Source organism: Coregonus clupeaformis, chromosome 15 (assembly GCF_020615455.1).
Source record: "Coregonus clupeaformis isolate EN_2021a chromosome 15, ASM2061545v1, whole genome shotgun sequence".
Classification (NCBI taxonomy): domain Eukaryota; kingdom Metazoa; phylum Chordata; class Actinopteri; order Salmoniformes; family Salmonidae; genus Coregonus; species Coregonus clupeaformis.
In genome coordinates this window covers 47,171,433-47,315,611 of record NC_059206.1, presented here as the reverse complement: position 1 = coordinate 47,315,611, position 144,179 = coordinate 47,171,433, and the positions used below count along the sequence as shown (strand labels likewise).

Below are 144,179 nucleotides of genomic sequence, written 5' to 3'. Positions count from 1 at the left end.
CAAAGGACGCATGTTAGCACCCCAGGTATAAACATAGCTCATTATGATTGCTTTTCGTTTTAAACAACTACCATTTTCGTACAGAATACTGTATGGAATGCACAGGGATCCTTTTTGTTTTACATCAATATTTTGCGCTTTTATTTGTTGTAAGGATATAGATTTTTAAAACAATTAGGCTAGAGGATTTAGAGTTATCACATTAAAGGTAGACTCAGCTAAATGACGTTGCCACGAGCAGCACTGCAGATATTGAGACGAGCAAGATGCAAGATCTCGGTCTTACACAGTCACGCACAGTATCTGTGCCTGGGTGTATTTCATGCTGTTAAGTTGAGCCTCGAGCTTCAACACTCTTAGTTGTTGCGGAAATTGACCCACTATAATGTTTACTTTCTACATCTACGTCATATAGCTGAGTCTACCTTTAAATAACATTTTACAAAACCTTGGTGGATTCATCAAGGATCAAACTTTGATGTATGTTATAATAACAATGTAATAACCGTGACTTACATTGTTCTTTACTCCTTACAGTCAGTCGTCATTTACATAACTGTCCAGTGTTTCCAGATTTCTATGAAATATGACCTATAATTAATTACAAAATGAGTGAAATAGTTTTCCTTCTAAGAAATGGTAGTTAAAAAGTAGCTTTTCTGCATTTGAATGGTGTGGGCTTACCCCAACAACAGAATGGTGTGGGCATATACCCGGCCGCAACCGGGAGACTCATGGGCGGCGCACAATTGGCCCAGCGTTGTCCAGGGTAGGGGAGGGAATGGCCGGCAGGGATGTAGCTCAGTTGATAGAGCATGGCGTTTGCAACGCCAGGGTTGTGGGTTCGATTCCCACGGGGGGCCAGTATAATTTTTTTTTAAAAATGTATTCACTAACTGTAAGTCGCTCTGGATAAGAGCGTCTGCTAAATGACTAAAATGTAAATGTAAAAAATTAAAAATATGAATGACAAGTAAACAGCTCATTGGCCAGCTCAGCCAATGACCCAACGTGACATCATGTTAAATGAGGAAATAGCAAGCATTTTTGAGGTGGGGTTTAAGTATTTTTTCTTTTATTCATGCTTTTGTCACAAATACGAGAATAGGACCAGTCAACAACATTATTTTAGTATGAGTAAACAGAATTAGCTTTTATGTGAGATTTTCAATAGACAGTTACTTTAATTGTAATCAAAAGTAGATTATGCAATACTAGGGTATATGGTTAGCATCCACATATGTATGTTCTATGGTTCCACTTCATTACAATGTAATGTGACCCCTTGCTGTGGGTTGCTAGGTGATGGTTTTGCAGTACATTACTTGTCACTGTATTGTCCCATGCTGTGTTGGATGAAAGAATGGGGTGTAGCACTTTAAGTACAGCAATGGAAGAGGTGCTGTTATAGAACGACTGCAGTCAGGCAGTCAAACAAGTAGATTCTGTGTGTGTACATTGTAATTTATTGTTCTGAGATAGGAGAGAAAGGAGTTGACATTTCATTTTCAGGAAGGTCTGTCCCTGGCTATCAACGGTTAACTAGAAATGCTTCATTTTGAGAAACCCATAATTCTCTCAATATGTAACTGTTCACTGTTTATTGTAGAATATTTGAATGAGACATACCTTTAGGGTAAAAACAAGATACAGTATGTCTCAATATATGTATATCTGGTTCGAATCCAGGCTCTGTCGTAGCCGGCCGTGACCGGGAGACCCATGGGGCGGCGCACAATTGGCCCAGCGTCGTCCAGGGTAGGGGAGGGAATGGCCGGCAGGGATGTAGCTCAGTTGGTAGAGCATGGCATTTGCAACGCCAGGGTTGTGGGTTCGATTCCAGTATAAAATAAAAAATAAAATAAATGTATGCACTCACTAACTGTAAGTCGCTCTGGATAAGAGCGTCTGCTAAATGACTAAAATGTAAATGTATATCTAACAACATTGGATGTATTTTTATATGGTCCAGTCCACTGAGAATAGTGGTCAAAGTCCAATCCCTCGGTAGAGTGATTGAAGCCAGTGGCCTTGATTCTGATACTCTTGAGCCTACTCACTGGATCCATAGAATCTCCTAGTGTTCATTATGAACAAAGGATAATAATACTCTTACAGCAGCCCCACTGTCAATGGGGCAACTATGCTTTTATAGCTGTAATCAATTGTAAATAGTCTTCTCCTGTAAATATATTTCAATAATAGTATATTTTTTTCAGACGATTAATAGGTAATACATGGATTTCATTTCCTCTATGAACATCAGTGCAACATTACTGTTATGCTCTATTTGTGCCGACATTATAGCAAGAAGGTAAATATTAAGGACCCATTTAATAGAAGTAGTAATTATTTGTGCTTCATCTTTCCAATTCCACACCATTAAACATTGCAACTAACATTTTATTCCACTATTTTCTGTTAAAAATACTTTAACGTAGATATGACAAATTCTGAATCTCTATGTGTTTTGTCTACAATGACCAGAATAAAGAAAATTTATTTTTAATTATGCATTTTGTCTAATAATATCTTGCTAGTTTTATATAACAGGAAACCTCATTTGTAAAATATCCATTGTATCCTATTGTTTTTATGGATATGGCCAGAGGTTGGGCCAAAGTATCTAAAGCCTTGTTCACGCTGCAGGCCTTAATTCTCAAAATAAGTTTTGTTTTGGAATACTGACTGTCCAAACAGCAAGTTACAAGTGACCAAATCAGATTTGTGTGTTCAGACAGCAGTCATTTGCTGATATGGCTATGCTAGTTATCGTAGTAACGGCGGGTGTGCGCAGTGGTGTAGGCTGGTTGTTGGTAGTGCTCGTGCTTCCTATCACTAAGAAGTTGCAGCAAGTTAAGTTGACAACAATGCCCGCCATGGACATTTCCCAGTTGCTTTGAATGTTCCCTAATCATAGTGTAAGAACTCTTTTAAAGGCTCAAAGGATAAGATTATCCAAATTTCAAAACGAGTCCTTTTTTTTGCTAGCCACAGCAGTCAACTAGCTAGCTGTTTATCTTTCTAGCACATTCACTAATTTGTTTGTACACAATTATCAAGCTAGGTAGCTACCACTTCAACTGTCTGAGTAGCTAGCAAGCAACAAGATATGCCAAATAAGTCTAAAAACCACTTGGGGGCAAATCAATCAGACTGTTCAGACAAGTCGCATGGCCAGGAATCAGATTTGCATCTGACTTTAAAACACCTAAGGTGGTTTGAAATGTTGATTGAAATATTTCAGATTCCATGTGGCTTTTGGGTGTTCAGACTGCAGGAAAAAGAACAGATTCAAAACAGATATGCAAAAAAATTGATTTGAGTCATTTCAAACTGCCAATCCAAACAAGGCTTAAATTACCCCTGAAACCTTTTTCTATTTTGGGAATGTATTGTCTCGATATTAGCTCCATAGTATAATTTCCAGCTGTAATTCCTGTCGTCTCCAGGCAGTATCCAGCTCATGACTCACCTGGTAATAAAGCCTCTTAGCCAGCACTAACTCTCAGCAGTTTCCACCATTCTTCTGACCCATACACGTCTGCATTATTATGGCACAGTTGCACTACCGAGTTGTACAGAGGAACACATCTTTCGTATGGCTGTTGCAGAGATTTCTGAGTGTCACTATATAGCTCACTAATAGCATTGAGAAAACATAGTTAACATATTCAAGTGTTGGTGTTATTAGCCTACATAACATAAGTAAAGTCCTGCCATTGTTCTGCTTGTCATTCAGGATTACAGGTCAGCATACAGATAGAAGTGCAAGAAAACCTCCCAGCAAAATGCTTTCAGATGACCCCCCCCCAAAAAAAAAATTTGCATGTTGAATATTCATGAACGTAATGACAAATTGGCCAGGTATACAGTATGTCTATTGTGTGTTAAACCTGGGTAGAAGGGCGTGTGGCAGTATTGTTCACTCAACACTTTCTTAAATTGGCCTATGACCTGAATCCTGGGATTTATGCTATACTGGGCCTGGATTATTGCCTAGTCCTTACTCCGGTCATCTCACAGTGAAGGGCAGGGTGACAGTGCCCGACAGACATATACTAGGTTTGGGCGGTATCCAGATTTTCATATTGTACTCTCATACCAGGATTTACGGTATTTCCGGCATAGCACACAAGGGAGCGCTAAAAACACAAGAAAAGCTAAATAGCTCAATCACAGACGTTGTTAGCTAAATGCTAACGAGCAAAAATGAACAAACTAATTGCAAAGACAGGCAAATTCAGTTCATAAAAAGTTATACATGAATAGCTAGCAGCTACCGAATGTCATTTTCGGTGAGTGTGGACATTTACAAGCGAAAGTAAACGAGATAAATTATGCAAATGAACAAAGTTGTGATGCATGCCTTTCTGAAGGAAGAGCAGCATGTGTAGGCCTACATGGGGCAGATTGGAGATTTTTAAAAACGCTAGTAGGAAGCACAGGGAAAAAACGGCAGCTTTACAGATAACTCATTCAGAGCTCTTTGACTTCTGGCAGACTGCCATTTAAAGATATCTGATGGCAAATATTTAGTAGTGAATTGCAAAGTGTAACTTCACCTCATGTGCGCCGCACAACAGACTCGCCGATAGATATAGAACGCTATGGACTCACCAGCTCGCTTTCTCCCGTTGTGCTATTTACTGTACAAACACGTGACTGGCTCAATTGTTCTGGTGAACTACGGTAAGCTTCATAAAGGTGAAATTAAGAACCCAATCTGCTTTATCTCCTAGCGTATTGCACAAGTTGACTGCAGGTAATAACTTAAAAAGTAGCTACAAATATTCTAAAAAACTTCGAAGAAATAGTTTTGATGGTATTGTATTTAAAAACCATCCCTTAGCTTTTTCCAAATATCCATAAGCTATACCGCCCAAGCCTAACATATACACCTGGGAACCAGATGTATCTTTTATATTTATTTCACTCAATTTAGATAGAACACACAAAGGTGGGTATACATAAATATTTTCAGATTTGAGACTAACACTTAACTATACAAAATGTTTCAGCTAGGTTTTACAGAGGAAATTTTTGTGAAACATCTGGGTTATATTTAAAAAATAATGAATTGGGACTTCAAAACACATTTAGGACATTGAGAGTACTGGAAGTTGTTAGTATTATACTAATCATTTTTAGCACATTACTATCTTAACAGATATACCCAAGAATCATTCTGTAATACATGAAAATAATCCTGTTTATTATTTTATTATTATTCGAAGACGACAGAGTAGATCCATTGGCAGTTCATTTCAGGATGGTGTCTTCAGAGGCTGTGGGGGAGGGAAAAAAAAGATATGCTTCACAACATTTCCTCAATCTTCACTGCATCCCTCCTAACATTCTGATAAGTTTATTATTTACCTTCTGCAAGTGCTTTGGCAATTTTCTCTTGCTCCTCTCGGATCTTCTTCTCCGCTTCCTCAACAAGCCTCTCTTTCTCAGCTCTTGGCTTCAGATAGTCTAGGGAAATACAGCGATGACACTGACATTGCAATAATGATAATTCAAAATACCCTCAGGTGACATTACCACAATCTTATAGTAAACTACTTACCATATCTTTGTTTGCCATAAAACATGCCAATGAGCAAGAATGACCACCTGGCCGTCTGAAATCAAGAAAATTGATTAGCTAGTTAGTTGACTTAGTTACACAACTCAAAAGTATGCAATTGCCTTGACCACTAGCTAACTAGCTATCTATGCTGGTTGACTTTCAATCGTCTTTTGGCAGAAGATTTAATTAGTGTCTGGCACGCAAACGTTAGACTAGATGTGAGATGACCTGGAACGCCCCCAGTTAGTCATGCTAGCTAATAAGTTAGCACGCTAGCGCTTGTTAACGCAAGTAGCTAGCGTATTCGGCAAGAAGCCAATACTATGACCTTGCCTCAGAATAATTACAGGCCAGTGAGCTGAACTACTACACCGGGACAATGTAACATTTTGTCATCGATTTTGGCTGGATTATTTAGTTATGCTAGCTAGCTTTATGGCAGGTATATAGTTACTTAACTGGCTAGCTAACCCACATTGGATTGAACCAGTCAATGTCATACCATGAACATTTATGTAAGTAGCTAGCTAGCTAAACTTTCTAAGAAGCTAAACGTCTGATTTTAACATGACATAAAAATTACCTGCTGTATTCATCATATGCATTCAAATGAGTTAGTTATACAACACAAGTTATTAAAATAAATATAGATTTACCTTGATGACAGGCGAGACTGCAACTGGAGGAACCATTTTGCTAGTGAGAAATTGAGGAAGTCTTCTTCTGTATTATTATGGCAGTCAGCAAACAGACGTTAGAGGTGCATGCCGCCACCTACTGTACTGGAATGTGTAGTCCGTCACAGTTTACAGACTAAATGAATTAAGAAACAAACATTACAATAAACTAAACCCTCGTATCTAATCCTGTACTACTAAGAAAATAACAAACCCTTCCCTATCCCCCAAATCCCTTCCAACCCCACCTCCCGTCCAACATCAAATAACCCTACACTTCAATCTTTCCACGTACCTGTACTTACAACAATACATCAACACATGCTTCAATCTTTCATCAACCATACACTCCGTACACAAACTATTCGCATGCTTGCCAACCAGATATAATGACGAGTTCAATGTACAATGCCCTAGACGCAACTGAGCAAACACCACCTCTTCCTTCCTAATCTGACCCTTGAATCACCAACCTTTCTTTGGAGGGCATATAAATGCCTGCCTTTGGGCTCGTTGTCCCACCTCTTCTGCCACACATCTATCATAATGTCTCTAATCTTACATTTGGCCTCACCTCTACCCAATTATATCTTGTTTTAAAGCCTTTTTGGCTATCTGGTCTACTATTTCACTCCCACCCACTCCCGAGTGGCCTGGGACCCGGCAGAATCACACTAGTACACCCTGTCTCTATATTCTCCATAATAACATTATTGCCTCCAATAGTAGGTCACTCCTATTAGATTTGCCAGATGATAAATTATTCAATAAAACAGGGAATCTGAGCATACTAATTTATAATTCTGACAGGTTGAGCATTCTTCATCCACTAGAGGGCAGCTACAATCGCCAACAGTTTAACTGAGTATACTGACAGTTCATCTGACATATCTTCACATGTTAAGTTCAGGAATGTAAACGCCCTTCCTGCAAGACCACTATCTTGGTTTGAGGAAGTCAAAGAAATATTTTATATTGACAAGATAGTCGAGTGACCGCTCTAACAATGGAAACATATGTCCTCAAAGATGGAAGGCGAGATCAGGTGGAACCATTCTAGCCAATGAGAGGGCATATACCCGTGAACAACAGCCACAACTCAGATATAAATTGTTTTTTTCAAAGTTGCCGAAATGTCACGTGCATCCACTTATATCAGTGCACAGAATTAGGAATTAGAATATTTAATAGCATTTCTGATTTCTGTCAGCGCATTCCTTACAACCTAATCATTACGAAACTTATATTCGATCAAATAAGCCTCACGTAACAAATTAGCAATTACATTTTTCGTTGACCAAACTCGACACTCATTAGATGTTTCCATTAACTTGTCCAGTAATTTTTTGTTTGACATTTAGAACGTTGTCATAGAAAATACATGCGACAAATACCTACTGCGTTGCGTTTCCATTTAACTGTCTTTTGTCGCTAAAAACAGCTGGAGGTAATGATGTAACATCCCCCAAAAAAACTTTTTTGCAAATAATAATGAAGTGGTTGAAGTGTTTCCATGAACCATTTAGGCAAATTTGCATTAATAATTCGGCGACAGGTTGTATGCCCTTCCACCTATCTGTTTGGTGTCTCAGGTAGCCTGAGAAAGCCAGCATGGATAGAATGCAAGAATTGACTAATATTTGCCATATTCTAATACTTCTCATGTGCCAACGTATCCCCGCGGTCTGTGCCATGGTGAAATTTGCACTCCTGTAGATCTGAAATGATTGGATTGTGAAACTTGCATCCAACCAACCAGATCAGCATTACAATTCAGGCATTCTTGAAAGTCAGGACAATCCTTGTCCTGCAAAGAAACATTATTTTTATATTTGAAAAATTTGATTTAAATAACGGTAAATCATTGGATCTGATTAATTTGATTCAATGTAATTCAAACTTTGAGGACTGCAACCATAGAAATACAATGTATTTATGCAAAGCCATTGTCAACTTCCCGTCTGGTTATTTTGCTCACAGCTCACTGTCAATTGCTCACTGTCACACTATGTTTAGATTTCATATTAGGCTATGGATTTCGTACAGAAACATAATTGGTTTGCAAATGCAACTGGGGCCATGTCATCACGTGCCCGCGTCGGCAATTATCATTTATTAGAAAAAAACAGTTTCCATCATAATTTGTCGCAATAAGGAAAGTTCCATAAAAGCAAAATCCACATCGTCGAACAGATACAAATGTTTATGAATAAACCTGGTTCAATGGAAACCTGCCTCACTTCGTGGTCTTATTTTCAAAGACAGATTTTGAGCGGAGTAAACCCTCTCGGTTCACCTATTCCTCTCTGAGGAAGTGAGCAGTGAAGCCAGGATGGAAGGTTGATAGCAGATCAAATCGAACGCAAATATACTACCAGTCAAAAGTTTGGACACACCTACTCATTCAAGGGTTTTTCTTTATTTTTACTATTTTTACATTGTAGAATAATACTGAAGACATCAAAACTATGAAATAACACATATGGAATCATGTAGTAACCAAAAAAGTGTTAAACAAATCAAAATATATTTTATATTTCAGATTCTTCAAATAGTCACCCTTTGCCTTGATGACAGCTTTGCACACTCTTGGCATTCTCTCAACCAGCTTCATGAGGTAGTCACCTGGAATGCATTTCAATTAACAGGTGTGCCTTCTTAAAAGTTAATTTGTTGAATTTCTTTCCTTCTTAATGCGTTTGAGCCAATCAGTTGTGTTGTGACAAGGTAGGGGGGGTATACAGAAGATAGCCCTATTTGGTAAAAGACCAAGTCCATATTATGGCAAGAACAGCTTAAATAAGCAAAGAGAAATGACAGTCCATCATTACTTTAAGACATGAAGGTCAGTCAATACGGAAAATTTGAACGTTTCTTCAAGTGCAGTCGCAATAACCATCAAACGCTATGATGAAACCGGCTCTCATGAGGACCACCATAGGAATGGAAGACCCAGAGTTACCTCTACTGCAGAGGATAAGTTCATTAGAGTTACCAGCCTCAGAAATTGCAGCCCAAATAAATGCTTCACAGAGTTCAAGTCACAGACACAACTCAACATCAACTGTTCAGAGGGGACTGTGTGAATCAGGCCTTCATGGTCGAATTGCTGCAAAGAAACCACTACTAAAGGACACCAATAATAAGAAGAGACCTGCTTGGGTCAAGAAACACGAGCAATGGACATTAGACCGGTGGAAATTTGTCCTTTGGTCGGGAGTCCAAATTTGAGATTTGTGGTTCCAACCGCCGTGTCTTTGTGAGTGAATGGATGATCTCCGCATGCGTGGTTCCCACCGTAAAGCATGGACGAGGAGGTGTTATGGTGTGGGGGTGCTTTGCTGGTGACACTGTCTGTGATTTATTTAGAATTCAAGGCACACTTAACCAGCATGGCTAATACAATATTCTGCAGCGATATGCCATCCCATCTGGTTTGGACTTAGTGGGACTATCATTTGTTTTTCAACAGGACAATGACCCAACACACCTCCAGGCTGTGTAAGGGCTATTTTACCAAGAAGGAGAGTGATCGAGTGCTGCATCAGATGACCTGGCCTCCACAATCCCCTGACCTCAACCCAATTGAGATGGTTTGGGATGAGTCAGATGACAGAGTGAAGGAAAAGCAGCCAACTGGTGCTAAGCATATGTGGGAACTCCTTCAAGACTGTTTGCATTCCAGGTGAAGCTGGTTGAGAGAATGCCAAGAGTGTGCTACACTGTCATCAAGGCAAAGGGTGGCTATTTGAAGAATCTGAAATATAAAATATATTTTGATTTGTTTAACACTTTTTTGGTTACTACATGATTCCATATGTGTTATTTCATAGTTTTGATGTCTTCACTATTATTCTACAATGTAGAAAATAGTAAAAATAAAGAAAAACCGTTGAATGAGTAGGTGTATCCAAACTTTTGACTGGTACTGTACATCATTTTATTTCCCTTTATAAAAGCTTTTATTCCCAGGTTCCCACATATAGCTCAGTGGGTTCCCACAAGAGGTTAATTTAGTCACCATTCTTTTTTATCTAAAGAAAACATTAGATAGACTATGTAGACTATGTGTGTTGTAGGCAAATAGAGTCCCAGTGAAATACTGCCATTCCAGCAAATATCATTATTCAGAGAAAGCAGTCATAAATCTCATGCAGAAAACTGAAACAATGAAGGCCAAATCATTTATTTTATTGTAATTGTTATTATGTGAATCAAATGTATTTCTATGACATGGGCTTTATATGAAACCAAGGCAATTGTTCCCTCACACTCTCAGTCAGAAAGGTTAGGCCTATCGCATAACATTTAAGGTGGTCATGGACTCTGACTTTCAGTACAATATGACATAAGTAACACACCTGTCAGGTGAGAACCAGCCAACTATGACAACTGATCTGACATGCTTTATTTGGCATCACATAGTAAATTAATTTATGATGAGTATTTAAGTTGATCATCATCATCATCGTCGCACCTTTGTTGTCAATCAGTGTGTAATGTGTCTTGTTGGATATAGAATAAGCATTCAATGTGATTAAGTCATGTTATGTAACCCATAGGTTCAATATAAAAATGTAACATTGTATGTAATTTAGGCCTATACATTGCAAAGTCACAGTTATTCATAAAGGTAAAACATTGAGAAAGAGACTGTATTGTTCTTGAATGAAAATGTAATGTCACCCCAAAATAACCACAATAAATAAGATAAAGATTATTGATATAAAACAAGAAACAAACCAAAATACAAGATATCGGCATCACATTGTAGACAGTGTTCAGTCGTTGTCATAGATGCAATCTGCAAAGAAATTTGAATTATTAGGCTACTAGAAATGACAGAAATTTGTGAAAAATGTTCTCTGGCATGAAAAACATATCAGCAACATATTGCAAGAATAAAATTGATATAGTTGTTCACTTGATCTTCTGATTCAGCCTCTTGTATGATACACATTGTTACATGCCATTATTGCATGTCAAAAGTCTGAAACGTACCATCACCAATGTCATCATAGATATCAGAATCTCTGTAAAAGCAAAACAGATAATTGATATCAAATTCAGGGCATTTCATATCCAAGCATTTTCTCTGCAGTTTAGTGAACTGGCTAATAACATACTTTAGATGATGTGTATTTATGGATGTGTTTTTGTATGATCTGTTTTTGTGTTGTACTTACTCTACTACAATATGGCTGGTCAAGACATAGCCAACTAATGGCGAGAGAGATAGGGAGAGGTGGAGATTATTAAAGTAAGCCCCCTTGCAAAACAATTTTTCTTGCAGAATGACTATGTTTCATACTGAGGATTCATTGTTACTCACACTTGCCCTCCTCGTTCCTGCAGATGAGCTTGTTGTCTACAGGCTTAACGATGACATCCACAGTCTCCCCAGGTCTCAACGGCAGATCCTTACTGCTCCACTTCTTATTGGCCAAGGTGGAAACGATGGTCACCTGATACAATACCTGGATCTCCCGATCATGCTATAGGTGGGAGAGGTCAGGATTGAGGGTCAAACAAATACACAAAATGTAAAATGATCAATGTAAATTGTGATAATATACAATTTACCTTGAACTTCTTTCTGAAATCCTTCTCTTCCTTCTCAAATTTCTTTAGCTTTTTAGGATCTTTGTCCTCAGCCTTATCCTTGGTTTTACTTCGTGGGAGACTGAAAAGAGAACAAATTGGACATTATCAAAATGTTTCCCAGTAGGGGATGAGGAGATTCTTATGTCATTACAACAACTCTGTTTAACCATGGGTCTATTTTTCTCTCTCTCTCATTACCTGCTGATAGGTGGAGTCGGAGGGAAGTTAGTGACATCCACATCATCATAGATTTCCTCATCAATGACCTCAGCAGATTGTTCTATAATAGCAAGAGATACAAAGAAAGAATAGCAAGAACATATTGAAAATGTAAGTGAAGTAAACAGTACTTCTCAAACTTCTATTCTTCAGTTTTTATAATGCCACTGACACAGAGCACACATAGTCACACTGGATATTAAACATAATGCTTTACCAGTATTTCCTTCCTGATCAAACTGGGAAGGTGGACGTACTCTGAAAATGACAAAAACGGAATTAAAATCTTAGTCCATGTTATGTCTGGTTGATTGCTTGTGCTGTAGGTACATTTTTATCAAACAGACATGAATCAATACAGATAATTTAACAACCACACAGAAAGTCAACAAATAACACCAATTACACTATGATTAGAATGATTTTCTGACACCTGTACATAGAACATTGTGAGTGCATATAGATGTATAGACAGAATGAAAAGGTTGTTAAAGGCCAAGTGCAGTCAAAAATGTGATTGTACTGTGTTGTATATATATTTCCTATGAGGCTGGAATAATACCTTGAAATTGTGAAAATGATGATAATGCCACTTTAGTGTAAGAGCTGTTTGAAAAGGCCGCCTGAAATTTCAGCCTGTTTTGGTGGGATGGAGTTTTTGCAGCAAATGAGTTAATAGACCAATAAGAAAGAGTTCCAAACCTCTCTACCAATAACAGCTAGTTTTCAGTGTTCCCCCTCCCCACTCAGACCACTTCCTGACAGTTCTAGCAAAATTCTTGCTTGAGAAATTGCTCTTTGCTAAGAAGCAATTTTTGTTTCTTTTTGACCATTTTAATTGAAAACAATCACAGTAAGGTACTTAATTGTTACCCAGAAATTATATGATATTGAGATCAAAACGGCTGCATTGGACCTTTAATTCATTGAAGGACATACAAAAACAGTATTTTTATTCATGATTTAAGAATGATTTCAGATCGATTAAATGATTCAGTAATTAGTTAGTGTCCCTCCTGTTTAGTTCTTAGAGATTTTGGGTTATAGGGTTAGGAGTTAATGACAGTGTTTTTTCCTGATCCATCTTACTAATGAGAGAATTACTCAATTTTGCTGCCTGGGCCTTTTCTCCACTCCTCGAAGCCCTTAAACACCCAAGAGAGGCCGCGAGGTTTAGGAGGCAATCTGGGGTCCGAGGGGCTAGGGCTGCACACACACACTTATTTACATACACTCACACAGACACATGTATAGAAAGTATACACTCACAGATGAAAGCATGCCAATGAATCTATATCATCAGAGTGCAGCAGGTCATGATATTCTCACCTAACGTTGAAGCTTGAATCGTCCAGATCATCATATATGTCCCCAACCTCCTCAGGTGGTGGAGGAAGAACCACTATGAATGACAAAAGGAAGATTGAAACTACTGTAGATGTAACTAAAGTCATTTGTGACCACATTACCACATTGTGTTATTCAGTTTCAATATTAAGTTGTGGTCATTTGAAACTTACTTCCTGGACCCTTGATCCCACTGGAATAAGGAGAACATAATCACAGGGTCAAAACTAAAGACAGTGAAAGGACTTCATGCCGTACATTTCTATAGTAAGGTATTCATATCTTTCCAATGGTCATTGTCTCAAAGGTTTTGATAGTGTCAGTGGCCATTTTACCTGCTGAGGTCATTATGAAAGTCCACATCATCATATACCTCCGGTTCGTGTTCCATCTGACTGGGTATAGACACACCCTGACGCTTCAGGGTGTCAAAGTCAATCGCAACCGACTCAGTCTTCACATAGCCATCTGAAAATATACAGAGCACATGTTATAGTCTCACACATGGGGAACAGTCAAATGGATGTGAGGGAGACAAGTCAAAATAATAGGAAGGAGATGTAGAGCAGGAGGAGGAGGAGGAGACAGCTGTCACTTACAGGAGCCATCCTGTGACCTTCCCAGCCAGCGGCCCTCTGGGTTGTCCAAAACACGCATGATGTCAATAGACTCTCCCTGCTTCAGGCCCAGGTCCGTCTTGCTCCCTTTACTGTCCAATTTGGCTTTGACCCTGTGGATGACCTCCAGTGGACCAGTCAGCTGCCACATTAAGGATAAATAAAAACATGATAGAGGATGCAGCATAATACACATTCACTTCACAAATATTATACAGGATGGACTCCATGATAGCTACAATATAACAAGACTTAGAGGAACTACTGAACAACAGGCTTCTGCAGTGCAACACTCACTTTGAATTTCTTTCTGGCCTCTTGTTCTTTCCTCTCGCGTTCTTTCTGTTCTTTCTTTTCCACCTCCTGTTGTTTTTTCCCCTCCCTCTCTCGCTTTTTCTCTTGTTCCTTTGATTCCACTGGTCCCCTGATTAGAAATAAGTGTCAGTGGTGTTAATGCTCACTAGACGGCAGTGTCCATCTTAAACCTGTTCCTCATTCCAGAGATTGGTACAATAAAAGAAGTTGAATAGAAACTGGAGGGAATACATAGAGATACTGTAGTTAGAGGACTCAACTTGGATATAACCCCTTTTATATCCATATAACCCATGGACATTGCCATTGAAGGCAATGTATGTATGCCATTGAGGGTCATGCATGCACTCACTGCTGTATTGTAAGTCGCTCTGGATAAGAACATCTGAAATGACTAAGATGTACATTTTAAAGTAGTCAACTGGGTGGGCATTCCTATGGTTTGGGAGCGATCAGCCAATGATCAGAGCATTCTTTTTCAAATTGGGTTCTATGGTTTGTAAATGGTTTGAAGTCATATCACCAACATCTCTCTAATGGCCAAAATAAATGAATGACACACAAGATTTGGTTCAGGACTCCAGCACTGCAGGTGGCGGTAAATCACCAATATTAGCTTTACAATAGTAGAAATACAAAAATACTACTTTCAAAAGGAGATGGCCTAAATGGCGCTGCCCAAGCTGTCACAGATACAAAGATGATAAGTTTTAACATCAGAAATTATATGATATTGAGATCAAAACGGCTGCATTGGACCTTTATATAAGATCATCTTTCTCACCATCTTTTATCAAGATCTTCATACATTTCCTCATCACTCTCACTGTCCTATTGGATGAAAAATATGTAGTCAGAATACTGTAAGAATATATTGCGATAGTTAGTAAAAACAAAAACAAACAAAAAACATAGGTTTTACATTTGAACAAAGTGAAAATATTTTGAGTCACCTCAGTCCTTTGACTAGGAGGGTTGTTCATTAACCCCACATCATCATAGTTCTCATCTGGGTCAGGTTGGATTCTGGAGGCAGAGACACAAAGTCAGTCAATTGGCCAAAATGACCCACCACATCACAATGAAAATAAGGTCAGTACACAAGTACTCAACTTTTAAAGTTACTGAAGGAAATAATAAGTACTAGTGCATAAACATTTTTTTTTTTGTGAATGGGATTGTATGCTGTTTCTATGTTCTGAAGCAAGTGCATTGTGCCTCTACAGGCCTATGTGTATTTTACTTGTGTATGTACTTCAGTGCCAATCATGCTAGTCTAATATTGTCCGGCTTTCACAGGACATTCCCCAGTCTGATACTCACATGGCTCCTGGTGGTCGCGGTGGCAGGCTAGGGGCCATGGGGTTAGAGGGCAGGCTAGGGGCCATGGGGTTAGAGGGCAGGGGTGGGGCCATGGAGTTACTTGGGTGAGAGGCAGGAGGTGGGGGAACACTTCCCTTCCTAAACCCAGCAGGACCTTCAGGATAAAAACACAAACCTTTAGATGGCCCTTTCAGATGTAGTGAAGACGTTTTTCAAATCAATTGCAGATTATTAATCTAGTGATTGAATAAGACCTCCGTCCTCCGTGTTCTATGGACGTTATTCTGTAGTTGAAAGGGAATGTAGCAGAGTTTGAGATAAAAAAAATCATTGTCCCTATATGACGTGCCCAGCAGAAAACAAGCATTGGATATGAATATGTTGAATTTCATCCTGCATGTAGACAACAATCATTACAGAAATTCATAAATAGTACCTGTAACATCTCAAGACTACATTGTCACCAGAGGGAGTGTGGAATTCACATAGGATCCCTCTTCTGTCTGCTGACTTATAGTAATGCAAACCATGCTGAAGTCTATCTTTAGTCAAAACCATATTCACGTGTGGATCCAAAAAAGGAAACCTTTCACTTGAATTTATCCCTGTTTAAAGAGGAACTCCGCAATTAGGGACAAAACATCAGCTGTAAAAGGAGGAAGGTAAAACAGAAACTAGAGCGGGAACTTGAATAGAGGAAGCCAATATTTGTGTCTTTGGTTTTACATTTTGACGTTGAATTCTACTTTTGTGTATAACGGCTTTTATGAAGGTTTTGTAAGATCAACACCTCTGATCTGGCTCTCTGTTGTGATGACAACCTATGACACAGCTGATGTGTGTGTGTGTGTTCTACCACCTGTCTCTGATCAGTGGAGCATACAACCACAGAAACCACTCTAGCCTGGGTGCAGGCCTGTGAATCTGCAGAACTGGAGCATGTTTAGAACACCACAGCAGATGCATCTTAGCAGCTGATAGACTTATCCTGATGTGGCTTATTAGTGGTAAGTGAAAGACAGAACACTTACCATCGGTACTAGCCGCTGTACCCTTCTTTAACTTTTCCAAGTTGACCCTAGGAGGCCGGTTGGGTTTGGCTGGGGCAGTCCCCAGTGCCAGGATATTAGGCAGTGGGTTCCTTTTGGGGACAGAGGAGCTATTGGTGAGAACAGAAGGGTTTACCCCCACGACTGGAGAGGCGTAGCCCAGTGGCTTCTTAGTGATGCTGGGTTTCTTGCTGGCTATAGGTTTGGGGGGACAAGAGTCACTGGAGGTGAGGGGGAGTTTGGCTACTTCTTTTACTCCTTCCTCAGATAGTGTGTCTCCTCTATTGAATGCATTCTGAGCAGTCCTGACGTTTGAGGGCTTGAGGGTATTGCCTGGTGTGAACGGTTTGATTGTAGAATCCACAGCTCCAGCCACACTATCCTCTGTCTGTAGCCGCATCTTTGCAATGGAGCTGATGGGTTTTTTGGAAGGGGGTAATTTGTTCGGCGTACCCCCGCTGTCGTCAGGTTTGGGGCTGCTGTCTTTGACCCAGGAGGGTTTGGCCACAACCAGGGGTGGTTTGGGGAAGGCAGGCTTGGTGTCAAACAGGGTCGAGCTCAGAGAGGGCTTCTGGAGAGGGGTTTTTGGCAGAGGACTTTTGATCTCAGCGTCATGGGATAACTCTGGGCCAGGAGGTTTGGATTTAAAGGGGTACTGTTTGACAAAAGAGGGTTTGTTGTCCTCTTGGGCACTTTCAAACATACTAGCGATCGTTTTGTTTTTGGGCAACTCCCTGACTTCTGGAGCGCTCTTGGTGGAGACAGTGTTCTTGATGAAGCTGGGTTTGGGCGCGGTGGAGGCTGCGCTGCCTGAGAGGCTGGTCTCCAGGACAGGTTTCTTAGGCTGGATGGGGGGACCAGAGGACAGGGTGGGGTGCACTGCAGCTTTAGGACGTCCTGTAGACATGCCCTCTGTGGAGTTTCCCCCCGTGCTGAAGCGAGCCGTGATGGCCTTTATATCCGACTTGTTGTTCTGCTGACAGTAAACAAACAAAGACTAGTGAGGAGGAAGTGTCCTTTATGTATACACTTTCATTATCATTTGTCCACAGGAGTTTCCCCTAATATTTTACCTCAATAGTCATTCATTAAACACTGTTGGTTATTTCTCTACTATACAAACACACAGACATATCTAACTGGGGAGCTAGGACAGGGAGAAAGAAAAAGAGATAGAGAGACAAGAGGGAGAAAACAGGTTGTAACTGACATTTCTGACATGTACAACTTCTCATTCTTATTGGGTTAGGGTCATCTAAGAGAAAAATTGTTCTATGATTTTACAGCTCAGATTGACATTTCATCAAAGAACGGCCTCTGAAAAGGATGCTAAACCCTGAGTAAACTATACGATGTTTGCACCATGTTGGTATTAAACCACCTCAATCTCACCAAATCAAGCCAACAACAATTCACCTACCTCTCTGTGTCTTGCTGTGCTGAGAGCACTAAGCCCCTCAGGGTCCAAGTATGTGTAACAGATCATGCAGGAAATGCAACAAAGTCATGGCGCTAAACAGGAAGTGGGCACATAGGTGTTCTGTGCTCCCGTTACTTGATTAACCTATGTGCTGCTCTGTTTTTCATAGACAATATAGTTATTCTAACGATAATGGTTCTGCTACTACTATTTGACAAAAACGATATCTTGAATGGCTGGCTGTAAAAAGAGCTGTGTAAATATAATGATGATGACGTAATATGGCCTAATGAATCAGATTACCCCTCTATGATGAAAGGGTTCTGTATTATGACATTCTGTATTTCCTTAGTCAATATGCAAATTACCCTCTGGGACACAAAAAGCTGTTTATCTGTGGTCTGTGTGAGCAGGTATCGCAGGTTCTGGTAACTCTCCTCTGGTGAGAGGTTTTGAAAATGTATCTGTTATTAGCCACACTGGTGATATCTGCAGTAAAAATCTATGCCTCATCATGATGTTGATAATAAGGGACAGATGGTGGACGGCTCTCCTCTTGTAGCACCACCCCACACCTCACTATAATGAGGGTTGTTTGAATCGAGACAGAACAACCTATCATGAGGAAGTGCAGAGGACAGGCGTTCCGATTGCACAAGGCTGATGGCCACCTGACTGGGGAGAAACAAACTGTGCTGCTGTTGGACTTCAGGGGACAAACAATAGAGACAGCTAGGGGGGCAGAAGTGTCCATAGGAAGTGGCAGTAACTCATCAATTCATTAAACATGTTAATACTTGTTTCAGAGTGTATTGGACTTGTCACTCTTTATGAATACACATATAGCCTAATAAATTGTGTCATGTCACATAAAGAGCAAAGTAGGGAAATTACAGTAGTTCACACTGGTTCTGCTTAAAGCAGTCAATGTCACTTGACTTTGTTTTATCATTAGCCTCATTGGTGCGCATGCAGATTACTAAAGGGGTAAATGTATAGCCTATTCTCACATGACTGTATCTCAACTGTAATTTCCTCTTACAAACCACACAGGCCACAAAACTTCAGCTGGACTCCACTAAACTAGTTTATGTCCCTAATAAATGTAGATATTTGGGAGCTAATGATTATAATGCAACAAAGATATAAACGGGACACTGTCTGCCTGTCATTTATGTGTTGAAGGCTGTGAGACGTACAACCCATTTAACGACATTCAAAGCAGGGACTCCGCCACTCAGACAGAGAACTGTGACAACACTATGTCATGTTTATGTCTTTACAGACACAGTGGATTTCACTTGTCTATATGGCTACTGTCTGTGACATGGACTGTCACCAAAACACTGAAGAAGAGCCTTTCAGAGCCCTAGTGTCTCTAGTCACTTAACCAGAGATGTGCTGCATGTCTAGCCAGACTAAATTACAGCCAACAACAGAGGTTCTAAAGTAACACGTTGACTATTTTCATCCATGAGTTTAGTTGGCTGTGTGCTGGAGATTATTTTGGTATGCCATGGCCTGGAGCAGTAACATGAAATCCATGGATGAAGAAAAGCGGACAGTAATTACATAGAAACAATTAATGACTTTTCCAACAAAAGAACAAACCTCCTGACACACTAAGGTCAATGTCCTTTAGATGTTAAGCTTGCAGAGAAATTAGAGAGAACAAAATGCATTGAGTAAAAGCAAAGAGGAACCAACGTTTTTTTCAGTATGGTGAAACAAGTTAAAAAGTCTGTATTACACAATCCAGATTGTCACAAACCTGTTTAGCAAAACTGTACTTCTCTAATGCAGAGGTTAAGTGCTACTTTAATAATAAAAAACAAAACTACATCTACAAATCCTTCTAAAAGACAGTATAGGTTCATAGTAATCAATTGCAGAATCACCATCTCATAGCACTTTCATAAAACTTCCCAAGAAAAATGTGCAAAGAAAACAGGGCACTGTATAACAAATAAGAAAATGAATAGGGAAATAGGCTAACATCTGCTACCTGCCACTACACTACGGTGTACAACAAGGAATGTAAACAAACAGTAAAGTTTTCCCAAGCTTTCCCAAGTTAAGTTAAGTTTCCCAAATAAAGATACAGCACCATTCACTTCTCAGTGTCCCAGCTCATGAGGATATGATTGTAAGGTAGGTACTCACCATAGTGGGAACACTCAGCGCCCAGGGAATCTACCCAGTCTGCATGTGGGCTGGTGGCCCTTAGGTAGGAGAGAGTTTGTTTGTGTATGTGAATGAGTTTCTCTATGTGTAGTGAATGTGTGTGTGAGCGATGGAGTGAAAGAGAGTGAGTGTGTGTCTGTGTGTTTGAGCATTTGTGACCTCAGTGTCTGTGTGCTATTGACTACTTCCCCTCTCTGCTAAATGACTCCTGTGTAGTCATCAGCATGGCAGTCTTATCTCTCTCTGTCCATCTGCTGTATTTGCGTATTTGAAGCAGGTACATTGCTCTTTCCATCTCCACTGAACCACCAGCGTCACAATTCCACAGTAGTTCCCCAGAACTGTCACGTGAAATACGGCCTCTCTCCTCCTCTGGACATACAGTACCAGTCAAAAGTTTGAACACACCTACTCATTCAAGGGTTTTTCTTTATTTTTACTATTTTCTACATTGTAGAATAATAGTGAAGACATCAAAACTATTAAATAACACATATGGAACCATGTAGTAACTAAAAAAGTGTTAAACAAATATTTGAGATTTGAGATTCTTCAAAGTAGCCACCCTTTGCCTTGATGACAGCTTTGCACACTTGGCATTCTCTCAACCAGCTTCATGAGGAATGCTTTTCCAACAGTGTTGAAGGAGTTCCCCCATATGCTGAGCACTTGTTGGCTGCTTTTCCTTCACTCTGCGGTCCAACTCATCCCAAACCACCTCAATTGGGTTGAGGTCGGGTGATTGTGGAGGCCAGGTCATCTGAAGCAGCACTCCATGCAGCACTCCAAAGCTCTTTACCGGACTTGCTTTTCAAAGATGGCTAGAAATGCACATGTTTTGTGCTCTTGTAGGAAGCAACCACTCCCCCATTGCTGACTAGAAATCTGCTATAACTGGGCTAATAACTCACTAACTAGCAAAGAATATGAACAAATGTACACACCTGGCTACATGCAGCTCTTGCTTTGATCTCAAAACAAGCGCATCTACTTGCGACCACTCATGCTGTAAGCACAGTCCAGCTCAAAGTGAATGGCACAGATCCATATATGGCAATGGTCTATTTACATATAGGGATACTGCAGCTCTGATTGGTTATGCCTGTCAATGCAATAGAATCCTACTCCAATGCAAAATCTCTTGCATAGTTTGTTTTGTTTCAGTAGGTTGGATTGAAAGTGGCTAATATTGCGTTGATTCGATTACAATTCACACAGTAGAGGGAAACGTTGATAGCGTTAACTAAAGGGGAAAACAAGAAAGTTGAGTTCAATCTCATGCTTCTCTGTGCGGGCTGATATTTATTTTGTGCGTGCAGTTTAGAGGGAACATTGCCTGTGAGCCCTCTCTCTTTCCATTTACTGTAACAGCCCTCTCATCCAGTGAGCACCGACCGACACAGGAGGTCCATGGATGTTAAAAAGTAGTTGAAATTTGGTCAGTCTAAATTTTAACCAATCATGGATGTCTGTTTCACATGTTTGGACAGCACAGCACAGTACAGCCTAGTAGAGTTAAGTACAGTACAGTACAGTAGAGCACACTAGAGTAGAGTACAGTATAATGTACTGTACTGTACTTTACTGTACTGTATTGTGCTGTAATGTCCAAACTTGTGAAACATAGACGTCTATGATTGGTACAGATTTGGTCTGGTCTAAACCAATAACATTCATAATTATGCATTTATAGTATAGTACAGATCAGATACCCATTATTATCATTCTGCTACCTTCATTCTGTTAACAGGTGTTAATCCACTTCACTTACTGTTTGTTCAACAACCAAAATAGATTTTTTCCAACTCAAGGTGTCATGTCATAGCTGACACCCCATTCTTTCTTTTAATCCTAATTTGGGGTAGTTATTTAAGAGCTTTTGGAAAACGTGGTCACATACAAAACTGAGGGAGATTTTATCATCATTTTGTTACCAAACTTTACACCTGTACTGTTCTTTGAGTAAATGTGTTTTTGTAACATATTCAGTGGAAATTGCTAAAAGTAGTCCTTGTGCATGGAGTTGTATGGTTTGTTTAACTTTGCAATCTATGGTTTTTGTTTGGAATACTTTTAAAGTGAAAAATTAGAGACAGCATTATTCTGTTATCGTGGAATTGCCCTGCACCCAGCTGCTGAACATATGTTTTCTCCCCACTAATCCTACTTGAATTTGTCCCATCCCCAGCATAGCTAAGACAACAGACAAAAATCCAGGTCAAATACAATCACATTCATTAGACCCATCTTATTCCTATTCTATTTTAAATAAGCATGAAACACAGATGACTATTAGCCTACAGTTAATCACCTGACATTCTCTTGTCAAACCAATTCCTATTTTACTATCTGGACGTGAACGTTAGTCTACAAGTCTGTAACTGTAAGAGTTGGAGTTATTTTTCATAACAATGCAGACTTGTGTGATTGATGTAGCCAAATAGCGGCGCTTTTGAAGCACACCTTCAGGCATAGTTTTTTATGACTTTCTCTTTTTACAGCTGTCCAAGTCTGTAGATTTAAAAGAAACCAGATGTCAACTTCACAATTATAGAAAATGACCTTTAATTTCAAAAAACATGTTAAGTATTTGTAGATATCTTTCGGAAATGTTGGCCATTTCAATGTTGGCCATTTCCACGCCTCTGATAATTTGATCTAGTTTGCAAAGACATTTATAATAAAAAGCCTTTAATGGTTATGGTTCCATCTGTTATTATGTCAAGCTTTTACCCACAACCATTTAACATTCATTTGAGCTTGCTGGTGTTTTTAAGGTCTTTGGGCTGTTTTCTCTCTTTTACTCCTCTGACCTGTGGTAAAGGTTGCGCTCGTCTGCTTCCTGATCATGACCTTGGTAACTACCGCCAGTATCCTCAGGACAGTGAATACCCAAAGTCCTCTGCAGCTTCTCCTCTTGCTGCCGCAGCTCCATGGAGTCCACCAGGTCATAGATGTTGGCCAGAGACCACATGGGGGAGGGGAACCAGACATTCACGTCCCCGTCCTTCCCCACCACCAGCATACTGAAGTACTCCCGGTTGATCTTCAGCTGGTCCCGTTGACCACGTCCCGTGACAAAGGCTCGCTCTCAGTTTGGCTCTTCCCTACGAAGAATAAAGGAAAGGTGTTTGTCCTGCCATTTTCCGATTATTTCCATCAACATTTGACTGTTAATAAGTAGGATCGAATCAGTGTGGGAAATGACAGAAGGAAATAGAAAGATAGTTTTTCTGTAGCGTATCTCTTGGGAAAAGGCTGTGTATAGGAATGGTTGGATCATTCAAAGGGATTTGGATTCCATTTCCTGTCCAAAAACACAGAATGCATGACATGTTGACATTGTCTGTTGACATGTCAGTACACAGTATTATCTTAGAAAAAAACTAACAAACTCACCATTGAGTGGAAACAGTTCCACAGAGCCTGAGGCTGAGGCTGTTGGTCCTGTTCCGATCAACTTCAATAAGGTAAAATGACGGATGCCTGTTGGAAAGACAAACAATGGAATTGAAGTATTTAGTCATTATCCTTCCATTACTTCTGAGTGAGGACTATTGTGATAATGGCATAATGTTTCTGAGGTTAACAACACTCAATAATTCTTAGACTAGTCTGGTCTGGTTGGAGATGTTTAACAGGGAGCCTGACCCATAGGACAGGCCTGTCCTCTCAGCCCCTGGAGCTGCTGTTGAAAGGAGTAGTCATCCTCAGATGAAGTAGAGATGATCAGCAGTCTCCTTTTAGACATGAACCTGGTTGGGGTAAATGGCTCTATTATTATTTGTTATTATATGAAATACTTTCTAGAATACATAACCCATCAGGACACAAATATCCCATAATGCATGTGTCAATTGATCACTACTGTCACGCTCTGGCTCCGGGACTTTGTATTTTGAGCCAGGGTGTGTTCGTTTTGGTTGTGTTTTTGTTTTGGTTGGGTGGTCATTGGTTTTGTGTTTCCCTTATTTGGTCAATGACTCCCAATCGGAGGTAACGAGTGTCAGCTGTCGGCTCGTTATCTCTGATTGGGAGCCATATTTAAACTGTCTGTGTTCACCTTGTGTTTGTGGGATTTTATTCGTGTGGTTTCATGTTGTACCATAGACGTCACGTTTTCGTTGTTTTGTTCGTGTGTACGTTTAAATAATAAATATGTTCGCTCGTAACGCTGCGCCTTGGTCCTCTCTCATCGACGAACGTGACAACTACTGAACTACTAAACTTGGTAATCTGTGTAATCAAATGATTAGTGTCACCGGAAAGGCGAGAGAGATAACCCTTACATTGAGCTTTAGGTCGTAGTTGTCGTTGAAATATTTGACAAAAAAATAGTCAACTCAAAAATATCTCTCAAGAGACTGGAGCTTGAGAATCCAGAAATTAGACTTTATTATTGCGTAACAAAGCCGAGCCACTCCATGGAACGGCTGTCTCTCTTTGGCTTAGAGATCTCTTATATACACACACAAATGCACAGTCATTTATACATAGCTTACAAAGCTACTCCCGTTAAGATCACTGATTAACATCTTTAACTGCCACGCCACTATTATCTTTGAAAGTCCAATAACACATGTTGTTGTACTCCAAAAGGCCATGGGCGCTTTTGCCTCTTTCCCTTATCTCATTATATTGGTGGCATGGCTCAGACACTTTAAAAAATAAAATACATACATTCATCAAAGCATGTTTACACATTGTATTGACTATATTCCTTATTTAGACATGCATCTGGACTTATAAAATGTCAATCATGTTTACTATATTTTATCTTTGACATTTCCCAACATTTTCCTTAATGATACATAAAATATTACCATATAATCCCCCCTTTGGGACATTCCAACAATGTCCCAAATAATACAAAGATTAATTTTTAAATGAATGTAAGTATGCGCATTTACTCATTCTTATCCTTGCCATATGTGGTTACTTTTCATATGCATTTATTTAAACCAATATATATTCCTCATTGTTTGACCCATCCCGATGAGGACCCAGAGCCCAGTCAGGTATTGGATACAAGTTTGGAAGGTTTCCCTCTAAATTAACCTCCAAGTTTTTCTATTAGGCTTTGTAACCATGGCAGGCCCATCCACCCCCAGGAACAACTTCATACAAACATTCAGGATTCCCAAATTCCCAAAATGTCCCATATTCATTTACCTACTGTCATGGCGCTCCCTGAACTGGGTGTATTTCTTTATAAACATTGCTCCCCACTTTTGTTTAGTTATAGCATTTCCCATATATGTGTTAGTATCCTATCACATCAACATATGCAACTTTGTCTTAACAATAATATCTAGGACATATTAAGAATGGTGTCAATATCTTTAGCTTACATAACCTTTTTCACCCATATCACAAGTATTATAACAATCAAAATAATCAATATCAATATCTAATCCATTAATTGCAATGTCAACATCACTAAGCATTAATATTAACAAGTTATTCAGATCAATCAGTCCACTTATAATTTATAATCATAATCAAATGAATTACCCAAAACAACTTTGGAATGACAATTCTTAGTTAGTCACCTTTGTTCCATCATTCAAAGTTAAAACTCTCACCTTGGCACATATTGACACTGGCGGAATGTTTATTTATATTATAATAATTCTAGCATTAACTTCCTCATAACGAGAATTACAACAGATCAGTATCTTAATGCATTCCTAGTCCAAATTACTATAAATTTAGTAGTGTATAATACCTCCTTAATCAACATACTACCTCAACTAACAGTCCCTTCCTCTACCGGCACTCAATCTTCTGGCGTCTTCATTATGTTTTTCAGATAGCTTCATAGTTCATCTTGGATTACCCATGGCAATGTCCCAATTCCAATGTCACACCTGAACCGCCCCACCTCCACCATCATTCTGCTTTGTCCATTTGCAAACCAGTATACCCAAACTAGGAAGAACGTTGCATTTGCATAGACCTCTCTCCTCCTGCTCACTCCACACGGACTCCTGTCACATTCTTGAGAGAGAAAGCACAAAAGAGAAGGCAATTGATTGCTTTGATTTGATGCTGGATTCAGGTCTCCTGGCAGAGGTGGTGTCGGACAGGAACGTCTTCAACGCCTTTGTTGTTCCTCTTCAGCCGGGTAGAGGGTTTTTGGTTTTTATTGAGGTTTACACCGTTCTGGACCGAATTATTTCTGCTATGCATTACGACACCATCCGTAGTAACCTCAGGAAAGGACAGATCATAACAGTTTAGTTGAGTTCATTTCCAATCCAAAACATCCCTATTAACATTGTCTACATGTCTTATGTTTCATCACTCATTCGTAATACCCATTTCTATCTAATGCGTGATAGATTTTTCTTTGAGGGGTCCCTGTATTCCAAAGGCTATCTGTTTAAACACCCCCTATTTTCACATTCTCCCTTGAATTCTCCCAAACTATATAACCCAATTGTTTTACTTTAACATTCCTATATTTTTGCTCATAATCTATTTGACATTACTCTGGTGTTTCCCTTTTCCTATTCCAACAATTGCTTACACTTCTCTCCTCATCCTGTTAGGCCTACTGCTGATAGGTAGCTCTCTCTGCTCTCTCCCTCCCCTCTGTCTGTCCTTGATTGCAGGAGTGAAGTCTGGTGTGCGGGAGTCAGGGTTCCAGCTGCAGCTCATTCACCATATCACCTCAGCCTTTAAGACCCGGTCAAACTTACCACTCATCGTCAGATCATAGTCAAGACGACCATATATTTGGAACCTGACTCCTGCCTCCGCTTCACTCCTGCCACCACCATCCTGCTCTCCATTACCGGACCTCTCTTTTGGACTCACCACGGACACTAGGACATTACGGTACCACACCTGCCCTGATCTGGATCTGTTACCCTCCCTGTACCTGGACTTGCTCTTCCCATATATTTGGAAACCTGGACTTTGAACATTGTAAATAAACCTGTTAAAACTTCTCTGGCTTGGTGTACTTGTCTGCATTTGGGTTCTTATCCAGTTAAATCATAACAGTATGATCTGACCAACATGAACCCAGCAGACAGTAGCTCGGATACCACCCCAGAGTGCACTCAAATTTGGACTGCCATAGCCAATCAGGGCATTTTACTTGGCCAACATGATACCCTGTTTAAAACGATTGCTGAGGACAGTCAGGTGCTGCTTAATCAGGTTCAATTACTCTCCAATCAAGTATCTGCCCTTACTACCCCTTCAGCCCAGATCAGAGAGCCTTTTGTTCCTGCTCCAGAGCGCTATGACGGGAACATGGGAACCTGTGGCGATTTTTTGACTCAATGCTCGTTAGTGTTTGAACAACAGCCCCTCACCTACGCCTCAGAAAGAGCCCGTATTGCCTACCTTATCAACTCTACTAGCGGTTCCGCTCGTGCCTGGGGATCCGCGGTCTGGGAGAGTCAGTCGGACATTTGCAACGCTTACGTTGCCTTCACCACGGAGATGAGGAAGGTTTTTGACCACCCCGTACGAGGCAAGGAGGCTGCGAAACGGCTGTTTTCTCTTCGGCAGGGGGCTCGTAGTGTGGCGGAGATGGCAGTGGAGTTTCGGACTTTAGCAGCAGTGAGTGGTTGGAATGACGAGGCATTACAAGGAGTGTTCATCAATGCTTTGTCTGAGACCTTAAAAGATGAATTGGTGTCATATGATGAATCGCCTACGCTGGATAATCTTATTTCACTCACTATCAGGTTGGATAATCGGATTCGGGAGCGCCGCCGGGAGAGGAGTGTTAGTTCCAAGCAACCTGTCTGTCATCAACAAACTCCTCCCTGCATCGTCCCCTACGGAGAGAGCCGTGTCTTCCCGAGTCGATACGAGGAGCACTGAACCCGAGCCATGGAGGTGGGTCGTGCACGGTTGTCCTCAGAGGAGCGTGCACGTCGTATTCAGGCTCGGGTCTGCCTGTATTGTGGAGAAGCTGGTCATTTCGTTCCTTCCTGCCCAGTTCGTCCGGGGAAAAGGGCCGGCTCATCATTAATGGGAGAAGTTTTGGTGAGCCGAGCAGCGGATTCTTCCTCTTCTCCCCGCATTCTGCTCCAGGCATCCCTCCAGTGGCAGTCCCAGAATTTCTCTGTTAGTGCGCTGATTGACTCTGGTGCCGACGAAAGCTTTTTGGATAGAGAGTGGGCTCAACAAATGGATTTGGAGACTGTTCCTATGGACTGTCCGCTGCAGGCTAAGGGTCTAAATGGACAATTGTTGACCCGCATTACCCATCAGACTGTTCCTGTTTGTCTTAGAGTGTCGGGGAAATCATCAGGAGAACATTCAATTCCATATTATCGACTGCCCACAGACTCCCCTGGTCCTTGGTATCCCCTGGCTCATAAAACACAATCCACACATTGATTGGGTGACAGGTAGCATTGTTTCATGGAGCACATTTTGTCATGTGAATTGTTTGTGTTCTGCTCAGACTCCTGCCAGTACTGTGCCTCAACCTCCACTGGAGTCCATGGATCTTTCTGCTGTTCCTGACGTGTATCATGACCTGGCATCCGTTTTCTGCAAACACAGAGCTACTTCTCTTCCTCCTCACCGGCCTTACGACTGCGCCATTGACCTCCAGCCAGGAGCCCCGCTCCCCAGCAGTCGCCTGTACAATCTCTCCCGGCCGGAGACGGAGGCTATGGAGAACTACATTCGGGACTCCTTGGCGGCAGGTATTATGCGTCCTTCCTCGTCACCTGTAGGAGCGGGATTCTTTTTTGTTGCTAAGAAGGATAAGACCCTCAGACCCTGTATTGATTACCGTGGACTTAACAACATCACCATTAAGAACAAGTATTCTCTGCCTTTGATTAATTCTGCTTTTCCCCTCCTTCATGGTGCTACCATCTTTACGAAACTGGATCTACGAAATGCGTATCACCTGGTGCGCATTCGTAAGGGTGATGAATGGAAGACTGCCTTCAACACACCCTTGGGACATTTTGAGTATCGGGTTATGCCTTTTGGGTTGTCTAATGCCCCTGCTGTTTTTCAGGCACTAGTCAATGATGTCCTTCGGGACATGTTGAATCGGTTTGTTTTTGTCTATCTGGATGATATCTTGATTTTCTCAGAGTCCTCCCAGGAACATGAACTGCATGTGCGCCAGGTGTTGCAAAGGTTGTTGGAGAACAAACTGTTTGTGAAGATGGAGAAATGTGAATTTCATGTGTCTGAGACCTCTTTTTTGGGTTACATCATAGCTCAGGGGGAGCTGCGGATGGACCCAGCTAAGATCTCTGCTGTCACGGACTGGCCAGCTCCCTCTACCCGCAAACAACTTCAACGATTCCTGGGGTTTGCGAACTTCTATAGGAGGTTCATCAAGGACTACAGCCGCATTGCGGCGCCACTCACCGCTCTCACCTCCATCTCACGACCGTTCGCTTGGAATGAAGGGGCCGAATCAGCGTTCGAAGAACTGAAACATCGCTTCGCCTCGGCTCCCATTCTGATGCAGCCGGACCCCGACCGCCAGTTTGTCGTGGAGGTGGATGCATCCGACACTGGGGTAGGTGCAGTGTTGTCACAACGTTCTCCTGAAGATAACAAACTGCATCCCTGTGCTTTTCTCTCAAGGAAACTTTCTCAGGCAGAGAGGAATTATGATGTTGGAAATCGTGAACTGCTCGCCGTTAAGCTGGCTCTCGAGGAGTGGCGACATTGGTTGGAGGGGGCGGAACAACCCTTCATCGTTTGGACGGATCATAAGAATCTGGCTTACCTCCAGTCAGCGAAGCAGCTCAACCCCCCGTCAAGCCAGGTGGGCACTCTTTTTTGGGAGATTCAATTTTTCTCTGTCTTACCGTCCTGGGTCACGCAACGTCAAGCCTGACGCCCTGTCTCGTGTTCATTCGGCTGTTGATACTGGTAGTAACCCTGAACCCATTTTGCCTCCTACCTGCAGTATTGCAGTCATCACATGTGACATCGAGGGGATTGTTAGACAGGCTCAACATCATCAAGCTGACCCTGGGAGGGGTCCTCCTAACCGGATGTTTGTCCCTGAGTCTGCTCGCTCCCAGGTACTTCAGTGGGCTCACTCGTCTCCCCTTACCTGTCACCCTGGAGTTTCGCGGACCCTTGACTTTGTGCGACGGAAGTTCTGGTGGGCCACGATGGAGGCGGACACTCGAGCCTTCATTGCTGCTTGTACGGTATGTGCACGAAGTAAAAACTCCACCCAGGCCAGCGCTGGTCATCTACGACCTCTACCTATACCCAGCCGGCCCTGGTCGCATATCGCTATGGATTTTGTCACTGGACTTCCCCCTCATCTGGTAAGACTGTCATTCTTACGGTGATTGATCGTTTTTCTAAGTTCGCTCATTTTTTGGCCCTACCTAAACTGCCCACTGCCAGAGAGACGGCTGATATTTTGGTTGAACATGTGTTCCGCTCTCATGGTCTACCCACGGATATTGTCTCTGACAGGGGTCCCCAGTTTGTCTCCCAGGTGTGGAAAGCTTTCTGTAAAGCTTTGGGCATTACATCCAGCCTGTCCTCTGGATATCACCCCCAGACCAACGGGCAAGCCGAGAGAGCGAACCAGGAGATGGAGACCGCACTTCGCTGTGTCACTGGGTCTAACCCTGGGTCATGGAGCTCCATGCTCCCCTGGGTGGAATATGCTCATAACACCTTGACTAACGCTTCCCTCTGGTTTGTCTCCTTTTCTGTGTGCTCTGGGTTATCAACCTCCCCTGTTCCCTTCCCAAGAGAGGGAACTTGCGGTACCCTCGGTGCAGTCCCACATGCGCCGCTGCTTCAAGGTCTGGAGGAAGGCCAGGGTAGCTCTGTCCCGAGCTTCGGCGTACATGCAGAGGCAAGCCAACCGTCACCGGTCCCAGGCTCCCGGTTACTCTCCTGGTCAAGAGGTATGGCTGAAGTCACGGGACCTTCCATTGAAGGTGGAGTCTAAGAAGATGGCGCCTCGTTTTATAGGACCGTTCAAGATACTGTCTATTGTTAACCCCTGCGCGGTTAAGCTACAGCTTCCTGCCTCCCTACGGGTTCATTCCACCTTTCATGTTTCCCAGATTAAGCCTGTGTCGGTTAGCCCTTTGTGCCCGCCCTCTCGTCCCCCTCCTCCGCCCAAGATCGTGGGTGGGGGTCCGGTCTACACTGTCCGGCGACTTCTGGATGTTCGCCGCCGAGGTCGTGGTTTCCAGTACCTGGTGGATTGGGAGGGTTATGGTCCCGAGGAACGTTCCTGGGTGCCCAGGAGCTTCATTGTGGATCCTGATCTGGTCCGAGAGTTTCATAGGTTACATCCCGATAAACCCCGTCGGCCGCCAGGTGGCGTCCGTAGAGGGGGTACTGTTAGGCCTACTGCTGATAGGTAGCTCTCTCTGCTCTCTCCCTCCCTCTGTCTGTCCTTGATTGCAGGAGTGAAGTCTGGTGTGCGGGAGTCAGGGTTCCAGCTGCAGCTCATTCACCATATCACCTCAGCCTTTAAGACCCGGTCAAACTTACCACTCATCGTCAGATCATAGTCAAGACGACCATATATTTGGAACCTGACTCCTGCCTCCGCTTCACTCCTGCCACCACCATCCTGCTCTCCATTACCGGACCTCTCTTTTGGACTCACCACGGACACTAGGACATTACGGTACCACACCTGCCCTGATCTGGATCTGTTACCCTCCCTGTACCTGGACTTGCTCTTCCCATATATTTGGAAACCTGGACTTTGAACATTGTAAATAAACCTGTTAAAACTTCTCTGGCTTGGTGTACTTGTCTGCATTTGGGTTCTTATCCAGTTAAATCATAACACATCCTGGTTGATCATAAAATTGTTTATAGTTAGAATTTCCTAAATATTACAAAAGTTATGATTGAATCCTAGCACACAGTCCTAGTAACTGTGAAGATGTTGAACTACTGTTAACTGTTTAAAACGGAGATGTGGTGCATATTATAATATTTAATTTAATTTACTTTTAATGCAATATATTGTACTCATCTATACAAATCATTGTTTAATGGCTCCTTCAATTCCCTTTCTTCTGTATTTGGTATGGCTCTAACATGTACAGGGTTCAGTGCACTTTCCCAAGGAATAACTACTCCAATAACACTTCCCCCTGGAAATCTAACACTAAATACTACAACAAATTGTTTATCTAAGTCTTGGACTGTTCTCCTTATGTCTATGATTCACCTGTCTCTTTGTCACGATCGTCGGATATAGAGGACCAAGGCGCAGCGTGGAAGGTGAACATACTTATTTATTAAATGATACACGAACAAAACAACAAATCGATACGTGACGTCCACAGGTGCAAAACACAAACCAACACGGAACAAGATCCCACAAACACTGTGGGAAAACCACCTGACTAAATATGGTTCCCAATCAGAGGCAACCAGCAACAGCTGATACTCGTTGCCTCTGATTGAGAACCACTCTGGCCAACATAGATATACAAAAACTAGACTAGACACAACGAGCACAAAACATAAACTCTACACACCCTAGCTCAACTTAAAAGAGTCCCTAGAGCCAGGGCGTGACAGTACCCCCCCCCTAAAGGCGCGGACTGCGACCGCGCCTAAACATCACCGAACAGGGAGGGCTGGGTGGGCATTCCTCCTTGGAGGCGGTTTCGGCTCGGGCTTGACCACCACCCTCTACTAACCCCCCGTAGTGCCCCTGGTCTGGTCTAGCCCCACTGGCTGGAGCTGGACTGGACTTCGGTGGAGCGGATTGCTCAGGCTCCGGTGTGGAGCAGCTGACCGGTACCTGACCAGGCACCGGTGAAACGGGCACGGGCTGGCGTGCGCACCACAGGTTTGGTGCGGGGAGCAGGAACAGGCCGGACCAGGCTGGCGACGCCGCACCATTGGCTTGGTGCGGGGAGCAGGAACAGGCCGGGCCGGGCTGGCGACGCGCACCACTAGCTTGGTGCGGGGAGCAGGAACAGGCCGGACCGGGCTGGCGACGCACCACAGGTTTGGTGCGGGGAGCAGGAACGGGCCGGGCCGGGCTGGCGACGCGCACCATTGGCTTGGTGCGGGGAGCAGGAACAGGCCGGGCCGGGCTGGCGACGCGCACCATAGGCTTGGTGCGAGGGACAGGAACAGGCCGGGCCGGGCTGGCGACGCGCACCATAGGCTTGGCGCGATGGACAGGAACAGGCCGGACCGTACTGGGAACACACACCACTGGCCTTTCACAGGGATCAGGAACGGGCCGGACCGGACTGGCAACACACTTCAGTACCTCTCGCCGTGCCTCTACATTTTCCTTCCCTCTATACACCAATGGCTCCCGTAACCCGGTGGCCTTCTCTCCTCGTCCACCAACTCGCCCCTTATCTGCCTCCAGTGGCCCCGTCGTCCCTGCCATGTGCCCCCCCCCCTAAACATTTATTGGGGGTGCCCCTCGCCTGTCCGACGACTGCCCGGTTGGCGCCGCTTCTCCTCTCCTGCCTGGGCACGCTGCTTGGTCCTGTATTGGTGGGATATTCTGTCACGATCGTCGGATATAGAGGACCAAGGCGCAGCGTGGAAGGTGAACATACTTATTTATTAAATGATACACGAACAAAACAACAAATCGATACGTGACGTCCACAGGTGCAAAACACAAACCAACACGGAACAAGATCCCACAAACACTGTGGGAAAACCACCTGACTAAATATGGTTCCCAATCAGAGGCAACCAGCAACAGCTGATACTCGTTGCCTCTGATTGAGAACCACTCTGGCCAACATCGATATACAAAAACTACACTAGACACAACGAGCACAAAACATAAACTCTACACACCCTGGCTCAACTTAAAAGAGTCCCTAGAGCCAGGGCGTGACACTCTTTCTTTCATTATCTTAAAGTCACACTACCCCATGTGACTTCCCCATACTCTTTGTGCTGGTTCCTCACACACCAATACTATTTTAACCCTTGTATTTTAATAGTGATCCCTTCCTGCATTTTAGTTATGGTTCCTGCCTGTGCAAGAATATACATTCTAATCCTGTCTATATCCCTTCTATGTCTTGTTCTTCTGCTCTCTACTATTATCAGTACCCCATTCCCCTTATTCTCAGGGAACTAGTCAAGTACAGAGAAATCAATGATGAGGATTTCTGGTGCGTCTTGGATGTCTTGAAAGTCTCGGTGGTCTCTTAGTCATCAATTTCCTCACTCTGGTACAATGGTTTAGATGATACCCGATCGCGCTCCCTTCTATCCGTACCGCTGTTGGTGTAACCTGGACGACGATGTATGATCACTTTAGCTGTTAACCTTCTTCCATCACTAGGGTCTCCGGATCAGCCAGAGTCCCTCTCAATCTATCGACATCGGTCTGCGAAGTGTCCTTCAATCAGCCTACCCATAGGGAAGCTCAGAGTTACTGCTGCAAAGACACAAGCACAGACGCACACAAAATACAACAATGCTACCCAATGGCTGAGGTTGGAACACTCCTATAGTGGGAAACATGGATCTAAGTATCTGTCTCCACCAATTTTACCATCATTAAGATAGCCAACAACACCTGGTACAGGTCCCTCCACATAGGGTATTTTCAGCTCTTTCTTCTGTAGTCTTTTGCCATCACATAGTCTCCAGGGCGCAGAGAATGCTCAGACTCCTACTTAGTTGGGCAGAGTTATCTTCACCCATGAAAAGAAAATCTTAAGAGCATTGTTAGGTTAAGTGAGACACAGTATGCTACTCATGTCCTCTCATCCGTCAAGAGAAGCCTTGAGATTATGAAGCACACCTGCTTCCAGCTTGTTGTAGTCCACTTATCTCATAGACAGACCACCTCTACACCATGCCTCCTATCACAAAAACAAAAAAGATTTAACCTAACCCATAACACATTATTACTACTGCTCATATCCTTAATACACCTTGCATATTTCCCCACAAAACCATAATAAAACATTAAAACCTCTGTAATCCCAATTTCCCCCCTTGGACACATGCATCACATCGTGATTCATGTGTACAAAAAAACAAAACAACAACAATATTGCCTATCAAACCTAAAATAATAACTAACCTTAAAATGACAACCCTTGAGCATATCTTTACTTAACTGTATCCCATAACACTATTCAAGGAATACCTCTCTTTCAGGACTAACCCTCTCACTTCATCCTTGTCCTGTTTGGACTAATTTATATATAGGATTTTTTCCAAATTATAAACTTCTTCACAATTATCCTTATTATATCTAACCCCCTAATTCAGCATGCCTCTAGAATTTATAGTGCGGGTGATCAGGTCACACTATAAAGCCAGGACAGATTTCAGAGGTCATTGAAATCATTCAATGAATTGTTTCATCCAATAGCATACTACTCATTAATAACCATCAAGACATTTCATAAATGTTGTATCCCGAGTGTACAGTAAGTCCTTAGTACAGCTCTTTTCAAAATAAATCACACATATTGTCAGAAGGTGTGCTGTGAAGGTGTGGTGCAGGAATCAAGCGCAGGACGCAGGAACTTAGTCCAATAGACTTTAGTGAACCAAAACTCAAAACGAGTCAAAAGAGCTTGGATACGAGCGATTACGCACACAGGCGTAACATCTAACAAAATAACAATAACGCACAAACACGTGCGAGAACTTCTCCAACACAGAGGAGAGAACGAAGCACAGACATACACGACAGCAAGTTCAATCACACACAACACATGACAAACACAACGAGAACTTATAGGACAATAATGAACGCTAAACGATAACAGGTGTACAACATCAAGACAAAACCAAACGAACATCGAAACATACAATGGTGGCAGCTAGTACTCCGGAGACGACGACCGCCGAAGCCTGCCCGAGCAAGGAAGAGAGGCAGCCTCGGCCGAAACCGTGACAGGAATCAAGCGCAGGACGCAGGAACTTAGTCCAATAGACTTTAGTGAACCAAAACTCAAAACGAGTCAAAAGAGCTTGGATACGAGCGATTACGCACACAGGCGTAACATCTAACAAAATAACAATAACGCACAAACACGTGCGAGAACTTCTCCAACACAGAGGAGAGAACGAAGCACAGACATACATGACAGCAAGTTCAATCACAAACACAACGAGAACTTATAGGACAATAATGAACGCTAAACGATAACAGGTGTACAACATCAAGACAAAACCAAACGAACATCGAAACATACAACGGTGGCAGCTAGTACTCCGGAGACGACGACCGCCGAAGCCTGCCCGAGCAAGGAAGAGAGGCAGCCTCGGCCGAAACCGTGACAGTACCCCCCCCCCCCCTGAACGCGTGGCTCCAGCCGTGCGCCGACCCCGGCCTCGGGGACGACCAGGAGGATGCGGAGCAGGGCGCGTCGGGTGACTACGGTGGAATTCTGTCAGGAGAGACGGGTCCAAAATGTCTCTCCTCGGCACCCAGCACCGTTCCTCCGGGCCGTACCCCTCCCACTCCACGAGATATTGGAGACCCCCCATCCGACGTCTCGATTCCAAGATGGACCGCACGGTGTACGCCGGTGCCCCCTCGATGTCCAATGGGGGCGGAGGAGTCTCTCTGATCTCATCTTCCTGGAGTGGACCAGCTACCACCGGCCTGAGAAGAGACACATGGAACGAGGGGTTAATACGATAGTCACTAGGCAGCTGTAATCTGTAACACACCTCGTTCAATCTTCTCAGGACTTTAAACGGCCCCACAAACCGCCGACCCAGTTTCCGGCAGGGCAGGCGGAGGGGCAGGTTTCTGGTAGAGAGCTAGACTCGATCACCAGGTGCGTACACCGGCCCCTCACTGCGGTGGAGATCGGCGCTCGCCTTCTGACGACGGATGGCCCGCTGCAGGTGGACGTGTGCAGCGTTCCACATCTCCTCCGAGCGCCGCACCCACTCATCCACCGCAGGAGCCTCGATCTGGCTCTGCTGCCATGGTGCCAGAACCGGCTGGTAACCTAACACACATTGGAAAGGGGTTAGGTTAGTTGAGGAGTGGCGTAGGGAATTCTGGGCCATTTCTGCCCAGGGAACATACCGTGCCCACTCCTCCGGCCGGCCCTGGCAGTATGATCTAAGAAACCTACCCACATCCTGGTTCACACGTTCCACCTGCCCATTACTCTCTGGATGGTAACCCGAGGTAAGGCTCACCGAGACCCCCAAACGCTCCATAAATGCTCTCCAGACTCTGGAGGTGAACTGGGGACCTCGATCAGACACAATATCCTCGGGTACCCCGTAGTGCCGGAAAACGTGGGTGAATAGAGCTTCGGCGGTCTGTAGGGCAGTAGGAAGGCCCGGCATAGGGAGCAAACGACAGGCCTTAGAGAACCGGTCCACAACGACCAGTATAGTAGTATTCCCCTGCGAGGGGGGAAGGTCAGTGACGAAGTCCACCTAGAGGTGAGACCATGGTCGTTGTGGAACGGGCAGGGGTTGTAACTTACCCCATGGCAGATATCTAGGCGCCTTACACTGGGCGCACACCGAGCAGGAGGAGACATAAACCCTCACGTCCCTGGCTAACGTGGGCCACCAGTACTTAGCACTAAGGCAGTGCACTGTCCGGCCAATACCAGGATATCCAGAGGAGGGTGACGTGTGAGCCCAATATATCAATCGATCCCGAACCTCGAGCGGGACGTACGTCCGACCCTCCGGGCATTGAGGAGGACTAGGGTCGGTGCGCAACGCCCGCTCGATTTCAGCATTGACCTCCCACACTACCGGTGCCACCAGACAAGACTCCGGCAGTATGGGAGTGGGCTCCACGGACCTCTCCTCCGTGTCATACCGCCGAGACAGTGCGTCTGCCTCGTTGCGAAAGCACGGCCCCTATACCGGCCTCTGACGCGTCCACCTCTACCTGAAATGGTAAAGCGGGATCCGGATGCGCCAGCACTGGAGCCGAAGTAAACAGGTCCTTCAGTCTCCCAAAAGCCCTGTCCGCCTCGGCTGACCACTGCAAATGCACCGGACCCCCCTTCAAAAGAGACGTTATGGGAGCTGCCACCTGTCCAAAACCCCGGATAAACCTCCGGTAGTAATTTGCAAACCCCAAAAACTGCTGCACCTCTTTAACAGTGGTTGGAGTCTGCCAATTACGCACGGCTGACACCCGGTCAACTTCCATCTTCACCCCTGACGCAGACAACTGATAACCCAAAAAGGAGATCGACTCCTGGAAAAACAGAAATTTCTCTGCCTTGACATACAGGTCGTGCTCCAACAGCCTCCTCAACACTCGGCGCACCAGGGCCACATGCTCGACTCGGGTAGACGAGTACACAAGAATGTCATCTATGTACACGACCACCCCCTGCCCCTGCATGTCCCTGAAGATCTCATCCACGAATGATTGGAACACTGAAGGAGCGCTCATCAACCCGTATGGCATGAAAAGATACTCGTAATGACCCGAGGTGGTACTAAACGCTGTCTTCCATTCATCGCCCTCCCTAATGCGTACCAAGTTGTAAGCGCTCCTGAGATCTAATTTTGTGAAGAAACGCGCCCCGTGCAATGACTCCGTCATGGTCGCAATCAGAGGAAGTGGATAACTGTACTTCACCGTGATCTGATTGAGACTACGGTAATCAACGCACGGGCGTAACCCTCCATCCTTCTTCTTCACAAAAAAGAAACTCGAAAATCTCCTTGTCTCAGAGATTCGTCTATGTAAGTCTCCATAGCTCTCTTCTCCTCTTGAGACAGAGGATATACATGGCTCCGTGGGAGCGCAGCTCCTGCCTGGAGGTCTATCGCACAATCTCCCCGCCTATGAGGAGGTAACTGCGTCGCCCTCGACTTACTGAACACAATAGCCAAATCCTCATACTCGGGGGGAATGTGCAATGCGGGCACCTGGTTTGGACTCTCCACCGAGGTAGCCCCCACGGAAACACCTAAACATCGCCCCACACACTGGGCAGACCACTCCATCAGAGCCCTCTCCTGCCATGAAATAGATGGATTATGGATACTCAACCAGGGCATTCCCAGCACCACCGGATACGCAGGAGAGTCGATCAGATATAGTTGGATAATCTCCTCATGACCCCCCTGCGTACACATCCTAAGTGGTGCTGTGACCTCCCTGATCAAGCCCGATCCCAACGGACGGCTATCTAGGGCATGAACGGGGAATGGGACGTCAACAGGAAGAAGGGGAATCCCTAATTCTAAACAAAATGTACTATCAACAAAATTCCCAGCCGCGCCTGAATCTACTAGCGCCTTATGCTGGGAACGAGGTGCAACCTGTGGAAATCGCACAGGTATACAGAAGTGCGCAACAGAGAGCTCTGGGTAAGTGGGGCGCCTACTCACCTGGAAGGACTCCCCAGTGTGGAGCCTGCCGTCTTCTCCCCTAGGAGACCCTCCCCAGCACCTAGCCGCGGTGTGTCCTCCACGGCCACAGTTGGTGCAGGGGATGGCCCCCCTCGTGCTCAGACCCCTCCTCTCTCTAGTGCCAGCACCCCCGAGCTCCATAGGGCTCGGCTCGGAGGTGCTGGAGGATGGAATGGACGGACCCCCTCGGAACGTCCGCGGGTAGCCAGCAGGGTGTCCAGCCTGATGGACATGTCCACTAACTGATCGAAAGTGAGGCTGGTATCCCTGCAGGCCAGCTCCCGACGGACGTCCTCTCGTAGACCACAGCGGTAGTGATCGATGAGGGCCCGCTCATTCCACCCTGCATCCGCCGCTAGAGTTCGGAATTCTAAAGCGAACTCCTGGGCGCTCCTCCTCCCCTGCCGGAGGTAGAATAGACACTCCCCCGCCGCTTTCCCCTCAGGTGGATGGTCAAACACAGCCCTGAAGCGGCGGGAGAACTCTGAGTAGGTGATAGTGGAGGCGTCTATTCTCCTCCACTCGGCGTTGGCCCATTCCAACGCCTTGCCAGTGAGACAGGAGATGAGGGCGGACACGCTCTCGTGTCCCGAGGGCGCCGGGTGTACGGTGGCCAGGTATAGCTCCACCTGTAGAAGGAAGCCCTGACACCCGGCAGCGGTCCCATCATATGCCCTCGGGAGCGAGAGCCGAATTCCCCTGGGTTCCGGAGCTTGTATGGGCTGACTGGCCGATGGTGATGGCACGGAAGGTGGAGGTGTGGTTGTCCCTCTGGTCTCCCAGCGTTGAAGCGTGTTGATCACGTCCTGAAGGGCGGTCCCGATATGTAGGATCTGGTCGTTCTGCTCGCGGACCCGCTCCTCCAGAGACTCAGGTGCTGCTGCGGCTCCTGCTGATTCCATCTTCGGTGTGTGATTCTGTCAGAAGGTGTGCTGTGAAGGTGTGGTGCAGGAATCAAGCGCAGGACGCAGGAACTTAGTCCAATAGACTTTAGTGAACCAAAACTCAAAACGAGTCAAAAGAGCTTGGATACGAGCGATTACGCACACAGGCGTAACATCTAACAAAATAACAATAACGCACAAACACGTGCGAGAACTTCTCCAACACAGAGGAGAGAACGAAGCACAGACATACATGACAGCAAGTTCAATCACACACAACACATGACAAACACAACGAGAACTTGTGGTCCTCTGTAGCTCAGCTGGTAGAGCACGACGCTTGTAACACCAAGGTAGTGGGTTTGATCCCCGGGACCACCCATACACAAAAAAATGTATGCACGCATGACTGTAAGTTGCTTTGGATAAAAGCGTCTGCTAAATGGCATATTTATTTAACTTATAGGACAATAATGAACGCTAAACGATAACAGGTGTACAACATCAAGACAAAACCAAACGAACATCGAAACATACAACGGTGGTAGCTAGTACTCCGGAGACGACGACCGCCGAAGCCTGCCCGAGCAAGGAAGAGAGGCAGCCTCGGCCGAAACCGTGACACATATTTACTTATCCCTCAGTAAATAAAACCCAAATTACATGTGTATGCCCCTTTAAGATATTTCACTTCCATCCGATCACAAAACCCAAAATAGAAATAAAATCCTATACAGAATAACATTTCATACTAAGTAGTTTGTTTGTGGTTATTCGAACACCATATAGTAAAACAATAAACAAACAAAAAATGGCCAGGCCTTATTTATTTTGGTAGCTCCCTATGACAACCTAAAAATAAAACTACTTAATTTTACTAACTAGTTCCACCCTAGCCTACATACTTTGTTAACATCCCAATGAGATATAAAGAAATCCCCATGTTCCTGGAAGAGAAAGTATACATGTCATTAACATAGAATCAACAATCCAAAGATAGTAATTACACACAAAACATCATACATATATCCCCAGTCCTATCTCATCAACAATCATTCGTATCAATCTCACTCCTCAGAACTACTCCCATCGTTCAACGTACTATAAACAAATTATCGTTATCTGAAGCAATGAACCATCTTCATAACTCACCGCTGTTTAACCAAACTATATAATGTCATAATAAAATGATCAATTATCAAATATCGTTCCTTATTCAACTATCGAGACATGTTCTTCATTAGTAAATCGTCTCCACAAAGCAATACTACCTAATAACATATTCTCATTCTCCTAAATATAAATAATTACTTCTATTAAACAATCCCATTCAACATCAAGTCAACCTGTCTCATCACCCAATTAACTTACTTATTCTTTTTTTTAAACCCTCTACAATATCTATCATACTCTACCGCTAATTTTCCTCATAACGGTACCTCAACAGATGACAAATTATTTTACATTTATAGTAAAAACCAATAAAACATCCAATTCACCGATATGCAATTTTAATTACTATGTTATCCTATCCGACATGGATTGGTAGGACAACATCTTTCCTATAATGTTATCAATGAAACCAGTAATTCACGTCAATAGCATCAATGTAAAAGATTTGCTTTCTGTCCCTTACTGGATTCGAACCAGGGACCCTCTGCACACATCGACAACATTCACCATCGAAGCACCGTTACCCATCGCTCCACAAAAGCCATGACCCCTGCAAAGCAACTACTTCCAGTTCATAGAGCAAGTGATGTCACCCAACGAAAACCTCACTAGCTCTCACCGCTAACTAGCTAGCAATTTCCTGCCGATAATATTCAACCTCCTACGACTTCCTACAAAAACGCGATCCTTGTACACCTAACGTAACCCATAATGTCCCTTATAGCGCTCTCACGTTTCAGCAAGCCCCAATGGTTAACACCCGCAGACAAAAATGGAAATTCTTAAATTTTTACTAGCAGACCTACTAATAAAACACACTTTCAAACAACGTTCTGCATTTCCCTCTATCATAGGGTTTAAAAACGAACTTAACAACATTAACCATCCTAAATTGCTGTAGTAACGTCATGTTTGGTTCAGTTGATCTATTACCATATAAGACATTCACTTCTCCATGCGTCGTGAACTATATCCTATTTCTCTTGTAATCAACTAAAATCATAGCCACAACCATCACTCCGCCATTATCAGAATGAATGAACTATCCTTTCTAAGTAAGCTACAAGTAACACCAAACACTTGCTGTAGTTTACCATCATATATTGAAATCATCCATTTATCACGATCCAATTTATTTATAGACATATTCCACCATTGTCACTCGATTAATCTAGCAAAACCTTATTCAATGACTAAAAAATTACTACCACGCACTCTTCTCTCCATAACCATTAGTTAGTCATTTAGCTGATGCTCTTATCCCAAGCGACCCACATTTAGTGAGCTCATACATTTTTATACTAGCCCCCCTTGGGAATCGAACACACAACCCTGGCATTGCAAGCACCATGCTCTACCAACTGAGCTACAGAGGACCACAGATGAGCGTATATTGCCTTTTTCTGATAATGTTATAATTGTAGCCTATTGCATTACTTTAGTTTAAAATATAAGTTTGTTTATTTAACAAATCTAGAACCCACTATAAATTGGTGCTATTCCCTCAGCATAATAGCCAAAGCTCCTTACATGCCCTAGTTCACGTAACGAAAATACATTATCATTCTAGAATTCACCAACTATTCGCATACATTACTGGTGTCACGCAAACTATAGAATAAAGTAATAACAATTAGAATTTTGTCAAATAAATGTTTTCCATCCAGCTATTCAAACTTGCTTCAAATATCTCTTTCAGCTCGATACAGTCAAGCAAGTACGACTCTCTTTTACCCGGAAACCAGTTCATGGCATTAGTAAAATCTATTCACATCCCAACAATAACGAATAATATATTTATATTCATATTATTAAAATACCTTACTTTCATTCCAGTCTACCTAAACAATTGAAATTATGGCCATAACTCTATCGCAATTGCCAGTACGCTATTCAAATGTATTTAACTGTCCTTTCTGACTATAGTCACTCCTCCTTCTTTCCCGTTGAATAAGTGAGTCCTTCAGTCTGAAAAGACGCAGGCTGCTAAATCGTCCAGTCTTATCCTGAATGTTCCTTCAATCTAAACAACCCACAACCATAGCTGAACTATACTTAGAAAACCTAGACTCTAATCAGCGATGCAGAATCTATGCTTTATTGAAATTACAAGTTAATCCTCCTTTATTCCAATGATAATGGTCAGTAGTTTTAGTATCTGGCACATACCACACTTTATCAGAAAATAGCTTTGAAGGACACAGATCTCACACACTCAACGTAAACAACTTAACAGTCAACGAGTCAAACCCCACATTCATTGATTCGGAACCAAATCTAACGACCTAACCAAATGAATTATATTTTCCCCTAATATACTAAAATTCATTGACTATATCACCTCTGCTTCTGAAATAATAGATAGTTTATTATAATGCTTAATTCTACCACATGCCCTATGTACTCTCTCCCATTTCCACGTACGTCTACGTGTTTGGACAAGTCAACACCTATAATTTTATCCAATCCCTCGTATTAAATTACACTCACATAAAATTCATTCTATTCCAATATATTCATATCTACCAAACCATTCATGTTTCTAATGATTCTTTATTGCCACAAATCAGTTAATCACAATCTAGTCTCAGCAGAACGAACAACAAATCACCCAAATCCTTCCCCTCAGTCATAGAATCCTCCCAGAATCGTATAGGCTGGTCACTATTCACTGATCTCACAAAATTCTATGACAGGCATTGTTGTATGAAACTCCAAGATATCATTTACATGAAAAGCTTATTATTCCAACGTATATATAATTATCATACACACCTCTATATCTTGAAGCCTTAGTGACTGTTTAACCCGTTCACCTACTCAGGATGACCTAACTTTTTTTACCTGATCAACCCTGCCTAACTTTGGCATCACCACAAGACAGGATAATGAATGCCCCACCTACCCGAGCAGACCTCTAACAATGAATTCCTCATTAGAGCGGTAACCGTAGGTCCCAAATTTAGCTAGCCACCTGCCCGTTCAGCCCTCTGGAGCGCTAATTTTAGCTCTCCAAAGCGGTATCCACAGGATTTCTATTTATTTAGCCCCCTAGGTGATCCACTTCCTCTACACACCTGGACTTTTACTACGCTTTCCTAAGCGACCTGTAAATTCTTCCCTTCTTCTCTGATTCACTTCCTCGCCACAGAAAACAAGCAGTATTGCACAGGATTTCGCCTACCTAAGCAGCCTATAAACGATACACTTCCTCGACACGTTTATAGCGGTATTCGTAGGACTTAACATGTTATTGTCTGATCGCTCAACCAGATGGACAACCGCCCGTGCCGAAATGACCCAGACAAAGCGATCAGCTGGATGAATCAAATGAATCAAATGAATCAAATCAATTGGACAGACGGTTCAGCCGAACAACAGAGTGATATCGACATGTATTCTTAAATTCAAAAGCTCCCAGTCTCTAATTTTCTGGTTCTTAAATTTGGAGAGACCTACTTGGTATTTCTGCAGCTGATGCCGTGCCCCAGATCGAACCACACAAACGTTTATACTATATAAGTAAGAACTTGGCTTACCTTTTAAAAGCGGCCGCTTTTGTTTGTATGGTCCGTCCAAGCCGTTTCATAACTACAGATGTACACCGTCTCTGGACCCTTTTTTTTCAACTCCTGGCAAGCTCGCCAAATATGTCGTGGAAATATTTGACTAAAATATAGTCAACTCAAAAATATCTCTCAAGAGACTGGAGCTTGTGAATCCAGAAATTAGACTTTATTATTGCGTAACAAAGCCGAGCCACTCCATGGAACGGCTGTCTCTCTTTGGCTTAGAGATCTCTTATATACACACACAAATGCACAGTCATTTATACATAGCTTACAAAGCTACTCCCGTTAAGATCACTGATTAACATCTTTAACTGCCACGCCACTATTATCTTTGAAAGTCCAATAACACATGTTGTTTACTCCAAAAGGCCATGGGCGCTTTTGCCTCTTTCCCTTATCTCATTATATTGGTGGCATGGCTCAGACACTTTAAAAAATAAAATACATACATTCATCAAAGCATGTTTACACATTGTATTGACTATACTCCTTATTTAGACATGCATATGGACTTATAAAATGTCAATCATGTTTACTATATTTTATCTTTGACATTTCCCAACATTTTCCTTAATGATATATAAAATATTACCATATAGTCAGTCATAGTCATGGAGAAATCCTTGGAGGACATCCCATACTCCTTTATCAGTTGAGAGATGAGATCTGGGTCAGTGAACTTATCTGGTAGTGAGGTGAATTGAGGCTCAGAATCTGGAACAAATATAGAAATCCAGTTTTACGGTAGGGAAGCTCAAAGAGGAAAAAGAGATGTTTAGTTAACATTATAACGACACTATAATCCTGAAGATACATTTATTTAGGATCAATTTATGATCTATCTGAGAGAGATGGAGTCAGTAGACACAGACACACACAGCAGCAGTACCAAGTTGGTAGTGGTGCAGGGTGAGGGTGGTATCGGACCCTGAGCTCAGGATGGTTGCCATAGTAACTTTCCTCAGGGCAAGGTCACAGAAATGAAGCTCGTTCTCCTCCCTCTGCTGGACATACTGAGGTGTGCTGTCACTGGGCGTGGCTATCACCTGGATCACAAATGAACCAACACATCTATCACAAACAAACAGATTGATTGATAGACTTAAAAGTTACTCATAAAAGCATTTACCATAAGTCTTCTGTTCCCCTTCAAATGCTCTACAAAGTCCATCAGTGCTTTCTTGTCGTTCTCATTCCCCTCTCTGTGGGATTTCTTCCCTCTCCCTCTCCCTTTCTTCTTCTTCCCATCATTCTTCCCTCTTTTGGATTTGTTTTTCTCTAAGGATTCTCCTCCCCCACCAACGTCCTCTGGTTTAGGCCTATTATCACTCAATTTGGCTACAGTCTTTTTTTCTCTTGCCTCCACAGTAGAGGGGTATGTGTTTCTTTCTGTAGCAACATTTCTACTATTCTTTTGGTTGTCCTCTCCGACAGCTTTGGAGTTTGCCTTCCCTGTGATTAATATTTGTGTTCCTTTTGAATCAATGGGCTTCTTTCGAATGACGAACCTGGAGCGACCACTGAGGATGTCCTGAATTTTGCTCTTCGGTGCAGCCTTCTTGTCCACAGGCTTCCTCTGGACGACAGAGGTAACGTTTGCCTGCATATGGAGACTGAACACCTTCTTTATCACAGGAATCTTTTTCTTCACCATCCTCTTCTTGATGATTTTACATTTCAGAGGGGAGCCCTTCCTGGTGAGTTTTTCCAGCTTGCATATGGGGAACTGATCAATGACCTCCAGGATGGCCTCCCCACGGACGGGGTAGGGGAACCGCTCACTCACCCTCAGATTCTTCTTCATGACTAGCATGGAAAAGCCTTCGTCCCCCAGCTCCAGGTAATGCAGCAGCTTTGTGACCATGTCTGGGTCGATGCTCTCCACAGTGGCCTCTCCCTGGAAGGTGTTCTTCCTGATCCTGCCTTCCATCATGGCGTTCTGAATGATGGTGACCATAAAGGTGTCCCTCTCGGCCAGGCGGCAGTTTAGCCCCTCCTGCTCCATGTCCTGGATCTGTTTCTCCATCATGCGGAGGTAGTTATCGCTGTGAGACGGGGCCGTGATCACCCACAAACGCTTCTTACCTGCAAAATCAACCAGAAATTCTTGTTCTGGGTCGAGGCTTGCTGCAGGACTGTCTGGGTTTCCCTCTCCGCCACCCCCATGATCTTTCTCCGGAGCCAGGACACCAGCAGGTTCTTCATACTGGGGTCTGGTCTGATGTCTGCCCTTCCCTGGCCGTGGGGCGGACACCCCTGGGCTGTGACTCCACAGAGAAACCAGGACAAGCAGAGCAGAGAGCAGTCGAGACATCCTCAGTGGGGTGGTGGTCACTCTACAATCCACAGGGAGAATGCCTCAGAGCAGACAGCTGGAGTGATAATGTCTCTCACCAGCAGAGTGGGTTGACTGGGGATAAGGAGGAATACACTAATCCACGGCTCCTGGTTCACATTATACTCTGAACTTGTTCCAGGAATCTCCAGGAATCTTTTCAGCTTCAAAGCATACTCTCTCAAACAGCATGTTTGGTGGTAGCTCCTCTTCAGACTGCCTTCAATGTGTTAGAGGCTGAGCTATAGAATAACAGAGAGGAGGAGAGAAGAAGAGGAGGAGAGAAGAAGAGGTGGAGAGAGCAGAGGGGGTAATGAAACATTATCTTTTACAGATTCTAACATCAAATAGTGCAGGAACAAAACAAGCATCCATCTGTATTGTACATCTAAAATAAACACAGGATATATTTCCTGACAATTAGAACGTATGTAAACATCATGCAGTGCACAGGAACACACATTTTCTTCAACGGTCATGAACAAAGTTACTTATGTTCGTATGGTGATCCAGAGAGGTTTGAGACAGAGAGAGGCTTGTTTGGTGCTTCATGCCTTAAAGGCTACCATATCTGGGGCCCATTAATACACAATACACCCAGCATCGCCTGATCTCTACACTCTTAGAAAAAAGGGTTCCAAAAGGGTTCTTTAATTTTAGTTATTTAACCTTTATTTAACTAGGCAGTTAAGAACAAATTATTATTTACAATGACGGCCTACCCCGGCCAAACCCGGACGACTCTGGGCCAATTGTGTGCCGCCCTATGGGCCTCCCAATCACGGCCGGATTGTGTTACAGCCTGGAATCGAACCAGGGTCTGTAGTGACGCCTCTAGCAGTCCCCATAGGAGAACCCTTTTTGGTTCCAGGTATAACCCTTTTGGGTTCCATGTAGAACCCTCTGTGGAAAGGGTTCTACATGGAACCTATAAGGGTTCTACCTGGAACTAAAGGGGTTCTACCTGGAACCAGAAACGGTTCTTCAAAGAGTTCTCCTATGGGGACAGCCGAAGAACCCTTTCAGGTTCTAGATAGCAACTATTTTTGTAAGAGTGTACAAGAGAACCCAGCCTGAGGGAGAGAAAAGGCTTTAAAAAGTCACAGACAGAGGACAATTAATGCTGAGATTTAGAGAATGGTTTCATTTGATAGTTTTGATCCCAACATCTGTCAGATATTCAAGCGTTGACTTTATACTGTAGGTGACAAATAGCAACAGGTAGCTTCATCCCATGTTTTCATCTTGATTTATGTTTTGAAAGGTAAACTTGCTTTTGAATGTATTGTTTTTACTAATTCATGATCCCACTCATGAGTTGGAGAGGTTGACACTCATACCACACACCAAAGCAGGTGTTGTCCAGAGTCCAGACTAAGCAAAATCATTTCCTGCTCAATCTTTAGAGGGGTGTTATCTCTTTCGTTTGACTAGTGTTAACTTGATGGGCCTTTCAGATGTTGAGCATCTGTTTTAAGTTCAGCTTTTTTCAATTGAAAGGAAGAAAGACAGAGTAAGACCATCTGTTCAGTGAAGGTCATGACCTTTACACTTCAAATGAGGGTGAACAGCACAACAGTAATGTCAAAATACCTCCAACTGTCTGTCATTATGACTGGGCAAAAGAAAAACAGATATCAGTGTTGGTCTGTCTTGGTGCAGAAAGGAACAGGTCTGCAGTTTGTCTTTGCAGATATCTTATTCAGCACATTGCACCATGCAAATGAACACTCCACAATAAGATGGAGGACAGAAATCCCAAAAAGAGGAAGAGGTCAGAATCTTGTGAAATGAATGTAAGCACGCATCCTCTGCCAATAACAGGAATACAGTGACAGATAATAATGTCATTCACCTACATTAAGAGGAGTTCAAGAATACTGAGTTTGCATGGAAACATTTATGCCCCTGGTACTGACTGAGAAAAGAAAAAGATAAGAATGTTTTACATTATTTAATTCTGATGTGAAGCAATGATAAGAGCCAAGACAATGAGTCCTACGGTAACGGTGGCATGATTTAGTACTTCCAAACCCTTTTAAACATTGTGTGTTTGAGCTACAGACTGCTGTTTAATAATCTTGACAGCTAGTGTGTAGATGCAGAGAGCGAGTGCCACCCTGGCGGTTGATGTATGCCACAACAGTTGTATTGTCTGTCCTGACTAGGATGTGACAATTCCAGAGGAAGGGCAGAAAATGTCTTAGTAAAAGGAACACTGTCAGCAGTTCGAGGTATTTTATATGAGCGAGGCAGAGTTGTGGTGACCACACTGCTCTTCCCATGTAGACTGCGCCCCACCCTTTGAGGGATGTGTCTGTTGTCAACACCTTCCTCATTGATACTAACCCTAGGGGAGTGCCAGAAACAAAGATTGAGGGGCCCTTCCTGAGACCCGAGAGACATTCTGAGGTTACCGTTATCTTTCGATTGAGGTGACGTTGTGTACACAGACGTTGGGCTGATAACCAATGCTGGAAGTCTCTCATTCTCAGAAGAACTAGTGGTACAAATGAGATGGTGGACACCATCAATCCCAACATTCAGAGACACGTTCTGAGCCTGCCCAAGCGCCCCCTGTGGAACAGGTAGAGGAACTGTTGGACCGGAGTGATGAAGCTGTCCGTGTAGCCCGATAAGAGAGAGAATCCAGCCTGATGCCTAGGTATTCTATTCTCTGTGTGGGCTCTTTATCTAGTTGATCTTGAGCCCTGTCTCGCACGTCTTGCTCCTGTGATGGGGAGCAAAGCAGGTGTCTATGTAGGAGGAGACTCTCAGTCCCCTGATTCTCAGTGGTGCTAGAACCACCTCCACATACTTGCTGAACGTCCGAGGAGCTAGTGATAGCCCAAAGGGGACAGCAAGGTATTCGTAGGCTGTGCCCTGAAAGGCAAATCTGAGAAACCACCTGTGTGCTGGCAAAATACTTATGTTGAAAATAAGCATCCTGTAGGTCGACTGAAGTGAACCAGTTTCCTTGAGGAATAGAGCGAGACAGCACATTGAGCGTAAGCATACGGAACTTGATCTTCCTCATATGGTTGTTGAGGACTCATAGGTCCAGAATGGGGAACACACCCCATTCCCCCCCCCCCCTTCTTGGGAAGCAGGAAGTACAAGGAGTAGAAGCCGAAATGGCTCTCTTCCGCTGGTATTGCTCTGATTGCTCCCTTGCTCAATAGAGCTCTAGTATGCGAGCTGAGTCGCCACTTGCTATTGAAGCTAGAATCCCGTTGAAAATGGGTGGCTTCATTGCGAACTGCAGTCTGTACCCCTTTGTAACTGTGGACAAGACCCAAGGCCGGGCTGCGCATGCGCGCCCGTTCCCTGCTCTTGCGGCGAGTCGCCCACATGTTAGATGACTCTTGCTCGCCAGTGACAAAAATGTTAGTCAAACAGCTATTTTTCAGTGGCAATTGACAAGACGATAACTAACTAAATAGACCGAGAAAAAAATATAACTAATGGAAAAAGATGTTTCATTTCGGTTGACGTAAACGAGACGAGACAAAATTATCTCTGTGACTAAAGTCCGACTAGTAAATGGACTGGACAATAGTTTTTTGGAGAGATTGAGAGCTTTTCAGTGTTATTTACTTGGTCCAATCAAAAGCATGCATGACATTAGCAGAATTGTAAGGCTTTCTCATTGCAATGTTGGTTAGTGTTATTGGTGGAAAATAAATACCATGCCCAGGTCATTCACAAGTCACCTCTCTGCCCAGCAAATAAGGCACACGCCATGGCCTTATTTAGAGCCACTTTACTTATCGTATCGATTCAAACAAGACTGAATGCAAGTTGAAAATTGCTACCAACCTCAAGAGACATCTGAAAGCGCATCATCCCAATATACACTGAGCGTACAAAACATTAAGGGCAGCTGCTCTTTCCATGACATATACTGACCAGGTGAATCCAAGGGAAAGCTATGATCCCATATTGATGTCACTTGTTAAATCCACTTCAAGCAGTGTAGATGAAGGGGAAGAGACAGGTTAAAGAAGGATTTTTAAGCCTTGAGACAATTGAGACAAGGATTGTGTATGTGTGCCATTCAAAGGGTGAAAATACTTAAGTGCCTTTGAACGAGGTATTGTAGTAGGTGCCAGGCGCATCGGTTTGTGTCAAGAACTGCAACGCTGCTGCATTTCCCGTGTGTATCAAGAATGGTCCACCACCCAAAGGACATCCAGCTAACTTGACACAACTGTGGGAAGCATTGGAGTCAACATATGCCAGCATCACTGTGGAACGCATTCGACACCTTGTAGAGTCCATGCCCCAACGAATTGAGGGTTCTGAGGGTGCAACTCAATATTAGGATGGTGTCCTTAATGTTTTGTACACTCAGTGTATATTAAAATTATTCAATTAAAGGATTACATTTATTTTTATCATAAATTGCACACAAGGCCCAACCAAAACTTGACTGCCGCTTTAAACCCAAACCCTCTGAATCGGAGATGTGCGGGGGGCTGCCACATTGGACGCCTGGGAGCTGTTGTTGTGGGTGGGTTAACTGCCTTGCTCAAGGGCAGAAAGACAGATTTTTCATGTTGTCGGCTCAGGGATTCAAACCAGCAACCTTTCGGTTACTGGCCCAACACTCTAACTGCCAGCTCCACCTGCCGCCCTCATGCTAGGCCACTTGCTATCCTTATGCTAAGGAAATAACAGATGAATAAAAGCTAGTTAGTTTGCTGCAATCTATGAGACCACTACTTATGACAGAACTTTGATTACAATATAGCTACAGTCAAGGGGTGTGATATTCTATCTGCTGCAGAGTAATGTGTTCTTCTGCCAATTTGGCTGTTGGGAAGAGAATCATGCGATAGGATGTTATGCAGAAAAATATGTTGGTAGGACAAGGCTATGTATGTTTGGAAAGTCAGTGATATATGTTTAATATAGGTTAATGAAGCAATACAAATGTGATGTGACTAAAATGTGACTAAAATGAAAGGGCATTTAGTTGACTAAAATGGCCCACTGTTTTCGTCATTTTGACAATAACTAGACTAAATCTTTATTCAAATGTGGAAAATGTGACAAGACTTAATTATATTTCAGTAAAAAGGAGTGCTAACATTTACATTGCCAAGACACTTGGATGGGACATATACTTTTTTATTAAATGGGGTAGTGTCAAAACACTGGGGTTTGGGGACAGTGCTTGGTGGAAACAGACAATTTATCTTCCTGCCCCGGCTACTTGAAAAACAGCAGAAGGGAGAGCTGTTCCACGAAGGGCACTTAGGGGTATAGTTAGCCCCCTCTGTCTTCCCTGTGAGTGGATGCATAGAAATTTGCTGCTGCACAAGGGGTAGAGTTTTAATAACCCATTAATTGATGCTAGCTACCTTTAGCGCCAATTGACAATAGTATCTTCTGGCTGGGAGACTTTTGTTAAGAGCCCTGATGAGGTATGGTTTTCGAAAACTAAGGAACGTATCTTTCAAATCAGCAAAAAAAAAGGTTAAATTACTACACCTTTACACGGCCATATATCCATGTTACAGCGCTTGATTACGGAAGACAGATGGAAGACATAGGCGTACCTGTGCTAATTAGCTATCTGCGTCGCCGAACACCTGTGTGTAAGCGTAAACAAATGTATCATCGGGCAATGATCCTCTGCTGAGGGCAGAAGAGGGCCCGAGCTGTGAGCTTAAGCATCCTCTTCCTCCTCCTCCTCTTCTAGGTGGAAGATATTAGCCATGCCCTCGTCATCATCTCATCGATGACGGGGTTCCCATTCTGCTCCCCCGCTGCTATATCTTGAAACAGCGGGTGGAAGTCCTCTGGGCACACATCCATCACCTCGGCCCAGGTGAGTTGTGGTTTTGGGGTAGCTTCTTCGCCAGAAGGCTGTGTGGAAGATGAGCCTCGCGGAGGGATGCTCTGCACATTCTCCTTCTGAGGGTGGTCGAGGGAAATTCCCTACAGTGCACACAGGGTTAGCAGGTGCTGGCTTACTGTGCTCAAGCCACAAGCAGGCGGTACACGCAGTGTGTATCCTTTCCTGCTATGTAGTCCCGCATGTACACGGGTGTGCCGGTGCTGGGGCAGGAGCCCTCCTCGATTCTCCCTGTGCAGGGGCAGTAGGCTCCATGGCTTCAAGAATAGCACTCCTCTGGCAAAGCATAAGTTAGCTAGCGTTCGCCTCGTGGGCTAACAGCCTAACAAGTTAGCACAATGCTAGCCTGAGAAAGCGTGTGCTTTCTTGGTCTCTCGACGAACAAAGTGTTTCTCTCGACCGTCGAGCTGTAATGCTAGGGCGGTCAGTCTAGTCAACACGGCACAAGGGAACGTGGGCTGCACTAAACGAGAGAGGAGAGCTAGAAATTCTACCTTTACAGGTAGAAAAGCCAGTTTGGTGATATAGCTGGCCTTGCGGCGAGCTAGCCAGGTTAGCTAAGCCTTGCTGCGATAGCTAGCCAAGTCTCAGTAGCTAGCCATGTGACAATAGCTACCACAGGAGACTTAGTGGGTAGAAAAAAGCAAAATAGCTATTTCTATGCGAAGCAAAAACGTTCCTTTCGGTCAGTTGTTGAACACAAAGGACGAGAGTTGAGGTCCTACGTTCGGCAGCGTTAACATTGCGGTTCACCTGAGAACAGTTAAGTAAGAAGACAAGTTGTGCTGAGGAGAGCCTCAGGAGCTGAGGAGAGCTTCCGTGATCTTCCGCAAGGAAGAGAGGCGAGAATGGCCAGAGGGAAGGGCTCACTTCATTCACTACTCAACCTGTCTGTCTCTGACAGAAATTATGTGATTGGTTCTTCGTAGTAGTGATCTGCCTTGAGAGAATCCCATTGTGATACATAGACACAAGTATTTGAAAGAGAACATCTGTACCGGTTAGAAGTTTGTTAGAAGATTATAGGAAATCCCAGGACATAGTGTCTATAATAATAATAATAATATGCCATTTAGCAGACGCTTTTATTCAAAGCGACTTACAGTCATGTGTGAATACATTTTTACGTATGGGTGGTCCCGGGGATCGAACCCACTACCCTGGCGTTACAAGCGCCATGCTCTACCAGCTGAGCTACAGAGGACCACATAATACTGTAATAAGCTGACAGTTGTCACTGACTAGTTGGATATTTATTTCCCACTGTGCAACCAATTTCTGTACTTACAGCATTCTTATAAATTCATTTTTTAACAGGTTTTTGCTTGGCAGACTTTATTTTTACTGACATTTGTCAATAAAACTCATGAACGCAACTGTTTGTGTAAAATTGTTTTGTGTTGCACTAGTAGTAGTAATAAAATGGTAAAACACTTCAATGTGAGGCTGAATATTAGAGCATAACAAGCAGATACATGAAAGTAGTAAAAAAAACGCTATCGGTTATTTAAAGGCAGCATCCTTTTAAAGCTGAACTAGCTGACAGCCGTGGTAACCACACATTCTTAACATAGAGACAGTTAAATAGAAACATATGAGGAACCAGCTCTCTCCACTATATATATATTTTTTTGTGTCATTTAGCAGACGCTCTTATCCAGAGCGACTTCTATAAGTAAGGATAGATAAATAGTATTATCTTGGATATGAGTCTCCTAGCTTTGTCATGCTGAGTTTGACAGAAAGCTACAGTATTTCAACTTCAAGGGAGAAATTAGAATCAGCTAATGTGTTATTATCTGTTTACACACTTATTTACACACCTCTATTTTTCCAGTCATTACCTTACCAAGTTCGGTTGGGGAATTTGATCTAATGGCACCAGACCCATGTCTGACCTACAACTAGCATTAATACAAGAAAACAATGTGTATGTAGAGAAACTGCAGGCTTTTACTATTTGGTGTATTTACTACATTTGCATTTGATGTTTCCCAGTCAAATCTCAAATCTTGCAGCGGCAGCTTCCACATGGGCAGATGACTGGATTGGCCCAGTTTAAAGGCCTTCGCCTACGTAAAAATGTCAGACAGTACCACCTGCTGGAGACATAACATCTTACACCAAACATTCACAGACATCCATATTTTTCTCTCATAAACCACATTTCAATCCACAGTTTTTATACGAGCAGTGGCGACCAGTCATTCACGGCAGGTGGGGCAGAGCCTCACCTGTTTTGAGCACCACCTGTTTAGCAAAATGAATTTTTTTTGCCTGTTTTGCATATTATTTTGCCATTAATAAGTGTCACATATCAGTTTGCAAACAATGTAAAAAGAAACATTGAGTGAATAAAACTGCATTCAAACTTGGTCTCTTTTTTTCTTTCTTGAGTAAGACATCTCCAAAATGTAGGTGTTTCAGCCTAGGTCAGTGCTGTCTGTGGTGGTGGGGTAGCCAGCGGAACATACGGAGCGTAGGGGTTGGTAATGTTCTCTAGTTGCGCCGTGATTGACTCAGTGTTCTGTCACTCATCGGGACACTACGTCACTGCAAAATTTACGAGGAGAGCTCGAAAATTCAAGCCCCTTGGGTCCTGCAATAGATTTACATTAGAAGTGCCCATCCAAGAAGGCTCAAGGTCATTGGCCACAGATAAAATGACGTCAAATCACGTTACATCTACCGTAGCTTTGATTGGACTGATCATGTCAACATCATACATTCAAAATCTTAGCTAGCAAGCTAGACAAGCAGTCATCATCATGAATCAAGTCGACAATCTACTGGCAAATCATTTTCAATCCTCGTCATATGAAGAGAAATTATAGATAAAACGTATCGGTGTTCATCGGCCATTGGACATAAACATTACACAACAAGTTGGAAATCGCAAATTCAACAATGAGTGGTTTGGAAGGAATCAGTGGCTAACTGCAAGCTTTGCAAAGCAATCACTAGCCTGCTATTCAGTGGAGAGGGTGTGTGGTCCAAGTCTGGGTTTAACGGTCTCTTTTCCATGCTTAAAAGGATAAACATTCACTCGCAACACACCATGGGCCAGAAAAGGTTGAATACATTGGCCATGCTGTCAATCCAGCATGACTTCTGCTGTGTTCAAAATGACTGGAAACTCGGAACTGGGAAATCTCAGACTTCAGTGAGTTCAAGACAACTGGGAACTCGGAAAAAAATGAGCTCCGACTGGGAAAATATGTTTTGAACGGTCATCCAACTCTGAATTCCAAGTCAGGAATTGGGCCTCTTTCTAGAGCTTCTAGACATCATGATTCAACCTTGCTTTTTACCGAGTTCCCAGCTGTCTTGAAAGCACCATAAATTCAGAGAATGCCAGACTTTGATGACAAAGTTTGATGACAAAATTAGCCCACAAGAAGGACCACCGCACCACCTTCCTTATCAAGTGAGCACAGCACAACAAAGTGAGTCCAACAATGTATTGTATGCTGCTGCATAAATTATGTAATATGCCAGGGAGATATGTATACTGTAGCTAAGAAAGTAATAATAAGTGTATGTTGTGTAGTAAGCTGTTAGTAGCCCATGTGCCTCAACCTAATAATTTGGTCCCTTTCCCCCTCATAACTTAGCCTACTGTTCTACCTTGGTGGTGCACATGTAGCCTACAGCCCTTTTTAGAGAAATGGGATGTAGCTCAGTTGGTAGAGCATGGCGTTTGCAACGCCAGGGTTGTGGGTTCGATTCCCACGCGGGGCCAGTATGAAAAAAATAAAAAATAATGTATGCACTCACTGTAAGTCGCTCTGGATAAGAGCGTCTGCTAAAATGTAAAATGAAATATTGTAAGAGCGTTCATTGTCTGCTTATATGCCCCCTTTATTTATCCTACGGTTCTGACTTGGTGTTGTCGTATCGGGTGAATGGTGGCAATTATTGCTGATAAACAAAGGAGTCCGCTCATACTGAACTTTGATCATAAGGTTTATTCAGATCACAAGCTTTCAGCATAAGTGACAGATGACATGACATCCGGAGAGCGACGCCTCAGAATGGCCGCTCTGCCTTTCTTCTTCGTTTAGCCCCTACTTATAAACAATGCAAAAAGATGGGCTCCCTCTTCTGGCCAATCACCAGTCTCCCCTGTCTACAACACACTTCCTGTCTGTTGTATGTGGCGTTACACTAAAACATTCCCTCTTGATACTAAAAGTAACGTCCTCTCTCTGGTTCCACTTAAAACATTAACAACGTCATAATCTCAATACACGACAGTGTACAGGGAGAATACTGTAAAAAACGGCCCATGTTCTGAATTCTGTAGCTGTACATTTCAAAAGCGCTGAACAAATAGTTATTTTGACTACGTCTGTCCTAGCTCTCTCATTAATGTCTTAATCGAAATAACGGATTGCCTCTTATCAGCTCGTCGTTCCCTTATGCCATAGTTTGTACATCTCAATTGTCAGTAGAAACCACATTTAAGCAGGTCAGCCATATCAGCTATATATTTTTTAAAGGCAGTAAATGAGGCTGAATTAACTGTTTCGCTGCCAGACAAGACTCCGCTGATAGCCAGGTGTAGTGATGGTAAGGATTCACTCCATGGTGCTGAAAAGAAAGCTCTGCTGTTGGGACAGCTTTATGTAGGCCCTAACAGTTTGTGGGCACCGTTTGTTACCGTTGTAGTGCAATTAATGTATTGTTTAGTGTTGTGTTGTGTAGGACCATACTCCTCAGTGAATTTCATTTTTTTAAAATGGTGAAACATTAAAAAAGTTATCCTTTTTAGATAAAACTATACTAAATATATTAATGTCACCAAATAATTGATTAAAACACACTGTTTTGCAATGAAGGTCTACAGTATCCTCAGCTGCACTCTGTAGGGTAGCAACATGGTGTAGCCGGAGGACAGAATCTGGGAGGCTCACAGTTCTCACCCCCTTCCATAGACTTATACAGTAATTATGACAACTTCCAGAGGACGTCCTCCAACCGATCAGAGCTCTTGCAGCATGAACTGACATGCTGTCCACCCAATCAAAGGATCAGAGAATAAATCTAGTACTGAAAGCATAAGCTGCAGCTAGCTAGCACTGCAAATGTGGTGAGTAGCTGACTCAAAGAGAGAGAAAGACAATAGTTGAACAGTTTTGAACAAATTCATGTTTTCCTAAATTAAGGAGAAGCAAGAGAGAGACAGAGAAAGATAGAGAGAGAGCTAGCTAGCTATATTTGGTTGTAGCTAGCGAATGCAGCTAGCTAGTTTAGCCTAGTCAAACACCCGGCTCAAACAGAGAGGGATGCTATGTTAGCTAGCTGGCTATGGCTATCCAACACTGGAACTCTTCCTAGTCAAGGTTAGCTTTTGGTTTTATACATGTATTGCCACTGGGGCCCGCCGGTGTAACTGCTAAACTGATTTCTGACTGTACATTGTACTGCATGATTGTAGTGGGTTTATTAACCCGTTAGTTCTAGTAGCTATGTTGACTATGACGTGACAACGATGTAGGTTGTGTGTAGCGGTTAGCGGTCATGATATGAAGGTTTGGCTTGGAAAGGTTTTTTCGCCTGGTCATATACAGCTGATGTGTTGTGCACTGACGTCCACAAGCGAAGGGAAAAGGTGAGAGGATGAGAGTGCATAGGTAGTTGCGAGAAGGAATTATATTTACAATGAGCAAAGTGATCATGCTGTTTTTATGTGGCTCCTATGAAAGTGAATTGTGTTTGCGTGTGATGTATTCATTCCGCCGATTCCAATGAAAAACTTTTCTTAAACGGAAGCAAACGGAACGAAACGGGGATAAACATACCTGAAATAGTCCATTAGAAACTCTCATTTGCAACTGTTGGACTAATGATTACACCCTTGATCAGCTAGATGCAGGCAAGAGTGTGCAAGGCGGTATTGAATGTGTCACTGTCTGTCAGCTTGATTACTCAAAATTCTTTCCACCTGTGGACCTACGTTGTAAACTTTCATTCATAGGCTAGGTTGTAGTAACCACATGATGGGTACAGGGGATATGTGATTATCATGTAGTAACCTAGACCTATCGATGTTACATTGAGCTGGGTGAATGGAATATGAATGACAGTGATCCAATATGCTGTAATAGAAATAAGGCCATGCTCAAAAAAACAAAAACATCCTTCCTCATCTTAAATGGCACTGACCACCATACCATCAAAAAAAAAAAATAATGATGGAAACAGGAAGTTTTGGTACAATTTTATAAATGCTGACAGATAATTTGTTCGTTGGCGTGATGGGATCCGTTTGTGTAGGTACAATTAATTATGTGCGAAATGGCGGTGGAAATGCCTTTATGCGCAAATATTGATATAATAACAATTATATTTAATTCAACTTGGAGTCACACGATGATATGCTGTGTGGTACTCCCACTGACCTAAGCTTGTTGCCTGCCTTCCCACCTTTGGGACAACGACTCCCATTGTTAGGGCGGAGACATGAGCATCTTGTCATTATAAACAGATCTCTGGTTTGAGCCACTTGCAAATTGGAAAGGAAAGTTGGCGGATGCACAGTGTGCACTGTTCAGATGCTGTCTTCCCCCGCCCCAAAAAATTAATGTTTTGCCAAAATTATATAATTACTCCTGTCTAAACAAAATCATTCAAAATACTTCACCAGAGAGCATGACTTAGCCACAGAGGATCAGTAGTTTCTTTTAAAAAGAAAACTGTGGATTGTTTCAAATGAAAAGTGCGTAGGCATATGCCTATTTGGGAAGCCCACAATTTGGACAGTGCACGTGGCAATAGGCCTAGGTGATTGACTTGCTGCTGTCAGTGAAAAGCATCTAAAATATGTGTGAATATAATGTGTCTTGAGTATAATTTTAAATGTTGAGAGAAGAAGTAGAGAGGTGTGTGGTGAAGATATGGCACGTCACTTTCCAAAATGCATGCACTCAGCTCTCCAGAATGCAATGTTTCATTGCGTGAATTGTTTGCCCTTTGATTGTTTCTTTTTTATCAATTCTCCATTACATATGTCACCAGTAGACCTAGTAAATGTACCGTTAATAATCCCTGTAATGTGGTTACATTCATTTCTGTTAATGCATGTATTAATTACAGTCATTGACTGTTCTCATTCTCGGAGTGGAAACGTTTGCAGAGTTCACAACCTGCTACACTTGTGAGAAACAAGTTTTGGTTTATTTCATAACCATAATTTACAAGTTTTGTCAATTATGTCATTGTCTTTTGTTTGGAGTGCTCCACGTGAGCAATGAGCATGTGCCTGGTTTCTCTGTCCTGATAACGTTGAGGGAATGCACGTGTCTGAGCACGCATAGAAGTAGGCCTATGGCTGGCCTGCTGTGTGCAAATGTAGGAAAGTGCCCATTTGGGGATGTCTGATTTCTGATTGTCTTAAAGGTGCAATATGCAGAAATCGCTATTTCCGGGTTGCTAAAATTCGAATAGTTTGCTAATTTCAGTTTATGTGACAAAACAAGAGAATCATTGTGGTCCATGTTGTACCATCTAAACCGCTGTGAAATATATTTTCAATAATTAAAAAGATTGTATTTTCATCTGTTTGAAGCTGGTGTACAAAACCAAAAGTAAAAGATGCAAAATCAAAACTTAAGAACGGGAAGCATAGAAATAGCACACATAATACAGATATACCGCTTCTTAGACTTGCTTTCAATGAGAATGACAGATCTATAACTAACATTTCTATGTGAATTTGGTCAGGTCACCTAGAAAGTTACACACTGCAGCTCACCCAGTACCCTGCCCTGAACTTAGTCACTGTCACTAGCCGGCTACCACCCGGTTACTCAACCCTGCACCTTAGAGGCTGCTGCCATATGTACATAGACATGGAATCATCAGTCACCAGTCAATAATGGAACACTGGTCACTTTAATAATGTCTACATACTGTTTTACTCATATGTATACTGTATTCTAGTCAATGCCATCCTATTCAACTAGTGCATTCGGAAAGTATTCAGACCCGTTGACTTTTTCCACATTTTGTTACGTTACAGCCGTATTCTAAAATTGATTAAATGGTTTTGGTTTTTTTCTCATCAATCTACACACAACATAATGACAAAGCAAAAAAAACTGGGTTTTAGATTTTTATGCAAATGTAAAAAAAAACAACAACAACTGAAATATTACATTTACATAAGTATTCAGACCCTTTACTCAGTACTTTGTTGAAGCACCTTTGGCAGCGATTACATCCTCGAGTATTCTTGGGTATGACGCTACAAGCTTGGCACACCTGTATTTGGGGAGTTTCTCCCATTCTTCTCTTCAGATCCTCTCAAGCTCTGTCAGGTTGGATGGGGAGCGTTGCTGCACAGCTATTTTCAATTCTCCACAGAGATGTTCGATCGTGTTCAAGTCCAGGCTCTGGCTGGGCCACTCAAGGACATTCAGGGACTTGTCCTGAAGCCACTCCTGCATTGTCTTGGCTGTGTGCTTAGGGTCGTTGTCCTGTTGGAAGGTGAACCTTTGCCCCAGTCTGAGGTCCTGAGCGCTCTGGAGCAGGTTTTCATCAAGGATCTCTCTGTACTTTGCTCCATTCATCTTTGCCTCGATCCTGACTAGTCTCCCAGTCCATGCCACTGAAAAACATCCCCACAGCATGATGCTGCCACCACCATGCGTCACCATAGGGATGGTGCCAGGTTTCCTCCAGACGTGACGCTTGGCATTCAGGCCAAAGAGTTCAATCTTGGTTTCATCAGACCAGAGAATCTTGTTTCTCATGGTCTGAGAGTCTTTAGGTGCCTTTTGGCAAACTCCAAGCAGGCTGTCATGTGCCTTTTACTGAGGAGTGGCTTCCGTCTGGCCACTCTACCATAAAGGCCTGATTGGTGGAGTGCTGCAGAGATGGTTGTCCTTCTGGAAGGTTCTCCCATCTCCACAGATGAACTCTAGAGCTCTGTCAGTGACCATCGGGTTCTTGGTCACCTCCCTGACCAAGGCCCTTCTCCCCTGATTGCTCAGTTTGGCCGGGGGGCCAGCTCTAGGAAGAGTCTTGGTGGTTCCAAACTTCTTCCATTTAAGAATGATGGAGGCCACTGTGTTCTTTGGGATGCTGAATACTTTTTTTGGTACCCTTCCCCAGATCTGTGCCTCGACACAATCCTTTCTAGGAGCTCTATGGACAATTACTTCGACCTCATGGCTTGGTTTTTGCTCTGACATGCACTGTCAACTGTGGGACCTTATGTAGACAGGTGTGTCCCTTTCCAAATCATGTCCAATCAATTGAATTTACCACAGGTGGACTCTAATCAAGTTGTAGAAACATCTCAAGGATGATCAATGGAAACAGGATGCACCTGAGCTCAATTTTGAGTCTCATAGCAAAGGGTCTGAATACTTATGTAAATAAGGTATTTCTGTTTTTTATTTTTAAACCGAGCGACTCACTCTCACAATGAACAATCACTCACAAAGGACAAGGGGGCAGAGGGAACACTTATACACAGACTAATGAGGGAATGAGTACCAGGTGTGTGTGATTGACAAGACAAGACAAATGGAGTGATGATAAATGGAGCGGTAGTGGCTAGTAAGCCGGTGACGACGAACGCCGAAATCTGCCCGAGCAAGGAGGAGGGACAGCCTCGGCTGAATTCGTGACAGTCTGAATACTTCCCGAAGGCACTGTATACTATTCTATCCTACGTATTCTACAGATATACTAAATATTCTATCCACATACTGTCCATAATGTCTATACATCCCATCACATACACTACCAGTTAAAAGTTTGGACACATCTACTCATTCAAGGGTTTTTCTTTATTTTTACAATTTTTTACAATGTAGAATAATAGTGAAGACATCAAAACTATGAAATAACACATATGGAATCATGTAGTAACCAAAAAAGTGTTAAACAAATCAAAATATATTTTATATTTGAGATTCTTCAAATAGCCACCCTTTGCCTTGATGAGAGCTTTGCACACTCTTAGCATTCTCTCAACCAGCTTCATGAGGTAGTCACCTGGAATTAATTTCAATTAACAGGTGTGCCTACTTAAAAGTTAATTTGTGGAATTTTTTCCTTCTTAATGCGTTTGAACCAATCAGTTGTGTTCTGACAAGGTAAAAGACCAAGTCCATATTATGGCAAAAACAGCTCAAATAAGCAAAGAGAAATGACAATCCATCATTACTTTAAGACATGAAGGTCAGTCAATACGGAAAATTTCAAGAACTTTGAAAGTTTCTTCAAGTGCAGTCGCAAAATCCATCAAGCGCTATGATGAAACTGGCTCTCATGAGGACCACCACAGGAATGGAAGACCCAGAGTTACCTCTGCTGCACAGGATAAGTTCATTAGAGTTACCAGCCTCAGAAATTGCAGCCCAAATAAATGCTTCACAGAGTTCAAGTCACAGACACATCTCAACATCAACTGTTCAGATGGGACAGTGTGAATCAGGCCTTCATGGTCGAATTGCTGCAAAGACACCACTACTAAAGGACACCAATAAGAAGAAGAGACCTGCTTGTGCCAAGAAACACAAGCAATGGACATTAGACTGGTGGAAATGTGTCCTTTGGTCTGGAGTTCAAATTGGAGATTTTTGGTTCCAACCGCTGTGTCTTTGTGAAACGCCTTGTGGGTGAACGGATGATCTCCGCATGTGTAGTACCCACCGTAAAGAATGGAGGAGGAGGTGTTATGGTGTGGGGGTGATTTGCAGGTGACACTGTCTGTGATTTCTTTAGAATTCAAGGCACACTTAACCAGCATGACTACCACAGCATTCTGCAGCGATACGCCGTCCCATCTGGTTTGGGCTTAGTGGGACTATCATTTGTTGTGTAAGGGCTATTTTACCAAGAAGGAGAGTGATGGAGTGCTGCATCAAACCTGGCCTCCACAATCCCCCGATCTCAACCCAATTGAGATGGTTTGGGATGAGTCGGACGGCAGAGTGAAGGAAAAGCAACCAACTAGTGCTAAGCATATATGGGAACTCCTTCAAGACTGTTGGAAAAGCATTCCAGGTGAAGCTGGTTGAGAGAATGCCAAAAGTGTGCAAAGCTGTCATCAAGGCAAAGGGTGGCTATTTGAAGAATCTCAATTATAAAATATATTTTGATTTGTTTAACACTTTTTTGGTTACAACATGATTCCATATGTGTTAGTTTGTGGTCCTCTGTAGCTCAATTGGTAGAGCATGGCGCTTGTAACGCCAGGGTAGTGGGTTCGAACCCCGGGACCACCCATACGCACAATTGGCCCAGGGTAGGGGAGCGTCTGCTAAATGACTTAAATGTAATGTAATGGAATGGCCGGCAGGGAGGTAGCTCAGTTGGTAGAGCATGGTGTTTGCAACGCCAGGGTTGTGGGTTCGATTCCCACGGGAGGCCAGTATGAAAAAATTAAATAATGTATGCACTAACTGTAAGTCGTCTGCTAAATGACGTAAATGTAAAGCAAACTCAGCCCTGTTAGTTCTATTCTCCAATGTTTTATTTTTTAAACATATGACCTGATTAGAAAAAAAATTGGGTCCCATCATAACCCATTTAAAACCGTTTTACAGCTGATTTATTACTATGTCATACCCTCCAACTAGGGTCCTAGTCAAAGTTTTACCTGGTTAGGTTAGCCCAGTTGTTCTCAAACCTCTCCTCAGGGACCCCCAGATGTTTTCACAATTTTGCTTTAGCCCTGAACTTGTTCACGTGATTCACCTAATCAAGGGCTTGATGATTTTTTTTGACAAGTTGAATCAGGTGTGCTAGTTCTGGAATAGATCAAATACATGAATCGGCTGGGGTCCACTAGGACAGGTTTGAGAAGCACTGGGTTAGCCAACCAGATCAGGGAAAACTCTGGGCCCCAGGACCATATAGATAATTGTACAGTGTTGTTGACTGCATGTTTTACCTCACTTTACAGCTGGCTCGAGGTCAATATGTATTTGATTTTCTAATTGAACTGACATGCTTAAAGGAGTTAAATCTGTGTTCTAAAGACTAGAGTCTAGACCTATACAGCTATTTTAGTGACACTAGCAATGATTTACTTGAAGTAAAAGATTTGTGACCTGTTTCTGCATACATTTAGGTGGTAGGCCTAAGTGGGCATGTCTGTGTATGGCACGGGGACACATTCCTGTAGCTTTAACCGCAGAGTCGTGTGTGTGTGTGTGTGTGTAGGTTTGATAGATCAGCTGAGGCAGTGATATAGGGGCTTGTGTTTAGGGACAGTGTTAGGAATGCCAGAAAAGGTCAGTCAGTTTTTCTTCTGCTCACTCTTTCACCGTCCCGCCCCCTCCTCTCTCTCCGGTGTTGTATGTATAGGAGGAGGGTCGGTCCGGCTGCACAGCTCCTTCTTGTGTGTCTGCGATGGCGTCGCGCCTTCTGCGTGTGGTGGCCACCAGCTGCTCTGCTCCAGTGGGGTGGCCTGTGGCTGCAGGCCAGTGCCCGGTCGTTGAAGACGCCATGCCTGCGCTTCTTCAGGACTCAGCAAGCCCTCAACTACTGCGCCAGCCCAGGTAACTAGCATAACCACTCTTCCTCCTACAGCACCCAGCACTATGCTACAGTAGCTTGAGCGCAACAGCAAACAATGCTAACTAACGTAAAAAATAGGGTTGTCTTGTTTAAAGGATTGGATCACTATTTTTGAACCAAATCTCTATTTTTGATGTAAATGGAATGTTATAAAAGGGTCCAGACACTTTTTTTTTGTTGCGATTTCACTTGGTTTTGAGAATCTTACCCCATCCCCAATAGACTTCCTCATTGCTCGTTTTGCAGTATGGGGCCGGCTACGGAAAAACATGAACAAAGGCTCCAAAAACTCCCAACTACATCCTTTTAGAAATGGCAAAGCTGTCAGTATGATGCAGGTCTTTAGATGTTTTACATATGAAATTGTGTAATTCCGAACTTTATCAGCAACGGTATATTCCATTTTGTGCGACTCGAGCGGTTTCCACCACCAGCTGGTACACGGAGAAGCAGCGCAGCTGGTAGGAGAAACTACTAGAGTTGCACAAAATATAATATAACGTTGCTGATAAAGTTCGTAATTACACAATTTCATGTGTATAGGGTTTGAATTTTCAATTTATACCTTTTATACCTCCCATGCATATGCCGGCATCAGTGATGAGTGCATGGGAGTAGGGCTGTGCAGATGTGGTTGGGCGTCTATTTTAAGAAATCCATTGAATATAGGCTATATCATCACAAATATATTATTAATTTGTTTAGGCAGGTCCTCAGAAACATAAGCCTAATAAAACAATATAATATTTTTTATTATTTGACTGGTCTGTGCTACATATAGGCTACATGGCTACATAGTTTGTTATTTTGTTCATTAAACAGACAAGATACACTTACATTCCCCTGCCCTGATCACATTCAACACACATATATTTTATAGTAAGAATATAACAGAATAAAATACCCACAAAAAAAATCCCACACAATTTCATACCTGCCAACTTTTCAAAAAACCTTGGAGTGAGATTTTGTCCTGGGTCCGCCTGGATCCTGCAGTCGGTGAAAAGCAATTGCACTGCCTGCGTCTCAGAACTGCGGCCGCCTTGATCTCATGAGGTTATCGTTGCCCACGTGTGCATGACGTCAGAGAAAGTCGGGATCAAGTCGGACACAAATCTAACCAGCATGCATTGGGCTGTGATCGCCAGTGATCGATTCTGCGCAGACCTGGCTCATCTCAAATGAGCCTCTTGTCTATGATCTGTCGGCATGGTTATACTGGCCTGTGGCCTTCTTGGAGGCCTTGATGATATCGGAGGGGGGCTCCCATTTGAAGCAGGGCTCCAGATTGGCCATCTTTATGGTCATTATTGAGGACAGGGTGCCATCCAATGCTAGGCTGTTTCTTCTCTTGGTTTTGTTCAGTCCCACAACTGAAAACACCCTCTCAGCATCTGCGTTTGCATGGGGCAACACCAGGACAAGCTTGGCGACGGCAGCAAGCCTCTCGAATTCTTTGGCTCCTGTCACCTATGGAAAATGCACCAAAACACAATGGAAAAACATACCTTGATTTTTGATTGAGTAATACTGTAAGTATACTGTAGGTTGATCCATTAACAAAGTTCAGATAAAAACATGCATAATTTGCAACATGCATGACACATATATGCATGCAACAATTTTAAGCAACAGATGTAGCCAAGCCACACCTGCCAAAAGGAAAGACAAAAAAGGAAAAAATGTTTACCTTATGCTTCCGGGTTGCCATTTCAGCCCAGAAGCTTTCCATTTCAGTTTCGTCCTGCAGGGATATCATTGGCATGGTCTGATAATTTAGAAACTCCTCACCCAGAAGGTCTTGCTCCTCTGGCCCATGGTATGGGAGGAGATGGGGAAACCTATTTATGAAAGTAGAGTTACAAGTTGTTACGTTTTAGGTATATAGTCATCAACCAGCAGCAGTTCATACACATCTTTGAGGAGAAGCCACATAAGAATATCTCATGTGCAGTTTAGGAGTGAACACACCTCATCATAAAACACAGGGTATTTTAGCTAAGATGATAGACAATAATTAGAGAAAAAAAACTAACCTTTCAACAAAGTACAGGACATCTTCGATGTCACTTTCAGCCCTCTGCCGTACATCTACAAATTGTGCGTGCTTGATCAGTGGCTCTTCCAGTGGCAGCTTCTTAAGTGCATAGTCCACAGTACTTGTCAGGAAACACAACACAGCTTCATGGAATGAATCCACCTGCTGTGGTGTGATGTCACCCTCGTCGAGTAATCTGTTAAGTTTAGCCCTGGTTGTGAACCCAATGTTCAACTTACTTCCTGTCACAGATACAGCATATCGGTATAAGGTACAAGGCTAAATATCACATATCACAGTGTTTGATCATAATAATAGTCAGGTAGCTTAGTGGGTAAGAGCGTTGTGCAAGTAACCGAAAGGTCACTGGTTCTAATCCCCGAGCTGACTAGGTGAAAAATCTGTCGATGTGCCCTTAAGCAAGGCACTTAACCTTAACTGCTCCTGTAAGTCACTCTGGATAAGAGCATCTGGTAAAATGTAAATACTAACCTGGTAAATGGTTTGCCTTTTCTTTAAAGGCAATTTCACAAGGCTCCTCATGGCACTGCAGAGCTGCTGGAACCATAAACTTGGAACATAGCTTGCGTACGAAATTCACCATCTATAACAGACATTTACAAAAATAGTAGGTGAAACCTGTTTTAGAGGATCCCTGCAGATATCAGCAAGAAACACAGAATGGAAAAAAAACAGCAAAATCCAATCCCACCTCATCATTTAACAAAAATATTGATGACTGCTCTCTCTGAAGCAGCAAGTTGAAAGAAGTTAAAGTTGGTACGGTGGCTTGGAAGAACAGCAGGTACACTTCTGTCGTGGGGTCAGTGAATGTCTGCACAAGTCTCTTGAACCTGGCATGATTTTCATCTTGAATCAATAAATAAATAATACAAAACAAGAGGTTGTCATTAATACACGTATGTGACTAACAATCCATGTAGTTGCTGCATAATGAAGACATTATGAAGATTATTATGAAGACCATACTAGCAGATTTGTAGTAGCTGGCCAGAGGTTCATACAGCCTCAGGATCCTGGTCACACAACGTTCAAGGCTTAGCCAACGGACCGAGATATGCAGGAGGACCTCCATGTACTCCGCTTCATGGAGCTCACAAAACTCTGTTTTAGACATTAAATCCATATCATATATTTTCTACAGCTCAGCATTTCAGTATTACACTTAATAGTATCAAACATGCATACCTGTCAGGTATCCTTTCCGATTTGTGCTACCCTTGAACCAGTAACCGATGTCCACTACCATATCCTCCAAATCAAAACTGGACACCTGCAATGAATAAATCAATCATAACACATTCAGTCAATGCACGTAATTAGGATACAAATAAAAAGTTACTTGTAAAGAAAAATCTGGCCTTAACTCACTTAAAAAAATCCCACTCCTGCAGCTTTGGCGGTGTTATGTGCCACATGACAAGGACAACCATAAATATAGGTGTTGGGATGCTTCTGGAGCACCCTAGAGGCAATGGAATTACGTGGTCCAATGTTCACAGCTGCATTGTCAATTGAGAGACCAATGCAGTTCTCCCAAGGGATGCCATGCTCCTCTATGGTGGAGTTCATTTTGGTGATGATCTCACTTGCTGGCCCACACCTCGTCCCACTTGTTGTGCACATATTTAAAAACTGGTGGACAACTTTGCTGCCCATGAAGACCCGGACAGTAAGCGGGTTCATCTTTTCCACTCCTATAATGACAAGTTAGAATCATACAGATGTTCATGTTATTAGATGTTTAAAAATACACAAAGCACATGTTTTGCAGAGGAGAAAAATCTCAAATAGTTTGTGAAATACCAGTGTCATTCGACCCATCCGTAACAAGGGTATACGGGGCTTTTTTCATCTCCTTCACAAGCTCCTGTGTGAAATATGGTGCGAGTGCTTCATTGGTAATGCAGGATGACTTAGTCCTGGCACACCTGTACTCATGCGCTGTCTTCGAATCTCCGAAACATTCTTTTAGGAGAGGCCCCAGGTGGTCCGCAAAGGCTAGGGGGACGTTGTGAACTACCAACCCAGCTGTCATTTTGACCTCAGTCCTTCTTGTCTGTAAGAAATTAAAAAGTATTAATCCTCCCAAAATACCATCGTTTATTTAAAATAGACGCCTGCGATAATAGGGCACAGGTAAAAAACACATTCAGCAACTAAGATCTCAAATTAAGAAAACTGGACTGTACTACACTGAAATACAAACCACAAATTAGTCAAAACTATCAACCATGACTTTACCGTGATCAACTAGAACACAAATCTCTTGACTGAACCTTGACAGAATCATTACACATATCATACCTTAACCTCTTGTGTAGACATACCCCCAACAGATGGAACGGCCGTTGCATATTGGGATATTGTGGCTGTGGACTGGAGAGCTCGTTGCTCATCTTGGTGGCCTTTGCTTTTTATATGGCGCACTACATCTGTCACACCCTGGTGGCAACATGAGTTTTCAATACGGCAGACTGCACACCAGTAGTGCGTGTTGAGGCTCCCTCTGGTAATACATGGCCATGAAGAGGTCCACTCATTTTTGAAAATGGATCTATATGTTGCTGCTCCAGCCAGAGCACGACTCTTCTGGCCCTGCTGTTGGAATGGGGGGGTCTCTTCTGTCTGTCCCTCTGTGTCTTCTTCCATCTGCCCTGTTGGTTGTTCTATTTGTCCTGTCTGTTTCTCCTCTGCATGTGCGTCAATCTGTCCTGTCTGTTGCTCCTCTGCTTGTTTGTCAGTCTGTCCTGTCTCCTGCTCTCTCTGTCCTTTGTGTTGCTCCTCTGTCTGTTGTCCTGTCGTTTCTATCAATCGTTCTGGCTGTTCTGTCAGTGTGTTTGTCTGACTTTTCTCACTTGGCTGGTTCTTTAAATAAAATAAAAGGTTTTGCTTTTGTCCTGGCAAAGGTCTCTTACGGGACATCTTTGAAACCTTAAACAATTCAAATGGTCATGTTGGTTTAATAACTATACTCTCAGTTACAAAAACATACCTACTTCTATTGCACACATTTCCTGTATTTATGTTAAATTCTTTGGAATACATCTTACCTGTTCGAAATCAGCTGAGTTTACATTCACCACACTAAATCATGTTCACACGCACAAACAAATAATTTCTTTCAAGATACATACCTAGTCTCAGCTCAGCTTCTTATCAGACTTCTTGAGGTAGTGACCGTTTCTTCTCATGTTGTCTTTCGTGGCAATGGGATCTCTTCTTCTGTCGCTAACTTCGGGGTGCAGCGCATATGGTTCAGTGGCGCTCATCAGCGCCATCTACCGTCGGGTAGTTTGAAAAAACGAACAAGTCTCGGCCAATTTTTTTTGCGTGAGAAATTGGATGTGTGGCGTGAGTGCATGTGAAAACAGTCAAAAACGTGTGTCACACGGCGAAAGCGTGAGAGTTGGCAGCTCTGCAATTTAAGTGTCAAGTGAACGTGTGGAACCGCTGACCTGGATGAACACCTGCGATGATTTCATATTTTTTTCTATACCCTTACTCTGCTATGTTAGGGAGCAACCTGTAGGTCGATGTGCCTCACATAGTGGAGTCTGACATTCGCATGGCTGATATACTTTTAAGGGGATGGGAAACGTTGACCATGCTACATAAATTGGCCAGGCAGTGCATTCTGTGTGATTCTGGGACAAGGAGCGCTCTCCTTCAAGGAGTGAATGGGAATCTATTGAGCGCTAGGTCAAAAACCCAACATTAGCACGAATTTCGTCAACAAGAAGTTCAACATTACAAATATTTTCAGAGATCTGAGATAATTAACCTGCTATCTGTAATATCTTATAGCTTTGGAATCGTGACATTCCGTACTTTCGAGGAAAATAGGCACGTTTCTCGACATATGACCTTGACGATTAGCTTAGCAACCGCCTGACGCAGCCTCACAACTTGAATGTGATTGGTCAACAATCTGCTGTGTGGGGAGTTATATATTCCTTCATTCATTGGATTCCTATCTCCTTTCTATAATGTCTCTGGCAATGGCACCATACAATGCACCATGGACTAAAGAGGCAGACAAATAGGAAAAATATGCTAGACCCCCTGTTAAATTACACATTTCTCGAGGCAGGAATATCGCAAAAATATGATCAATGGCTCATTTGAGAGAAGACATCCTCCCGAGTTATGACATTAGGCCACTATTGTAATCTGACATGTATGATAGACATTTTCGTGATCTATAAGTTGTATTCTTATTAACTTCCAGTGTAGTGAGAGCGACTTTATCACAGTGCTACGTCACACTGGCCGGATTTCTGCCTGCTTGACCGCCAATAACTCAGATACACGTGAACAGGGGCGGTGTGTTCATTAGGGCGATATGGGCGACGCACTGCCAAACGGGAAAAGGAAGGGATTTTTTTTCTAATAAATTATATCACGGCAACAGTAGTTATCAGTGTTCTAATCTAGACGTCTGATCTGCCACTAAATGTCCAATCAGGCTAAAGTCGTGCTTCAAATGGCCCCGCCCCTTTTGGGGCGATTTCAGTCAGGTTGAAAATCGCCCCAGAAGTCTCTCATAGACTGTAATGTAAAATCTTTTTTTTTCAAATATCAGAGCTTTCAATACAATCTCTATGGGTTTCTGAGGGCTTGCACTTACGCGCTTTCGTCATACGTAACATAACCATGAACGTAACTAAGAAAAGAGCGGGTAGCAGCGTCAATCAATTCACGTACTACTCTCTCACTCAAGATGGCTAGTGTTCAGTGCAACTCGATTGTCTCTTTGAAAGAAGTTCACATCAAAGACCATTCAAAACGAGCTACTGGAGTGTATGCTAGCGGTCATGAGGGAACATATTGTGGAGGAGGTGAAGTCAGCGAACTTCGTAGCTATCCAAGCTGACGAGACCACGGACGTTCTACACAGACACAGCTGGTGCTTGTGCTGAGGTACATAGATAGCAACCACAAAGTGCAGGAGCGCTTTTTTGAGTTCCTTCCCATCTCGGAATCAACCTCAGTCTCAATCGCCAGTGTGCTTTTGGAGAGACTGAACGGTCTTTTTGCCGACGACGAGAAAGTCAAACTGTGGTGCACTGGCACTGTACCAGGTTCTCATGAGCTACAACCTTCAGGAGACGTTCTCTGAGACTGTGGCTCTGTTGAACATCCTCATAACTATTCCCATGACAACAGCTGAAGCTGAGAGATGTTTCTCAACTTTGACACGAGTTAAGACATTCCTGCGAAATTCAATGGGCCAGGAACGTCTGAATGCACTGGCCATGCTTTCCATGGAGAGGGAACTAGTCCTCAGCATGCCTGATTTCAATGAGAAAGTCATTGACCGCTTTGCTGCATTGAAAGAGAGAAGAACAGTTTCAGTACAAGTAATGTAGCCTCTCTCTCTCTTTGTCCCTCCCTGTCTGTCTCTGTAACACACACACGCCCAAATCAGTTCACAGTTGATGTTGTTTAAAATAGTTATTTTTCATTTTAAAAAAAGTAAAAAAAAAATCTGTTCATGTTAATTTTTACAAATCTATACAATTGGCCAGAATATGGTTGTTCATATTTACAAATCTATACAATTGGCCAGAATATGGTTGTTCATTTTTACAAAGCCATACAGATAGCTGTGTTTACCTTTTCTAGAAATTATTTTCAAATTCTGTTTTCAGGCAAAATGTCTATCACTGTTCATTTTCACAAATCTATACAAGAGGGCAGAATATGGAAGTCTATAAAAATTTATTATTACCAATAACTTGCATCAATGTTTTCAGTAGCCTCTATCAAAAGCTCCTGCTTGCTTGTTGTGAATTATGCTCAGGTGCACATATTTCCAATTCAACCATGAGGCAAAAAATGTGGTAAAAGCTCTTGTTGATCCTGCAATCTGAACAAATACCAAAATGCTGTATTTTCAGCTGATATTTCATTTGTTTATGGAAATGCATATTGTTTATGCAGTGTTGAGGAATGTGAAAGAACACCCTTGATTATTTTTACTGTGATAACTTATTTTGCTTTTGTAAGCCAACACTTTTGAGATCAGTCAATAAATGCTTCTGGCATTGACTTATATGCTGCCCCTGTCTTCATGTTGTTGCTGGACATATCTTTTTAAAAATGTGTGTAGGTCACCTAAATCATCAGAAAAATTGCCCCCCCTGAGAATTTTTTCAGGAGCCGCCACTGCACGTGAAAACATGAAATGACCCAGGGAATCGATAGAACATCACTCAGAGATGCACAAAAACAATATACATGTAAAATGGGTGAACCATTCCTTTTAAATTAGGAGTACCTTCATCATAGCCTACTGATAAAAAATAATAGCAATATATATTTTCAAAATCATGTGTCTTGTGTTCAGATTTCACAACCAGGCTTTTGGAGTTGCCTACACTTGATTTAGGCTACATTATTGCATGCCAAATGTTTCTGATCAGTGATTGAACACATGAGCTTCCACCACTTTGCCCAGCCAGAGACCAATTAACCAAATAGAGTCCTACAGACATAGATTCAGTGAAACAAAATCACATTGATTGATCATCAGACAAGTCACAGGCTTTTGGTCGGGAGTAGACTACTAAATGAGTGAAGAGCAAAATAAACAACTTGTTAAGTTACACTGAACAAAATTATTAATGCAACATGTAAGGTGTTGGTGCCCTGTTTCATGAGCTGAAATAAAAGATCCCAGAAATGTTCCATACCGAAAAAACAACGCTTATTTCTCTCATTCTGTGCACAAATTTGTTTACATCCCTGTTAGTGAGCATGTCTCCTTTGCCAAGGTAATCCATCTACCTGACAGGTGTGGCATATCAAGAAGCTGATTAAACAGCATTATCATTACACAGGTGCACCTTGTGCTGGGGACAATAAAAGGTCACTGTAAAATGTGTAGTTTTGTCACACAACACAATGCCACAGATGTCTCAAGTTTTAAGGGTGTGTGAAATTGGCATGCTGATTGCAGGAATGTCCACCAGAGCTGTTGCCAGATAATTGAATGTTCATTTATCTACCATAAGTGGCCTCCAACGTTGTTTTAGAAAATGTGGCAGTATGTCCAACCAGCCTCACAACCACAGACCATGTGTAACCACGTCAGCCCAGAACCTCAACATCCGGATCATCTGAGACCAGCCACCCGGACAGCTGATGAAACTGTAGTTTTGCACAACCTAAGAATTTCTGCACAAACTGTCAGAAACCGTCTCAGGGAAGCTCATCTGCGTGCTCGTCGTCCTCACCAGGGTCTTGACCTGATTACAGTTCGGCGTCGTAACAGACTTCAGTGGGAAAATGCTCACCTTTGATGGCTACTGGCACGATGGAGAAGTGTGCTCTTCACGGATTAATCCTGGTTTCAACTGTACCAGGCAGATGGCAGGCGTGTGGGCGAGCGGCTTGCTGATGTCGTCATTGTCAACAAATAAAATAAAATTGTATTTGTCACATACACATGTATTGCACACTTCTCCATCGTGCCAGTAGCCATCAAAGGATGTTATTGCGGGTGTAGCGAAATGCTTGTGTTTCTAGCTCCAACAGTGCAGTATATCTAACAATTCACAACAATACACACAATACACACAACCTAAAAGTAAAATAATGGAATTAAGGAATTTATAAATATTAGGATGAGCAATGTCGGAGTGGAATAGACTAAAATACAGTAGAATAGAATACAGTATATACATGTGAGATGAGTAAAGCAAAAATATATAAACATTATTAGAGTGATCTACCCAGCCCAGAACCCTGAGCTGATGGACATGCTGTCCCAGAGGAAGGCCACCGTGCTGGCCATGGACCAGGTGCCCCGCGTCACCATCTCACAGGGCTACGACACTCTCAGCTCCATGGCTAACATCGCAGGGTGAGGACAGAGCAGGACATGGGACGGGATGGGTAGTGTGAGAGGGGAAAACTCTCTGGGCTGGGTCACTCACTGGTCTGCTTATGTGTGCTTTAAAGTAATTTCAAATGCAACTAGAATGAATGTGTCTGAGGGATTTTATTTTTCTTCAATTTTAATGACAGAGTTGTCATGTCATTAAAGGAGAAGTTTACCCAAAATCCGGAAACCAAGTGATTCCATACATTAAAACTAGTTCAGTGGAGTTTGCCCTCTCCCCCTCTCTCCCTGTAGTGCTGTACTGAAACAGCTGCAAAAACTCCTCCTTTAAGTAGAACAAACATTTGCTTGTAGAATGCATCTGTCCAGCCACTTAATGTCATGCTGACAAGTAAAACTGTCTCTCTTGGCTCTGCTGTGTGTGTGTGTGGTCCACTTGGCAATGTAAACACACATGCTATCTTGAGGCTGGGCCGGGTAGAAGTGCCCTGCCAGTATTTGTAATTGACCATTCTCTCTCTGTGTTTTCAGATACAAAGCTGTGGTGCTGGCAGCCAACAGCTTCGGGCGCTTCTTCACTGGACAGATCACTGCTGCTGGGAAGGTTCAACCTGCTAAGGTGCTGATCATTGGAGGAGGAGTAGCAGGTCTGGCTGCTGCCGGTACTGCCAGAGCCATGGGTGCTATCGTCAGGGCCTTCGACACCCGGTGAGTGGGACCACCATACCCTGCATATTCAGCCATTACTTTACCAATGAACTCATTAGGATTCGTCACATTATAGAGCTGCACTGGTCCTCTGTAGCTCAATTGGTAGAGCATGGTGCTTGTAACGCCAGGGAAGTGGGTTCGATCCCCGGGACCACCCATACGGCATATATTATTATTATTATTATTTGTTTTATTGGGACTTCTTTAACTCTAAAATGTTACAAATGATTTCCGACCACAGATGTTTGCACCATCGCTTTTATTTCAACTACCCTACCCCAGATTGGCTGCTGTCTTTAAAGGATTGGTTAACTTTTTTTGTGTGCAAAATCTCTATTTTTGATGTAGATGGCATGATATAGAAGGGTCCAGACACTTTTTTATCGATTTCACTTGTTTTTTTAAAACTTACCCCACTCGCAACTTCCTCATTGTTCATTCTGCAGTATGGGGGCTATATAAAAACATAAACAAAGGCTCCAAAAACACTTAAATACGTCCTTTTAGAAACGGCAACGCTCTCAGTATAGAGATGCAGGTCTTTAGATGTTGTACACATGAAATTGTGTAATTCCGCAATGTTATATTCCATTTTGTGCGACTCTAGCGGTTTCCCCTACCAGCTGTGCTTGTTTTCTGTGTATGCTGTGCAGCACAGCTGGTTGGAGAAACCACTTGAGTCGCACAAAATGGAATGTAACGTTGCAGATAAAGTTCAGAATTACACAATTTCATTTGCACAACATCTAAAGACCTGCATCACTATACTGAGAGCTTTGCCATTTCTAAAATGACATATTTGTTCAAGTTTGTCTGTAGCTCCCATACTGCATAACGAGCAATGAGGAAGTCTATTGCAGGTGGTCTAAGTTTCTCAAAACTAAGTGAAATCCCTTCTATAACATCCCATTTACATCCAAATTGTGAACCAATCCTTTAATGAGATTTGAAAGTGTGATGTTGCTAATTCTCCAGTTGGTGGCAGCAATTGCATTGAGAATTTGAAGCAAATGTCCTTTAGAGAACTGTAGATTCCTTCCACTTAATTCAAAGGATGGGATAATGGGACAAAGCACTGTTTCTTCATTTTTTTCTCTCCAGATTCAAAGATTTAAATCTCACCAGCCCAACCATTGTGTAACAAATTGTCTACTACTTGGATATCTTAAAACAATCATATTTATAGCCTAAGCTCCTGCAGTGATGCTGTAGAATGTATCAGGGGCTTTCAATAAGTGCCCCCACTCTACTGCCAGTGCCCCCATGACGTCCACTGTGCCCCTCCCCAGAGCGGCGGCCCTAGAGCAGTTCAAGTCTCTGGGAGCTGAGACTCTGGAGGTGGACATTAAGGAGGCCGGTGACGGCCAGGGCGGCTACGCCAAGGAGATGTCCAAGGAGTTCATCAAGGCTGAAATGAAGCTGTTTGCCAAGCAATGTCTGGAAGTAGACATCCTCATCAGCACAGCACTCATCCCTGGTATGCACAGTGACCACCAACCACACACCTCACTACCCCTATCCCCTCCCATAGAGACAAATCTGTATCTATCTCTTTGTCCTCTTCTACCTGCATTACATTCCCTTTACATGTTCCTCTGCACTGCTGTCCTCCTAGTCTGATCTGTTTGTGTTCTGGCCTACTCCATTGTCATCGTCAAGCCATAAGGAGTTGGCAAGAGAGCAGAAAGACTGGCAACCAGTCTGTTGTCATCCCTCCTTTGTTCTTCCTCAATCATGTATGAAGTGCATGTACTGCTATCATCAGCTCTTATCTGTCTAATCCTCTCAGGCTCTAAACTGCTTTAAGGCTTCATCAGCTCAGTTACCTAGTGTAGTTAAGGTTGTGGTTAGGCCCTATCCATCTGGTTAACCCTGCCCCTCAAGGCTGAGTTGGTATTATTCCCTTCCTGTAGCAGCCTATAACAGACCATAAAGACACCATAGATATATTGCTATGCTCTGCCTTCAGAAAGTATTCACACCCTTGACTTTTTCCAAATTTTTTGGTTACAGCCTGAATTTAAAATTGATAAAATTTAGATTTTTTTCTCACTGGCCTACACACAACATCCCATAATGTCAAAATGGAATTATGTATTTCAATTTTATTTAACAAATTAATTAACAATTAGAAGTCAATAACTATTCAACCCCTTTGTTATGGCAAGCCTAAATAAGTTCAGGAGCAAAAATGTGCTTAACAAGTCACATAATAAGTTGCATGGACTAATAATAGTGTTTAACATGATTTTTGAATGACTACCTCATCCCTGTACCCCACACATACAATTATCTGTAAGGTCCTTCAGTCGAGCAGTGAATTTCAAACACGGATTCAACCACAAAGACCAGGGAGGTTTTCCAATGCCTTGCAAAGAAGGGCACCTATTGGTAAAAAAACAAAACAGACATTGAATATCCCTTTGAGCATGGTGAAGTTATTAATTACACTTTGGATGGTGTATCAATACACCCAGCTACTAAAAAGATACAGGCATCCTTCCTAACTCAGTTGCCGGAGAGGAAGGAAACCGCTCACAGATTTCACTATGAACCAATGGTGACTTTAAAACAGTTACAGAGTTTAATGGCTGTGATAGGAGAAAACTGAGGATGGATCAACAACAACTTAGTTACTCCACAATATTAACCTAATTGACAGAGTGAAAATAAGGAAGCCTGTACAGAAAACAAATATTCAAAAACATGCATCCTGTTTGCAACAAGGAACTAAGGTAATACTGCAAAAAATGTGGCAAAGCAATTACGTTATTTTCCGGAATACAAAGTTTTATGTTTGGGGCAAATACAACATATTACTGAGTACCACTCTCCATATTTCCAAGCATATTGGCTACATCATGTTATTGGTATGCTTGCAATCCTTAAGTACTGGGGAGTTTTTCAGGGTAAGAAACTAACTGAATGGAGCTAAGCACAGGCAAAATCCTAGAGGAAAACCTGGTTCAGTCTGCTTTCCACCAGATACTGGGAGATGATGAATTCACCTTTCAGAAGGACAATAACCTAAAACACAAGGCTAAATCTACACTGGAGTTGCTTACCAAGAAGACAGTGAATGTTCCTGACTAGCCGAGTTACAGTTTTGACTTAAATCTGCTTGAAAATCTATGTCAAGACCTGAAAATCTAGCAGTTATCAACAACCAATTCGACAGAGCATGAAGAATGTTGAAAAGAATAATGGGCAAATGTTGCACATTCCAGGTGTGGAAAGCTCCTAGAGACTTACCCAGGAAGACTCACAGTTTTAATCGCTGCCAAAGGTGAATCTAACATGTATTGACTCGGTGTTGAATAGTTATCTAATCAAGATATGTTATTGTTTATTTTTCATTAATGTTTTACAAATGTTAGAATTTTTTTTCCGCTTTGACATTAGAGTATTTTATGTAGATTGTTGACTAATCAAAAGAGAACCATCGCGCTCTCCCAGAAGCTTGGCTGATGCGTAAAACCCGCAAATTCAGACAAACAAAAATGATTTGTGGTGGGCTATCTCATGAATTGATATAATGTATTTAGGTGAGCGGACACCTGGGGCGGTTGATTTGTGAGTTGCCCTTCGTGCCCGCTCCTGCTCCCATACCCTACAATTCTATATTTGTTTGTGACTAATTTGTATACAGGTAGACCAGAAAAGCCACATCCCTGATTGGCAGATGAGTGGCAACCCTGAGTGGCAACCCTGCTGCTCATCGGTTGTTCTTTACAAATACTGTTTTGAATTAAAAGAAAATGTTACCTACACACTGAAGAAGGCTGTAAAGCCGAAACGTCTGTGTACACTATCCCTGATGCAGTGAAAATAATTTAAAAAGTTGAATAATGAAGTAAGCTTTATGCGACATATTTCTGAGTGCAAACCCATTACACCTTTTTGTGTGTAGATAGTTGACAGAAAATGACAATTAAATCAATTTTAATCCCACTTTGTAACACAACAAAATGTGGAAAAAGTCAAGGGGTGTGAATACTTTCTGAAGACACTATATTCTCATCCCTTGTTTACATTGGTAGACGGCCTTGATAAGATATGCAGCCGTAGTTGTGAATTACATTTTCCTCTCCACTGACATGGCATGTGGTTGAACTGGTGCCAAAGTCATTGATGTTGTGTAGTGGTCCCATGTCTAGGACATGTTGTCCTGTTCCCTATACTAGCACTACAGGTCCTGTTGGGTGGAGAGCAGTGATGTAGTCTTGGTCTCGAGTCCAGTCTCAAGACCACATATTGAGTGTCTCGGTCTTGTCTCTGCGTCAGATACATTGTTACTCAATATTGACTCAGTCTCGGACAGTGAGGACTCGTAATTTCTTGCTGAGACCAGAGGAGTAAAAAACTCATAAGCTTCCAATCATTCAGCGCAAAAAAAATGATTGCCTATTGAAACCTGGGATCCCTACTTTACTCGTAAAGATATCCTAAAACTTTGTCAGAATTTCCTTGACTTGCTGGTAGGGAAGAGTCGGGGAGATTTTTGGAAGGTTGCACGCTCACTATTAGTAGGGGGAGATGGGGGGAAATTGTAGCAGTATTTCCATCTATTATAGACGTTTGCACAATGCTGAGCCTATGTGTTACAGGCTTGTGATGCTGAAACGACAGCAACCGTAATACCAGCGCACTCTCAACTGGTTGTCGCATGGAGCAGCTCACAGAAGAATGACATCGGTAGGAAAGATGTTTCAACTTATATCTACCAGTAAATGCTAACTAAGGCAACAATGGGTAGGTCCCCTGTAGCTCAGTTGGTAGAGCATGGCGCTTGCAACGCCAGGGTTGTGGGTTCGTTTCCCACGGGGGGCCAGTATGAAAATGTATGCACTCACTAACTGTATGTCACTCTGGATAAGAGCGTCTGCTAAATGACTAAAATGTCAAATGTATGCAAACCAGGTATAGAAAAAGTTCAGTATGTAGTCTTGGTTAGTAGGCTATTTGCGACGCACATTTCAGTCATCATGCACTGTTTGCATGAACATTTCTAAAGGCTTTCCCAAAAAACCTTCCCAATTAAATGTTGACCACAATGTAGGCCTACCAGAGAGAAATATATCATGCTGATTTTGATCAATGGGGAGGGCATTTGTTTTGCTCAATTGAATTAAAGGGCAACTACACCCTCCAAAATATATATTTTTTCAATTTTTCCCAGACCTAAAAAATGGGCTCCTAAAGTGGTTTAAGGATTGTTGTGGACTTAGAACATCAGATTTTTGTCGTAAAAAAAAAGGTGTGATTTTGAGAGCGAAAATCTGACAAATCTATAGGAAAACATATGATTTTTCACACAGGGCGCCTTTCCTTCACACAGGACCCACTTCTCCAGGCTCCACTGCATAGGGCCTATGGAAAGACAGCAGTCACACACAGCATGATGTTAAAGGACAAGCAGTCCATTCACTCTGACAAAATAAGCCAGTAGGTCCCAATCATAAGAATACAAGAACACAACCATTAGGCTAAGCATTTCCCAATTGAAATGTACAACTATTACTTCCCATTCCAAAAAACATTTCACATTTACAGTAGCACACGAGGTAACCGTGATGTAAAGCTTAAATGCAACAATGTTTCACACACAAGTTATTTTCAAAGAGATGGCTAACAGCATGCAAGCTGAAACCCCCCCCCCCACATTTCCACTCACCAGATGATGATAATTTGAAACTTAACTTCTTGTTGAAAGTTATTATTGAAAAGGGACAAGCTAACAAATTAACAACAACATCCTCTTCGATAGCACCTGCTACAGCTAGCTAGACCGTGGGAAAACTACTGCTCGCTATTGCACAGTGACCTGTTGGCCTTAGAGAAGGCAGAAGTTTCCATACGTTTTTGTAAAAATGGTCCCACCCAGTACAAGTCAATGTGATTGGTTGATTCCACTGTCACTCCAAAATGTTGCCCTAATACAATTGATTGGCAGATGCCTTCTATCAAGAGTATGATGGCCTAGCCAATGGCTGACTTAGATAGCTAGATTTATCTCCCCAGAGACCACCAAAGAAAAATCCTGATTTTGATTTTTTTTCTCTTCAGTGTTATCCCTTGCCTTTCTAACAAAAACTGAAGAGATTAAATCAGAACATCATTTCATAAATCCTTAGCCTTACTCTGAAAGCATAGAAGGCCCTCATTGTTCCCCACTGTGTTTGGGTTAGTAATCATTTGTAGAGTGGCTCTATTTGCCTTCAGCATGCCTTTTTTCACCATTCTGAATGTCTAAAGAATCCATATGTTCTTCTGAAGTATGAACACAGAAATACTGGACATGTTGAACTCTTATTATGGTGGCGATTTGACAAAATTACAATCATGGTCTTGAATTGGAGTCGCATTTTTCTGGTCTCCCTCCCGATCTCGGTCTTGACTCAGTCTCGCCCCCCCCTCCCCCCATCCGGTCTTGGTCTTGAATCGGTCTCGCTTTAGGTGGTCTCGAACACAACATTGGTGGAGAGACTGACTCTTTTGGTCTGGTCTACACAAGCCTACCCTAGCCTGATCAGTACTGCTGTGTCATATTCTGACCAGTTCAACTTGACCTTGGAAGAGTTTCTCTGTATTCTCATCACATCAGTTTACTTTGAAGCTAGTGTAAACTTCAGAAGGGACCCGAAAACAGTGCCTAGCGTAAACCGAGAACAACAAATTGCAATCTGTTTATTTGCCAGGGTTTGATTAATTGTCTTTAAATCTAGACTTTAAGACATTGTTGTACAAAATGCTGACTAAAAAGAGATCAACTGCTGTGCTGATTGAGCACCCTGCTGGTACTGCAGACAACAAGCTTATTGAACATGGTTTTGACCTCTCTGACCATGGTGCTGTGTCCTCAGGTAGCAAGGCTCCCATCCTGATCACCAAGGACATGGTGGAGAGCATGAAGGATGGCTCAGTGGTGGTGGACCTGGCTGCTGAGGCTGGAGGAAACATGGAGAACTGTCTGTACACAAGGTCAGTCAAGACAATCTGTTATTATTCTCATCTTAAATCTCATCATTTGATTCTCTTTTGACACTGTGGTGAACCTACTTATGTCTGTATCATTTTGACTGCCTAGACCTGGTACCACAAGGTTACCTACTCAAATTGTGTAAATTAGTCCTTTTCCAAAAGGTTGAAAAGAGAAGAATGCACAATTTGTCTTTCAATAAAATAGCTGCTTCTGTTATTTTTAGGGTGTGACCCACATAGGCTTCACTGACCTGCCCAGCCACCTGCCCATCCAGTCCAGCACCCTGTACTCCAACAACCTGACCAAACTCATCCGTGCAATCAGCCCTTCCACTGAGAACTTCCACTATGAGGTCAAGGAGCAGATCATCTGTTGTCATGCAGGTGAGGTGAAGCAGCTGGGTTAGGTTACATCTGTTTTTAGCACAACGAGGGAAGACTGGTTAATCAGGGAATCTATGATGAATTGACTTGCTCTACCTCTGCAGTTGGCAAATGAAATGGGTCTGAATGTTTGGTTACGGTAATATGTTTTGGAAGATTTAGGTAAAATGTTAATTTTGAACCCATAGGCTGTTTGTTTGCATTGTTGGTAGGTCTAACAATGTTCTCCTCTCTATCTGTTGCAGAATGGAACCAACCTCTTCCCAGCTCCTCTGCTCGATAACATCCCAGTGGCCAAGAGCATGCATGAGCTGGCCAAGGAGAAGGCTGCTGCCGTGTCCCCCTTCAAGGCTACCCTGACCACCGCTGGCATGTACACTGGAGGTGAGACACACCAACACTGACTGCCTAGACACTTCATTCATTTATACTTACCTTGCCTTCCAGGGTCATTTTCAGTAGGTACCAAATGGAAGAAAACGTAGTAAAATGATTAGAAACTACCTGGACTTAAATAAGAAATGCTAATTTAAATGTTCTGTTGCACAACGTTTTGCTACGGTGTGCCCTAATGAACACCACCCCGATCTAAGTCAGTTGTTTACTTATTTATAATGTAAGGGGAATAAAATGGTTGACACAGCAGAAAGCAGAGGATCCAGAGCAACACTGCTGGCTGTCAGGATAATGGCCTCCTAAACCGAGCCGTGTCATAAGTCTCTGTGAGCTCGTATGGTGGTCTCCCTCTCTCTCTTTCTCTCGCTCACCCTGACCTGGGTTAACAGGACTATCGTGGGGGGTTAAAAGCAGCCTGTTAGTGTTTTATTACCTTTCACATTCATTACATTGTTCTATTCTCTACTAACACTCGCAAGTCATCCGCATAGCTGACTAATCTGGGAAAGGTGAGCTGTGACCCCATTCTGAGAGCAGCACCAGCCGTGATTAGACATAAACGCCTCCCTGAACAGAAATTGGTGCAGATTATTTCTATTGGTTACAGGCGGAGGCTCAGAGGTTAGTCTGTGAGAGAGAGGAGGCAGGCAGTAACTGTCTGCTCTGTTCTGTTCTGGAATCAGATCAAAGAGACCCAGAGAACATGGCCTTCTTCCCCAACATTCAGACAAATGAGCCACAAACTGGGTTCACACGTAAATAAACAACCTGAGACAAACAAACAGGCACATTCATCTTTCTGTCCTTTCATGAGTTAGTTCGCTCCGTATCTCTGTCTCTCCCCTCTGAAGCCACGGAAGGAAGGTGCTGCTGGAACATCTTGATTTCCTGACCACCGGATCAGCCATGCGAGAGGCCAGAAAGGCAGAATGGCTGAGAGCCCCTTTGAAATGAGGATTGGTCACCTAATTAGAACCTAACCTACCCCCCAAACCACCAGCAGCCCCTTAGTGCCAGGAAACTGGGAATAATAAAATGTGAGATGACGAGCCCTCCCTCCCCCTGCTGTGTCTGTCTGAGGTGGTGCTGTAGCTGTTTCCCACAGACCCCTGTTCTGGTAGTGGAGACTAGAGACGGCAGGCCTGTAAACCCCGTTCACACGTTACCCCATCACCAACGCCATCTCTGGTGCGTGTTTATGAAGACTCATCTTAATGAAATGGATACAGAAGACTAAACAAAGGCACATCATTATTTTGTAATGTAGTATATTCAGGAATGTATTTATATATATGGAGGTAAACCTACCGAAGAAAATGCATCTAGGCCTAAGATGCATCACTTAGGATTTGGTTTCAAATGAGAATGAATCACATTTTAAAACCCAGATGTTATTCATTTGATTTACTAGTCTCTAAAAGGCATTGCTGTAACTGTACAGAGGAGATTCTTTCACAGAACTGGCGGTTGATTCTCCCTCCACCTCCACACCTGCAGGTGCTCTCCTCTCAGTGATGAGTAGGACCTGGAGGGAACAGGATATGATTAATGGTCCTTGTAGTCTGTGTGATTTAAAGTACTACTCCAGAGTGTAGATCCGCTTCAAGCAACTAGAAGCATAGGTCTCAGGTACCTCTCTGTGAATACAGGAGAATATAGGCTAATAGATTTATTATCATTGAATATTTCTTCTGCAAATAAATGAGAAACTGATTATTTGGCTGTTAAAATTGTAACTCAATGTTTTGGATAGTGGCGAGAGGAAATTTGTCCTAGTTGCAGAAGACATTCATTTGCCTGCTGGTTTCATTGCAAATGAATAGTTCCTGATCATTATTAGTTGCCCCTTGACCCCTTTCCCACCCTCCACATCTACTTCATAAGCAGGAAGTGTTATAGACGGTGTGTGTGTGTTCGCAGCATGTTGATTACTCTTGACACAGGCGGAAGTGACAAGCTGGCTGTGATATCTACTGCTTTCGGGGGGATGTGCCTCATTAAGCTTTTCCTTGTTCCTCCCGGCGGTGATAGGGCAGTGCAGTCAGGACCAGGGTCTGGGTCCAGGAACCAGAAAAGGCTTGAATGTCTTAATGAACCCATGGTGGTCCAACATTAAAGCCCCCTTCATGTCGCCCCAGACGCTAACTTCAGAAGAGGCATGGTGGTGGCATCCAATGGAGCAATTATCTCCCTAGACCTACTGCACAGTTCCTGTCAACCACTTTATTAGTCCACACTATACATACCCCGGTCCCCGCACCACCCTAGTCATTCTCAGTCTCTCTGCTCATGCATTGTCTCTTAGGTGTGTTCCCCACATATTTGGCATTACCTAAACCATGCCTTTTATTTTGGTCATGCAAAGAAGTGGAAACATTGAAACCATTGGAGTTATTGTTATTGATGTGCCAAATGTAATAAAGCTAAAAGAGCTGTTCGAGCCCAAGACGTTAGTGAAGTATATTGGAATTTCAAATTCTTAAGAGGGAGAGAGAAGTCTGTGTCAATCTCTGTCTGGAGCGTTAGGTTACTTTTGATGGGGAAGCCATGGTTTTGCCCAATGGCTGGCACCATCCTCATGACAACTCTTTAATCTACCTGAAACTATTGAGTCACAATTAGCTAAAGTCTTTCCCTTCTGAAGTCAGCCATGAGTGGGATGTGACGAACAGACGCTTCTGGGATGACTGTGATCAATATAGACCTGACTGGCTGACTATCTAAGAGCTGTCTTGATAAGTCAGCGGTAGGTAGGTGGTATTGGTGTCTATTTGGTCAGGTATGCCTGTGATCTCTATGGCCTGAGTATGACGCCCTTGTTTTTCAAATGTAACCTCATATTCAGGGTGGAGTAACTCACCCTCCTTTCAAGGGAGGGAAACTTCAGGCGGGGATCTGATGGCATTAAGGTTTCAAAGTTCACCTGGTGTCTAGAATATTGTGAGCAGCATGTCTCGCTTTTTGACAGTGTGCGAGTAGATTTTTCTAGCCTAATTGTCTGCTGTAGGTATTTCATGTGACACTGAGGTAGCGTGCGGTTACCTTTTAATTCAAACCTTGGCCTGTCTCTGTGACTAATTGTTACTGTGGAGTTCCAGAACGGGACAGCCAGGAAAAGCTCATTCATTCAGTCAGACGCATAAACACATGGCTGTGAGCATGTCGGCTCTGTCTGACCAGCCGGTTGTTGTGTTGTTCACTACAGTACAGCAGGCTGCATTTGTAAGTCATTATAGGGCTGATGGTTATCAGGATTCCCTCTGCGCTCTGACATTTTCCTCATTAAGCAGTGCTGCTGTGCTCTGAAGCAATGTGTAAGGAACATGCCTATCTATACAGCACTTCAAATGGAATAAAGCTTTGTTTGTCTGACAGGGCAATGGGTAGAGAAGCAATAATGTTTCAGTGTTTTGTCATTGTCATTTGACATCAGTTCAACACATGTGGGACTAATTGAAAAACATGTCTGTAATGTGATCTAAGCTGTGCTTACTGTGTGTGTGTTTATTCCAGGTCTGACGGCTGTGGGCGGTCTGTCTCTCATGGGGGTTGACTACACCCCCTCCTCCACTGCTGAGATGCTGGCTGTCGCGGCTGCCTTCATCTCCTCAGTCAACATCACTGGTGTCACTACTCTCTGGATTAAACAGTAACTGTGAAAACAGATAGTGAATGGAGCAGACAAACGGAGCTCCTCTTACCTCAACATTGTACCCCCTTTGGAGACCGTATATGAGATCTTAGAATACGTAAGATATGAGGATATCAGACCCCTTTAGGGCCATTTATTTAACTTGACTATCTATTAAGAAACTGCTTATTGTTCCACTGTGCCCTCTTCCTCAGCCGTGACCGTTAGTTGGTCCATGGACCCTGTTCGTGAGAGCAGACCTTCCTTAACTCCCTTTAGGTGAAAAATAAGGAACTTCACACCTGAACTGGAAATGACTGAGTGTTCTTCAAAAGGACCATGGCCATGCTATAAACCAGGCTTAGTCTAGCTCTGCTGAGAAGAAATGAGGGAATGTCGTTAATGGTAGTGTCGGAAAAGTCTTTGGTGCATCGTTCTAGACAGCCGCTGAATCACTCATTCAAAGGCAAACGCTGCAGAGGTCCAGAGGTCCCAGTCTGTGCGAGGGCGCTCCGACAGGCCAGAACACTGAGCAGGGTCAAAGATCATGGCAGGGATTTAAAGCCCTCTTACCGGGGCATTCTGGCAGATTTTAGCCATTTGCTGTAAAAACCAGTTATTATGACTCTCAGATCTCTTTGTGCATGTGTTCCAGAGCGCTTAAAGTGCACCTCTTTATATATATATTTATTTTCTTTAAAGAGCAGGTGTTTAATTTCAATTGAAAGTCCCTATTGGTTGCCATTCCACATGCAACATTTCTTAGTGGTCTACCGCACCACCCATAAACCCTCAGTAACATAAAAACTGACATTCCAACAGTTGTTTCCTAGCCCTTCTTCTACAATTTTTATATTGTCAAGTGATTACACAAAAAAATTGCCCTCCAATTTAGTTTCAATAAACTAGCCCTGACATGTATAGAGTACCTGCTCCTTATACAACGGGTCGAGGAATAGTTTTTTTCTTCCTCTGGCTCTTGCCACAAAGCCTTTTGTATTTCCATGTGTTTTTATAGTGGCAGCACGGAAAAATCCTGTGCATGCTTTTCTTCAATACCCGCCCTTTGCATTCTTGAATCTGAATGTATTGACTCTGAGCCTCAAGTCTGAAATTGTTTTTTTATTGTTGGTATGTTTAAGTAATTGAGGTCTGGGCTGGGATACAATTAGTCCGTACAGCTGAAGTGGACAGATGTTAGCCACTGGATAACCTGTCTGAGTGTGGCGGTGGAGTGGCGATGTAGAGAAACCAGAGGTTTCTTTTGGAATGGAACGTGATCTGCCCCAGCAGAATGAAGTGTTCCGTCTGGTCGTTATATCAGGGGAGAGATTCCACCAAGAAAACCCCCAGCTACTACATTCATTGAGTTGGCCTTTAGGAACCTTTTGTGCGCACACTTTTAATGTGTTACTCAAATATCAAATAAGGGTGCTATAAATAATATTTGAAATATGACCGTCTTCACCCTGTTATGCCTGAAGCATTCCAACAAGAGTGTTTGTGCAGACCGTTGTCTACCAGGTTGAGTTTGACTGGTTTTGTTCTCTTCCAGGTTTCCTGGTCACCAAAAAGATGCTGGACATGTTCAAGTGTCCCACTGACCCTCCAGAATAAAACCACTCTTACCTACTGCCCACCGGGGTGTTTGTGGGGGGCTATGGAGTCGCCATGCAGGCTGGCTACAACATTAAACAGGTGAGCATCACCTAACCCTCACACTATGTACCACCAATCAGGTGGGCTCAGGTGTTGTGTTCAATGTACCACCAATCAGGTGGGCTCAGGTGTTGTGTTCAGTCGGTTGTGTTAAGTAGGCAGAGTGAAATGGGCATGTATTACCTGAACTTAGAACAGGTTTTTAATTTAGAACAGGTTTTTAATTTAGAACCGGTTTTAATTTTCTGCATAGTGAACCTTTTGGCACTGTGTGCCCTACTGAACATGGCCCAGGTCTAAGCCACTGCTGTGTGTCTATCCCTCCCTCTCTCTCTCTGTAGATGATGTACCTGGGCTCTGGTATGTGCTGTGTGGGAGCCCTGGCTGGTCTGTCCAACCAGTCCAATGCCCGCCTGGGTAATGCCCTGGGCATGATGGGTGTGGCAGGGGGCATCGCTGCCACCCTTGGCTTCCTGAAGCCCACCCCTGTACTCCTGGCACAGATGAGTGCCGCCATGGCTGTGGGTGGCACCGCTGGTAAGTGTGTATATGCTTGAGTGTACAAAACATTAGGCATAGACTGATCATGACATAGACTGAGCAGGTGAATCCAGGTGAAAGCTATGATCTTTTATTGATGTTACTTGTTAAATCCACTTCAATCAGTGTAGATGAAGGGGAGGAGACAGGATAAATAAGGATTTTTAAGCTTTGAGACCATTGAGACATGGATTGTGTATGTGTGCCATTCAGAGGGTGAATGGGCAAGACAAATTATTTAAGTGCCTTTGAACGGGGTATGGTAGTTGGGGCCAGGCACACCTGTTTGAGTGTCAAGAACTGCAACGCTGCTGGGTTTTTCACGCTCAACAGTTTCCCGTGTGTATCAAGAATGGTCCACCACCCAAAGGACAACCAGCCAACTTGACACATCTGTGGGAAGCATTGGAGTCAACATGGGCCAGCATCCCTGTGGAACGCTTTCGACACCTTGTAGAGTCCATGCCCCGACGAATTGAGGCTGTTCTGAAGGCAAAAGGGGGTGCAACTCAATATTAGGAAGTTGTTCCTGTGTGTGTGTTGGATTTGCATGCTTGAATGATCTGAACAACATGTTATTTACTATAGTCGACATGTGTTGTCTCCTTCAATCATATGAGTAACTGCTTACTGCTCATACTGCAGCAGTGCTGAGGTAATGGTCACCATCATGTCTGAATCATGATCCAGTCAGGTCAATCTACATGGTAATTCTTCCTGGAATCAAGCTGGAACCTAGACTAAACCATCCGTTCAGACCTTAGCCTGTTTGCTTTTCCAGATGCTCCTATTAACCCCGTCCATGTCTGCAGGGCTTCAAGAAGAACACACACACCAAAACACACATAGACGGAGGTGCACTCACAAACAAGGAATTTCCCCCAAACAGCCCTTATCAGCCACACCTGTGCCTCAGGACTGCCCGTTTCCCACCAGTCCTTAGGGTGTGTGTCTTTGCGCACGTCTCTGTATGTGTTGTCCGGTTCTCATCCCCTCTGCCCCCCAGGGTTGGGTATCGCTAGGAAGATCCAGATCACAGACCTCCTTCCACAGCCTGGTGGGTCTGGCTGCAGTGCTGACCTGCGTGGCAGAGTACAGGATCAAGTACCCTCATTTTGCTACCAACCCGGCTGCCAACCTCACCAAGATCATCGCCTACCTGGGCACCTTCATCAGAGGGGTCACCTTCAGCAGATCCCTGGTGGCTTATGGGAAACTGCAAGGTGAGGACGGACGATTGGGATTGGGCATAGTGATACATTATATTTCAATTCGATGTAATTCTATGGGATTGGGGAGGTGGAAGTGGGATGTTGTTTTTGTTGGGAGCTGCGAGTGAAAAGGGGTAGGAAATGCTGCGAGTGAAAAGGGGTAGGAAATCCTAGGCCAAGCACGCCATGAGTTTTTACGGTTCCATTTGTACCTGTCAGTAAATGAGGCAGTTAAAGTCATACTTATATTCCTCATACATATTCATCATCGCGGTCCATTGATTTGATTAATTTGTCCATAGATTTTATTATTCATAGACTATATATACAAAAGTATGTGGACACCCCTTCAAATTAGTGGATTTGACTATTTCAGCCACACCCGTTGCTGACAGGTGTATAAAATCGAGCACACAGCCATGCAATCTCCATAGACAAACATTGGCATTAGAATGGACTTACTGAAGAGCTCAGTGACTTTCAACGTTGACCCGTCATAGGATTCCACCTTTCCAACAAATCAGTTCGTCAAATTTCTGCCCTGCTAGAGCTGCCCCGGTCAACTGTAAGTCTTGTTATTGTGAAGTGGAAATGTCTAGGAGCAACAACTGCTCAGCCGCAAAGTGGTAGGCCACACAAACTCACAGAACAGGACCGCTGAGTGCTGAAGTACGTCTATCCTCACTCACTACTGTGTTTCAAACTGCCTCTGGAAGCAACGTCAGCACAATAACTGTTCGTCGGGAGCTTCATGAAATGGGTTTCCATGGCCGAACAGCCTTACACAAGCCTAAGATCACCATGCGCAATGCAAAGCATTGTGGTGTAAAGCTTGCCGCCATTGGACTCTGGAGCGTGGTGAATCTGGCGTGATGAATCACGCTTTACTATCTGGCAGTCCGACGGACGAATCTGGGTTTGGCGGATGCCAGGAGAATGCTACCTGCCCGAATGCATAGTGCCAACTGTAAAGTATGGTGGAGGAGGAATAATGGTCTGGGGCTGTTGTTCATGGTTCGTGCTAGGCCCCATTCTAGACGATTCTGTACTTCCAACTTTGTGGCAACAGTTTTGGGAAGGCCCTTTCCTGTTTCAGCATGAGAATGCCCCCATGCACAAAGCGAGGTCCATACAGAAATGGTTTGTGGCCTGCACAGAGCCCTGACCTCAACCCCATCGAACACCTTTGGGATGAATTGGAATGCTGACTGCGAGCCAGGCCTAATCGCCCAACATCAGTGCTCGACCTCACTAATGCTCTTGTGGCTGAATGGAAGCAAGACCCCGCCGCAATGTTACAACATCTAGTGGAAAGCCTTCCCAGAAGAGGCTTGAGGCTGTTATAGCAACCAACTCCATATTAATGCCCATGATTTTGGAATGAGATGTTCGATGAGCAGGTGTCCACATACTTTTGGTCATGTAGTGTATAGATTACACACATAGATTTTACTGCGTTTTCAGGAATTTTCTGCTAATGGACACTTAACTTAGACAGCTTGGGTTTGATCAAGTAACCCTCTGGTCAGTAGTAGACCAGTAGTGGTCTGGGTCCTTCAGGTTGATGCCTGAGCATCTGTACCCGACTCTGCACCCCTCCTCTCAGTCCCCTGTCCCAGCCGTGCCACCCAGGCCCCCCTGCTCCCAGCTAGGCCAGGCGGAACCTCTCCCAGTTTGGCACTAATTAGCCCCTCCGCCCCCAGTCATTTTCCACTTGTTCCCGAAAGCTGGAACACATTATCCCAGGGAGCGTTCCCACTCCACAGTCCCACTGGAACCTGGAAAACCTGCTCCGATAAAAGATTAAAACCTACATTTTCCCCAAAATGCACATTTCATGCTAGAGACTTTTTTCTTTTCTTTTCTTTTTTTCTTTGTTTTTCAGTTGTGGGTTTGTTTTGGAAGGCTTTCAAAATGAGGAAAAAAGTCAAGGAAATGTTACAATGCGTCCCATATCACAGGTGGTGGAATCCAGATGCTGGCTCTGTTAATTTGATTATCAACATGTATTCAGTTTCAATTTAGCATGAAGCAGCCTCATGAACACATTTCAGTCTCTGAAATGAAAATCAATTTAGAAACGGTAACTTTCTCTGCTATCTTTCTACCTGCCTGCCAAGGATTGAGTTAGTTCAGGGAGAAAAGTACAACTCCCTTTTTAATCCATACAGTATGTGTGATAGTGACATCCTTGGATAATAAATAACATGCTCACTTTCAGATTGTTCCTCAAAAGTGGTTGGGGCCTGAATACTTGTAAATGGAGGACAAAATAAATGAGATGGACAGCACATAGTGACATCCTAACATGCATTTAGCTCTATATGTCCATGCCTACAGTTTTTCTCCTCCTCTCTCTAGGTGTGCTGAGCTCCGCCCCACTCCAGCTCCCTGGGCGCCATGCTATGAATGCTGGGCTGATGGCCTCCTGTGTGGGCCTGATGATCCCCTACATGCTGGACCCCAGCTACACCGCAGGCATCACCTGCCTGGGCTCTATGTCCGCTCTCTCGGCCGTCATGGTACGACCTACACACCGCCTCTACCCAAATCAAAGAAATAGAATTACTGGGACGGACATCCACATTCAAATCAATGTTTGAAGTTATGAGGGTGCAGTGCCATTTTTATGGTTTGAGAGTATTTTCCTGTTCTACTAATTCTATATCTATGGCCCTAATATCCACCAACCTGGACTGACCAGTGATCTTTGAACTAACTCTTAGAAATAGGATGGAACTTACCTGTTTGTGCCATTGGAATCCTGTGCTCTAGCCCATTTTAGGTAGGTTTAAGTTCAGCTATCCTTCAATAAAAAGCGCTCTGCTTACGATCCTGCTCCACTGTTGGCCCTTAAGGAGAATTTTCATTGGAAGCATTAACCACATGATCAATCCATAATAAGATGATGGATGGAAGGTAAACTAAGATGAGGTTTTGAAGCAGTACTGAGAGAAGGTGGTTCTGGTTAAAACTGTTGTGAATGTTGGCTGCTCAGGCCTCCATGTGGTTTGTCAATAACAAGGACATTTTGACGTTGTATAAATCAACGGATATTCATTTCTTACGTATACAATATCACACCACTCTTGACTGATAAGGTGTAGCTAAACAATCACCTGTGCCTGAGCATGAATGTCTTTAAAAGGAGATCTGATATTGTTCAAGTCCTGCCCTCTCTGTTTGTTTGATGGAGTGTATCGTTGCATAATGTGAGGTAGCTGGCTCTGGTTAGAGCCATTCCCTGAGTTGGGTATCTTGGAGAGTAACATTAGGATGATATCATAGAGAGCACTTGAAATGAATACTCCTTGTTTTGACAAACACCTTACGCAATGACTGAGGCCCACTGCATCCTGATAGGGGTTAAATACACTATATTTCTACTACCTGATCAGATTTCTCTATTTACCATTCAATAATACTGTTTATGAATGGTCTGTTTATGCCCAAGTGTTTACATTTTAGTCATTTAACAGATGCTCTTATCCAGAGCGACTTACAGTTAGTGAGTGCATACATTCTTTTTATTTATGTATTTTTTTCATACTGGCCCCCCGTGGGAATCGAACCCACAACCCTGGCATTGCAAATGCCATGCTCTACCAACTGAGCTACATCCCTGCCGGCCATTCCCTCCCCTACCCTGGACGACGCTGGGCCAATTGTGCGCCGCCCCGTGATTCTCCTGGACAGAGCCTGGATTCGAACCAGGATCTCTAGTGGCACTTAGACCACTGCGCCACTCGGGACAATGCTTACATGTGAGTTTATATAGGTCAGGCCTACTACTCACATATGACACATGATCTTTGTATACCTTCTTTTGTATGGACAATATATTGAATTTAACAACACATGAATGAAATGTATGTCTTGCTTTATTAATCCCACGGACATATCAACCTTCAGTCTAACGGTAGTCTTGTTCTTCTAGGGCCTGACTCTGACAGCAGCCATCGGCGGTGCAGACATGCCGGTGGCCATCACGGTGCTCAACAGCTACTCCGGCTGGGCCCTCTGTGCTGAGGGCTTCCTGCTCAACAACCTGCTCACCATCGTAGGGGCCCTCATCGGCTCCTCAGGGGCCATTCTCTCCTACATCATGTGTGCGGTAAGTATTGGTCTGTATTTACGAAGTGTCACACGTCCTATAGAACAGGGGTATTCAACTCTTACCCTATGATGTCTGGAGCCTGCTGGTTTTCTGTTCAACCTGATCATTAATTGCACACACCTGGTGTCCCAGGTCCAAATCAGTCCCTGATTAGAGGGGAACAATGAAAAAATGCAGTGGAACTGGCTTCGAGCTCCAGAGTTGAGTTTGAGGGCTATAGAATGATTAAGGTATGGAGCCTATAGTCCTTCCGTCTGTCCGTATTTAGGAAGTGTCACACATCAGACAGTATGGGTTAAATAGGCCGCATCAGCTCATAACCTACATGTAAACTTTGAAGATGCTAAAATATGCAAGGCAGTTTCTGTGCTTCCACAATTCTCCACTAGGAGGAACTCTAACTGTACTTAAATGCCTTCTTGGCTGCATTGACTGCCTGAAAGAAACTGGCTTCACTGAAAAATGTTGACTTAAAACGGCTGAGCAGCTTTTGATCCTATCCATCTCTGTACTCCCCCTCGTCTCTCTTCTCTCCCCCTGGCTAGGCCATGAACCGTTCCCTGGCCAACGTGATCCTGGGTGAGTACGGTACATCATCCACTGGGTCAGGCAAGCCCATGGAGATCGTAGGAACACACACAGAGGTCAATGTGGACCAGACTGTTGAAATGATCAAAGATGCCCACAACCTCATCATCACTCCAGGTAGAGTCAAAACCCAACACCACACACACACACACACACACAGCATGAACACAGTGGTACTTCCACACACCGGGGTACTGACCGGGTAGGTTCATTTAAACTAAACCACCCACGTACACAGGGTTCAACTGACAAATGTTTTTAAGACCTAGAGTGTAAGTGGGTTGTGGCCAAAGGTCTTGTGCAGAAAGTAGAAAACATGGTCCTTTGCCATCAACATTTTTCATAAATTACAGAACTTTTTTCTATGTTTAGCTAACCTCTGTTGACCTTGTTACATCACCAGTTAATTTGCTAAACTTCGTTAGGGCACCTCTCAAGTAGGGCCCGTCAGGCATGCAGGCCCACTCTATCCCGAGGTGGTCCAAGAGCCTGGGTCGTGTTTGGGAGTAGGGTTTATTGAAGCTTTGACAGACCTCTGTATAATCTCACTCTCTGTCTTTCCACTCTCCCACCCTGTCTGAAAACCCGTCCCCTGACGACAGCTCTCTGCACATTGCTTCTCCAACCTAGTGGTGAAGTGAACTGTTTAGTGAGAAGTCACTGGCAGGCAGCAGGGACTGATAGTTCAGCCTCAGACTGTCCTGGTCCATATGCTGCTTCCAGAGAAAGTAAAGGAGGAAGAGAAAAGAAGGCTCTTTTTTAAAGGCTTTAATATGCATTATCCATAGGGCTCTGGTCAAAAGTAGTGCACAATAAATGGGGATAGGGTGCCATTTGGGACACAGACCCAACCTAGTGGCTGGCTCTGCTCTTCTAAACAGCCTGGTTCTCTGTCGCTCGGCTTGACCTCCTGGGCCGGTAAGTGTAATGGCCTCCAGCAAAGCTTATGGCTCTGTCTGTCCTCTGTCTGCGTCTGCATCCACTTTGTTCACTACGACAGAGAACTGGACCATTACGGGCAGACAGGACGAACAGATGGAGGGACGATGAGATGTGGGAAGATGAATAAAGAGAAGGGGAGAAAATATGATTTAACGTGGCACTCCAGAGTATACAGGCATGCGGGGCCAAGCACAACAGAGATGGCTCCTTCATTTTAAACACACCGCTGCTGGCATTCCAGCCTCCAGCCGTCCAGCAGGGCTCAACCCTACGGTGTCCTGACCCAGCCATGGACCCAGACATTAGACAGTTAGACTCTATCTATCTAACATGGATCTACACCATGGGCCCCTGTAGACAGTGGGGGAGAGTTACGATGTTACTATATCTATTGTGGAGGATGTTCTGAACTTCTAAAGTACACAGTTATCTCACTGACTACTGCAAACCCAGACTTGTTTTTGTATCCAAACATTATTTTCAAGCATCTTCTCCAAATGTACCCAAATTAGCCGGTGTTTGTGTGCCAGGTAGTCCTGCCAGACTGGAAGGTGATCCTCAGCTTCTAAGCTTGGTGTTATGGTGCACTGTTCCACTGTTGCTCTCTGTGTTGTCAGTGGGTCCCAGATTCTCCTGCTGACTGCAGTGCACCACACTACACCAGGCCCGAGCTGGGGCTGGAACCGGAGCTGTCTTGTTTTCCTTTTCACATTTCCTATAATTGGACCAGTCACAGTCACTTTGCTTGATTGACATCAGTGGAAACATTTAAGACTTTTTTTGATAAACACTGGCCTTGTCTGGACGGGATTGTTTTCGTTAGGAGAAAAGCTTGTGTTTGAGGGTCTGCATGAAGAAAATGAAAATCATTAAGGAGCGAGTGTGGACCGTAGATATGCTCAGTGCAACATGCTGTGTTTAAAGCAGAGTACTTGACGGCTGTTGTGACAGGCCTATCAAACGTTGTAAACAGCAATTGAGGCTTTAGATTGTCCATTTGCTGTGAATTATTGTTTCTCTCTCTTGGATGGTGCTCATTTCAGTAAGAGGCTTCTCAACTCTGCACGAGGCAGATGAAAGATGAGTGTTGATGGTCGTTGTTGTGTTTGAAAGGCCTAGGTTGGCTTTGGAATGGTGGAGACGAGTGAACAAAGGCTTACTTCGTCTTTTGAGTTAAAAATGTCCTGTCTACCACATGTACTGGAGCAATTCATGTGCACTTGCAGCTGATCAATGTACATGTAAGAAAATCCCAATATCTTTTTTTGGGCAATAAGTAATTATTTTCCGTCAGTACTTTGATAAGATCATCCTTAAAGGGGAAATCTGTAGTTGGGAAAAACAACAAAACCGCCACCCCGCCACTTGTTTTGGTAAATGGCTGAGGGATGGAGCAGGAGAAATGTAACCACTCTCAAATTCATAGGCAGAGCTATGGATGCAAGGACTGACCATCCATGAGGTCATAATGATAGTTTAACCATGTTTTCAAGCGATACAGTGTTTGTTTACAATTACATTGTTTACAAACAATGCAGTAAAACAAGCTTATATTTGGCTTTCTGCAGTTGAACAAAGCTCATGGGGCATTTATAAGTTATATTCTTCAAAGATTAATAGCTATATACAGTGCCTTCAGAAAGTATTCAAACCACTTGACTTTTTCCACATTTTGTTGTGTTACAGCCTGAATTTAAAATGGATTAAATTGAGATTTTGTGTCACTGGCATACACACAATACCCCATAATGTCAAAGTGGAATTATGTTTTTAGAAAATGTTACAGATTAATTTAAAATGAAAAGCTGAAATGTCTCGCTACCAAAGGTGACTCTGGGTTGAATACTTATCTAATCAAGATATATATATATATATTTTTTTCTTTACAAATGTTAGAGTTTTTCTTCCACTTTGACGTTACAGAGTATTTTGTGTAGATCGAATGGAAAAATAAAAATGAAATCCATTTTAATCCCACTTTGTAACACAACAAAATGTGGAAAAATTCAAGGGGTGTGAATACTTTCTGAAGGCACTGTATATCATACATTTAAAAGGGGAAGACATGGACTAAAGCTAGAATCCTTAATTGAAACAATAACAAAGCTGAGGGATGGGCCTGGAGAAATGTAACCACTCTCAAATTGATATGGATGCAAGGACTGGCCATCCATGAGATCAAAATTATAGTTTTGACCATGTTTTGAGGCTATATAATGTTTGTTTACATTTACATTGTTTACAAACATTTGGGTAAAACAAGCTTATATTCTGTTACGACAGTTGAACTGAGCTCATGAGTTATTTATGTTATATTCTTCAAGAATCAATATATCATTAATTTATACGTAAAAAAATGGATGTAGCAACTAAGGATTCTAGCTTCAAGAGTAACATTGATTTGCTCCAGATTCCCGGACATGCTCCCACTTGACAGCTTCAGATAAAAGGATTGAAATCATTTCACAACTGATTATTTTTTTTCAGCCTTGATGTACTTTATTTATTTTACAGTGTTTGTTTATTGTGTTATAAAATAACAGGCTCAATTATTTCACCTCCGGTCTTGTTGAAATGAGAGGAAAGAGCTCCCACTTGTATGTAGGATTATTATGAAAACCATATTCTGCTATTTGAGACAATACATACAGATAAACTAGGTTAGTAGACTTGTTTACGCCTAAGCCCTCAGACATCCTCTGTTCCACTTGGTATCCACTGGTCCTGAACTTTAATTCCCTATTGCTGGGATATGTTGGTTTGAATATTTTTCTTGTTAGAATTTTCAGGTTTGATCAGTTTCACTGTGCCCAAATACCTGGTGTGTCAAAACCAAAAACGGATAAATAACATTTAAGGAAATAGAATTTATTGGTAATTTCCTAAATGTTAAATGTGTTTATATAAGGATGATTTGATTCTTTTGAAGCACGTTTGATAGGGCTTTATGCAAATGTTTGTTTTTTTAGCATCAGAAGATCAATGTCCGGATAAGAATCTCTGGGATTGTCTGAGTATTTTTGCTATTTATACAAGCATTTTTTATCACTGTTCAGAGGTAGTAGTCAGTTTTTGACTTGGATTAAGATGTGCCAGTCAAAATCCAGGCAGACTGTGTTCTGAAGTTTTATTGTGTTCCCTCTATTTTTCTGACTTTTATACAGACAGCAGTTGACAGGTTTTCATAGCAAATGTTACCATTTTCTTTTGAAACCTTTCTCTGCTTGTTTTTAATGACTATTGTGTTTTCCACTCAGGCTGTTGTGTTCTTGTCCTGCAGGTTATGGTCTATGTGCTGCCAAGGCCCAGTACTGCATTGCTGAGCTGGTCAAGATGCTGCAGGAGCAGGGCAAGATTGTCAGGTAAGGACCCTGGTAAACAGATTACCATAGACTCTTCCCAATGGTAACCAAAGCTATGGCCCTAACCCAGGGGTGGGCAAAATAAAAAAAGGTTGGACAAAAAGCGGTTTCTGTTTCTTCCTACGAATTTGGCTCTAGCTTTTGAAGGGTTGGAGCTATTAGCTATTAAGACCCCATTCCTGATACTTAAGACTCACAGGAAACGTGTGTCTACAACGCTCAAAGGCCATTGGAAAGGCCTGTGACAAAACTGCAATTGAAAGCAATGCAGACCTTCTTTTCTACACACACAATTATTACCTGATCATCTTCCCTTAGTGAGCAAACCATCCACCGCTTCCGAGTATATTACTCTCTAACGTTCAGTCCCTGGACAATAGAGTAGACGAGCTTAAACTTTCCAATACCTTTCTGATGCATTTCAGTAGGGCTGAGAATTGTCAGGGACCTCACGATACGATATTGACACGATACTTAGGTGCCGATATGTATTATGATTCTCACAATTCTATATATATTCAATACTGCGATTTTATTGAGATTTTAAGTTCCAAACATATTTCTCACTATATGTCTGCTGCAGAGACTAGAGAGTGCATGAGAAAATTTTTGTTTAAATTTAAGTTGGCAGGTACAACCAACTATCGCTAGCTAACGTTACCTAGCAAAAAAATAAAACATGTTTTAATTTTTTTTACAAACCGATACGTGGAGTTTACTCCAATTAGGGGAGGGATGGTAGGGTTAGGGGGAAATATATTTAAAAAATATTTATTTTATACATTCCAGGGTTTTTCTTTATTTTTACTATTTTCTACATTGTAGAATAATAGTGAAGACATCAAAACTATGAAATAATACATATGGAATCATGTAGTAACAAAAAAAGTGTTAAACAAATTAAAATATATTTTATATTTGAGATTCTTCAAAGTAGCCACCCTTCTTTGCCTTGATGACAGCTTTGCACACTCTTGGCATTCTCTCAACCAGCTTCATGAGGTAGTCACCTGGAATTAATTTCAATTAACAGCTGTGCCTTGTTAAAATGTGTAGAATTTCTTTCCTTCTTAATGCGTTTGAGCCAATCAGTTGTGTTGTGACAAGGTAGGGGTGGTATACAGAAGATAGCCCTATTTGGTAAAAGACCAAGTCCATATTATGGCAAGAACAGCTCAAATAAGCAAAGAGAAACTACAGTCCATCATTACTTTAAGACATGAAGGTCAGTCAATCTGGAAAATTTCAAGAACTTTGAAAGTTTCTTCAAGTGCAGTCGCAAAAACCATCAAGCGCTATGATGAAACTGGCTCTCATGAGGACCGCCACAGGAAAGGAGGACCCAGAGTTACCTCTGCTGCAGAGGATAAGTTCATTAGAGTTACCAGCCTCAGAAATTGCAGCCCAAATAAATGCTTCACAGAGTTCAAGTAATAGACACATCTCAACATCAACTGTTCAGAGGAGACTGTGTGAATCAGGCCTTCATGGTCGAATTGCTGCAAAGAAACCACTACTAAAGGACACCAATAAGAAGAAGAGACTTGCTTGGGCCAAGAAACACAAGCAATGGACATTAGACTGGTGGAAATCTGTCCTTTGGTCTGATGAGTCCAAATTTGAGATTTTTGGTTCCAACCGCTGTGTCTTTGTGAGACGCAGGGTAGGTGAACGGATGATCTACACATGTGTAGTTCCCACCGTGAAGCATGGAGGAGGAGGTGTGATGCGGTGGGGGTGCTTTGCTGGTGACACTGTCTGTGATTTATTTAGAATTAATGGCACACTTAACAAGCATGGCTACCACAGCATTCTGCAGCTATACGCCATCCCATCTGGTTTGCGCTTAGTGGGACTATCATTTGTTTTTCAACAGGACAATGACCCAACACCTCCAGGCGGTGTAAGGGCTATTTAACCAAGAAGGAGAGTGATTGAGTGCTCCATCAGATGATCCGGCCTCCACAATCACCCAACCTCAACCCAATTGAGATGGTTTGGATGAGTTGGACCGCAGAGTGAAGGAAAAGCAGCCAACAAGTGCTCAGCATATGTGGAAACTCCTTCAAGGCTGTTGGAAAAGCATTACAGGTGAAGCTGGTTGAGAGACTGCCAAGAGTGTGCAAAGCTGTCATCAAGGCAAAGGGTGGCTACTTTGAAGAATCTCAAATATAAAATATATTTTGATTTGTATAACACTTTTTTGGTTACTACATGATTCCATATGTGTTATTTCATAGTTTTGATGTCGTAACTATTATTCTACAATGTAGAAAATAGTAAAAATAAAGAAAAACCTTTGAATGAGTAGGTGTGTCCAAACCTTTGACTGGTACTGTATATATTTACAAAAAAATATGTGGGGGACTGGAAATGATGCAGACAATTCCATTGATGGAAGGCAGAATCTATCTGCAATATTAAGTCTGACCTACCCATATTCAATTAATTTGACATCTTTTCTTGTTATCGACAAGATGGCATCAACAGACACGGTCGCCTGTTTCTAGCTCCTAGCCAACTTTGCAGTATTTTGTTATTTCTTACATTATTTGCTCAGAACATTTCTAGTATTATTACCTAGAGCTAAAAATAATTTAGAAATTAGACAAGAAATTTGAGTTCCCTGGATCCTATTTTTGGACTTCCTGAGGCAGCCCATTCATCCCGGGTGCTAAACCAAAACGTTGACACCAGAGAAGTGGGGTTCTAGTCAGGCTCAGGCGGCGAGCAAACCGTCCACTGCACGTTCAGTCCCTGGACAATAAAGTAGACGAGCTCAGATCAAGGATCTCCTTTCAGAGAGACATAAGGGACTGTAACATACTCGGTTTTCATGACTCCGGATATATTGTCCCTGTCCATACAGACAGCGGGGTTCTCCGTACACTTGACTTTGTGCAAACTGGATATCCTGAGGCCGCATTTATTGTAGCTGGGGACTTTAATATAGGAAATATGAGGAAAACACTCCCAAAATTCCTGTGCTACACATTGAGAGAACACGCTTAACCATTGTTACTCTCCCTTCCTGGACGGCTACAAGGCCCTCCCCCGCCCTCCCTTCTGCAAATCAGATCACATCTCCATCCTGCTCCTCCCCACCTATAGGCAGAAACTTAAGCAGGAAGCACCCGTGGTAAGGACTGTTCAACTTTGGTCTGACCAATCAGAATCTATGATTCAAGACTGTTTTGATCACACGGATTAGGAATTGCTGCGGGTCGCCTCTGGGAATAGTATCAACGTGAACACTGACTCAGTGACTGAGTTCATCAGGAAGTGCATAGAGGATGTTGTTCCTACTGTGACGATTAGAACTTATCCAAACCAAAAAACGTGGGAAGATGGCAGCATTCGTGCAAAACTGAAAGTGTGAACCACCGCATTTAACCACGGCAAGGTGACTGGGAACATGGACTTGTGCAAATAGACCAGCTATGACAGTACAGGGACAAAGTGGAGTCGTAATTCAACGGCTCAGACACAAGACTCATGTGGCAGAGACTCCAGACAATCACAGATTATAAAGGGAAAGGCAGCCACGTCGCGGAAAAGCTAAACACCTTCGCCCGCTTTGAGGGAAACAACACAGAGCCGCCGACGTGGGCCCTCGCCGCTCACGAGTACTGTGTGCTCCCGATCTCCGTGGCTGACGTGAGTAAGACTGTCACGTTCGTTCATAGACGGGTCAGACCAAGGCGCAGCGTGATATGCATACATGTTTGGTCTGTCGTAGCTGGCCGCGACCGGGAGACCCATGGGGCGGCGCACAATTGGCCCAGCGTCGTCCAGGGTAGGGGAGGGAATGGCCGGCGGGGATGTAGCTCAGTTGGTAGAGCATGGCGTTTGCAACGCCAGGGTTGTGGGTTCGCTTCCCACGGAGGGTATAAAAAATAATGTATGCACTAACTGTAAGTCGCTCTGGATAAGAGCGTCTGCTAAATGACTAAAATGTAAATGTAAAATGTATTTAAACTTAATAAACACTCGACAAAACAATAAACGAAACGACACGTGAAGTCCAAGGTAGACACAAACAACATACCTCACACGGAACAAGATCCCACAACCCACTAGTGCCAATAGGCTGCCTAAGTATGGTCCCCAATCAGAGACAACGAGCGACAGCTGCCTTTGATTGGGAACCACACCGGCCAACATAGATCTAGACATACTAGACTATAAACATAGATCTACACCACATAGAAAATCACACCCTGACTCAACAAATAAGAGTCCCCAGAGTCAGGGCGTGACAGTACCCCCCCCCCCAAAGGTGCGGACTCCGACCGCACAACCTTTACTTAACAGGGTAGGGGCCGGGTGGGCATTCCGCCTCTGAGGCGGATCCGGCTCCGGGCGTGACAACCACCTATTCTCCGCCTCCCTGTTGCGCCCCTGATCTGGTCTGGACCTCGGCGCGCTGCTTCCCCTCTCCTTCCTCCCACTATACTCCAAGCCCTGTCTGGACCCTGGTGTGGGAGACCCCGAACCTGGAGAGGGGCTGACGTCTGGGTCTGGACTGGAGCCGCTGACCGGAGCTGGACTGGGCACAGGTGGAGCGGACTGCTCTGGCTCCGGAGTGGAGCCGCTGACCGGATCTGGACTGGACCCCGGTGGAGCGGACTGCTCTGGTTCCGGAGTGGAGCCGCTGACCGGAGCTGGATCAGGCACCGGTGGAGCGGACTACTCTGGCTCCGGAGTGGAGCCGCTGACCGGAACTGGACTAGACCCCGGTGGAGTGGACTGCTCTGGCTCCGGTGTGGAGCAGCTGACCGGAGCTGGATCAGGCACCGCGGTGGAACGGGCACGGGCCGTGCCGGACTGGACACACTCACCACTGGTCTGGTGCGAGGAGCAGGCACGGGCCGAACCGGACTAGGCACATGCACCACTGGTTTGGTGCGAGGAGCAGGAACAGGCCGGGCCGGGCTGGCGACGCGCACCGCTGGCTTGGTGCGGGGAGCGGGAACAGGCCGGGCCGGGATGGCGACGCGCACCACTGGCTTGGTGCGAGGAGCGGGAACAGGCCGGGCCGGGCTGGCGACGCGCACCACTGGCTTGGTGCGAGGAGCAGGAACAGGCCGGGCCGGGCTGGGAACACGCACCACTGGTTTGGTGCGAGGAGCAGGAACAGGCCGGGCCGGGCTGGCGACGCGCACCACTGGCTTGGTGCGAGGAGCAGGAACAGGCCGGGCCGGGCTGGCGACGCGCACCACTGGCTTGGTGCGAGGAGCAGGAACAGGCCGGGCCGGGCTGGGAACACGCACAAATGGTTTGGTGCGAGGAGCAGGAACAGGCCGGACCGGGCTGGCAACGCGCACCACTGGCTTGGTGCGAGGAGCAGGAACGGGCCGTACCGGACTGTGGAGGCGGACTGGAGGTCTGAAGCGGAGAGCTGGCACAACCCGTCCTGGCTGGATGCCTACTTCCGCACAGTATATGTGAGGCATTAGCACAGGACGAACAGGGCTGTGCACGTGTACTGGCGATACAGTACGTAGAACCGGCGCAGGATATGCAGGACCGAGGAGGCGTACTGGAGACCAGCAGCGTTGAGCCGGCACACCCCGTCCTGGCTGGATGCCCATCTTCGCACGGCACGTGCGTGGTGCTAGCACAGGACGTACAGGACTGTGCCGGCACACTGGCGACACAGTACGTAGCTCCGCATAACACGGAGCCTGCCCAGTCACACGCTTCCTCGCATGAGTACGGGCAGTTGGCTCTGCTCTAACACTAGGCTCCGCCAACCACCCTTTTAGCCCCCACATTTTTTTTTCTTGGGGCTGTCTCTCGGGCTTCTTCCTCGACCGGCGTCCTCTGTGTTGCCGTTGCTCCTCTCCTGCCTGGGCATCTACCTTCGCCCATGGCCCTTTCCCCGCAAATATCTCCTCCCATGACCACCACTTGCCCACCTATGACATGGCTACTCTCTCCGCCTGGGCACGCTGCTTGGTCCGTGTTTGGTGGGATCTTCTGTCACGTTCGTTCATAGACAGGTCAGACCAAGGCGCAGCGTGATATGCATACATGTTTATTTAAATTAATAAACACTCGACAAAACAATAAACGAAACGACACGTGAAGTCCAAGGTAGACACAAACAACATACCTCACACGGAACAAGATCCCACAACCCACTAGTGCCAATAGGCTGCCTAAGTATGGTCCCCAATCAGAGACAACGAGCGACAGCTGCCTCTGATTGGGAACCACACCGGCCAACATAGATCTAGACATACTAGACTATAAACATAGATCTACACCACATAGAAAATCACACCCTGACTCAACAAATAAGAGTCCCCAGAGTCAGGGCGTGACAGTACCCCCCCCCCCAAAGGTGCGGACTCCGACCGCACAACCTTTACTTAACAGGGTAGGGGCCGGGTGGGCATTCCGCCTCGGAGGCGGATCCGGCTCCGGGCGTGACAACCACCTATTCTCCGCCTCCCTGTTGCGCCCCTGGTCTGGTCTGGACCTCGGCGCGCTGCTTCCCCTCTCCTTCCTCCCACTATACTCCAAGCCCTGTCTGGACCCTGGTGTGGGAGACCCCGAACCTGGAGAGGGGCTGACGTCTGGGTCTGGACTGGAGCCGCTGACCGGAGCTGGACTGGGCACCGGTGGAGTGGACTGCTCTGGCTCCGGAGTGGAGCCGCTGACCGGATCTGTGGACCCCGGTGGAGCGGACTGCTCTGGCTCCGGAGTGGAGCCGCTGACCGGAGCTGGATCAGGCACTGGTGGATCGGACTACTCTAGCTCCGGAGTGGAGCTGCTGACTGGTGCCGGACCAGGCACCGGTGGAACGGGCACGGGCCGTGCCGGACTGGACACACTCACCACTGGTCTGGTGCGAGGATCGGAACAGGCCGGGCCGGGCTGGGAACACGCACCACTGGCTTGGTGCGAGGAGCAGGAACAGGCCAGGCCGGGCTGAAGATGCACACCACTGGTTTGGTGCGAGGAGCAGGAACAGGCTGGGCCGGGCTGGGAACACGCACCACTGGTTTGGTGCGAGGAGCAGGAACAGGCCGGGCCGGGCTGGCGACGCGCACCACTGGCTTGGTGCGAGGAGCAGGAACAGGCCGGGCCGGGCTGGCGATGCGCACCACTGGCTTGGTGCGAGGAGCAGGAACAGGCCGGGCTGGGAACACGCACCACTGGTTTGGTGCGAGGAGCAGGAACAGGCCGGGCCGGGCTGGCGACGCGCACCACTGGCTTGGTGCGAGGAGCAGGAACAGGCCGGGCCGGGCTGGCGATGCGCACCACTGGCTTGGTACGAGGAGCAGGAACAGGCCGGGCTGGGAACACGCACCACTGGTTTGGTGCGAGGAGCAGGAACAGGCCGGACCGGGCTGGCAACGCGCACCACTGGCTTGGTGCGAGGAGCAGGAACGGGCCGTACCGGACTGTGGAGGCGGACTGGAGGTCTGAAGCGGAGAGCTGGCACAACCCGTCTTGGCTGGATGCCTACTTCCGCACAGTATATGTGAGGCATTAGCACAGGACGCACAGGGCTGTGCACGCGTACTGGCGATACAGTACGTAGAACCGGCGCAGGATATGCGGGACCGAGGAGGCGTACTGGAGACCAGGAGCGTTGAGCCGGCACACCCCGTCCTGGCTGGATGCCCATCTTCGCACGGCACGTGCGTGGTGCTAGCACAGGACGTATGGACTGTGCCGGCACACTGGCGACACAGTACGTAGCTCTGCATAACACGGAGCCTGCCCAGTCACATGCTTCCTCGCATGAGTACGGGGAGTTGGCTCTGCTCTAACACTAGGCTCCGCCAACCACCCTTTTAGCCCCCCAAATTTTTCTTCTTGGGGCTGTCTCTCGGGCTTCTTCCTCGACCGGCGTCCTCTGTGTTGCCGTTGCTCCTCTCCTGCCTGGGCATCTACCTTCGCCCATGGCCCTTTCCCCGCAAATATCTCCTCCCATGACCACCACTTGCCCACCTGTGACATGGCTACTCTCTCCGCCTGGGCACGCTGCTTGGTCCGTGTTTGGTGGGATCTTCTGTCACGTTCGTTCATAGACAGGTCAGACCAAGGCGCAGCGTGATATGCATACATGTTTATTTATACTTCATAAACACTCGACAAAACAATAAACGAAACGACGCGTGAAGTCCAAGGTAGACACAAACAACATACCTCACACGGAACAAGATCCCACAACCCACTAGTGCCAATAGGCTGCCTAAGTATGGTCCCCAATCAGAGACAACGAGCGACAGCTGCCTCTGATTGGGAACCACACTGGCCAACATAGATCTAGACATACTAGACTATAAACATAGATCTACACCACATAGAAAATCACACCCTGACTCAACAAATAAGAGTCCCCAGAGTCAGGGCGTGACAAAGACATTCAAGCGTGTTACCCCTCGCAAGGCTGCCAGCCCACATGGTATCCCAAGCTGCGTCCTCAGAGCATGTGCAGACTAGCTGGCTGGAGTGTTTACGGACATGACATTTCTCCCTATCTCAGTCTGTTGTCCCCACTTGCTTCAAGATGTCCACCATTTTACCTGTACTCAATAAAGCGAAGGTAACTAAACTAAATTGGACGGCAGGTAACCTAGTGATTTAAGAGCTTTGGGCCAGTAACCGAAAGGTTGATGGTTTGAATCCCCGAGCCGAGTAAGTGACAAATCTGTTGGTGTGCTCTTGAGCAAGGCACTTACCCCCTAATTGCTCCTGTAAGTTGCTCTGGATAAGAGCGTCTGCTAAATGACTAAAATGTAATGTAAAATGTAGCACTCACTTCTGTCATCATGGAGTGCTTTGAGAGGCTAGCTAAGTATCATATCACCTCCACCTTATCCGACACCCTAGACCCACTACAATTTGCATACCGTCCCAAAGGATCCGCAGATGACGCAATCGCCATGCACTGCACACTACCCTATCCCACCTGGACAAGAGGAATACCTATGTAAGAATGCTGTTCATCGACTACAGCTCAGTCTTCAACAACATTTTGCCCTCCAAGCTGATCACTAAGCTCAGGGCCCTGGGTCTGACTTCCTGATGGGCCAACACCAGGTGGTGAACGTAGGCAACAACACCTGCGCTACGCTGATCCTCAACACGGGGGCTCCACAAGGGTGCGTGCTCAACCCCCTCCTGTACTCCCTGTTTACCCATGCCACACACGTCTCCAACTCAATCATCAAGGTTGCTGACAACACAATAGTGGTAGGCCTGATTACCAACAGGGAGAAGGTGAGAGCCCTGGGGGAGTGGTGCCAGGAAAATAACCTCTGCCTCAATGTCAATTAAACTAAGTAACTGATCGTGGACTACAGGAGACAGCAGAGAGAGGCTGAAGAAATTTGGCTTGGCCCCTAAGACCCTTACAAGCTTCTACAGAGGCACCATCGAGAGCATTCTGTCAGGCTGTATCACCGCCTGGTACGGCAACTGCACAGCCCACAACTGCATGGCTCTCCAGAGGGTGGTGCGGTCATCGCAACGCATCATCGGGGGCGCACTGCCTGCCCTCCAGGACATCTACAGCACTCTGTGTCACAGGAAGAGTATCGTCAAGGGAAGAGTATCGTCAAGGACCTCAGCCACCCGAGCCACGGCCTGTTCACCCCGCTACCATCTAGAAGGCGGAGACCGTACAGGTGCAATACTGTTTTACATACTGTTTTACCCACTTTATACAGTACCTTCAGAAAGTATTCACACCCCTTGACTTTTTCCATATTTTGTTGTGCTACAAAGTGGCATTAAAATGGATTTAATAGAAAAAAACGTGTCAACGAATTACAGACAAACTGTAAAATAAAAAATAAAATATATATATATATAAATAAAAATTAAACACTGTCTTGATTAGATAAGTATTCAACCCCCTGATAAGTATTCAACCCCCTGAGTGTACAAAACATTAGGAACACCTGCTCTTTCCATGACAAAGACTAACCAGGTGAATCCAGGTGAAAGCAATGATCCCTTATTGATATCACTTGTTAAATCCACTTTAATCAGCGTAAGTGAAGAGGAGGAGACAGGTTAAATAATGATTTTTGACAATTGAGACATGGATTGTGTATGTGTGCCATTGAGGGTGAATGGGCAAGACAAAAGATTGAAGTGCCTTTGAACGGGATGTCTCAAGAACTGCAACGCTGCTGGGTTTTTCACTCAACAGTTTCCTGTGTGTATCAAGAATGGTCCACCACCCAAAGGACACCCAGCCAACTTGACACAACTGTGGGAAGCATTGGAGTCAACATGGGTCAGCGTCCATGCCCCAATGAATTGAGGATGGTCTGAGGGCAAAAGGGGGTCCAACTCAATATTAGGACAGTGTTTCTAATGTTTTGTACACTCAGTGTATGTTAGAATCACCTTTGGCAGCAATTACAGCTGTGAGTCTTTCTGGGTAAGTCTAAGAGCTTTCCACACCTGGATTGTGTAACATTTGCCCATTTATTATTTTCAAAATTCTTCAGGCTCTGTCAATTTAGTTGTTGACCATTGCTAGACAACCATTTTCAGGTCTTGCCATAGATTTCCAAGCAGATTTAAGTCAAAACTATAACTTGGCCACTCAGAAACATTCTCACTGTCATCTTGGTAAGCAACGCCAGTGTAGATTTGACCTTTTGTTTTAGGTTATTGTCTTGTTGAAAGATGAAATCATCTCCCAGTGTCTGGTGGAAAGCAGACTGAACCAGGTTTTCCTCTAGGAATTTGCCTGTGCTTAGCTCCATTCCGTTTATTTTTTATCCTGAAATACTCCCCATTCCTTAACGATTACAAGCATACCCATAACATGATGTAGCCACCACTGTGCTTGAAAATATGGAGAGTGGCACTCAGTAATATGTTGTATTAGATTTGCCCAAAACATACTGTAACAGTTTCTATTCAGGACAGGAAAGTTAATTGCTTTGCCAAATTTTTTGCAGTATTACTTTAGTGCCTTGTTGTAACTACAATGTTGTTGATCCATCCTCAGTTTTCTCCAATCACAGCCATTAAACTATGTAACTGTTTTAAAGTCACCATTGGTCTCATGGTGAAATCCCTGAGCGGTTTCCTTCCTCTCTGGCAACTGAGTTAGGAAGGATGCCTGTATCTTTGTAGTGACTGGGTCTATTGATTCACCATCCACATGTAATTAATAACTTCACCATGCTCAAAGGGATATTCAATGTCTGCTTTTATTTTTACCCATCTACCAATAGATGCCCTTCTTTGCGAGGCATTGGAAAACTTCCCTGGTCTTTGTGGTTGAATCTGTGTTTGAAATTCACTGTTCAACTGAGGGACATTTACATTTACATTTTAGTCATTTAGCAGACCTTACAGCTGATTGTATGGGTGGGGTACAGAGATGAGGTAGTCATTCAAAAATCATGTTAAACTCTATTATTGTACATAGAGTGAGTCCATGCAACTTATTATGTGACTTGTTCAGCACATTTTTGCTCCTGAATTTATTCAGGCTTGCCATAACAAAGGGGTTGAATACTTACTGACTCAAGACATTTCAGCTTTTCGTAATTCCACTTTGAAAATATGGGGTATTGTGTGTAGGCCAGTGACCAAAAAACCTAAATGTAATCAATTTTAAATTCAGGCTGTAACACAGCAAAATGTGGAAAAAGTAAAGGGGTGTGAATACTTTCTGAAGGGCATCATTGCCAAAATCCTGAAGTATCCCTTTAAGAGCTAGTAACATAAGCATTTCGCTGCACACATTATAAACTGTATACACGACCAATAAACTTTGATTTATTAATGTTATGAACATTTACATTTTGTTAATTTAGTAGACGCTCTTATCCAGAGCGACTTACAGGAGCAATTAGGGTTAAGTGCCCTGCTCAAGGGTACATGGACCGATTTTTCATATTTAAAAAATAATAATTTTAAGGCCTTTCGGTTACTGGCCCAACGCTCTTAACTGCTAGGCTACCTGCTACTAGGCTAATGGGTAAAAAGGCCTTGAAATTATAAATATCCGTGTTGGTATTCAAATAATATATTTGATATTGGCATCGGCCCAGAATTTCCACGTCAGTGCAACCCTAACTTGAATGTCTAAAACCATATAGATCGTGTGTAGAAATAATAACCAAGCTAGCACATTTGGTTTCTTGGAAGTTGTGGGAAAGTACTTTTTTGGTTTCCAATTGGTTCTGGGAACGACACCATACATTTCCTGACCAGTTAAACGTTTTTTAAATGTTCTGAGAACGGAAGTGAAAATATTGTCTGTTCTGGGAACATTCATTATTAGGTTACAGGGAGGTTCTGAGAACGTTTTACTATGGTTCTCTGAAAGTTTTCCTGGGAGGTTTTATTAATGTTCTGAGAACGGAAATTATAGGTTATTTGAAGGTAATTCAATAACGTTCTGAGAACATGTTTCAATAAGACTGCTAGCTTCATTTGGGTTACCTGTTTTGAACTCCAAGCACAGATAGGACACATGGAAATGAATTTGCTTAGGCATTAATCATGAAAACACATTTATTTTTTATTGTGGCACAGCGTCCATGAGATTGAAACCTATGATCTTTTGTTCTCTGTCCATGGAATTAGTCCAATGCGCCACCAGGATGGAGCAAGCATTACATTTTTGTCTATTCAAACAGACCCCATTTTCAAAGGAAACAATCACTCATTAAGATCAGGTGTGGCCAATTAATGGGCACCCAACCCACCTGAACACCCTTAGCAAGATGGAGGATAGAGAGAGTATTGTTGACGCTGAGAACGAAATGTATACAGTGCATTCAGAAAGTACCGTATTGGTCCGAATATAAGACGGCCTTTTTTCCCCTCGAAATAGGTCCAAAAAAGTCGGGTCGTCTTATATTCGGGGTCTAGTATTCAGAGCGCAGTTTCTCTTCTTCGGCGCTCCCTTTAAATGTCAATACACATTCGCGGGCACAGATGGCGCCAAAAATTCGTTCCGGACGGAGGAAGAGGCGTCCTTAACAACCAGCCCGTTACCGGTGTTTAAAGATGGAAAGACAGGCTGACCATTTAGAGACAAGTGGCTCAAAAGTGGGCCAGGTCAATAAACAACAGCGGAGGAGCTATGATGCCAATTTCAAAATAATGGTTGTCAATAAGGCAGAGTCATCTAACAACTGCCAAGCTGCCAAGACATTCGGGGTCACTGAGTGTAATGTAAGAAGATGGCGAGCAGAAAAACAACGTCTAAAAGATGCTAACAGTCAGCGAAAATCCTTCCGTGGTCCTCAAAGTGGTCGTTTCATTGAGGTTGACCGGAGGGTTTTTGAATATGTCAGGGAAAAAAGAAGTGAGGGGAATGCCCATTACCAGAGCTGTCATCCAGGTTAAGGCCCTGGAAATCGCCAGAGAGCTCAACATCACTGGATTTAAAGCCAGCCTCGGCTGGTGTCGTAGGATGATGCGGCGTAATGGACTGTCACTTAGACGGAGAACGAGTTTGGCCCAACGCCTGCCGTCAGACTTCGGAGAGAAGTCTACTGTGTGAATGGATCCTGCATGCATGGGATGCTATTCCCTCACAGAGCATCATCGATGGCTTTAAAAAATGTTGCATCTCAAATGCATTGGACGGCAGCGAGGACGACGTGCTTTGGGAGGAGCCGGTGGAAGCGGAGCAGCTGGGGAGCGATGACAGCGAGAGCGAACACAGCGGGGCAGAGGACGTGTGTGAGGGATAGAGAGACATCGGAGGAGAAGTTTGGCGAATTTTTGTTAAGTTTAGTTAAATGTGTGGCCTGTATTTTCTCTGTTATTTAAAAATGTTGCTTTATTATTGCTTGATATTAATTTTGAATCATACTGTACATAGTTTGCCTTTGTGTTTAATTCACTGTGTTTTTAATATTGTTATTTTAAAATAAAATGAAGTTCTTTGTTCGGCAAATCTAGTCTGCAAATCTGTTTTTCTAAATGTTTGTGTTGAAAAACGGGGGGTCGTCTTATAATCAGGGTCGTCTTATATTCGGACCAATACGGTATTCAGACACCTTCACTTTTTCCACATTTTGTAACATTACAGCCTTATTCTAAAATGGATTTTAAAAAATATATATTCTCATCAATCTCCACACAATACCCCATAATGACAAAGCAAAACAGTGTCACGTTCGTTTAAGGACGGGTCAGACCAAGGCGCAGCGTGAAATGCGTACATGTTTATTACACCGATAAACACACAAACAAAACAACAAACGAAACGTGAAGTCCTAAGGCTAAACACAAGAGTCCCATGAGTCAGGGCGTGACAGTACCCCCCCCAAAGGTGCGGACTCCGACCGCACCAACCTGACATGACAGGGAAGGGTCCGGGTGGGCATTCCACCTCGGAGGCGGATCCAGCTCCGGGCGTGACGACCACATTCTCTCAGCCTCCCCGTTACGCCCCTGGTCTGGTCTGGACCTCGGCGCGCTGCTCCCCCTCTCCTTCCTCCCACGATGTACCAAGCCCTGTCTGGACCCTGGTGTGGGAGACCCCGAACCTGGAGAGGGGCTGACGTCTGGGTCTGGACTGGAGCCGCTGACCGGAGCTGGAGCGGACACCGGTGGAGCGGACGGTTCTGGCTCCGGACTGGAGCCGCTGACCGAAGCTGGACTGGGCACCGGTGGAGCAGGCACGGGCCGAACCGGACTAGGAACACGCACCACTGGCTTGGTGCGAGGAGCAGGAACGGGCCAGGCCGGACTGGCGACACGCACCACTGGCTTGGTGCGGGGAGCAGGCACGGGCCGTACCGGACTGGGAACATGCACCACTGGTCTGGTGCGAGGAGCAGGAACGGGCCGGGCCCGACTGGGAACACGCACCACTGGCTTGGTGCGAGGAACGGGCCGGGCCGGACTGTGGAGGCGGACTGGAGGTCTGAAGCGGAGAGCTGGCACAACCCGTCCTGGCTGGATGCCTACTTCCGCACAGTACGTGTGTGGCATTAGGACAGGACGCACTGGGCTGTGCACGCGCACTGGCGATACAGTACGTAGAACCGGCACAGGATATGCTGGACCGAGGAGGCGTACTGGAGACCAGGAGCGTTGAGCCGGCACACCCCGTCCTGGTTGGATGCCTATTTTCGCACGGCACATGCGTGGTGCTAGCACAGGACGTACACGACTGTGCCGGCGCACTGGCGACACAGTACGTAGCTCCGCATAACACGGAGCCTGCACAGTCACACGCTTCCTAGCGTGAGTACGGGGAGTAGGCTCTGCTCTGAACCCAGGCTCCGCCAACCACCCCGTGATCCCCCCCCCAAAAAAAATATGTATTGGGGCTGCTTCTCGGGCTTTCGTCGTGACCGCATCCTCTTGGGTCGCCGTTTCTCCTCCCCTGCCTGGGCTTCCTCCTTCGCCGAGGGTCCGCTATCGGCTACTCTCTCCTTCTCCACCCTCATCCCTTTCAGGGCCTCCATCTGCTTAGCCAGATCCTCTCTTATCTCCCCCCAAGTCCATGATCTCTGCTCCACTACCTGTGTCCAGGGTGTCTGCTGCTCCTGGGCATGCTGCTTGGTCCGTGTTTGGTGGGCTCTTCTGTCACATTCGTTTAAGGACGGGTCAGACCAAGGCGCAGCGTGAAATGCGTACATGTTTATTACACCGATAAACACACGAACAAAACAACAAATGAAACATGAAGTCCTAAGGCTAAACACAATACAAGCCTCTAACACGGAACAAGATCCCACAACTAATGAGTGCCAATAGGCTGCCTAAGTATGATCCCCAATCAGAGACAACGAGCGACAGCTGTCTCTGATTGGGAATCACACTCGGCCAAACACAGAACTACAACACCTAGAACGCAACATAGAAAACTAACATAGAATACCCACACCCTGACTCAACATACCAGAGTCCCATGAGTCAGGGCGTGACAAACAGGTATTTTAGAAATTTTTACTTATTTACATAAGTATGAGTCCCTTTGCTATGACACTCGAAATTGAGCTCAAGTGCATCCTATTTCCATTGATCATCCTTGAGATGTTTCTACAACTTGATTGGAGTCCACCTGTGGTAAATTCAATTGATTTGGAAAGGCACACACCTGTCTATATAAGGTCCCACAGTTGACAATGCATGTCAGAGCAAAAACCAAGTCATGAGGTCGAAGGAATTCTCCGTAGAGCTCTGAGACAGGATTGTGTTGAGGCACAGATCTGGGGAAGGGTACCAAAACATTTCTGCAGCATTGAAGGTCCCCAAGAACACAGTGGCCTCCATCATTCTTAAATGGATGAAGTTTGGAACCACCAAGACTCTTCCTAGAGCTGGCCACCCGGCCAAACTGAGCAATCTGGGAGAAGGGCCTTGGTCAGGGAGGTGACCAAGAACCCGATGGTCACTCTGACAGAGCTCCAGAGTTCCTCTGTGGAGATGGGAGAACCTTCCAGAAGGACAACCATCTCTGCAGCACTCCACCAATTAGGCCTTTATGGTAGAGTGGCCAGACGGAAGCCCCTCCTCAGTAAAAGGCACATGACAGCCCGCTTAGAGTTAGCCAAAAGGCACCTAAAGACTCAGATCATGAGAAACAAGATTCTCTGGTCTGATGAAACCAAGATTGAACTCTTTGGCCTGAATGCCAAGCGTTACGTCTGGAGGAAACCTGGCACCATCCTGGCAGCATATGCTGTGGGGATGTTTTTCAGCGGCAGTGACTGGGAGACTAGTCAGGATTGAGGGAAAGATGAACGGAGTAAAGTACAGAGAGATCCTTGATGAAAACCTGCTCCAGAGTGCTCAGGACCTCAGACTGGGGCGAAGGTTCACCTTCCAACAGGACAACGACCCTAAAAACACAGCCAAGACAACGCAGGAGTGGCTTCGGGACAAGTCTCTGAATGCTCTTGAGTGGCCCAGCCAGACCCCAAACTTGAACCCGATCGAACATTTCTGTAGAGACCTGAAAATAGCTGTGCAGCGACGCTCCCCATCCAACCTGACAGAACTTGAGAGGATCTGCAGAGAAGAATGGGAGAAACTCTCCAAATACAGGTGTGCCAAGCTTGTAGCGCCATACCCAAGAAGACTCGAGGCTGTAATCGCTGCAAAAGGTGCTTCAACAAAGTAATGAGTAAAGGGTCTGAATACTTATGTAAATGTGATATTTCCATTACATTTTTTAAAAACATTTTTAAAATCCTGTTTTTGCTTTGTCATTATGGGGTATTGTGTGTTTTAAAAAGCGACTGCCTGTAAAAAGCAATGAATCCCTTTGAAAACTCTGTGTCATCGGTATGAGTTAGAAACAGTTACAGTGGGGAAAAAAAGTATTTAGTCAGCCACCAATTGTGCAAGTTCTCCCACTTAAAAAGATGAGAGAGGCCTGTAATTTTCATCATAGGTACACGTCAACTATGACAGACAAATTGAGAAAAAAAAATCCAGAAAATCACATAGTAGGATTTTTAATGAATTTATTTGCAAATTATGGTGGAAAATAAGTATTTGGTCAATAACAAAAGTTTCTCAATACTTTGTTATATACCCTTTGTTGGCAATGACACAGGTCAAACGTTTTCTGTAAGTCTTCACAAGGTTTTCACACACTGTTGCTGGTATTTTGGCCCATTCCTCCATGCAGATCTCCTCTAGAGCAGTGATGTTTTGGGGCTGTCGCTGGGCAACACAGACTTTCAACTCCCTCCAAATATTTTCTATGGGGTTGAGATCTGGAGACTGGCTAGGCCACTCCAGGACCTTGAAATGCTTCTTCCTTCGTTGCCCGGGCGGTGTGTTTGGGATCATTATCATGCTGAAAGACCCAGCCACGTTTCATCTTCAATGCCCTTGCTGATGGAAGGAGGTTTTCACTCAAAATCTCACGATACATGGCCCCATTCATTCTTTCCTTTACACGGATCAGTCGTCCTGGTCCCTTTGCAGAAAAACAGCCCCAAAGCATGATGTTTCCACCCCCATGCTTCACAGTAGGTATTGGTGTTCTTTGGATGCAACTCAGCATTCTTTGTCCTCCAAACACGACGAGTTGAGTTTTTACCAAAAAGTTCTATTTTGGTTTCATCTGACCATATGACATTCTCCCCAATCCTCTTCTGGATCATCCAAATGCACTCTACAAACTTCAGACGGGCCTGGACATGTACTGGCTTAAGCAGGGGGGACACGTCTGGCACTGCAGGGATTTGAGTCCCTGGCGGCGTAGTGTGTTACTGATGGTAGGCTTTGTTACTTTGGTCCCAGCTCTCTGCAGGTCATTCACTAGGTCCCCCCGTGTGGTTCTGGGATTTTTGCTCACTGTTCTTGTGATCATTTTGACCCCACGGGGTGAGATCTTGCGTGGAGCCCCAGATCGAGGGAGATTATCAGTGGTCTTGTATGTCTTCCATTTCCTAATAATTGCTCCCACAGTTGATTTCTTCAAACCAAGCTGCTTACCTATTGCAGATTCAGTCTTCCCAGCCTGGTGCAGGTCTACAATTTTGTTTCTGGTGTCCTTTGACAGCTCTTTGGTCTTGGCCATAGTGGAGTTTGGAGTGTGACTGTTTGAGGTTGTGGACAGGTGTCTTTATACTGATAACAAGTTCAAACAGGTGCCATTAATACAGGTAACGAGTGGAGGACAGAGGAGCCTTTTAAAGAAGAAGTTACAGGTCTGTGAGAGCCAGAAATCTTGCTTGTTTGTAGGTGACCAAATACTTATTTTCCACCATAATTTGCAAATAAATTCATAAAAAATCCTACAATGTGATTTTCTGGATTTTTTCCCCTCAATTTGTCTGTCACAGTTGACGTGTCCCTATGATGAAAATTACAGGCCTCTCTCATCTTTTTAAGTGGGAGAACTTGCACAATTGGTGGCTGACTAAATACCTTTTCCCCCCACTGTATTCTACTGTCAAAATTGACTACAAAGTGTAAATAGGATAATTTTGCTAATAAAGTAATTCTCGTCTAAAACTGAGCTTGGAACATCCGTGCGACACAACGGGTAAATTAAAGTTGGGTTTTGATTTGACGATGTACATTTGCCCACTAACATGGGGTGAACAGCTTTAGAAATGGCTCTCTATCCAATAGCATATACCGTGAGATAGACCTGCCCAGCAGCCCAAATTTGTTTACATAAGACAACACGTTGCACATTTTTTAAACTTGAGAAATACCTCACCAAACACCTTTGTTAGATGTAAAATTGCGCAACTAAAACATCCTCTGCAAAAACATCAAAATTGATTACAGATTTCAGATTTATCTTAGATTCATTCTGTGGATTTTTAGGAAATGAATTAGGCTTCAGCTACAGTGTCTCATGGGGGACAAACATCCTTAACCAAATGCTGAATCAGTCAGGAAACACACCTCCAAGACTGACATTTCTTTTTTTTCTAACGAACAACAGAAAAAGACACGTGCCAATCGGCGTGTTCAGTGGCTCTTTAAATAATTCTTAGAACGTTCTTTGAACATTACTAATGTTTTCTTGTGGTTTTCATGGAAAGTTTTCTCAATGTTCTGAGAACATAACTTTGAATGCAACCATGAGGAAACCTGTAGAAAACGTACTGAAATTCCCAAAGAAGAACGTTGTTTCTTAATGTTCTCGGAACAATTAGAGAACATGACTATAAATAGAACCATGAGGAAACCTGTAGGAAACATTATGCTGAAGTACTGAAATTCCCACCTAAGAAACCTATGGTTCTCAGAACGTTATGTGCTAGCTGGGAATGGACCTACTGTATATGTTTTTCTGGCGCGCAAATTTATTTGGACGAACAAATCATTCCTGTGCAAAATCTGTGAAATCTTGAAATCGCGATGTGGCCTTCAAGCCAAAATGATTGCCCACCCCTGCCCTAACCCCTTCATTACCCCAGAGGATGGAGAGGTAAAGCCAGGAGGGGAAAGGACAGGGTTGAGGCTATCTGTGGAGAGAGAACAGAGGAAGGTGAAAGGGAGGAGAGTGAAGGAGAGCAGCGCAAAAGTAGGAACAGGCACACCGGAGAGAGGAGAGGAGGGAAGGGAACAGGCACACCGGAAGCTTGTGTAATTTTCCTTCATTCGTTTGATCTGGGGTTCCAGCAGCTGCTGCTACTTAGAGCGTTTGCAGTTGATTAGAGGGGGAAGTGGGTGGCCAGAGAGTGGCCAGATTTTGTAGTCCCCCCTCCCCTCCCCTTCCCTCTCGGCTGGATAATTGGGTGGGGGTGTTAGGCTGCTATGAAGGCGGGACATGGGGCTGCCACTGTTTGGAGATCCAGAGGTGGATATTGTTCCTAATGTATCAGTAATGTAATATAATTCACACAATGTGATGTTGCTCTGGTTAGCCTCTCTTGTAAAGGCCACGCCCCCTCCCTCCTCTCCCAGTTTCCCCCCATTTCAACACTGCAACATGTGCACTGCATTGCATTACATGATGTAGCTAATGGGTTAAGTTAACTCCACACACTGCTACACACGAGGGTATTCAAAGTTCCTAAGGCAACAGTGGGTAACAGCCGTGTGTGTGTCCATGTGCGTGTGTGTAAATTGGGGACTGATTGATAATGGCAGGAGATCAGAGGGTCTGGGTCGAGCAGGAGAGGGGGAACGAGACACCTCAGGCAGTATGAGTAGAGTGCAGCTGCTCTGATCTCTGCTTTTACTCTCTGGTCATAAACCTGCTGCTCCAATGTGTATCCATAGAGCCCTCTCGTCCTCTGTCCTTAACCCATTTCCCCTGCTTCTCAGGCCCTTTATGACCTCTGACATTAAAACAGGCCCTCAGACATGAACCTAAACCGCCCCCTGCACTAACATCATGGCCCCTCCATCTTGTACATCTGACTCAACTTTTGTCAATAGCCAAACTATTATGATACTTTTAAACTACAAGGGTTTCTAACCCTTCTTGTCCGTGTGATTTGCCACAAGCCATAGAGATGGAGGTGAATAAAATAATAAGATGGTGATCCTTGTCTCTTTCAGGTTTGGTATCCACCCCGTGGCTGGTCGAATGTCTGGGCAGCTCAACGTGCTATTGGCCGAGACGGGCGTTCCCTATGACATCGTGCTGGAGATGGAGGAGATCAACGAGGACTTCGCTGGTATGTTTGGTTTCACCTGCTCCTGTCCCGTCACGTGTTCACCTTTCATGTTTTGGTCTATACACAATATGCACCACATTTTCTCTGTGTTTTGCTGTGATCTAATTTGTTTATCTTTCTCTGTCTCAGAAACAGACTAACAACACAGTGAACTCTGCAGCCTAGGAGGACCCCAACTCCATCATCGCTGGCATGCCTGTCCTGGAAGTATGGAAGTCCAAACAGGTGAGAGGGAGGGGGCTGCATGGTCTAGAAGGAAGATCCACCATATTTCCTACACTAGTCCATTGCTTTCAAATCCATGAGGAGTGAACGAGTACACAATTCAAGGGGGAAGAAAGGGTAGAGAATGGGACTGCAGCACCTGTCAAATGCTGACTGTCACAGAATGGCTTGTTGGAAGTTGAGCTGATTTACTCCGGCTCTCCAAATGGTGAAGAGTAGTATTGGAGTTTAGCTAACTCCTTCCTGGAGCAGGTAACAAACATGGGCTCAGAAAGAGGCTATTCGTCTTTAGTTCTGTTCAAGTCCTAGACTTCCAGATTCACAGAGTCGACAGGCCGCATCCTTAGAGGGGGACAGGGCCTCTTTTTACATACAAACACTTGCGTGAGCAACAAGGCCCTTACCCAGGTGTACTGTAGCTCCAGCAGGCACAGATCTCACACGGCTTCCATTAGCGGTGACTCGCTCCCTCTGGAATGATGACATTTTGGAGCATCTGAGTGGAACTTTTCTTAAATGTGGGATTCATATGCCTCACCACCCCACTTTAAAATGCCTTGATTTTTACAGGTTCCCTTGGGAAATCACAGAGTTTGTGAGCTTTAATACTACCAGCACCCCAGCCCTTTACTCCACTGGGCTGTATTAACATGACGTGTGTGTTTATATCCCCCGGACCTGCTGGACTGTTGAAAATGTTATTTTCATTGTTCTTAAGTGACTCAGACACTTGAATTAATAACCTTCCACTTGTGGCTCATGTTTATGTGACGCTGTGTGGGGCCGGTCAGGCTGTGGTGTGGATGGGTGTGCTGGGCCTGGCTGTGTGTGTAGTCTAGCTGGAGATATAAACAAACCAGGAGGGGCTCCTCCGTGCCACCATAGCCAAGCTTGTCAGAGTAGACAAAGGGCATTCCTCCTACAGTACCCTCGCCTCGCCTGGCGGACGGTTAGGTGGCTGGTGATCCAATGGTTCAGGCCTAACCTGACCGTGCCACAGCCACATCCTCTGGTGCTGATTGCCAGACTGAGACTACCTCTGTTTGCACCCTACCCCGGTCCCAAATAAAACCATCTGTCCCATGTATTATGGATGAGGAGGTTGGGAGTCTGGACTGGGAGGCCCTGCCTAGAGAGGCCGGCTAGGGTAGGCCTGGGTGTCACAGACCCTTACTGTAACCCCGGCCTGAAGCACAACCATAGTGGGATCCATTTACACTCCTCTCACACAGGAGGGTGTTAGAGTGGGTGTTTGAGTCAGTACATGCTTATTTGTGTTTTTATAAGAGTGTATGTGTGTGTGAGTGTTTGTTAAGAGTAGTGTTTGTGGGTGGGACCGTGCCATGGGAACACTACAATGTGTCTTGAGTCACCTAGCCACTACTGACCCTTCCCTGCCTCTGAGCAGATTCAGACGGTCCTCCTGTTGATTTTTGGGTCTCAATATGACAGTGGTTCTGTTCCAAGTATCTTTCAGCGTGTCAGATAGCAGGGAATAAAAGTCTAGTGGCGAGAGTGTCGCTCTGGTTTTACTTATTCAATTATGGTGTTGCGTTCTGTGCCTCCAAAACACATGCTCACAATCACGGGATGCTCCAATCCATTTCCCAGGACCCGCTCTCTCTCTCTCTCTCTCTCTCTCTCTCTCTCTCTCTCTCTCTCTCTCTCTCTCTCTCTCTCTCTGACTAGACTGCAGCTACAGACACTAATGATGCTTAATTTTGTAAATGGCCGACACTTAAATATCCATTAGTTGTGGGACAAACTTACTCTTCTCCCCATTCTCCTCCAAATGGAATGCTTCCCCATCCATCTTCCACTTACATGCAGGTGCAACATGTGAACCCCTGTTGAGGTATGTTCATGGATCAGTGTTAAATGTCTGAGGTCTTTACAAACTACACAGAAAGAGGTGCTATCACAGTTGGGGTTGGCTTATTTACCATAGCATGATTTAGTTTCAGATAAAAACACTGATTGCATTGCTTTTGATAAAGTATTCACACCCCTTGACTTTATCCACATTTTGTTGTGTTACAGCCTGAATTTAAAATAGATTAAATTGATATTTTTTGTCACTGGCCTACACACGATACCCCATAATGTCAAAGTGGAATTATGTTTTTCAAAAATGTTCTAATTAATAAAAAATGAAAAGCACATTTCTTTCAGTCAATAAATATTCAACTCCTTTGTTATGGCAAGCCTAAATAAGTTCAGAAGTAGAAATGCGCTTAAACAAGTCACATAATACATTTCATGGACTCCCTCTGTGTGCAATAATAGTGTTTAACATGATTTTTCAATGACTACCTCATCTCTGTACCCCACACATACAATCATCTGTGAGGTCCCTCAGTCGAGCAGTGAATTTCAAACAACAGATTCAACCACAAAGACCAGGGAGGTTCTTCCAATGCCTCGCAAAGAAGGGCACCTATTGGTAAAATAAAAATAAAACTGACATTGAATGTCCCTTTTGAGCATGGTGAAGTTATTCATTACACTGTAGATGGTGTGTCAATACACCCAGTCACTACAAAGAAACAGGCGTCCTTCCTAACTTCGTTGCCAGAGAGGAAGGAAACTGCTCAGGGATTTCACCATGAGGCTTATGGTGACTTTAAAACAGTTACAGAGTTTAATGGCTGTGAGAGGAGGATTCTGAGGATGGATCAACAACATTGTAGTTACTCCACAATACTAACCTAATTGACAGAGTAAAAAGAAGGAAGCCTGTACAAAAATCAATTTAATCAATTTTGAATTCAGGCTGTAACACAACAAAATGTGGAATAAGTCAAGGGGTATGAATACTTTTTGAAGGCACTGTAGGATAGGATAGAACAATGTATCAGCCGTTTTTTCTCATCTGTGTAAATGGCTGCAGTCTAAGCTGAGCCCCTGTGTCCATGTCTTATAGGTGTTTGTAATGAAGCGTTCTCTGGGAGTGGGCTGTGCTGCCGTGGACAACCCCATCTTCTACAAGCCCAACACAGCCATGTTGCTTGGTGATGCTAAGAAGACCTGTGATGCTCTGCAGGCTAAAGTCTGTGAGGCCAGCTAGTGAGCTGTGGCCGGTCCAGTAGGGCTCGGGCCTATCTGACTGAGCAGCAGGTGGGATGGAGAGGTGGTACAGAGGCCCAAGGCACCACAACACACACACCCAGAGGGAGAGCGGAATGGGCACAAACAAGCTTATAGTTAGACATAGTATTAACCTCTACGGGATCGGTGTACCGTATACGGGACGGTTGAGCTAACGTGCGCTAATGTGATTAGCATGACTGTTGTAAGAAACAGCAAACTTTCCAGGACATAAACATGTCTTATATGGGCAGTAAGCTTACATTCTTGTTAATCTAACGGCACTGTCCAATTTACTTTAGCTATTACAGTGAAACAATACCATGCTATTGTTTGAGGAGAGTGCACAACAACATCAAACTTATCACGGCAACTGGTTTGATACATTCACCTCTGAAGGTAAATAATGTACTTACATTCAGTAATCTTGCTCTGATTTGTCATCCTAAAGTTCCCAGAAATAAAATGTAGCATAGTTTTGTTTGATAAAATTAATTTTTATATTCAAATGTAGGAACTGGGTTCTACAGTTTGAACCCCTGCTGTCTCTGGCTTCATACGGCCATCTAAATGTGTATAAGCTAATGATCCATCATGTATGACATTCCTGGGAGTGTGTAAACTTACAAAAATTATATGGTAATACAAAATGTATGTTCTCTATAGTTATGTACTTGAAAATGTATCAATTGACCAATTCGGCACATTTGGGCAGACTTGATACAAAATAGTCCAGTATTGCAATGCTTCACTGGATCAATCTGAAACTTTGCACACAAATCTAAATTGCGCCTAAACTGCAATATTATATTGTGGCCTTTCTCTCGCAACACATGTTTCTTTGTTTGTATTATCTTTTACCAGATCTATTGTGTTATATTCTCCTACATTAATTTCACATTTCCACACACTTCAAAGTGTTTCCTTTCAAATGGTATCAATAATATGCATGTCCTTGCTTCAGGTCCTGAGCTACAGGCAGTTAGATTTGGGTATGTCATTTTAGGCGAAAATTGAAAAAAAAGGGTCCGATCCTTAAGAGGTTAATGTATTAATGTTGTCGTTTTCCTCCTCCCTTTTTTTCTGAACAGTTGTTTGCTATGATGATGATTAGGTGTTCTCTTCTTTCTTAGATATTTGTGTGACAAAATTGTTGTGCCATGTGTATTTTCTTCTCACCCTCTTTTTCCAAGCAAGGAAAAATGCAAAACAGTGTCACACTTCATTTATTTTTCCAATTTTATTCTGTAGTTAGATTTTTGTATTTCACCAAGTGTCAAAATGGTTTGCATTTAGCTCCTTCTGGCTTAGCAGTAACTGTTGTGTGATTAAGTACAATGTAAAGCCATAGTCAGTAATGGCTACTCTTAACTGTATGCTTTTTTTTCTTTCTCTTGAACGTGTTTTGTGATCCATGTGTGCTTACAGTGTAATGACCAGCTTTGTGATGTAGTACTAATGTTACGTGATTATATCCTTTCGTAAGAAGGATTTAGTGAATGTGGCTTCAGTTGGCCCTCCGCCACACAACTAAGCTTTTCCTCTTAGCACTACAGGGATGTTGAAGGAACAGTGCAGATATGAAGTAAAGACAAATGAGTTTAATAAGAGATGGACATCATAATATAACTGTTAGAATTGATAATACATTATGAGATGATGGCTTGATTTAGCATTGATACATTTATGAATTGCCGATTTTGTCAAATGGTTAGAGTGCAAGTCCTGCCATGTCTGTGCCAAGCTCTTTCCTTATGCCTTCATCTAGATAGAATCCCTGTCTGATGCTTCCTTACTGGGACCTGATACAATGCAACTGTATAGAGAAACTGACCATGACAACATCCCTACCTCATAGCTTCCTAACCCGATCAAATTTGCCTTCCATTCTCTTCTTCATAAACCATTCTCTTCTTCCATTAATGGATGCAGTAAGGAGAACAATCAAACTCGACCAAAACAATGGAAACGCCATGGCAACGCCAGTCACGCGTCCTCCCCCAATCAAAATTATCCTACATTTAGGCTATTGTTTATATGTGTATTTCACGCTATTTTGGGGTAACAATATACAGTATGTTCATGTCGTCGTCACCAATCAACTGCATTACACTTAAAAACAGCTTCAAGTACCATCACTGATTTCTATATGCTAGTTATGCTACCAGTTTATATGGACAGGAGTTAGCATTTAGCAGAATATTTTTTTACACAAAACTCTGGACGGATTTGGCGAATATCCACTTTGTAAGATCATATTTTTTAAACGCCGTCCTTGTTCTTTCCCCTACCGTCTGCGTTCCATTGAACTCTTTACCGCATGTATTCTGTCTTTCCAGACTATATATTTTGCTTTGCGCTGACTAGAAAGGTTAGTGTATGAAGGGCTGTTATTCACTTACACATGGTATCATAATAGACAGCCAAGTTATATAGTTGGTATTAGGGAGATACTGTGAAGGTTTTCCTCTCTGGTTTATCATGGAACGTCATCCCTCAATAAACCTTGATTTAAAATAGATTTTTGTGTGTTTTTACTTTTCTTCTCTCAAACGCACTACAATACTTTGAGGCTTGCATAATTTGAGCACATTTATGGAACTTGGAAGGTCGTCTCCACACTTTCACTAAGTTGTTGATTGAAATATAGCTTTATATACCCATTTCACAGCTAGTCTCAAACATATGCAATTAGAAGTTATTAAAGCTGTAATAGACACTTCGAGGAATTGTGGTGGCAGTGGTGTGTCTGACTGTGTGTGTGTTGTGCTGTTTGAGACACATGGGTGGAGTTGCTGGCATGGAAGTGAACATTTCAAATGAATAGGATTGCATGTGTTTGCTATGAGGGTCACTTAAACGTATAACAAGTAGCACTCAGACACCCTGTTATCTCTGCTGATCCTCCTGACAGACGTGAGGGCGTTCAGGGGGAAAAACGCCTCTTGTTTGGGGAGAGGTGATGTTACTGAAATAAGGGTTAGGTGGCGGGCGTACTGTACCTCCTCTACTTAAGGCTGTCTTTTGTTCGGCCAGCAGCATTTTTCCAGGGCCTGAGGATAGCCAACATGTTCTATGGTGACAATCAACCCTTATCCTCACCATCCACTTGGGATTGCCTTTCATTTCTGTCTCGTTGAAAGCCAATTGATTTGTTTTCCTTGGCCTAGCATGCAATTTCTCAAGAGGGTATTGCTGCGTTACAGTATGTTTGCACTGTATGATAAGCAAATGTTATTTTTAAAAAATCTGCAACATCTGGAGCCATCTATTGCTATTTGGGACCTTCAATTTCAAGTCCAGTTTAATGATACCCCTTTCACGCCAACATGCGCACACACAATATAAAGTTACCCCAGTTATCGCATGATTTCTCTCCTCCCCAAGGCCAAGGATTCCTTCATCACCACAAAAGTAGCTCACTGGTTCCTTCTGCAGTGACTCTGGCCAGCAGTCTACGTAAATGAGTTATCTCATGTGCGTATGATTCCACTGGAAGATAACAGTCCCCAGCCTTGTATAGTGCCTTGTAAAATAATGGAACAGCACCAGATAAAACTATGTGTGATTGGAGCGAAGTTGTACATGGTTCCTTCACCACAAATGTGACTAGATTACACTGTGGTTTGTCTCAGTGGATACCGAGGATGTGGCTTCTCTCTGTTGGGCCTTGTTCCTCAACCAACCATCATACTGGGGGAGCATCATCATCCTCAGAACAGCTCTTTTCATATTTGTTATTTTATTTTTATTTCACCTTTATTTAACCAGGTAAGCCAGTTGAGAACAAGTTGTCATTTACAACTGCGACCTGGCCAAGATAAAGCAAAGCAGTGCGATTAAAAACAACAACAACACAGAGTTACATATGGAATAAACAGTCAATAACACAATAGAACATCTATATACAGTGTGTGCAAATGTAGTAAGTTATGGAGGTAAGGCAATAAATAGGCCATAGTGCAAAATAATTACAATTTAGTATTAACACTGGAGTGATAGATGTGCAGAAGATGATGTGCAAATAGAGATACTGGGGTGCAAATGAGCAAAATAAATAACAATGTAAATAACAATATGGGGATGAGGTAGTTGGGTGGGCTAATTACAGATGGGCTGTGTACAGGTGCAGTGATCGGTAAGCTGCTCTGACAACTGATGCTTAAAGTTAGTGAGGGAGATAAGTGTCTCCAGCTTCAGAGATTTTTGCAGTTCGTTCCAGTCATTTGCAGCAGAGAACTGGAAGGAATGGCGGCCAAAGGAGGTGTTGGCTTTGGGGATGACCAGTGAGATATACCTGCTGGAACACATACTACGGGTGGGGGTTGCTATGGTGACCAATGATCTAAGATAAGGCAGGGATTTGCCTAGAAGTGATTTATAGATGACCTGGAGCCAGTGGGTTTGGCGACGAATATGTAGTGAGAGCCAGCCAACGAGAGTGTACAGGTCACAATGGTGGGTAGTATATGGGGCTTTGGTGACAAAACGGATGGCACTGTGATAGACTACATCCAATTTGCTGAGTAGAGTGTTGGAAGCTATTTTGTAAATGACATCGCCGAAGTCAAGGATCGGTAGGGTAGTCAGTTTTACGAGGGCATGTTTAGCAGCATGAGTGAAGGAGGCTTTGTTGCGAAATAGGAAGCCGATTCTAGATTTAACTTTGGATTGGAGATGCTTAATGTGAGTCTGGAAGGAGAGTTTACGGTCTAACCAGACACCTAGGTATTTGTAGTTGTCCACATATTCTAAGTCAGATCCGCCGAGAGTAGTGATTCTAGTCGGGCGGGCGGGTGCAAGCAGCGTTCGATTGAAGAGCATGCATTTAGTTTTACTTGCGTTTAAGAGCAGTTGGAGGCCACAGAAGGAGTGTTGTATGGCATTGAAGCTCGTTTGAAGGTTTGTTAACACAGTGTCCAATGAAGGGCCAGATGTATACAAAATGGTGTCGTCTGCGTAGAGGTGGATCTGAGAGTAACCAGCAGCAAGAGCGACATCATTGATATACACAGAGAATAGAGTCGGCCCGAGAATTGAACCCTGTGGCAGGCCCTCCGATTTGACACATTGAACTCTATCTGAGAAGTAGTTGATGAACCAGGCGAGGCAGTCATTTGAGAAACCAAGGCTATTTAGTCTGCCAATAAGAATGCGGTGATTGACAGAGTCAAAAGCCTTGGCCAGGTCGATGAAGACGGCTGCACAGTACTGTCTTTTATCGATCGCGGTTATTATATTGTTTAGGACCTTGAGCATGGCTGAGGTGCACCCATGACCAGCTCGGAAACCAGATTGCATAGCGGAGAAGGTACGGTGGGATTCAAAATGGTCGGTGATCTGTTTGTTAACTTGGCTTTCAAATACTTTCGAAAGGCAGGACAGGATGGATATAGGTCTGTAACAGTTTGGATCTAGAGTGTCACCCCCTTTGAAGAGGGGGATGACCGCGGCAGCTTTCCAATCTCTGTGGATCTCAGACGATACGAAAGAGAGGTTGAACAGGCTAGTAATAGGGGTTGCGACAATTTCGGAGGCTAATTTTAGAAAGAAAGGTTCCAGATTGTCTAGCCCAGCTGATTTGTAGGGGTCCAGATTTAGCAGCTCTTTCAGGACATCAGCTATCTGAATTTGGGTGAAGGAGAAGCAGGGGGGGCATGGGCAAGTTGCAGCGGAGGGTGCAGAGCTGGTGGCCTGGGTAGGGGTAGCCAGGTGGAAAGCATTGCCAGCCGTAGCAAAATGCTTATTGAAATTCTCGATTATCGTAGATTTATCAGTGGTGACAGTGTTTCCTAGCCTCAGTGCAGTGGGTAGCTAGGAGGAGGTGCTCTTATTCTCCATGGACTTTACAGTGTCCCAAAACTTTTTGGAGTTAGTGCTACAGGATGCACAATTCTGTTTGAAAAAGCTAGCCTTTGCTTTCCTAACTAATTGTGTAAATTGGTTCCTGACTTCCCTGAAAAGTTGCATATCGCGGGGGCTGTTCGATGCTAATGCAGTACGCCACAGGATGTTTTTGTGCTGGTCAAGGGCAGTCAAGTCTGGGGTGAACCAGGGGCTACAGTGGGGAAAAAAAGTATTTAGTCAGCCACCAATTGTGCAAGTTCTCCCACTTAAAAAGATGAGAGAGGCCTGTAATTTTCATCATAGGTACACGTCAACTATGACAGACAATGAATCTATTTGCAAATTATGGTGGAAAATAAGTATTTGGTCAATAACAAAAGTTTCTCAATACTTTGTTATATACCCTTTGTTGGCAATGACACAGGTCAAACGCTTTCTGTAATTCTTCACAAGGTTTTCACACACTGTTGCTGGTATGTTGGCCCATTCCTCCATGCAGATCTCCTCTAGAGCAGTGATGTTTTGGGGCTGTCGCTGGGCAACACGGACTTTCAACTCCCTCCAAAGATTTTCTATGGGGTTGAGATCTGGACCTTGAAATGCTTCTTACGAAGCCACTCCTTCGTTGCCCGGGCGGTGTGTTTGGGATCATTGTCATGCTGAAAGACCCAGCCACGTTTCATCTTCAATGCCCTTGCTGATGGAAGGAGGTTTTCACTCAAAATCTCACGATACATGGCCGCATTCATTCTTTCCTTTACACGGATCAGTCGTCCTGGTCCCTTTGCAGAAAAACAGCCCCAAAGCATGATGTTTCCACCCCCCATGCTTCACAGTAGGTATGGTGTTCTTTGGATGCAACTCAGCATTCTTTGTCCTCCAAACACGACGAGTTGAGTTTTTACCAAAAAGTTCTATTTTGGTTTCATCTGACCATATGACATTCTCCCAATCCTCTTCTGGATCATCCAAATGCACTCTAGCAAACTTCAGACGGGCCTGGACATGTACTGGCTTAAGCAGGGGGACACGTCTGGCACTGCAGGATTTGAGTCCCTGGCGGCGTAGTGTGTTACTGATGGTAGGCTTTGTTACTTTGGTCCCAGCTCTCTGCAGATCATTCACTAGGTCCCCCCGTGTGGTTCTGGGATTTTTGCTCACCGTTCTTGTGATCATTTTGACCCCACGGGGTGAGATCTTGCATGGAGCCCCAGATCGAGGGAGATTATCAGTGGTCTTGTATGTCTTCCATTTCCTAATAATTGCTCCCACAGTTGATTTCTTCAAACCAAGCTGCAGATTCAGTCTTCCCAGCCTGGTGCAGGTCTACAATTTTGTTTATGGTGTCCTCTGACAGCTCTTTGGTCTTGGTCATAGTGGAGTTTGGAGTGTGACTGTTTGAGGTTGTGGACAGGTGTCTTTTATACTGATAACAAGTTCAAACAGGTGCCATTAATACAGGTAACGAGTGGAGGACAGAGGAGCCTCTTAAAGAAGAAGTTACAGGTCTGTGAGAGCCAGAAATCTTGCTTGTTTGTAGGTGACCAAATACTTATTTTCCACCATAATTTGCAAATAAATTCATAAAAAATCCTACAATGTGATTTTCTGGGGAAAAAAATCTCAATTTGTCTGTCATAGTTGACGTGTACCTATGATGAAAATTACAGGCCTCTCTCATCTTTTTAAGTGGGAGAACTTGCACAATTGGTGGCTGACTAAATACTTTTTTCCCCCACTGTATATCTGTTCTTAGTTCTGAATTTTTTGTATGGGGCGTGCTTATTTAAGATGGAGAGTAAAGCACTTTTGGAGAACATCCAGGCATCCTCTACTGACGGAATGAGGTCAATATCATAAAATGATCATATAAGCTGCCTTTTGTCCAAAGGATACATAGAATAGGTATTTGTGTACATCTGGCCCCTACTGCTTCAAATCAAGCTTTACTTAAGTATTTGATATAATAAAATCATCCCTTTATTCTAAAGGATAAATTAAATAGGTAGGTCTACTTGTATACATTTGGCCTCAAATGCTTCTTCTACCAAAGCATGTTTTACTTCAGTATTTCATCCGTGTATTGGTCGCGCTATACCTCCTCTCCTGGACGTACTTTAATGGGACATTACTGAGCCAATGTAAGCATTTAAAGCTCTACCGCCTGAAGAATTCCTTTGATCATTTTTCTTATTTTCCTTCTCCTCTCGATGCCCAGCCATAATGTGCTTGGACAGTATCTGATCTGAAAACAGCTTGTTTAAAGAATTGATGTATTGGGGATTCTCTTTAAAAGCCCTAGCCAAAACTGTTCCACTGTGAAGATGAAGATAAATGAAGACACGCTAGACCCCTGCTTTTACTGTTCAATTTCCTTAAGCTTGAAGTTTAGTAACATAAACATGTTTGAGTGTCCTTTTAAGATACTTTTATTGACCAGCTGCTCTGAATGTAAATGTTGGGCTGGGGGAATTTGGGGTGGTTAATATACAAGATCGAGGGGGTTGTCTCTGAAGTATTACAGGAGTCTTAAGAGCTGTAGTGGCTGCATATATGCCTCAGGAACGAGGCTGCCTTTAGTCATGTTAGAATCAATGGGAGTGGCATCAAAGATCTAAGTGAGAATGCAATCTTTATTAAGAGTTTGAAGCATGTCCCCAGCAAACCAAAATTGGTTATATGAAAGTTCCCAGAACATTTGTTAGGTTGTGGCAAATGTTCTCATAACACAAAAACTGTCCAGTCGTGCTGATGATTATACAATGTTTGAATAAAGCATTTGTCTGATGGTGCGTACGTTCCCAGAATGTTGCTCTCACATTTTGTTGTGGCAGTATGTTCTAAAAATGTGAGTTATAGATATGTCATTCTCATTGAAAGCAAGTCTAGGAAAATGGTAGATCTGTTCTATGTGCGCTATTTCTATGCTTCCCGTTTTTAAGTTTCGTTTTTGCATGTTTTACTTTTGGTTTTTGTACACCAGCCTCAAACAACTGAAAATACAATATTTTTGGTTATGGAAAATATATTTCACAGCAGTTTAGATGGCACAATGATTCACAACACTATAGTTGCTTGTTTTGTCAAATAAACTGAAATTATGTATTTATTTTTTACCTTTATTTAACTAGGCAAGTCAGTTAAGAACAAATTCTTATTTACAATGACGGCCTACACCGGCCAAACCCGGACGACGCTGGGCCAATTGTGCGCCACCCTATGGGACTGGAATCGAACCAGGGGGTCTTGACGCCTCAAGCACTAATATGCAGTGCCTTAGACCGCTGCGCCACTCGGGAGCCCAAATTAGGCAAACTATTCTAATTTTAGCAACCAGGAAATGGTGGAGTGATTTCTGCAAAGTGCATCTTTAAAACATTGTTTGAATGTTTTTGGAATGTTATCATCCTAATGTTATATAAAAACCTTAGTTTATGTTCTGGGAATGTTCCCGGTTTGCTGGGTCTTCTTCAATAGTACGTTTACTCTCTTCTACTGTTTACCTCAGTATCGTGGGTATAAGAAGACGTTTTATCAGGCACACTCATCCTTCTGGACCAGAAACTGTGTCATGGCCAATAGGGGAATATAGCCCTATTGATGGGATCTGTGTCCAGCAAAATCACAAAACTCCTCAGTTTGGAACAAGAAACATAGATCACACCATAAATTACCTGTCTACTTTTCCTGTGAGATAAGATACTAAATTTTTATGAGCTTCAAAGGAATGTGGCAGAACGTTGTCTCCAGCTGAGAGAGATGGGTAAACGGTGTGTGTGATGTGGCTAAGGTCTGCATTGTTGTGTCTGGAGGAAGTCTATTACAACCTCAATAAAACCTCCAGGACACAAAGGTTGAGTAGGCACACACGTGGGCGCCCTCGTGCACACACACACACACACACACACACACACACACACACACACACACACACACACACACACACACACACACACACACACACACACACACACACACACACACACACACACACACACACACACCACACACAGAGGAGGTCCTTCCCATGCCCTAGGTTCTCAGTATAGGTGGTATATCTTTAATGGTTTCTTTAATACTAAAGAAGAAATGGCAGCGCTTTATGAGTGTATTTAAACTAATAAAGAATAAAGGTCTGGATCATTTATTGTCATTTATAATTGAGGGTTAAGGGGGTGATACAATGAATGGTGGTCTGGCTTTTCATGTTATTCAGCATTCAAAACCCCTCTTAGCTATTGCATTCTTTGAGGTTGACCCAGGCAGCCACACAGGTGCATAACCCTAAAACGCTTACCAGAGTCCAAAAATGTGTATGCATATGCACAGCAGTGTTCTAGAATGTTGGACCGTTGGCTTTCATACTCATCTAATTCTCAGCTTGGCTTAAGCAAAAGTCCAACCATTAACACTGGGACGCGTTGGTTGGGAATTTTTTAGGGAGGTGCGCGGTCGGGCTGTGCGTCCCCCGCTGATGGTGGTCCCAGAGCCGCGTAGCTATGTCACAATGGGATGCCGGACTATCGCGTCTCAGCAACTGTGGACTCTGAATTACGCTTATGGGTCATGCATCAGATATCCAACTAAAGCTGTGGACCTCTGCAGCAACCATATGAATGACTCAGTTCAATACATTGAGTCTGATTCACAGTCTGAACATGGAGGGCTTGCTTTCTAGAAAGTGAGAAGGTTGATGTCTTCAACTAAAGGCTGGTGTCCTCAAATAAAGGCTGGTGTCCTCAAATAAAGGCGGGTGTCCTCAACCAAGTGACCACCAATAGTGCTGACAGTCTCCCTACATCAAGGCCCCAGAGCTTTCCCATCAACTCCTCATATTTATCCAACATGTCAAATATTATAAGCCCTTCCACATCTCAGTGGGAACAGCCAGAGAGGTCATTTATGGACACACAGTTTGCTTTGCTCACTGCATAATAACGCTGACTCAAAGCCAAACGTTTTTGTGGAGAAACCTCAGGCTTGATGAATTGTAAGTTCAACAGTGCTCAGGTCTCTGTGAAGTGTTACTTATGATGAGATGTTAACGATAGGCTAGCTAGGGTCCCGTCCAGATCTCTCCCCTCCTTTGGTCTGGCCTGCCTGTGTGTGTTTCTGCTGGGTGTGGTGGAACTGATGACATGATGTTTCTCCTCAGACAGAGGGATCTAGACCTCAGGGACATGTACTGGACAGTAGAAGTAGTAAGGCAGAGTTCAAGCCTGGCTATTGACTGGCGTCGCACAGCCACGGAGGTCAAGGGTTTAGTGGCGAGCCCGGCAGTTCCTGGTTAAAATCTGGCTCCCAGTGTGGCATTAGTTATGTCATCATCGACCCATCCTGCATTTCATATTCCTTGTGTTCAGGGCTCAGACCTGACTTGTTGACTAGCATTGCTGCACCAAGGTTAAGGGTTTAGCGTGGATCCCAGAGCCAAGCCCCCCGGTCAGCCAAGCCCTCAGCAGTCAGAGCAAGCTCCAGGAGGAGTAAAATGCCTCATCTCAAACATGTTTGGAGAATTAATGATGCTGCATGGTCTGACATCGCTGTACTCCTCCACAATGGGAACGATAACATTCTTAGCTGCCTGTGGTATTATTGCATTCCTGGACCATAACAAGAAGGCTGGTTGTTCTGAATCTGCATCGTTTGCAGCTTTTTTTGCATACTCTAGGCCTATTTAGAGACACTGTTGTCCATATTGGGGTCAACCTTAGTGATCTATTCAGTAGGTAAGACTACAGTATAATCAGATGAATTGCCTATATAGACAGTCACACCGATGAAAAAATGTAAAGTACTTACAGTGCATTCGGAAAATATTCAGACCCCTTAACAAAATGTGGAAAAAGTCATGTTACAGACTTATTCTAAAATGCTTTTCCCTCATCAATCTACACACAATACCCCATAATGACAAAGCGAAAACTGGTCTTTAGATTAAAAAATAAATAATAATAATAATAATACGTATTTACATAATTATTCAGACCCTTTGCTATGAGACTCAAAATTGAGCTCAGGTTCATCCTGTTTCCATTGATCACCCTTGAGATGTTTCTACAACTTGATTGGAGTCGACCTGTGGTAAATTCAATTGATTGGACATGATTTGGAAAGGCACACACTTGTCTATATAAGATCCCACAGTTGACAGTGCATGTCAGAGCAAAAACCAAGCCATGAGGTCAAAGGAATTGTCCGTAGAGCTCCGAGACAGGATTGTGTTGAGGCACAGATCTGGGGAAGGGTACCAAAACATTTCTGCAGCATTGAAGGTCCCCAAGAACACAGTGGCCTCCATCATTCGTAAATGGAAGAAGTTTGGCACCACCAAGACTCTTCCTAGAAGGGCCTTGTTCAGGGAGGTGACCAAGAACCCAATGGTCACTCTGACAGAGCTCTAGAGTTCCTCTGTGGAGATGGGAGAACCTTCCAGAAGGACAACCATCTCTGCAGCACCACCAATCAGGCCTTTATGGTAGAGTGGCCAGACGGAAGCTACTCCTCAGTAAAAGGCACATGACAGCCCACTTGGAGTTTGCCAAAAGGCACCTAAAAGACTCTCAGACCATGAGAAAGCCTTCCACTGCTTTGACTCTTTGACCTTTTTAATAAGGGAATGTTACTCCAGGTCATACATAACACTGCAAATTCCATTTTAGTGACATTTATTAGACTCCATTAAACAGCGAGGAGTTGTGTTGGTATAAAAAAGCTGTGAGCTGTTTCGGTCTTACCAGAATGTTGCTTTACTCAGTCCCCCTCCCCCAGCTCTTATCTCCGCCATCACATTGCAGCCACTTTGGGTTGTCAGAAGAGGTGCCTCTTATATGGGGAGTTCTGAACATTTCTGTGAGAATCTCCTAAGAAATGTCTTAAAGGAACCTTTGGAATGGAGTTGAAATCCCATAGGAATGATCTGACAGTGGTATCCTGTATCTAGGGAGTCCTGGCCCTGGAGAGGTCTTTTTTGCTGGCTACTCAGCTATGTGTGTGTGTGTGTGTGTGTGTGTGTGTGTGTGTGTGTGTGTTTGAGAAAAAGAGAGAGACACAGATAGAGAGAGACTATTCATTCAGAATTCTGAGGGTGAGAGTTAAGAACACACAGTGATCAGATTCTACAGCTGTACCTGTCCAGAATGCCGTGATGCCGTTTAGAAAGCTCTACCCGAGAGCCTGTTTAGCTGTGGAGGGGGCCTGGACCTTGGCATGGTGTTACCAGTGTGCTCTCTCTCTGTCTCTGTCTGGGTACGTAGCACAGAGGTGACGAGCGAACAAAGGAGTGAGAGAGCATAGCTTCAATGGGAGTCGGGTATCAAGAGGATAACCACCACACTGTCAAAGGGGCCCACCACTGCCATACACAAAAGAATGACTGACACCATGAAAGAGGGATGGAGTTTCAGAGCCTGGGCATAAAAAGGAAAACATTCTCTCCCTCTCTCTCTCTCTATCTCTCACTCACTTTCTTTTTCTTTTGTATTTGAAAGCTACAAAAAACAACTCGGCCCCTCATGTGGGCAACAATGTGTCACCGCTGAAGGTATTTTAACTTCTGAAGAGTCACAGGAGCAGCATACCTTTGCTTTACCTTTCTTTGAACACTTTTTTTCCTCCTAGAATGGCTCACTCAGTGATTAGGTGGACTTGCGAAGCAGCTTCTGATCATAGAAGTGAGGTTTTGATGAAGCACGCGGGTGGAAGCTGAATAAATGAAGAGGAGATTAGCAAAAATGATTTAAAAACAACACCTGTCCTGCTCTTATCGTGGTGGGGTGCCCTTTGTTGTTTGTGGGCGGTGGAGGAAGCCTCAAGGCAGGCTTGGAATCACGACGGTCTTGTGTTGCCCTCATCACACACGTCTTTGTGCGCAATGAGGTTATCTGTCGGGGCGTTTCAAAGGTGGGGGACAGACAATACCTTTCCGTGCCACGGGGAGAGGGTGTAGGGTTCTACAGTCATCCCTGAGCGTGCGACGATGGGGTCAGGAACATGGGACAAAGAGAAAGATTCTACACCTGCAAACAGGATTAACACTCCCAGACCGACAGAGACACATACAGACTGTGTTTGTTTATTATGTGAGTTTCCCTGTTACCAGGGGAAGAAAATACCTGCCACTGGCCCCGGACCACAACCAAAACACCAATACCAATCAGCTTTTTACACTGCAGAACAGCACAATCTGTTGCGTTTGATTTCCATAGCTGCCTTATCGCCAGTATCTCTCATAAATAAAAGTCAAACATAACCTTTATCTTAACAAGGTTTTGTTGAATACAGCATCTAACTATTGAGGTAACAAGAAAAGGGCCAATGGTCTGATGTAACCAAGGTGATGGAAGCCAATGATAAAGTACTGTAGATACAGCTCAATCTAATCTCATTTCCCACTTGAGATGTCATCATTATAGACCTTCCCCACTTTCACAGTTAAAGAGAAGGGATTTGAGCATTGGGATTATCTTTGACATTTTAAGGATGGATGTTATTTTCTGTTGGCCTACCGCCCCATAGTGTTAAATTCTGTATGGACACTAACACTATGGGGCAGTTATTCTCCTCCTTGCACTGGATTCAAAAGGCTTTTTCATTCCAGGGCCTTAGGATAGGCATAGCACTCAAATAAAAAAATACATTTAAACTGTAAACATTGACTTGCATTGGGCAATTATTATTGATTACATAACTGGACGTATGTAAAAGGATTCTATAAATCTGAACTCATACTTGACTTGTATACCCTTCATCACAGAAGGGGAGTGAATAGGTGTGCTATAAAATATTTCATAGCATCACAGGCTATTAAGTCATAACAAGTTTGATAAAGATCTGCTTTCAAGTACGTACATGACTCTGGATTTGTATTCATGTACGCTGCATGACTACAAAATGCAATTACATACAAATGGTTACTGTCCTATCTTCATGCTTACGGACAAACAAGCCCATCACTGTAGATACAGTCTTTGATTAATTTGATTTAACCTTTGGCGTAATGTTGAACTATGGAGCTACTTATCTGATTATCCACATAGAAGATAGTCTAAAAGGCTGGCCAGTCCAGTGATATATACCTCTCTATGAAGAGAGCGAGAGAGAGAACGAGAGAGAGAGAGAGAGGGGGGAAAAGACAGCACAGAGAAAAGGAAATCCTCATTAGTGTGATTGTCCAATGACTCACCCCTGCTGGAACTGCAGTGCAAACTTAATTTAGTGGTTTGAGAAAACATAGTATATGCCCAGCCCACACACTAGAGCAGGCAACACCAAGAGCCCAATCCAGATTGAGAATCTAATTAATTACAGGTTGTGACCTGAGTCGGTCCTGTTCCTGTCATTCCCAGGCCAGGCCTAGATGCTACTCAGCTTTTTGGTGGAGTTACTGGAGTATGGGATCTGTGTTTATTTGCAATGGAGAGCTTTACAAGGGATTTCAGACAGAGCAACGTTTTGTCTTGGTTGTTGTTGTAGAGGTCACAATTTCCAAAATATAGTTGAGTAGGAGGATGAAAACTTGCATAGAAATAGAAACTTGCAGAGAGAATACCAATCAGCCTTAATTCGGCACAGTCAATAAATCAATCAATTCATAATTCACTATGTGGGGAAGAAAATGTCATGACTATTATAATTTTTATGTGAAAGACTAATTGGTAGATATATTCAAGTATGAATATGCTATTATATTCAATTAGAAAAATGACACACAGACTCACAAAATTAGCCAAACTAGCTGTGATGGAACTGTCATGTGATGGAACTGTCATGTGATGGAACAGTCATGTGATGGAACAGTCACGGAGAATTGGATCAACAAAGCAATCTTCCAAAACAAAACAACTCTGGGGGTTTTCTGGAGCCAATGTTATGCGGACAGATTTACAATATATTACTTATCAACAGTTTGTGTGGTATATTACCCCTCTGGAGAAGATACAAAGAGAGCATGCTCTCACGAGGACCATAATATTACCACAATATTTCTCATATCTGGAGATTTTATGAATGAAAACTGTCCTGACTGAAATCTAAGTGTAGAGCAATCTGTCAATTACAAAGCATTTGTAGAACGCCCTACCAACTGGTCACAGGCGTCAGTTCAACATTTAGTTTGGATTTACATTTGGTTGAGTTGTCAACTAATGTGAATTCAGCGCGAAATCTAAAACAAATGTCACGTCATTGTAAAAAGTTGGGTGAAAAAAAATACGGAATTCACTTACGTTGATGACTTTTTGCAAATCCAATCAGTTTTCCACTGATTATAATTTTTTGATTGAAATGACGTGGAAACAACATTGATTTAACCAGTTTTTGCCCAGTGGGTAGTAGCCATTTTTAGGTATTTATGAACCAAATAACAGTTTACTAACTTATTTTAATCCCTTTATAAATCCTTCATAGACCTACCTTGATATAAAGTATTTCTCAGACTCTTTTAGTAATATGGATGTAAAATGATTAAATGACTTTGAATTAGACTCCAGCTCTCATCTGGGATTATGATAGGTCTAATTTAGAGGTATTGGACAGATCATTGAGGCAGAATGTAACGAAGACCCGATGAAGTGAACCTCATTATTAAATGCTTATTTTAGCAAATGAAAAGAGTAATGTAACTGGACATCTAAATCATACATTGGGCAATCATACTCTCCCTCTATTTCTGGATTTTATTTATACAATATTGCATACATCTGAGCAGAATGTAATTCCTCCCCTTTATGGACAAGACTGATTATTACAGTCTAATGCCAAATCATGTTGATTCAGATTTCTCAGGTGACTAAAGATGTGTTTTTACCCTCCTGTGACTAGCTTGTAGAGTGTTTTCCACATAAGGCTACCCTATCCCCTGACTCTGACCTCAGCTCTGTCTGTTTTGAAATGTAATCCCTTTACACCCCCCCCCCAGAGCTCTGTGACCAGATCATGGGCAGTCAAGGAAAGGTAAATTCATCTTAAGAGTAACTCTGGTTTGAGGTTGTTGTAATTATGCTGCAGGGTATAAAGTAACCCACGTTGCTACATCTTTCTAGGCCTCCGTGGTTGTGGTTCAAACTGCTGTCACATGAAGCATGTTTGTTCATCCATAGTTTAAAGAGCTCTCTCAGGGGGGAAAGACAGACAAAATCATGCGTTAGGATATATCTACAGTGCCTTCAGAAAGTATTCATGCCCCTTGACTTTTTCCACATTTTGTTGTGTTACTAGGTCAGATTAAAATGGAAAAATTGTCATTTTTTTGACAACGATCTACACAAAATACTCTGTCAAAGTGGAAGAAAAATTCTAACATTTTGTAAAAAAATAAATATGAAAAATAAAACATTAATATATCTTCATTAGATAAGTACTCAACCCCTTGAGTCAATACATGTAAGAATCACCTGTGGCAGCAATTACAGCTGTGAGTCTTTCTGGGTAATTGTCTAAGAGCTTTCCACACCTGTACTGTACAACATTTGTGTATTATTATTTTCAAAATTCTTCGGATCATTCCTAGGCAACCATTTTCAGGTCTTGCAGTAGATTGTCAAGCAGATTTTCAAGCAGATTTAAATCAAAACTATAACTCGGCCACTAAGGAACATTCACTATCTTCATGGTAAGCAACTCCAGTGTAGATCCATCTACCAATAGGTGCCCTTCTTTTGTGAGGCATTGGAAAACCTCCCTGGTCTTTGTGGTTGAATCTCTGTTTGAAATTCACTGCTCGACTGAGAGACCTTACAGATAATTGTATGTGTTGGGTACAGAGAGTTTGCAGGATGTCCTTTGGATGGTGGACCATTCTTGATACACATGGGAAACAGTTGAGAGTGAAAAACCCACCAGTGTTGCAATTCTTAACACACTCAAACTGGTGCGCCTGCCACCTACGACCATACCCCATTCAAAGGCACTTAAATATTTTGTCTTGCCCATTCGCCCTCTGAATGGCACACATACACAATCCATGTCTCAATTGTCTCAATGCTTCAAAATCCTTCTTTAACCTGTCTCCTGACCTTCATCTACACTGATTGAAGTGGATTTAACAAGTGACATCAATAAGGGATCATAGCTTTCACCTGGATTCACCTGGTCAGTCTATGTCATGGAAAGAGCAGGTGTTCCTAATGTTTTGTACACTCAGTGTATACTATGACGTTGGGTTAATGCCCTTTTAGTGATAATGCCCTTTTAGTGTAAGAGCTGTTTGAAAGACTGCCTGAAATTTCAGCCTGTTTTGGTAGGATGGAGTTTTGACCTGCCTGGTGACATCACCAGGCAGTAAATTAGTTAATAGACCAATAAGAAAGAGAGTTCCAAACCTCTCTGCCAATAACTGTTTTCAGTTTTCCCCTCCCCACTCAGACCACTCCCAGACAGTCCTAGCTAAATTCTTGCTTGAGAAAGTACTCTTTGCTAAGAAGGTATTTTTGTTTCTCTTTTACCATTTTAATTGAAAATAACTCATGGGTGGAGTGGGATTTATGGTGCAGTGGACACCTTTTGGTAACATGATATCCTCACCAGTCCCACTCCCATTCACAAGGGGGCAAGAGCAATGTTCCCTCCAATTATTTTTGTCACTGAGCAAATTTCAGGTCAGCTGAGTGTATACTTGAACGTTGTGAAAATTCTGTGCAACTTCTGGCGCGTTTACTGTGAACTATACTCGCTTTAAGTTACAGTTTTAACAGTGGTCTAGAAGACTACTGTGGCTATTTGATCGTAATGTAGGCCTACCAGAGTGGCCTACCATCAAAACAATGGAAAATGAATCCCATAACATTTTAACATGGAAATAGCTGTTCTATCATTCAGCCTACAGCAGCAGCCAATGTGTGGTGCTCAATGTAGGCCTACATTCCATGAGAAAAAAACAAACATGCAGGGCTTGACATTAACCTGTTTATCCACTTGTCCTTCTGACAAGTAGGTGACTGAACATTTTGTTGTGTTGTTTGATGCTAGAAACCACTTTACAAAATAAAATGCATTATTATTCCCATACCATTATTACAGAGAATCAGACAAATGATGCTACCTTCTGCCAATTGGCTACTTAGCTTATTCAAGCCTGTCTCAAAATACAACACTGCCCTTTAAGACAAAACAAAGCTCTTTACCTGACTCGCTTATCAAAGATGGCTAGAAATGCACACGTTTTATGCTCTTGTAGGGAGCAATCAGGCCCCCATTGCTGACTGCAAATTATCTATAACTGGGCTAATAACTTACTAACTAGCAAAGGATACAGTGGCTTGCGAAAGTATTCACCCCCCTTGGCATTTTTCCTATTTTGTTGCCTTACAACCTGGAATTAAAATGGATTTTGGGGAGGTTTGTATCATTTGCAAAATATTTTGTATGTGTGTACATAACTATTCACCCCCCAAAGTCAATACTTTGTAGAGCCACCTTTTGCAGCAATTACAGCTGCAAGTCTCTTGGTGTATGTCTCTATAAGCTTGGCACATCTAGCCACTGGGATCTTTGCCCAT

General features: G+C 43.7%; 2 protein-coding genes and 1 pseudogene across 6 annotated transcripts in view; 2 read left to right on the top strand and 1 right to left on the bottom strand.

Moving 5' to 3' along the window:
• Positions 1-739, top strand: part of LOC121583228 (rod cGMP-specific 3',5'-cyclic phosphodiesterase subunit beta-like) — a 12,322-nt gene extending 11,583 nt beyond the window's left edge. Inside the window, exon 22 of the mRNA XM_041899417.1 lies at positions 1-739. This exon is cut by the window's left edge and continues 951 nt beyond it. The gene's annotated coding sequence lies outside the window, so the exon portion shown is untranslated.
• Positions 740-10,422: 9,683 nt separating this feature from the next.
• Positions 10,423-20,654, bottom strand: fybb (FYN binding protein b). 5 transcript variants are annotated; one of them, XM_041897867.2, is made up of 18 exons: positions 20,310-20,647; positions 16,709-17,702; positions 15,678-15,831; positions 15,308-15,380; positions 15,139-15,185; positions 14,337-14,463; positions 14,022-14,181; positions 13,758-13,890; positions 13,596-13,615; positions 13,405-13,477; positions 13,180-13,281; positions 12,293-12,333; positions 12,055-12,136; positions 11,836-11,935; positions 11,585-11,747; positions 11,439-11,472; positions 11,254-11,285; positions 10,423-11,056 (listed from the first exon to the last, which is right to left on the bottom strand). In XM_041897867.2, exons 1-18 carry the CDS (start codon positions 20,310-20,312, stop codon positions 11,034-11,036), a joined length of 2,361 nt encoding a protein of 786 aa, XP_041753801.2. In that variant the 5' UTR covers positions 20,313-20,647; the 3' UTR covers positions 10,423-11,033. The 5 variants fall into 5 exon arrangements, with proteins under 5 accessions (XP_041753801.2, XP_041753802.2, XP_041753803.2 ...); XM_041897868.2 differs by having other exon boundaries at positions 16,709-17,699; XM_041897869.2 differs by lacking the exon at positions 13,180-13,281 and having other exon boundaries at positions 20,310-20,646.
• A 54,749-nt stretch (positions 20,655-75,403) lies between these two features.
• On the top strand, positions 75,404-125,002 carry LOC121583136 (annotated as a pseudogene).
• The last annotated feature ends 19,177 nt before the right edge of the window (positions 125,003-144,179 follow it).

Coding starts and splice junctions, on each gene's coding strand:
- fybb (XM_041897867.2), bottom strand. Junction 15,186..15,307: donor CTCCTAGTCAAAGGACTGAG/GTGACTCAAAAT, acceptor TTCATCCAATAG/GACAGTGAGAGTGATGAGGA. Junction 13,282..13,404: donor GATTCAAGCTTCAACGTTAG/GTGAGAATATCA, acceptor GTGTGTGTGCAG/CCCTAGCCCCTCGGACCCCA.